Source organism: Lytechinus pictus, chromosome 18 (assembly GCF_037042905.1).
Source record: "Lytechinus pictus isolate F3 Inbred chromosome 18, Lp3.0, whole genome shotgun sequence".
Taxonomy (NCBI): domain Eukaryota; kingdom Metazoa; phylum Echinodermata; class Echinoidea; order Temnopleuroida; family Toxopneustidae; genus Lytechinus; species Lytechinus pictus.
Genome location: NC_087262.1, coordinates 19,389,370 through 19,533,548, shown reverse-complemented (window position 1 = coordinate 19,533,548; position 144,179 = coordinate 19,389,370). Strand labels below are relative to the sequence as shown.

Sequence of the window (144,179 nt, the reverse complement as noted above, 5' to 3'; positions counted from 1 at the left end):
TGCATTGTTCTAAATAAATTTTGCAGCATATTTTTCTGTGATTTTCTCCTGCTATAATATGCTGCAAAAGAGAAAACAGAAATAAACTGGATTTGGGGCCTGCATAATCTAGGTTTCAGGATTCAAAGAGGAAGAAATGAAAAACCATTGTTTTGTACATCTATCTGAGTTTGCTATGCACTATTTATTTACTTTACCATTAAATGAGTGTGTGTCTATACCGAGATAAAAAAAAGTCCACACAACCTGCGAACAATAAAATTCATTTATTCTCTTTCAATCATTTCATTTTTACAACGATAGAAACAATTTATATTTTACCACAAACCAATTAGCAAAGTAAAATAACAGCAAACAAGGTTTACATACAAGATGATAAAGTGAAAGTAACTTAGTGGTAGTGGCTGCAGAATTAATATTTCAGAAGTTTGATTTATTAATTTTTAATGTTTTTCTTTATATTTTTCGGGCCACCAAACTTTAATATCGGGCCACCAAAAAAAATTATTTGATGGTTTTGGTGGCCCGAACGGGCCACCACCAAAAAAAGTTAATGTGGAGCCTGGTATACCAGTGGAAAATGACTGGAGAGAAGGAAATATATTTTTGTGAGCCAGATTAATATGCTCACACCGTACATGCAAGCAACTGGTCGTTGTCGCTAGCTCACATCCCAGTCATTTCAAGTTATGCGCATGCCAACATACATACGGAACACGCAGTTAAAAGGTAAAAGTAGTTGCAGCAAACAATTATTTCATGAGAAAGTCTTTAAAATCAAGGTTAATTGCCACCATATTATCATAGATCTAGATCTGGTATATTGGAATAAACTTATCATTGTGAAATCATGAAATCTTGGCTGAAAACCCATAATACTGATGATCACTAACACAAAAAGGCACATATGTGAGAAAGTGTATCAATATTGCTTGGAAAAAAACCCTGAAATTTTTATGAAATTCCATCATTACTTTGCTCATTTCTCAGCAATTGCAGATATTTTCTATTTATACAAACACTTTGGTGGCCATTTGAATGAATTCTTTTTGAAGATTTTGAGATTGTTTCCACAGCTGGTATTCATATGTTAAGTCTCCTAACTTTAACATTTCCAGCTAATCAGAGTGGGAGTGAAAGGGGGGGGGGGGTCCTAGTAGAATGTAGAGAGACCAAAAGCCAGTAATTATATACCCTCCCCCTCACTTCTTGTAGAAGGACCAACGGGAAGCAATTGTCTACCATCCCCTTCCCTTCAAATTCTTGTAGGGAGAACATCAAGAAGTCTACAGTTTAACAAGATGCACAAACCTGAGCCAGTGTGCTTGAGTTGGAAGTTCTCATCAGCAAACTTCTCTCCATAGATGCTCTTTCCACCAGTACCGTTGCCCCTGGTAAAGTCTCCACCTTGGCACATGAAGCCAGGGATAACCCTGTGGAAGGAGGAGCCCTTGAAACCAAAGCCCTTCTCTCCGGTGCACAGAGCACGGAAGTTTTCTGTGAGTGAAAAGCGAGATGGTGGAATGGAATCGTTAATTTTTTAGTGACTTGGTAACTTTGTTAAACAAGTATGACCCAGCCTACATGCCATAAAATTAACTTGCATAAAATAATGTCATTAAGTGTATTTGATAGAGCTATAAAAATCCATATAAAAAATATTCATCATGAGAATTCAAAGAGAACGTTTCACTGACAAGTAGCTTGATGCTCCATAAAAAGTATTCTAATCATGGCCAGTGTGAAAAAGTCTTTTCATTTTCAGGAGCTCCATATAGGCCGTGAGCCGAACGATCAAAAGTGCTTTAGTGTTTAACTTTTGTTTCAGTTGACCTTGAGGTATTGAAAAAACGATAAAAAATTCATTGATTGGGAAATGGCTTGTTCCCGCAGTCAACTCGCTGCAGTTAGCAACATATGTAATTTAGAACTCCGGTTTCATCATGCTGCCTAATTATTGTACGAGCCGCACATTTAGCCATGCGCACTGCAATTGCACATTGGGATATTCATATTTCAATGATTTATTTTGCTAACTGCAGCGAATTGACATTTTCCAGTCAATTTTTTTTTTCTTCGTTTTTTCAATGTATCAAAAATACCTCAGGTTTCAACTGAAACGTTTTGAAATGAAAATCACCCTCGGCCCACGGCCTATTAAAAGTGAAATTTCTTTAGGGGGGTTATAGCCACTACATTTTTTTCCTTCATTTCAGCAGTTCCTCTTTTCAGGGCTCCATTTCATGATTTCAGAAACCATCCTAATTTTTCACAAAACAATTACATGCACAACTCAGTGACATGCAAATGAGAGTTTATGATGTCCCGCACTATTTTTTGTTTTCATTGTTTGAAAACTTTGAATTATACAATAATTCAATTTGTACAATTTTGACAATAAGGTTTTACTTTATTGAACCATTAAATGTTATAATAATGCTAATACCACATAAAACTTTGTTTCACACGACAATCAGAAAAATTTTCATAAAATAAAAATACATAATAGTGAGTGGGTGACGTCAGTCTCCTCGTTGCATACCAGTATGTGCATGACTGTTTTTTTTAATAAAACAGGCACTCCTTTCTAATTTTACACTTGATTTTAGTTAATTTTTCAGTGTTATGCTTTCTAGATTTTTCTCCTTTTATTCAAATCAACATTTTGTTGAGGTGAAGTTGTCCTTAAATTCATGAAAAAGAAATATCTTTATAATAGATGGGGAATTATAATGCACTAAATTCACTCTGCAGAGTGCAAAGGTGCGATGGAAGACATAACAAGAGATTAAATATACACATTGCACGACGTCATCTATCATGAACGGGTCTGTCACATAGAGGTTCATCAGTTCTTTTGAAGAGGAAAGGGGAGGGAGAGTCTGCATTACAAATACAACTTAAAATAGAAATACATGTAATAAGGAATACTTACCAACAGTCGTCGGGACTACATCACCCCTGAGCTGTAAAATAGATTAAAAAAGAAGCTCGTGAGTGAATTTCAAATACATTGTAATTTATCATTTCTTCAAAGGAAAACCCGGCTTGAACCCCAACCGGAAGATTTAGCAAGATTTTTACCGGGTCCTGGATTGGCTCGGAACTCTGAGCCACCCAACTCTGCCAATGCAGCGCCTAGAAACCTAGCCTCGCACGCTCGTGCTAGATCTAGGTCCTAGTAGTGCTGTTATGGATAACCTCTTTATCGCTAGTCCTGTCAATCAGGGATGCCACTAGGTGTCCTCCAAAAATACTGAAACTTATCGCGGGCCGGGACAGTGTCCAAGAAAAAAAAATTAGGGGGGTCCACCTTAAATTTTGGGATGGAAACATGTCACAGGTAAAAAATTGGACAAGCAAAAAAAAAAAAAAAAAAAAATTAGGAGGGGGGGGGTCCGCCCCCACCTCAAATTTAGGGGAGGGGGAGGACCAAGTGGCTTCTTTTTTTCTTACCTTGTTGTGATCGTTGACTTTGAAGTCAATTAGGTTTGAAAAACTGACGGTAGTTAGTTGTGTGTTTCTCATAGAACGCTAGACCAAAAGCTTCAGTCTCTATTTTGGTTGTTCAGCTGAACCGCGTTGGCTCCACTCACCAATACATAGACTGAAGAGTTGTTGGCCTGTACATAAAGACAACGCATCAGCTAACCCAGGGAGCTGATACGTAACCCAAGGAGCTCCGGCCCGCTTTCCGGGCCGGAGCTCCCTGGGTTCCGTATCAGCATGCAGCAGTAACGTTAGATCTAACATTCGGCGGAAACCCGATTTTCGGATCGTTTTTGGTATATAAAATGTCACATTATAAAAAAATAATTACATCTAAACTTACGAGATAATATATAAAATTCAGAAACATCGTACCTTAGACCGCAGTTACCGCTAATTCCTTTCAAATGATGATCAAAACTTAGTCATCCTCGATTCCTTCGTTGGTCATCGTAAGTTGCCATCTTGGATGACGTCATCATCTTTACAGACGTATTTACCAGTCGCTATTATACCGCGATTCGTGCCGCTGCTTTGCGCTTGTCTATGTGCATGCGTTCGGAACTTGTCGCTCGCATTGATTGGCCAGGATATCGATAATTCTAATCAGAAAGCCTTGATAAAAGCATAACTCAATGAACGTAGTAGGCAGTGCGCGCGTTTATAAATCATGTACTGTATAAAAGCAAATATCTCGGGGAAATATCTCTCACTCGGTCGATCGACATGCATCGCAATCGGGAGAGACAGGGGGAAAAAAGGAGGACTTTCCGGTTTTTTTAATACACAGAAAACAGGAAAAGTCGGAAATACGGAAATAAGACAGATAGCAGGAAAAAAGCCGGAATTCCGTATAAATACGGAAAAGTGGCATCCCTGGTCAATAATCGCATGTTTTTGCCACTTAACGATAATTCATAACCTTTCTCTCGTTGTCAACAATACCCGCTATTATTATGGAGGGACAGTGATTTTCCGCGAACAGATGGAATTCACGGAAACGGCCTTTTGAAAGTGGCTTTTCAAATGGAAAATCAAGGAAACCTTTTTTTTCCTCAAAATGCACAGAACAGCAACAGAAATTACTCCAAAATCTCAACAAAATATAATTAATAGCAATAAGTTTGTTAAAAGATGTTATGTACTCGTTTAGATTCGATGAACGTAGATTTTAAAGCGTTGTTGGTACAGTGGCAGATACAAAATTTGACCAGCGCCAGTATTGCGACATCGCTAATAAATGCATACAAATTTCAAATTGATTGTGTTCTTTTGTCGATATCGGTAAGTATTTTAGCGATATATCAACATAATTTTTTTACCAATAACAGCACTAGGCCCAAGTGCACTTTCGCGCATCATGTGATGTCAGCAAACTTAATTGGTGGTAGTTTGGAGGTAGACCTAACCTACAGTTTTGTCAGAATCGATTCCCAAGTATTGATTTCAACCTGTATCGGCCACACAAAAACGCTGTTAGCGTAACATTGCGCTAACAATGCGCTAACAAAGGGCCCTGTTACAACTGGTAATCCCGCCGCGATGGCTAATGTCAAAGTAATGAATTAATTACATCTGGGATCAACGCTTGACATCACAATCTGTACATCATTATTCATTAACAAATCAGCTACTAACAACATGGGTAGAATGATCGCACAGAAGGCACACGAAGCACTGTTAGGGCGCCGTTAGGCGCGGGTGTTGTTAGGGGATTTGAGTTAGGCAAAATCTATAATTTGTGCGTAGTGATCTAGATTTAACTTAAGATTTAGTTATGCTTATTTGTACATTCTACGGGTTTAAAACCTTGTCTAGGAAAGGGCAAACAAATGTAATTTATTATTATATAGGCCTACAAAATTTCCCTTATTATTACATTTTAAACATGAAATGAGAGCAAATAGTAAATATATATTTACTAATTTTATTTTTTTTAATATCGAATAAGCTTTAATATGATCAAGAAAATTAGCCTTATTAATCATGATATTACGATGGAGATAATGTACCAAAAGAAAATGCGATCCCACTTTTCATCAGTTTCTTTTGTTTGAAAATGCTCTTCACAGACTTCACTCATCATGCTCATGATAGAGTATTTGCCAATGATGATTATCATGCAACATTACATCAGATATTCTTCTTCTTTCTAATGTAGGGTCTATTCTCAACAAGTGGAACGCCTCTGGCAGTCTCGCCTGCATTACGCGATTTAATATAGCAGCAGTGCTAACTTTGAAAACTACAATAAAATAATCATTCACAAAAACACCATTCATATAATGACATAATACCACGTTCATTGACCATAAATGACATTTGAACGGTGACTTAAGACTTGTCGACTACACCCATGTCCACATTTCATTCACTCTATCCATAAACTTTCAAAGTTATGATGGCAATTCAACAATTACCCCAACATGGCCTAAGTTTATTGACCTTAACTGACCTTTGACCTTGGTTTTGTGACCTGAAACTCACAGAGGATGTTCAGTGATACTTGATTACTCTTATATCCCAAATTTTATGAACTAGATCTATAAACTTTCAGAGTTAGGATGGTAATTCAACAAATACCCCCAACATGGCCAAAGTTCATTGACCTTTAATGACCTTTGACCATGGTCATGTGACCTGAAACTCGCACAGGATATTCAGTGGTACTTGATTAACCTAATGACCAAGTTTCATGAACTAGATCCATAAATTTTCAAAGTTATGATGGTAATTCAACAAATACCCCCAACTTGGCCAAAGTTCATTGACCCTAAATGACCTTTGACCTTGGTCATGTGACCTGAAACTCAGGCAGGATGTTCACTCATACTTGATTAACCTTATGTCCAAGTTTCATGAACTAGATCCATAAATTTTCAAAGTTATGATAGTAATTCAACAAATACCCCCAACTTGACCAAAGTTCATTGACCCTAAATGACCTTTGACCTTGGTCACATGACCTGAAACTCGAGCAGGATGTTCACTAATACTTGATTAACCTTATGCCCAAGTTTCATGAACTAGGTCCATATACTTTCTAAGTTATGATGTCATTTCAAAAACTTAACCTTCGGTTAAGATTTTGAAAATAATTCTCCCAACATGGTCTAAGTTCATTGACCATAAATGACCTTTGACCTTGGTCATGTGACCTGAAACTCGGGTAGGATGTTCAGTAATACTTGATTGACCTTATGTCCAAGTTTCATGAACTAGGTCCATATACTTCCTAAGTTATGATGTCATTTCAAAAACTTAACCTTAGGTTAAGATTTGATGTTGACGCCGCCGCCATCGGAAAAGCGGCGCCTATAGTCTCGCTCTGCTATGCAGGCGAGACAAAAATGTCTTCAAACACTTATAAAATGATATATCTTGGAAGAAAAAATATCTTGATGAAAAGGATCATATCTTGGCACTAATCAACATCCCCCCTATATACCCATTCTTAAAGGGGTACTCCAGGCTGAAGAAAATAATACGGTTTGAACAGTAAAGTGAGACAAACAAAACACTGGAAAATTGACAAAAGATGAAAATGAATAAAAAAAATTATGCTATCTTCAAATTTTGCATTACGCCCTATTTCGGTGAAATTTATATTCATGTATTCAGGAATATGCAATGAGGGTCTGTTGTATCATGTAAAATTAGGTTTATTTTAAATTTTGTCCACCCAGAATATTGCTTCAAAGATCATCATTTGGTTACTCGGGTGACATACACACATTTGAGACAATTAGGAGTTCTTTTCAATAAAATCAGAAAAAGGGAAAAGAGCTAGAGGATATGGAATCATCGTTCCACTTATTGCATATTCATGGCCACATGCTGCTCAGTAATATCATTTGCAAAATACAGTGTTCAATTTTTAATATTCAAGAAATTTGTTATTTTTATCAGATTTTGATGATATTTTCAGCAATTTGCTCATATATTGTTGTGTGGGCCTGGAATATCCCTATAATTTGGTCGAGGTCTATTTTAAATTACTTGGTATAAGAAAGGGAGACAAGTTTAAAGGGAGAAATTATTCTATTGGTGCCCTTGGCACTGTTAGCGATTTGTATTAACATTAGCGCCACTGTTAGCTTTTGCTGGGCCTTTTATTGTTAGATTATTAGGAATTCGGCTAAGCTTCTGTGAGTTTATCGATACCGATAGGCCTCCTGTTAGTGCTCTGTTAGTGAAAACAATGCGTCTAGGCAGTGGTCGCCCGTGAAAGATGTGACTGGCCTCCTGTTAGCGTTCTGTTATGCTAACAACGCTTCTGTGCGGCTGCCACTGATTTTTCAATCACATCGAGCATCAGGAATGGCTTTTTTTGGCTTCGATCTTGATTTCATCATTCAAATTCTCAGATCTAGGGATCTTGGTCCGCTGTGTATGTACTCTTTTTGATATGTGCTGAAATTAGCGATTACATACGGCAAACACAAAGGCAAAATATATAAGGTTGTTTCCAATGTTTGATCACCTTGATGTGGCTGAAGTTCATGTTTAATAAGGATCTATGAAGTTAAAGGGGAATGAAACCTTTGAAACACGTAGGCTTGTGCCGAAACAGAGAAATCAAAGAATGAGAACAAAGAAAGTTTGAGAAAAATCTGACAAATAATGAGAAAGTTATGAGCATTTGAATATTGCAATCACTAATGCCATGGAGATCCTCCCATTGGCAATGCGACAAGGATGTGTGATGTCACAAGTGAACAACTTTCCCTTTGATGGACTATAAATTATAAAATACCCCCAAAATGTCTATTTTTGCCTTTTCTTATGTTGATACAAAGTCTTTATCCATGATGTATTCCTTAAAAATCTGTATTACATTTACATGCCCTCCTATAAAAAGAACGCATGATCTACTCATAGATGTGATAAACAAGGCAGTTTAAGTGAAATTTATACTAAAGTAATGGGGAGAGTTGTTCACAAGTGACATCACACATCTTTGTCGCATTGTCTATGTGAGGATCTCCATAGCATTAGTGATTGCAATATTCAAATGCTCATAACTTTCTCATTTTTTGCCCCGTTTTTCTCAAACTTTCGTTGATCCGTTTCTTTGATTTTTCTGTTTTCACACAAGCTATTTTGTTCCAAAGGTTTCATTCTCCTTTAAAGATTATTTGGGAATAGGCCTAGATATGAGCTCAGTTCATGCATGGAGGTAAATCATGGTCACATTATTATCTCGCGGTTAATTTGGTACTTTTTTCAAGACAGAACAGGGGGCCGTTTCATAAAGCTGTTCGTAAGATAAGAGTGACTTTAAGAACGACTGGTGAACCTTTCTTACACGCTAAACCATCGCCAATGAATATATACCATTAACCACAATAGAGGACCACCAGTCGTTCTTAAAGTCGCTCTTAACTTACAAACAGCTTTATGAACACACACCTGCTTCCGATCTTTGCTTTGCAGTGTTGGCTCTCAACCTGCAAGTGCAAAATGGACCAGCTTGGCCTTGGCCCGGGGAATTCCTCCCAACTCGCTGGGCTCTGGAGTCTGAGTTCTAACTTAGTCCAGCCCGGCTACCAGCATACTTCAAAACTTATTATTTTAAGCTCCAGACCATTATCAGCCTAGTTTGTATTGATCTCATCGAACATGCAATGCGAGCGCGAAGCGCAAGCGAAAATTTAATAAAATAGAAATTCTAGTCTTCCAAAGCCAGGAGGCTCTTAGAGAGTAAATATCATTTACTAACGTATGCTTACTCTCCACAGAGCCAGGGACGGGATGCCATTGCTCTATGTGCACCAAGTAAAGTTGCTGCAAAATACTTGTTTTCTTTAGGGTTTTGAGCCCAAACTTATGTAAATGGGCTACAATATTGTTTTGCAACTTTTGGCCAAAAATCAATCTTTTTTAAAGTAAAGTTACGCTTAAATACATGAAAATATTAAAAGTAGAGGAGCGTTTACTCAGTCTGTTGTCGCCATCTTGCCGTCTTTGTTATCATAGGCCCTAGCTACAAAGACGCGTATAGAGTCTAGAAGGCGACAATATCATGAGCAGTGCCAATTTAGATTTTAAAAATACTTGCATCGGCCGATAAATACCAGGGGGGGGGGGGCAGTCAATTGTATTGCTGTACACACGCGTGGCCAAATTATTTCCAAACACCCCCTAAACGAGTTTTTCTGTGTGCAAATAACTACCTAAGGGCAATTCCACAGGTTGGTGGACATGAGCTTAAAAATTCAAATTCAATATTTTCTTGAATTTTTTAATACTTTAAGTCCTTCATGCATTATAGTTCCAGGAACAAGAAATAAAAAGTTTATTTTCATATGTATACTTTGGAAAAAAATGGTCAAAACTTGTGTCTTCCATTCTGTACCAAAATACAAGAAAAATAGTGAAAAATGAAATATACCTTATTACCATTTTGTTATTGCAACAACATACCACTTTATATATTTCTGAAGTTTAGAAGAGTCAAATTACCTAAAATACACAACAGCTTTTCAAGTAAATTTGTAGTACTCATTCAAAAATGAATATTGCAACCTGCTCAGGTGATGTAACGTAACCGAAAAAACTGACTTTGTTTTCTGAGAGAAAAATTCTTCACAGTTAATTGGTGGGATTTTAAATTCTCTTCCTTCAAACAATCTTTGACACAGTGATAACTATCAAAATCATTAAAAAGTACAATTTTTTATAAAAATGATGAAGAAAAACTGTAACGTGAGTAACTTTGTAACGTGAGTAACCATCATGTAATGTGAGTAACCAGTAAAAATTATGCAGTTGGGTAACATTTTCTGTGGGATGTCAAGTTTTAAGTCTCATGGTGAGTTGTGAAGTTATTTTTGATTAATTAAAAGCAAAATGAGGGTACACCTCTTTGATGTGACTCTTTGTTCATCAAAATATCAGTGGTCATACAATCACACCAAAAATTTAATATTAGTAGAAGTATTCACAATGCGAGAGTGCATTAGTAAGACTTGGTTTCGATTAACCAAACTTTAAAGAGTGTTCGAACAACACATTGAATGTCCTTACCTAACCCTATCTAGGCTGGGGTATTTTGGGAGTTAATATGGCCCGGGGGGGGGGGGGGGTGGGTGGGGCCTCCTAGGCCCCCCAGGCCCCCCTTGAGATCTCGGCCATTGGCCGCACGATCATGCCAAAAATTTGCACGCAGGTTGTCTTGGACATAATCTACAATACTATACAGTAATTTATTTCATGCAAATTGGTATTAAGCAATCATGCTAATTTATGCATAATTAGTAAGCAAAATCATACTTTTCCCTCTTACTCCCTAATAAAGCTCCAATTGTTCCAATTTTTTGTATAAAATCTCTTTTTGATGTTCCTAGCAATGAATTTTACACACATTATTGAATTTTTAATGACATTTGTGTTGTTAACCATACATGGACAAAATGTAACATGAGTATTAACCGTAACGTGAGTAACCACTTTATCTGCATCCCAAGTAAAAACCATGTGTTCTTTATTTTTTTGATTATGTACAAAGTTTGTCTCCCTAATGTACTTCTTTGAAATGGATATAATCAACTTTCATAAAAGCCTTGTATGAGGAGACTTTTCACTTATGTCGACTTTTCATTTTATGCATGACCAAATCATGTAACGTGAGTAACCGACACATTCCAAAGATTTGCCAGGAGCATAATAAAATTTCCCAAGTTTTGTTTTTATACAAAGGATAGTCAGACTGTGTACTTTGTTGTGATAAGGAGATGTTTAGTTCCTATCAATGATAATGGAGTTATAGCTCCAAGTATGAGTCTAGGTGTCTCCAAATACGCGAGTAACCGTGGAATAGCCCCTAAACAAGTTTATACGCGGCTTTATTTACACATTTGGGGCCCCTAAACAAGTCGTCGCCAGAATATGACCCCGGGGAAAAAAAAACATACCCTAAACACCTTTGGCTAGTCTTAAAAAAAAACCAAAGGGGTCTACCCACTCGCACGTATTGCGAGGTTAGTATTGGTATACTAACCTCGCACCATGAACCGCGTTTGGCAGTGGATTTCTAACTAGTGGGTCGTGCGTGCTGAGACCCCACGTCTGGTGTCCACAACACACGACTTCTATGGCTTGATTTTTCTGTGCGCGGTGGCATGTAATAAACCATGGCCTTGAGTGGGGTCTACCCTAATGTAATAATTCCTAAATACCTTTGACCCAGCGATTGACCATTGACAAGTCTTTCAAAACTAAATTTTTATAATACTGTTTTTGTCCTTTTCAAGTGCACGCGCAGGCCGCGTCCAAAACTGAAAAAACACCCTTTCAACAGTAGAGGCGCACGGCCAATATGGGAGACTCTCTCCAATAGGGGAGACAATCTCCCACATTGGAGACTTGCTTTGCAAAAGGACAAAAGAAACAATACCAACAAAAGCATGATTTTTTTCCACCCAAAATTTTGTCTCACTGAGGTCAGAAGCCCATTTGTTTTGTGTGTGATTGACAACAAAAATCCTTATCAAAACAAAAGTAGACGGTGAATTTTTAAAGTAGATGGTGAAAAGGGGTAATTTTTCATGAGGAATCTCCTTATCACATTTTTATTTGCTGCCAAGGTAATCCTTTTGCAGCAAATGTAAACAAAGGAAATTGGTCTCCAAAACTGGAGACTGTCTCTGAAATTGGATACCCAAATTCTTTACAAAAGTCTCTGATATTGGAGATAATCTCCCACATTGGAGACAGTCTCCAATATTGGCCGTGCGCCTCTACTGTTCAAACATGTTTTTTTTGCCACGCATGTGTACAGCAACATGTAGTATAGAGTATAGACCCCTATTTGACTGCCCCCCCCCCCCCACCCAGGGATAAATATCATGAATCGTACCGGTACTCTAGGACTAGCTGTTACTGTTACTTGTTAGAACCTCCTGGCTAGTCTTCCCCTCATTCTCACTCACCACGCTCACCTTATTTTATTCATTTTATGACATTGCCATTGGATTGTAAACTCCCACTCCCAGTGTCCCACTTTTGTCTTCGTAAGTTCCTATTACGGTACTCATAATTAGACCGTATTCCATACCCGGGGGGGGGGGGGGGGCAGTCAATTGTATTGCTGTATGGTAGGGGGTCCTAAAGCTGCGCGGGTCCTGAAGCTACGCACCACTCATCGCGCATGCAGTTTTATGGCAAATGCGCACTCTGTGTGTGGAACTGTGACTGCCGAGTGACGAACGATTCCTATTCAATTTTTTCTACAGAGGCTGAAGTAAATCTCTAATTAAATGCAGAGAAAACAAACAACTGTTTGGAATTTTGGAGTTATATTCGCTTTAATTTCATTTTATCCCATAATAATTTGAATATATTTTAGAAATTTAGGTACAGGAAATACTATTTTTTTGCATGATAAATCGAGTGCGTAGCTTCAGGACCCCTTCTACATCGTCATCGGGCGGCGAAATCAAGAGGTGTTCAGAAAACACGGCGGGATTTTCGTATTAGTGAGTTTTGCGATATTTTCTTCTTGGTTAATGATCTTTAGTCGAATGTTTGCCACAAATTAGTGAAAGATATTTGTTGAAATATTAAAATCGGCATAGTTTTCATCGTTTGAAAACAAAGTGCGTAGCTTTACTTAGCCTGCTTTACTTAGGTCCCCCCATCATACATCTTCTTTTCCCTTTTTTTATTTCTTTTTCTCCACCAATAGGGGGGGGGGGTGGAGGACGGGCCGCCTTACCCCCCCCCCCCCCATCCGCCTATGGCATAGGTTATGGTTTTGAATATGGCTGTCACAAGAGGATTTAACTTGGCCAAGCCAGGGCCAGGCTAAGCAAGGAACTCTTCCCCAGTCACCGCCCAGGTCACCAGTGTTCTCGAAAAACGATCTTCACATTTTTTTTACCTCAAATTGTAAGCTTCCGTATTCTTACCTCCATGGTGATTCTTCCAACTGACACGCCACCGGCAGCCATATCGAAGTAAACTTTTGGTCTAGCCATAGCTACAGTTGCAAACTGGCGTCGAAACACGGCAAAAAGAGCAATTTTGACCCACGTGTGAAAATCGGAGACTGTGGAATCCGGTAGTTTGAAAGGAAAGAGTTCCGGCAAGGTTCGCGAGCCAATTTATATGCGTGCTGCGCATGCATATCATGAGGCGCGACGCAGCTCAGGCGGTCAACCATGAAAATTATAGCACTGGCGGATCCAGGGGAGGGGGGGGGGGACGGGCCGGCCCGTGCCCCCCCCCCCTTTGTGAGGCACAATAAAAATTGTAATGTGAAAAATGCCGTCAATTTTTGTTTTGATTTGTTTTTGTTGGTTTTTTTTTTGCTTGTCAAATTTTTCCTCAGGAAAATGTGCCCCCCTTTAAAAAATTCCTGGATCCGCCCCTGCCACATATATATGTGCAAATTAAAATATATATCAACGCATTGAACTAATGTACTTGTTGTTTACAGACTATTGGATGCACTTGAATGGTAGCTAGGCCTATATCAGATATACTGCATTCACCAGTATGAAAATCGCACGAGTCGAGAGATGATATGATGAGAGCAATATTGCAATGAAAAAAGACATATAAACAAATACAATATATATATATATATTATATATATGATTATTATTATGATTATGATTATATACCATTTATGATTATTATATATATATATATAGGCGAAAAAATGACAAGACGTTGCTGTAGACCACAATTTAATTTGATTTATATATATATATCTATAAAAGAGACAATTAAAGAGGTAATGCGCATTGCAGTTCCAACAAAGTTTATTTTTGTAATCTTGGAAATATACTTTGTTGGCACTGCAATGCATACTAGTACCTCTTTGTCTCTCTTGTCTCATCTGTGTCCACACACGCGGATGGCAATATCGCTATATATATATATATATATAAATATGTGAAGTTATACATGCACAACAGCTTTGGCAACTCTTTTATTTAAATATTGTAAAGAAATGGATGAAAAGAACAATGGTAGGCGTAGCTTAAATCAAGGTTCCCAGAGCTATCTACCCTTTGGAAAAATTGGTGATGCCGAAAAAATGTCTCTGCCGGGAATCGAACCCGGGCCCCCAGCTTTGAACACCGGGGCCTTAACCACTAGACCACAGAGACGGGTTAGTGGCTAGGGCGACCGATCCGATTGACCGTCAGATAGACAGATTTTCGACACCATATACCAATTATAATTTCTTTTGTCGGGTGAAGGTGGGTTTTGAACAATGACAAGCTGCCATGCCTCAGCTGGATCAAAGTTATTGCTTTGATACAGTACACGTATGGGAGAAAGTATACAAATGTGTGAAGTTATACATGCACAACAGCTTTGGCAACTCTTTTATTTAAATATTGTAAAGAAATGGATAATAATATATATGGCTATATATATATATATATATCGCTATATATATATATATATATATATATATATATATATATATATATTATATATAGTTATATATATTAGTTTATGATTTCCTGAGTTTGCCTAGCTGTTGCCCAGGGTTGGTGCCCCAAATTTGAAATAACCGGGTAGAATAATTTATTAACTTGCCTTGTCTCTGACGGTTTCAATTCTTATGATAGGTCGGTTGTTTTTTTAAACAACTTATGTTCAGCCCCCCCCCCCCCCCCCACTCAGTGTTATTTAGGGTGCACGCCTATACTCGTTCCCTCCCTTTGAAATCACCCCCCTATATCTCTTGTCTGCCAAAATTTCTGAACTTCCCTTTCGCGGGCCTTTCTAGCTGCCTTGAAGACCCCCCTAAATCCGGAACACTAGCTGCTCAATGTACACACCTATCTCAGGCGAGCTCTCATTCCAACCCCCTATCTCAGCCTCAGGACAGACAAGGCCTCTCCCCCCCCCCCTTCATCTCAGGTATAATTAAGCTGTCATTAGGTTCCCTGCATGGTTTCATGATGGAGGACAAAACAATAGCAAAACCATGAAAACAATGACTTTTCATAGTCTGATGCACAGGTTTTTATTGTTTGTCCTCCAAGGATGGCTGCTTGTGGGAACCTCTACCTATACCTTAGGAAAGATTTTAAGTTTCTCAGGAGTCCAAAGAGAGAGATCGAGAGAGAGAGAGAGAGAGAGAGGGGGAGAGAGAAACACCCCCTAAATTTTTAAAGAATTCTCCGGGTGAAAAGTCAAATACACCGCCTTTAATTACAATTCGCGGGCCGGACTTGTCCCGCGAAAAAGTACCCCTTTACCGGAGTGGGAACACGCATGTGGTCCATATCCGACCCCGGAGTGGGGGGGGGGGGGGAGGGTCGGCCCGGGGTTCATCAGTTACACATGTAACAGCTAAAACATGAAGCCTCTCATGGCGTTCAGTCAGAGGGCTAATTGGGGCCATGCCCATGAGAGAAAATGAAAGGGAGAACGTGAAATGTATTTTCCCCTGAATATTTTGTCAAAATCTAACCCCCATAATATAAGTATACTGAAAAGGTCAGAAATTTTGATAGCTCGCCTCGCTCGCTCAGACGTGTTTTGGAGATCAATTTGATCCATCCGCCATATACCGTATCTGGGCTCCTGTAGTAACTGTAGTAATTAATTTTAACACATTTCGCCACTGAAGCCCCTTATATAGGGGGCCGGGTAGGGGGCCTACATATTTTACCTACACATGCATGCCCTATCAGTTCAGTTCACAAGAGGTACAGTATACGGAAATGAACAAAAATAAAATCATGCTCGAGCTTGAGGTGCCTTACTATGGAATGGAAACTAAGTTTCCATATCATTCCGCCCAGTGATTCCTCTGCGCTGCAAAACCGGGCGATATCCTGGCATATGCGTAGTATGCAACATTATCGTTCCTTTAATAGTCTGACGTGAAAGACTCGCGCTCAAACGCATCACTGTTGTCGATTTCATTTGGGAGCAGGGGCGTAGAAGGTAGGGGGTGCATCCTAAACTTTCTAGTTGGGGATGTTGTATAAAATCATTCCCCGCGTTCCAAGGCAGAAAAAAATGTATTGCCTATATGTTTTAATATGATTAGGTATAGGCCTGTGGTTGTTATCATAAACATCATTAAATGATTTTGTTTGCTCGAAACTTTTAGGAATATTGTAAGCCATATGCCATGTTCTATCCTGCATTCATATAATATAGTTCCATAATGAAGTTGGGCGATAAGGAATACGGGTCGTGTGGTCCAGTGGTTAGAGCATTGGACTCATAATCGCAAGGTTGTGAGTTCGAATCCCAACTCTGCCATTGTCTCCACTTTGATAAAAAGGCACAAGAGGGATATATGTCGTCTAAAACGTCAGCCACTATTATTGATGAACCTAGACGTAAAATGTTTCATAGGAAATTGGTTACAAACCAGCTTGGCGTTTACCAGCAAAAATGCTGTCCTGCCGAGTTCCTACGGGAGTTACCAACCCCATCCCCGTATGTGAAGACCATAGTGTATACGCCACTGTACGTATTTTTTTTTTTTTTTGGGGGGGGGTCAGATATAGCGATGGAATGGGCCCGGGAAGTGTGGCAACCTACCCTTTTCCTTTTCAGATGATTTTAAAAGGCAGGAGGAAGAGAATGAAAATAATATACCCAGTAGGAAAACTCGTTAAGGGAATCAAGGCACCGATTTTCAAAAAAGGGGTGGTTTTGAAAAACTGGTCAATGGTCAATCGCAGGGCCAAACGTATATATAGGGTATTTTTTTCCCCACAGGGGTCTGGGCTAACCACCCATTACGATATTTTTCAAGAATTGAAAAAAAAAGTATATACAAAACAAAAATGGGATCAAAGGAAGGAAGAAAAGGGAGAAATAATGAGCCTTATACGACTTAACCTTCAGCCTGCCCCCCCCCCTGCACCTTTCAAATATCCGGCGCGCCTCTCCAGATTTAAAATGATCGCAGACGATAGCAAGAGCAATTGTGAATTACAACCCATGATGAGTGATGCAACATAATGCATCCCAATTTAATACATGTTATATGCATGCCTTTTCGAAACTACTTGCATGAGGGCAGTCACAGAAAACTGGGTTCGGAAAGAAACTTATCAAACTTCACTGTAAGCGCACTACAGAACCCCCCCCCCCCCGGGGGAGGGGTGTCAAATATTACTGTACACATGCGTGACCAAATTTAAAGGGGTGGGTTTTTTCAGTTTTGGACGCGGGCCGCGCGTGCACTCGTAAAGCTAGGTATCAAAAACACCGATTTTCAAAAAAGGGGGTGGTTTTGAAAGACTGGTCAATGGTCAATCGCGGGGCAAACGTATTTAGGAAATGTTTTTTTTCCAAAGCTTTTTTTAAAGACTAGACAAACGTGTTTAGGGTATGATTTTTCCCCAAGCTTTTTCCCCCGGGACTTTTTGAATTACCTGATGAATTTTGGATGACACTTATTTACAGTGTTAACATTGCATTCCTTTTTGGTATTTTAACCCTAACTGCACCATGAGTATAGTTTTGTCTACTTAGGCTTATTGTTAGTAAGACTATAGTAGACAAACTTGTTTAGGAGTCATATTCTGGCGACAACTTGTTTGGGGGCCAAAAGGTGTAAATGAACCCGCGGGGTTATTCTGCACACAGAGAAAAACTCCTTTAGGGGATGTTTGGAAATAATTTGGTCACGCATGTGTACAGCAATTTGACTGCCCCCCCCCCCCACACTCAGCCAAGGTGAAAAAAAAATGACGCAGGCTAGCTTCAATAATTACTAAGCACATGTCAATATAAAGAGATTGGTTTGATAAGCTTTTATAGCCTTTCAAATCAATTGGTTCCGGAATCCAAAGTCACAAAGTCTTAGTTTCAGTCTCAACCAAAATCAACCAATGGTCATTCTTTGCTCGACTGACATGACTGATGTTGACATGATTATTGAGTTCATGCATTATGCTTTTTTGAATGACCTCAATAGGTGTGTTTAAAATGTTAGTTTTAACTTCCTGTAACCTCTTATAGTTATTGAGGCAATGAATAAAATGCCGATGGTCATACTGTGAACTTTTATAAATTGGTTAGTTTGTTTAATCTCATTTCCATTCAGGGGTGGATCCATCCTTCGCCAATAGGGGGGGGGGGGGCCGGAATTTTTTTTCAGCCATATTTTCTCCGTTCAGCCGCTCGAAGATGATATTTTGTTTCTTTGAAGGGGTAATCCTAATAGTCACTTCTTAGCATTATTCTTATGAATAAACATAAATATATAATATCATAATCCTTATTTATATAATGCGAGCGCGAAGTGCGAGCTAATTTTTTTTTGAAATCTTATGTATATTTTTCCTAAAATCTTGAACATTCTGGGCAATGTTTGTTATCCTGAAAAAGATGGGTATGCAAATGAATAATTACTTACAAACGCGAAGCGCGAGCAGAAATAAACTGATGGAAAAGGTTTTTACCTAAGGAATGGAAATTCTAGGCACTTTTTGTAACTTAAACAGAATAGGTATATAACCATGATAACTAACCAATTGATGCGAGCGCGAAGCGGAAAATTTCGAGATTTAGACCTACTGAACGAGATAATTAATTCATGTTTTGTAAATCATAAAAAGGATGAGTAAGTGGGGATAATGCGAGCGCAGAGCGCGAGCAGAAAACTTTTATATACGCTTTGAAATGATCGAAAAGGTACCTGTTAAGGACTGTTTGCACTTAGCCATGAAGACGTTACATATTTCAACAATAAAATAATGCGAGCGCAAAGCGCGAGCTGAAAATTTTTGACATTTCTACATAAAGAATGTAAAATTTTTATCAATTTTTGTAATCGTAAACGGGACAGGTATATAACTAAACAATTTATTGATGCGAGCGCGAAGCACGAGCGGAAAAAAAAAATCGAGATTTAGACCTAAAAAGGGGACACTCTATTCATGTTTTGTAAATCATGAAAATAATGAGTAATGGGGAATCTTCCTATATTAATAATGCGAGCACAAAGCGCGAGTTGAAATTTTTTGGTATTGTGATCTGAAACTGGATAATGATTTAAATAGAGAACAAGTTGAGTATCTGAATCATCTGAATAAACATGCGCGCGCGTGAAGCGCGAGCTTAAACTATATATTTGATATTCCGATCTGAAAAAAGAGTCAATTTCAGCTCTATATTTCAAGCACTTTGTAGATAAATTGAGAGGTTGATATGGATCACACTTAATAAAGAGCTGATATTTTTATTTTATTATTACTTTGAGTCTGAACATAGGACCGGGACATCCTTACGACATGCATATGAAAATAGTCCGACTATCTTCCTATTCCTCTTGCTAACCGCGAGATGAAACAAAAGGGACAATTTGATTATGAAATTAATATCTTATTCATTAATGCTAATGAGGGCGCGAAATCTGATGACATTATGGCCTGAAAATTTGACATCCCAAGCACTTTTGTAATTATAAATAGGATGCATCAGTTTAATATATTTTAATCATTAATGCGAGCGCAAATCGCGAGCCAAATTTTTTGATAAACTGTCATGAAAATGGGTTTGTTGTGTAATCAATATTGAGACATACATAACTCGCCAATCAAAATGCGAGCGTGATACGTTTTGACAATTAGACCTGAAAAGGAATATTTTGAAAACTTTATGGAAGACAAGAAAATAATAGGTACCTGACAAATCAAATTTTGCGAGCGCGCAGCGCGAGCAGAAAATGTTTATATTCAGACCATAAAACAAAAACTTTTACAGAGCATTTTTTTTTAATCAATTTGTAAATCAAACAAAATAATGAAAGTTCGATTTCCGAGCTGAAATATGTTTTTGTATATATTGAGTTCAAAATTTGATATTTTAAGCTCCATATTGAGCAAGATATGTAAATTACCTAAAAGGCAATGCGAGCGCGAAGCGCGAGCAAAAATTTTACATAGGGACATGAAAGATTTTTTTAAAGATTATTTTCCAAGTCTTCCCCTCATCTTATTTCATTCAATCGTCTTCGTCCTTTTATGTTTCCCCTTCTGTTTTCTCTCTCTTTTTCCCTCTTTTTCTTTTTTTTTCTTTCTTTCCCCCTTTTTTTCTTTTTTTTGCTCCGCCAATATAGGGGGCCCGGGCCCCTCGGGCCCCCCCCCCCTTGGATCCGCATATGCCATTGGTCTTTCTTTTGCCATTTTGTGACTTTAGATTCCGCAACCAATTTAATCTTGATTATTGACTTGTGCTTATAACATCTCAGCACATGCTCGTATTACAATTCCATGCTTTCAGTTATGCAACACCTTAAAGGGGTGGTCCGAGCTGAAAATATTTACATCTAATAGAGTAAAATGCACAGCGCAAAATGCTGAAAATTTCATTAAAATCGGATAACAAATAACGAAGATATTTTTAAAGTTTATCAATATTTTGTGAAAACATATGCACATCGTCATGAATATAGGTTGACTGATGATGTCACATCCCCACTTTCCTTTTTCTGATGTTATTACATGAAATCATGATTGTTTCCCTTTTTTCATACAATTATGTGTAAATGATGTCTCCATTATATGATGAAATAAGTCGCAGCAATAACTAATGCACTTAATTAGTTGTCAGTCCAATTGTTTTAGTTCTTGGTAGAAAATTTTGTAATAAACCTAATTTTATATATAATAAAATACAAATTAAAGAACAAGTGGGGGTATGACATCATCAGTCCACCTAATGAATATTTATAAAGACATGCCGAGGAACTGTTTCACCGGATTAATGCAAATCTGTGAAATTCAATAACTTCTTTATTTTGTTTTGCTTATTTATTATTTTGCTTTGTGATTTTTACTCTATTTATTGAGATATAAATATCTCCAGCCTGGTCCATCCCTTCAGTTAGATTGCTTTCCTATATTTCTTGTGATTCTACAACATGCCTTACATTGCATATTTCAGTGGTGTAACAGGCGGGGGGGGGCAGGGGGCAGGCTGCCCCCCCCCCCTGGCGGATTTCACCAGGAAAATTAAAAAAAACCCGGGAAAAAGAGAGAGGAAGGGAGAAAGAAATAGAAAGGGGGAAGGAGAGTGGAAAAGAGGAAAGGAGGAAATGGGAAAGTGAAAAGAAAACTAAGAAAAATCATGCAAAATGGAAAACGGTATCATAGGAAAGCGGGAAAAGGAACGAAAGGGAGAATATGTGAGAAAGAACAAATCATTCCGAAATAGGCTTTCTACATAGAGATATATACATAGCATGATTAGTAAGCAAGGGAAATAAGTTAAAAGATGACAAAATAGCAAACAAAAACGGGAAATGGAGGTAGAATGGAATGAGGAAAGAGCTAAATTGGAAAACGAAGATAATGGACAAGAAAAACGAAAAAAGAGAACGATCGGGCTGCCGAGGGCCCCGCCGAGAGCGAGGATTAAAAATAAAGGACGGGAAGAAAGATGGACTGCATGTAATATTGTGTCACTGTATAAGCCTGCATGCTAAATTTTAAGCAATAACGGCCGCAGTCAGGGCAAGAAAGTCCTTAGCCAAAGGCTTGAATTATGATGTATGATATGATGTTATTTATTGAATATAATGTCAAAAAATATCTCAAAGTTAAGATTCTCATGTAAAGGGGTTTTTCTCGCTCGCTTCGCTCGCTCGGGACTTAAATTTAAGCAGTTTTTTGCACATGCGCCATACTGCCCCCCTTTTCTTTTCTTTTTTACTCTATTGCCGCATAAAGCTTCGTGCACAATCATAAAAAAAATCCTATTCAAAGTGACGTACAGACAAAAAAAAATGAAAGAGAGAAGGGTGAAATATGAAACTATTTTCTGAATATTAGGTCAAAATATATTACAAAATTTGATTTTTGTAAAAAAAATGTCCAAATTTTTGTTCGCTCGCTCGCAAAAAAAAAAAAAAAACGTGTCCGACACGCCGTATCTGGCCCCCTCAAATTTTTGCCTCAAACAGTACACCATTGCCTGTTCACACCATGATATGACCGGGAATTTTTTGGCTCCCCCCCCCCTTGCCACCGACCCCTGTTACGCCCCTGCACATTTTTAGTGTTAAAGAGGGAGTTCACCTTGAAGAAAAGTTTGTTGTAAAACTAGCAATAAAAAAACTATAAAAAAAATATTGAAGGTTTGAAGAAAATCCATTACATATCAAGAAAGTTTATCAGAATTTTATGTTATGACTTTGTGACGTCATAAACGAGCAGCTGCCCCATAATTATGTTATGTAATATAAAATTCATAACTTTTTATTTCGCAATGATTCGCCATGATTTTTTAGTTTGTTTTCGTTTTTGATGTACGGATGTGAAATCATTTGTCTATTTATATACTGAAGGTACAAAAAGAACCATTTTCATTTTTTTAAGAAAATGACATTTCGTTGATTTTTTTTACCATTTGATATGTAGAAAAGCTGCTCGCATATGACGTCACAAATCAATAATTTAACTTTTGATAACTTTTTTATTCTTTGATGGATTTTTCTCAAACCTAATTCGACAATCGTTTTTTTTATATATTTTTTTTTCTGCCAGTTTTACAATCAACTTTTTGTCAGGGGAGGGGTGAACATATTTTGACATTTTTGACACTCTAATAGCGTTCCGCGTCTTCCCGCAAAAAACACACAATTTTCGCCACTTCCTGGATCTCATCATTATGTTCGACATAATGATAAAAAGGTTTGGTGATGCAGACTAGTTCATGCTTCCTTGTCTCGAATGTTCTTATTCATACGCGATAAAAATATAGTTCCACGTGCTACATCGATGAGCCATGGAGTTAGCTCGATGGATGAGCCGTATATGGACGTCGGACAGAGGATAAGCTCTAGCCAGGGCGTCGATCCATTATTCACATGGGGGGGGGGGGCGAAATCATAATCAACGTTCCAAAGGCGCTCGATCACACAAAACAAACAAACTCACCCACACACACACATGCATATATATGTATATATATATAATATATTATACATATATAACATTATATATATATATAATATATATATATATATATATATATATATATGACTCATGAGAAACAGACACATATCTCATCAACAAATTAATGCAAGCGCGAAGCGCGAGCTGAAATTTTATACTATACTGACCTGAAAACAGGAAAGAGGTACCTGTTTAGGACCGTTTGTAGTAACTCATGAGGAGGATACATATCTCACTACACAGATAATGCGAGTGCGAGCTTAAATTTCTTTATACTCTGACCTGAAAGCTTGACATTCTAAGCATTTTTTGTACCAATGATTAAGATGGGTATCTAAAAGAATAAATGCGAGCGCGAAGCGCGAGCTGAAAATTTTGATATTTCGATCTGGAAAAATTGACAGGTTAATGGACGTTTTTAATAAAGAACAAGATATATATCCAACAAAAGATTATTGCAAATCGAAGCGGGAGTTCTTTTGAGGTTTAGAATTGAAAACGGGACATTCTGTTCACCTATTTACAGTATGGGTTTTTGCTACAGAAATTATGCGAGCGCGAAGCGCGAGGTGAACATTTTTATATTCCAATCTGAAAAGCGGACATTTTGAGCACGATTTAAAATAAAATATGAGTTGTGTATCTCAATATCGCTTGCTGATTTCTGAGTAACATTACAATCTTATTTTATTTTTTGCACATGCGGAATTATTGGGGGGACAAAACGATATGTTTGCCCCCCAATATTTTCATTGGCGGGGCGATCGCCCCCCCTGCCCCCAGGATCGACGCCTCTGGCTCTAGCTGCAAGTGGTGTGTATACCACAGTGGGTCCATGGTTGTCACAGGGCAGTCCAGCGGCCGGGGGGGGGGGGGGGGGTGCCGACATCAAGAGAGGAGTAATTAACAGAAATTATTAAAGAAAAAGAACAAAAAGATAAAGTCACCATGTATTACACCAATCATCAGACAAAGAAAAAAAAAACCCCTAATAATTCCGCCTTAAAGTCATCTTGCCCTCCAGATATACCCTGGGGGCAGGGGTCGCCCCTGAAAAAAGAGTGGGGAGGGGCTCCTCTCACAGTTGTAAACTGTGCATGAGCAGTAATATTTATTTGAGATAAACCATCAATGTGGTTTTTAAAATTCACAGACATTATAAACATTTTTTATTTGATGAGAGCTATAGGCCTATACAAGCCTAGGCCTATAGTCTCCCCCCCTTTTCCCTGCATCCAAGCTGAGATGAAGAGTGACATTATTTTGACAGCATTTTCCCTCATTATTTTAATAGTCTATGTACCCAAATCGGAAAATACAACAACGATTTCCAAACTTGACGTATTATTCTGTATATAGTCACCTGTTCTGCCCTAGCTGCCATTCTTTAATTATTAAAATTTGATTTTATTTTGCCGCGGGGAAAGCTTACGCAACATAAGTGCACATCCTATCGTGTTCATCCTAATGAATGGAAAAGGCCGTTTGAGAAAAGTTGATCATGTACTTGAATTGGTTCATTATGCGAAATGAGGAGAAAATAAAAATCATAAATAGGACCAAAATCAGGGTGTATACACAAACAAAGAATGACGATTGAATCACGTCCGGTCAAAAGATATACTGATCGATCAGTTGCCCCCTCAAACTTTTTTAAGACCATCATTATGATTGGCGGACACTATGATAATCTATAAAATCTTAATTTGATAATCATTCAAGTATTTTTTGTTTGTTTGAGTGACATGAACAAAATATGAACATAATTTTACACAAAATAATATTTAATTCAAAAAATATTGTTAAAGTATCATAATTTCCGTGTGTGAGGGTGTGTATGTACCTCTTTGATTTTCTTTTAAATTTGTTAATTCTTACAGACATGGCCGCACTCAGATTTGGTTTTCTTCTGAGGCAAGACACGAGAACAATATTGAAAATAAAGAACTCAAAAGCAACAGAGCGAAGCGACCGAGGTTGTCATGTGGACATTTTTAAGTGAAATAGAAGAATTTTGCGCACATTGGTGATTTTTCATTTTTTTTTTAATTTTCAGTATACAGTGTTCATCTTTTTTTTAGAGGGGGGGGGGGGGGGCAAATGCTCACCTGCTCACCCCCCCCCCCCTTTAAATGCTTCGTACAGCCATTTTACCGACTTGTATCAATCACTGATTATAGTGGGACCATCTCACCACTGAGAGTAAAAAAAAAAGGGATCAATTAAGTGCAACTGAAATGGTCATAGCTTGGTCGGGTACCGAATCCCGCACATTCATGTGTCGTGCTTTACACTCTAAAAAAATGGACTGCATGGTAAATCATTATTCTTATTTATTACTATTATCATATTTTGTTATTATTATCATTACTACTTTTTTATTATCATTATTATTATCATCATCATCGAGCATCATCATCATCATCATCATCGATCATCATCGATCATCATCATTATCATCATCATCATCATCCCTCGTAGGCCTACGTCGACGTCAGAGCTAGATTCATATGGACAATTACTCTGGTCAGGGGTGCCCCCACCCCGAGCCCAGCTATTTTATGCCCAGCTAAAATGGAAAAACAAAAAAGAAAAAGAACCGTGGTGGACGCATGATATATTCTCCTTTTGATAAGGGAATATATACACAGGAACGCACAGTATATTTCAATTGAGGAAATTCAAATCAATTACTAGCAGATGAAACCAAGAATTTGATAAAAAATAAAAGAAAATAGGAATAATAAAAAAAAATCATTACTCGTACTAGTATAGTAGGCCTGTTGCATGGTCATCTGGAACCGCGTTACCAAGTGACGTACGTCACTAATGAACTGAAGATATCGATCATTTGCATTATTCTGGGGGGTATTGTATTTTCAAAACTCATCATATTAGTGTTTTGTTTGAATCAAATTTCCTATTCATTCGTTGAAATGGAATAAATAATTCATTTTCTTACTAAACCCTTAATTCAAAAACACAATTTTTGCCAATATGTAATTGACATTAGATTTTTATATCATTAGCAGGCCTTATCTATATTGTGTCCATTCAAGCATGCATAAACTAGTTGCTAATTTCAGAATATAGCGTCTGACGTGACCGATCTCAGATACTTCACTTCAATTCAGCACAGCGCTAAAGATTGCAAGGATTCCGTTTGTTTGTTGTGTGGACCTGACCTGCCCCGGGTTACAGCGGGAGCGTTCGCCGGCGCGGCCGGCCGAGAGTTTGTTACGTGAGTTAAGTGCTGCGGCCGTCGACGTGCTAAAGGATCGATGACGACGATCAATAAAAACTAATATTTTGCCGATTTGTGAGGCGAATAGCTGTGGAAAATAGAAAATTAACAACTAAGCGAGACGTCCTTTCCAATTTCTATCTTGAAATATTTCAAAATGACGTGATTTTGCGAATATGAAGACATCCAGAAACTGCTGATTTTCGACTTGTGTCGTGAGTCTTTTCAACTCCATTGGCAGTAATGTTAGACGAGATGGTCTCTTATCATATCAACTTTTGTGATTTATTTTGAGAAGAAGGCAAAGTGGCACGTGGTGGTTCTTTCCAAATGGAGGGAAACCTAAAGGAAGACACCATGGAATACATAGAATATCCTGAGTATGCAGATATTATGGAATTATTCATCGAGACGTTGACGGGAACTGTGTTCGAACTGCGAGTATCGCCATTCGAAACTGTGATTTCAGTCAAGGCTAAAATACAGAGATTGGAAGGTGTGCATAAGATCATTTAGGCCTAGTCTAATCTAAATCATTTTTATTTTACATTTTGCTAGATTCAAATTTAATTATAAAGTACCGGTAGGATGGGGGGGGGGGGGGGGGGGGTCGGGTGTCCGGACACTTTAAGCCTTCTTTTTTTGTCTTTGGATTACACTAAAAATATGAATTCAATATAGGCCTACAGTGAATAGTTGTAATCCTCTTCTTCTATTTTGTTCTCTATAATATTTCCTAATATTTTGTAGTAAAAATTTGTGAAATTTCGCTTGTAAATTTTTCCAAATGACTTTCTAAAATTGATCGTCCGAACACACAACCTGTCTGGACACACAACAATTGGGTATACCGTATAGGACTATAGATCTAGGTCAAGGGTTTGCTAGTAGTAGTATCGCGATCTCAAACTTCCATGGCGATCGACTAGTGCATGTTTGGCTTAAAAAGTGTCATAAAAAAGTGTGACCTTAATTTGCTCATGAGTCATGATTGTTTGGCAAAGATTTATAAACGTAATCAAGTAGACTGCAGGAACAACTGTATTTTTCCTGTAGATGCGGTATAAAGGTACATGTATAGACAAAGGTAAGATGATTATATCAGATGGAGGTTAAAATGCCATAATTTCAGTTATTTTACTTACTGATTTGGAGACCTCTGCTTTCAAACTGGCGATTTCTTGATGCTTGTCGGAAAGATCAGATTTTCTCAGAGCGGACGCAAAATGTAACAAAATTTGCCAATGTTTTGTATTTTCACAAATAGCTCTAGACCTTACCTTCAAGAAAATTACAATACTGTCTGAGTAATTTGAAGTTGCTCTTTCTGTTGGTATCAGTTTTTCAAGATAGATATTGAGATGTATTCAACCGTGCACAAAATTCGGTACATGTAAGTTGCGCGCGAATTATTAAAGGTCACACTACCATACAGTATGGTACTATGGTAGATCTAGTTGATCGTATTACCGAACACTTCATGAATTCAATCATATCAAACACCTCGGTCAAACACATTATTCTCATAGAATTCACCATCCCTACAAAATATAAATCTGTAAAAATTTTCCAAATTTTTTTATTTTTTTAATTATTATATTAGCTTCCAATTGGACCCCTCTTCGCATGTGAAATATTTTGGTCACTTGAAAAGGGTATCGTATTTCCAAAGTAATGTGTGTTTTCTGTGGGAAAAGTTGAGAAAACTAAATCACTGATGGGCTATTTGACCATATTTTATTATTCTTAGAATATTAAGACAATTTTTCATCATCTTTCTATTCAAGTTCCCTTTGGAAGGATGTTGCAAAGTATTGAGCGTATGAAATGAAATTATTTTCTGACGCGTACAATTGCGCGTGTTCGGTAATACAAGACCGGTTGGTAATACAATCACTCACTATACATGTATATGATTTCAGATACATGTAGACCGTAGTCGAGACCAAAAGATATGCCTTGGAATTTTAGGACCTACATGACCTAGGCCTAGCTACATGTAGATGGAAATATGAGTGAATAGACTTGTTGTTGAACAGTCTAGACGTACTAGTCTAGATCTAGTACGAGGGCTTTGGACTTAGGTCAGAGACTCAGAAATTAAAAAAGGAGATGATAAGTCTTCTCACTGTCTTGAGTATGACTTCCATATTATTTGTATCCTACATGTATGATGGGGTGTCCAAACTTCGCGCACTTTTCAGAAATATTCATCAGGCTTATTTTTTTTCACGAAATATTCATAATTCATACAAAACCACTTCAAGAAATAGTTACCACATTGACGTCAAGATCGTAAACTATAAAATCATGGACGAAAATGTAAAGTAGGTCAAGGGGTTTCGCCGGTATCGCGATCTCAAAATTCTATTCCGATCGGCGAATGCGGGCTGTGCTGGAAAACCGTTCAGAAAAAGTGTGACCTAACTTCGCGCACCAAAGCTTTTGTGGAGATTTAAACAAAAACTCAAGCTCAAAAGTGAAATATTTATATCAGATTGATGGCAAAATGCTATAAAATCGGTCAGTACCACATTTAACTCACATTTTTGATGATTTCTGCTTGCAAAATGGTGATATCGGGATGCTTGTTGAGAATATCAGATTTCTTCAAAACGGGCGCTAGCGGTGACAAATTTGCCGATCTTTTGCCAATATTTTCATGAATACTGAACTCATCCTAAAGAAACTTTCACCAAAGGGTAATTTTAGGTCGCTTTTCACGTTGATGATGTTAGATTTTAAGGATATTGGCTAGTTTTTTAGATAATGACCGCCGCGAAGTATGGACACGCGCGAAGTTTGGACTCACTGCCATACATGTAGACCCTATTCCTCATAACTTGTTCAATTTTTAACTCGTTCATGTTGTTAGTTTACATACATGTTCGTGGGCGTAATAATGAAGTTGCCTATGAAGAATACGGGAAATCATGTCATGCCCAGTTCCATCACGAATGTGCATCTTAGAGGACAAGATTATGATAAATGTGGTGCTGGAAGTGCCTAATAAATATTCGGTGCCTGTAAAAAATACCGTCTTCATATCAAACCTAACATTATTTTAGTGCATACATGTAGCTTTACCATCACTATTTCATCAACTTCTATTAAATTGCCATTCATAATCAGAGGCATTATTTCTTGTAAAGCTGCACCATAAAAATAAAAAAGTTTGCAACAAAAATGAATCATGGAGAATCATGAATGATTTTTGCAACTTGATTTTACAGCCGCTGCAGTACCCAATGGGTCTATTGACAAATGACTTAATTTGTTTTGATTATTATTTGAAAGGTGACTCCATTCTGAAAATATGTGTGAATTCAATTGACAAAAACAAAACTTTCTATTACTTGCAGGTATCCCTATCTCCCAGCAACATCTCATTTGGAGATCTGTAGAGCTTGAGGACGACTACTGTTTACAAGACTATGGGTAAGGTTACATAGAGTTGGAGTCTGTAACAGTGTAACAGTGGAGGATCCAGGATTTTATACATGTACATGTACATGTAGGAGAGGGGCCCTTTAGTTTAAGTTTTAAAAAAAATCTGACTCTCCCTCATGCTTTGAGCTGCCACTGTGCCACATGACACAAGAAACTTGCTACTCTTCAGCAAAATTCATACTTTTTAACCATTATGGATTCGCCACTGAGTCACATATCACAAGAATTTGAATACTCATTAAAACGCATACATGTACACTGTAGGCCTACATGTAAGTATAGGCTTACATGGCAGATTGAAACATGCACATTAATTATGCATTGGATGTTGTGAACCCTTAAGAAGTTGTTACCAAGCTGTCCATAGCATGTGTTTTGGTTAATGTTTTCCATTTGAAGCCAAATTTGGCATAATTAACTTGGATAGAAAATATTTGTATTGATTGTTTTCTGTTATTTGAAGTATGTCATTTCTAATTTGAAGGATTGGCATCAACCACAATTGTTTTGGAGTGATACTAGCCTTTAAACCTGTTTTTTTGAAATCTTAACAAATTTTGAGGGTCCTGTCACATTTACTAGCCTGTAATGAACACTACATTACCCATGTTTCTTATGATGCACAAAACATGAGGGCATATCCTATTTTTTTTTCATGGTATCTTCTGTAAATGCTTAACTGTTCTTTCTTCCTTTTATAAAAAATAGAATTCCACCATCTGCATCTCTGAAGTTAGTCTTGGCAATGAGAGGAGGTCCTATCAATACACGGAGAAGTGAGTTTGTCTATTTTTATTTTGTAATGACTTATCAACTTTCAAGCCTTTAGCCCACTCTTGAAAGTGAGACAACAACAGTGTTTTTTTTTTTTTTTTTTTTTTTTTTTTGGGGGGGGCATTATCATTTTCTTTAAGATAGAAAACCATCCAGTGTTGATTTAAAGTTCTGTGATTAATTTTCTTTTTCCTTTACCTTCTGAACATGTACAGTGCCAGTACAAGGTGTATGTCAGAAAATGAAATGTGTTTAATAAAACCATCATAATGACTTCTATGTACAGTGCCAGTACAAGGTGTACTGTGTGTCTGAAAATGAAATGTGTTTAAAGGACAAGTCCACCCAAACAAAAAGTTGATTTGAATAAAAAGAGAAAAATCCAACGAGCATAACACTGAAAATTTTATCAAAATCGGATGTAAAATAAGAAAGTTATGACATTTGTAAGTTTTGCTTAATTTTAAACAATAGTTATATGCACATCCCAGTCGGTATGCAAATGAGGGAACTGATGACATCACTCACTTTTTATTTTGTATTTATTATAAGAAATATTCTAATTTTCTCCTCATTGTCCTGTGAAACGAAGTTTTATTTCTCACTGAACATGTTTAATTACCATTGTTTAACGTTATATGGTTCAGTCGAGTTGGTCCTTATTGTCAAATCCGTAAAAATTGAAATATTGTATAATTCAAACAATACAAAAACAAAAGAAATAGTGAGTGAGGGACATCATCCCTCATTTGCATGTGACTAAATTGTGCATATAACTATTTTGTGAAAAATAAGCGAAACTTTATTGTGTCATAACTTTCTTATTTTACATCCGATTTTGATTAAATTTTCAGCATTATGCTTGTCTGATTTTTCTCATTTGATTCAAACATTTTAATGAGGTGGACTTGACATTTAATAAAACCTTCATAAGGAATTCTATGTCATGTGCATAGTAGACCTACATGTACATGTACATGTATGGTTTGAAAGAAAGATAATGTATGTGTATGGGTAAGATCTATAGAGAGTGAGGGGGGTTGATATGAAAGACAAACATTTTTTTTTCATGTAAATAGAAATTGGAAACTAAAAGTGATGATTTTAATTTTTTCTTTGACAGTTCCAATGGAGGATCCAGCAATCCGTGAGATGGCAGAATATATGGAGGCAAATAAGGAGGAGATTTGGGAGAAGCTACCTGGGAATCGCCAAGTCACGCTCCTTGTCTTCCGGGAAGGAGACCAACTCAATTTCTTTCGAGTTGTTGATAGGGGAGACGGGACACTAACCCCTCTCTCAGAATCATTAAGGTGAGAATGTTAAGGGTTTATGAGTGCATGGTGATTCTATAATGTCGAATCATCAAAGTCAAAGGAGAAATGGTTTCGGACGTCACGTTTTTAATTGATTGTGCAAAGGAGGAATGGTTTTCAAGGTATTATTACATTGAGTTCAGCTTGAAGCCTTAGGGACACTTTATTGCATATGTGGTGCTGTTGCAATGACGAGACACCCCATTTTAGCCGACAATTGCCATTCATGCACAAATTTCTATAATATGCCAATCTAAAAAATTTAACATGCTTATTTTAATATATTGATTTTTTTTTAAAGTGCTCACCCCCCCTCCACCCAGGTTAGAAACATGTATACAAAATGTAATGCATGTATGCTAATTTCATTTTACGCAAACCTCATGCGCAGAAATGTACATACAGTACAATGTTCCACTTTCTTGTTCCTTATTCTGTAATTCTATTTCGTTCATGTACATGTACATGTACTTTTTAAAGAAAGCAACTTATACCCTTAAAACATCCATATTATGAATACCTGTCATAATGTGTAGGCTACATACATGTAGATTCCAAATGTGCACTGCATTGTGTATTTTGATTGAGTCAGAAACCTTGTTACAGATATGACTTGTATTCCAGCTCGTTGCCTCATATGACCATCTGTTTAGCTGGGAGATGTCTAACACTTTCTGGGAATCGATTAACATGTGTTGTACATGTAGTCTGTGTACATGTACCAGGAGAATTGGAAGATCCCAGCCAGTATGCAAAATGCATGTAACAGCCTAACAGTGTCCTGTTTCAAATGCACAATTTCTGTAACAAGTTAATTATCAGCAAGTCAAATTGAATGGTTTTAATACCGTTCATAGCTTTAAACTGCTATTTCAAACAAATTTGACTACGTACATGTACATACATGTACTCAACCGAAGAATTTCAAAGAAAAAAAACAGGCCCTTGAACTGTATACCAGTACATGCTTCTGTCCAAGGAATTCTTGAAGCTACTGTTTCTTATTTTACTTTGAACAATTAAAAAATTGAATTTCTATACCTGTCCTTACAGTACTTGTATAACTTTTTTTTTTAATCATGAAGGCATTTTGTGTATTAAAAGGGAGGGGGTACAGCTAGGAATTTATTGATTTGCTACATGTACATGTAGTCATTGACTCATTTTCATTACAAAATTGATCATACATGTACTGATGTACATGTAGGTCTACATATATGTACAATATGTTCAATTATTCATGTATAAACTATGATTAAGAACTTTTCATTCTTTCACTCACTACATGTACATTACATTATAATGTAAAGTACAATGTATTACAGGGATTTTTTTTCAGCACTGTGAACATCTTTACACGTATGTACATGTACATGTATGTACAGTACATGAACAAGATTTCTAAACATTCTGTCAGGGCTTGAGTCTTTCCAACAAGTTGACAATGATCCATTTTGTTCAAGTCAGAAATCTGCTAGAATTATGAGTGAAACTGAAAGGATAACCAAAGATATCAATTTAGATTTAACTTTTAATAGCCTTTGTTGGCTCAAAATGTCTTGAACAGGTACATGTCACACATACCGTACATGAACTACCGTAATTGAACTTGTATTCATTGCACACATTGACGTAAAACATTGTTTTTGGACATGCACAATGTACAGTGTACATGTATCATGTATTGTACATGTACATGTATATGCATTTGCAGACTTACAATAATGGATATTACATGTTAAGTAAGTAGGCCTACATGTATGTCTAGTACACTACCAGTCACAATTCTTTGAATCACTATTACATGTACCTGTTAAAACCAGAGAATAATATATATTCAGTCCTCTTAATCTATTGTTCTCTGGTTTTAACAGGCAATAGTGAGTCAAAGAATTGTGATTACCGGTAGTACTATGTATGTCACTGGACATTGCAGATGATGGTTTATGATTATAGTGCATGTGATAACCAATTGCAAATGGGCAGTGATTTGCTACATGTACGTGTAGCAGCACTCTGTCTGTTCTGCATGTCATAAATTGAAATTAGAATTTACTACACTGTACATGTACATCTTTGAACAACAGCGGTAAAATGTCATCTAACTGTATTACAGTAGTGTTAAAATTGCTTGTTGACTTTATTACATGCTATTTTCTGTCATTAAGGAAATAAATAATGTTTACATTTCAAGGTATAAAAATCGATAAGGATGTTGAGATTGTACATACATGTATGTGGACTGTTGGCTGCCTGTAGATCTCATGTAAAAATTTCAAATTGATTGAATGGTTTTGTGTTCAGAAATGAATTGATTTAGAAAATAGCTATTGAAATGTTCAATTCTCATATAAATTGTAAATGCCTCCAAAATTATGAAGAGTGGTCATAACTGGGAATAAATTCCCTGATCATACTACAGTACAGTATATTGTAGGCCTCCTTGTACATGAAATCGAACATGTAGACCTGTGTACACACTTTGCACAACATAAATTGTACAGGTCAATGGGGGCTATATTTTTTTTTTATTAAAAGAAGGAATAGGAATGAATTGCCCTTTTTTCAAATACATACATGTAGCTAGCTGGTTCTTTTGGAAAATGTGTTGTAAACAATTTTTTTTTCAATGGAAAAGATAATGTTTGTTGAATCTGTTTAATGTTATTTTATAGTTGAAGTTGCTTCCTGCAGATTTCCCGAGCAAAATGTTGCAAAAAATGAAATCGTAGATTACTAGATTTTAAAAGGAGTGTAGTAGTTCTCTGCATACATGTACATGATGTACATGTATGCAGAGAACTAATTAGTGCTCGTGCTAATTGCTGTTAAAGGTCATGTCCACCCCAGAAAATGTGGATTTGAGTACAGAAAAATCAAACTAGCATAAAGCTGAAAATGTCATCAAAATCGGATGTAAAATAAGAAAGTTATGACATTTTAAAGTTTCGCTTATTTTTCACAAAACAGTGTTATGCAATTTGCAAATGAGACAGTCAATGATGTCCCTCACTCACTTTTTCTTTTGTTTTTTTATTGTTTGAATTATACATTATTTCATTTTTTACAGATTTGACAATACAGCCTAATGTGACTGAACCATATTAAACAATGCTAATTCCACATGCTCAGGGAGGAATTAATCGTTGTTTCACTTGACCATGAGGAGAAAATGAGAATATTACATATTTCATAATAAAATACAAAAGAAATTGTGAGTGGATGACGTCATCGTTCTCCTCATTTGCATACCAATCAGGATATGCATAAACTATTTTGTGAAATTAAGCGAAACTTTAAAATGTCATAACTTTCTTATTTTTACACTGTACATCCGATTTTGATGAAATTTTCAGTGTTATGCCAGTTGGATTTTTCTCTTTTCTATTCAAATCAACTTTTTGTTGGGGTGGACTTGTCCTTTAAATACACACACCCTCACTCAAGTGCACATACATGTACATGTAGGTCTGTAACCTGGTAATAGCATCCACATGTTGAAACTAACATGTCAATATTCATTACCACACGAGTTCTAGTCTGGATGGAATACCAACCTCTGTATTGTGTAGACTGAGTGTTCCCTATTGACCACTCACTTCTCATAATAGACTGGTTTATAGACTCCCCAGCCATTGTGTGAGGGCACCACTCAATAGCCACCACAGTCCGCTTGTCAATAGGTCCATGAGATAACACTCGCAGTGGTTACTAGGGGGGTTTCCAATGTATACAATGGACTCCTTACCGAGCTTGCATCTTGGCTTCGATCCCACTCATCATGATTCCTGTATGGGTGGGGGTTCATACCATCAAGATAAGAATGTGTATTTTGCTTTACCATTAGTATGAACTGTAATTGTATAAAAAAGACTTGGCCCCTTTTACAGTGGTTCTCATCAATGTGTGCATTTGCATTGGAACGTTTTGGGGATAAACCTGCATACTACATTGAAAACTCTTTGCAACATCATACAGTACATGGATTGTGTAGACTTCATTCGATCAATATTCATGACTTCATAAAATGTACATACATGTACAGTTTCCCTTTTTTCCTTTTCTTTTACATGTATACTGTATTCTCCTCTTTCAGAAATTATGAGTTTCAATTGATTTTCCTCATTGTTTTCATCACTTCTTACATCATCTTATTTTTCATTGTCAGCATCATTTTCATTTCATATGCCCCTTTAAAAATTTTAAGCCTCTTCTTTTCTTTGCTGTGCTTGTGCTAAACTTTAAAAAGAAAAGTCCTTTGCAATGTACATTCGACACCTGAATGACTGAAGACTTGAAACCATAGCCTTGGTAAAATACATTTATCAATTATAAAGAAGGCCTTTAAAACCCTAATGAAACTCATTAAACACTTCTTCACTTTTAGTTTCCATCGGATACATTCAGTCAAATCCTTTAAACAGGCTGGAATTTTCATAAAATCAATCCAAGTATAAAGAGAGTGTTGGAGTGTGAATTACATAAGCTTTCTGTTGTCAAGGACAGGTGTTAGATCAATAAAATTTTCTATAGCTCTATTCTAAAGCATTCACTCTCCTGCAGTGTTTGTAGGCTATGATTATTGTCAGTGAATGGAAAGAGAGTGATGCAGTTTTGATTTTCCCAGGCTAGTTTGGAGCAATCATGCTTTTGTTCGAAGTTTTGATTAAATACTGAAATTTTAACATACTGTACTGTACATGTTTAACCATGGAGCTCCATGGTTATACTCGGTATTTCATGTAAGCTTCAATAATTACATGTACATGTTATGTACATGTAGGGCCCTATAAAGGCTACAATATTTATTACATAGTAGACAACAATATGCACAAAAACACTTCTATTTGTGTGATGATCTAGGATTTTGTAATTAACAAATAATACAGTCTGTACATACATGTATACATGTACTTTATGCAATTGAGATAAATAATAAAGCAATATTGACTGGCCTCGGGGCGATACGACATATATCGCCCAAACTCTATTTATATCGCCCGAGTCGTAGACGAGGGTGATATCAATTTAGTGAGGGCGATATATGTCCTTTCGCCCCCAGGCCAGTCAATATTGCTATTATTAACCAAATCAGACATCTAGAGCAAAAATCATGAAAATTTAGATATTTATTAGAGTTTAAGAATGGGAATCTATTTTGTCACGTTGAGCAGACTGGGCCTCTGAACTTTACCATTGTGACGTAATTGAAATGACGCGTCCCTGGCCTGGGGACGCAGTATCCAGCGTTGTCTTAACTTGATGAACATTGTGACGTAAGCACTGCGCGGTTCAAGGACGCGTACAAAAACGCGTAGAATACCCGGATGTTAGCGCTGCCTTTTATTGCCTGCTGCATTTCCACGCATTTTCTCATTGACTTTTCTGAGCGGGCAATAAATTGGGCCCGTAGATAAACAATTGGAAATTTATTGACCGGCCATTTGCTCCCGGTCTTTAGCAGGCAACAATGTATCAAAGTTGCCCTGCTCAGATGTCTGATACGGTTAATAATTTTTTATATCATGTAGTATGTAGTCCATTCTGGACATATGGATACTTCAGAGTTCAGAACTTACATGGGCATGTGCTTCCTGAAGTTTGATATGGTGTTTCTTCAGTGATAAAGATCACAACCAAGAGAAAGGAAACTAAATATCACTCACAAACCACCCCGAGAGTTTAAAGTTGAAGTGATATTATGATTAGGATCCTGTTCATCGCCAGTTTTTGTCTCCTAATACATGTACATGTAGTAGTTAAATCCTCGGCTCACAGGGGAAGAGGGGGGGGGGGGCTGATGCAGTGCACTCACCCTATCAGATAATGCACATGTATGTGTAAAAGTTGTATTTAGGGCCTGGAACTAAGATTGGGGATCTCTTGGACAGTGCTGGCAACCATTGCTGAAGATACCAGTACAGTGTACATGTATGTGTACTTCCATAGTAGTGGAACAATATACATGTATGCATTGTAGTGCCGACTGCCTGCCTGAGACTGTATTGCACTGACACAGCATGTGTATCAAATTTATATAAAATCTACATGATACAAAGTTTTAAAGTGCTACTGTGTTTTATATATATGACCTTGTTCATCATGCACATTGGAATTTTAAAATAAAGTACTTTTAGTTAATAACTGCACAACTTACCATCCATCTCATGCTTAAAAATATTGGTCTACTTGCATTAATTTATGAATCAAGAAATGCCCATCTTCATTTGAATCCCTCTACTTTTTTTGTCTTCCTTTGAATACAGTGGTGCTTCTGTTTGTAATGTCGGTGAGGAGGAGGAAGAAGAGAAGAAGAATCCTCAACCAGCTGAAGATCAGACTGTCACAGAGGAGAATGACCTCACTATGGGAAAGATGAAACTCCTTAGGGCCAAGATGGAAAATTTATCCGTTGGCAAAAAGGTAGATAAGAATTTTTGAGCCCATTTTTTTCTTCAAAATCTTATGTTTCCCGCTATGAATTGTTTATACCAGATCAATAAATGTATCATGGTTTGAAACAGAATAGGTTTAGTTTGTTTAAAACTCGTGATTCAATCAGAGGGATTTGACATTATTTTGCCATTGTGATTTTTTTTAATCCTTGTGACATATAGTAGCTTCTGGATTATTTGATGAGTAGCATTTTCTTTTGATTTCATATATTTTTTGAAGTATTAGAACCAAAGGTTACTGATGTCATTTGTTAAGATATGGAAAAGGGATTTTTATAGCAGTTTTGATATCCATTGAAATACAAACAGGCATTCAATGTATTTATTCTACAGAGTTTGTGTTTTTATATTCACAGTAGTTTTATACTTCCTTTTTTACTTCCTTTTGCTAGAAAACAACAAAGACATCAAGACCACCAAGTAGCAGTAGACCAAAAAGTTCAGGACTGAGGAGACACTTCTCAGCTAAGAAGGGTAGCCAATCACTCAGCAAGACAAGCCCTCTTCCTCCAGTTGGAACAACAATACTTCCACCTGTAGGGGGCGTTGCAGTTTCTACAGGCAACAGCAATGACAAGTTGCCAACGCCGAGGACACCTCGTATTGGATCATCTGCTAATGGACTGGGCATGAGGACAAGGACAAAGCCCGAAATTGTTCCCCAAGCGAGGGCAGCAGACATTACGCAAATTGGTGCTACGACAAACCCTGTGGCTATGTCAGCGTCAGCCGGCATGAGCAGTCGGAGCAAGAGCCGAACATTGAGACTCAGTAGTAGCAAGGAAAGCAGGCATAGCCCCGTCCCACCGCCGTCGTCCCAACGAGCCCTTGAAAACCTGACTGGTGCCAAGTTGCACCACTCGTTCCGCAATCGAACTAATGCATACCCGCACCCCCCTTCCACGCAGAGTACCTTTATCCAGGAGTTCAGGCCAACCACCTCGTCCAATCTTGCCGAAGCCCAGGTCGCGTCCGACGCCAGTCGTGTCCCGGAACGCATGAACCTCAAAACCGCAGATGCCCGTATGGTTACCCAACTCGTAAATCAAGCTAATCGGGAAGGCAAGATAAACAATATTGTGAGGTCGGGACACCGTGAGAGCTCGCATACAGGGAAACGAAGTGGACATTCAAGAGTTACTTCAGGGGGCATGACACTATCTCATGCTCTTAATTCAAGCAATGGACTAACAAATGCCATTAGTGAAGACAGGATAAGAACTCCAGATGCCAGGAAAACTCTTATAGTAAGTTCACTAGGCCTTGAGGAAATATGATAAGAAATTAGGAAACGTACCTCATTTTACCTTTCTAAAAGAAACCATGATTATTTTTTCAGTTATAAGCTGCCTTATTATCCGTGAAGGTGTTCTGTATTTGTTTGTATAGAGCCTATCTGCTGCAATTAGAGAAGTATTGAGTAAACATTAATGCTAATTTTCATTGATAGTCAAACCTTTGGAATGATTTTTCAGTATTTATTGCATCCATGCCTCTTATCCTGAGAAGTTATAATGTTAACAGTTGAGTATTCAAATCTATGTAAATTGGGAGTTATACATGTAGCCATGAGAATAGCAGGAACGATAAACACAGATGGTAGTTTGAAAACTGGAAATTAGTAAAATCCAAACAATGCATCTGTTCTATCATTGGTGATTACACCTTAGCTCGCATTACATTTTGATAATTAATTTTTGTATTTTGTGGATTTAGTATCTCATGATATCTCACTTTGAATTTTGAAAATATGGAACCGACCAGTGTTCAGGACTGAATAGAGACTGTGGCAGAGACACTTGTGTCCGAATCGCCATAGACCAAGACATTGACCTTTGATAAGAGACAGGGACCATGACGGTATCGCTCAAGACACTCAATATGAAACCACCAGTTGTTTATGCACACATGTCCCTTCCGGGTTCCCATCCACTTGATTGCAATCATAGACTACCGAAACAGTTTCCAATTTATTTCCTGGTTTCACTCATTTTGTCATATCATTATCATCATCATCACCATCATTATCATCATTTATCATCATCATCATTATTAACATAATAATCATCATCATCACCATCACCATCATCATCGTCATCATCATCATAATTATCATCATCATCATAATCATCATGATTATCATCAATATCATCATCATCATCATCAATCATCATCATCGCCATCATCATCATCATCACCACCACCACCATCATCATCACCATATTTTATTTGATCATATCATCTTAACCATGGCATTACCACCACATCCACCACACTACTGAAATATTAAAGTTAAGCAGTGAGCTAAATTCATCAAAATCGAGATCTTCAGTGTCTGCTGACGTTTGACCAAGTACGACATAAGACTGGGACAGAGTCAATCAAGACCTCAATGAGACATAAGACACACAATGACAGTCTATAGGAGACATGGCTTGAGACACCCAACTGTGGAACCGCTGGAATTGAATTACCTATATACCTACAATGTATATATTATCTTTATATTCTTCAGATATATATTGCCATCTGGGGGCTGTTTCACAAAGAAATAAGTGCGACTTCGACTCATGCTTAGATGCCAACTTGCACATTTTATTTAATGTGCAATCTAATTGAATGATAGGCATGTCCAGCATGATCTGAGTAATGAGTTGATGCATTATTTTCCGTACGCAACTGTATTTTAAGTACAACTCTATTCAAGTCATACTTAAATTTTTGTTAAACACCCCCTGTTTATCAGGCACTTTGTCTAATGTGGGCAATATACATGTACATGTGAATTGAAATCTGTCAAGGATTATCCATGCATTGATTGACAATCTATATTTATATCATTGGACAGATTACATACAGATAAGAATTCACTGAATGATTACATTATGCATGGGATTATTCATTCTGCTATTTGTTTTAATTGCATTGTTTTTTATTTGATTACAGTCTGCTCACAGTATACGAGGGAGGTTATCTGGCAGTAAGGAAGGCAGGTTATGTAAGTATTTGTTATAAGTAATTGATAGTTTGATATATTATCATTTGAAATGTCATTAGGCTTGAGGATAAAATGGAGATTGATTATTCTTTATATTTGTGATTGGGAAATTAGAGGATGGCAGTGAATTATTTGTTATAAATGGTTCCAAATATTGCATTTTCTTTGTTCACTCTATTAGTATCATAGCTCATTTTTACGTTCTCTTATCATTACAAATCATTCATAAACTCTATTTTCTTTACACACCTTACCGCTACATATCCAGCTAATTGCATATGATACTTTGTCAGTGCAATTCATTCATGAACTCTATGTTTCTGTACACATAGCTGCTCATTTTCACAGTCTCTTGTCGGTACAAACAGTTCATGAATAGTGTATTTTTCTTTGTTCACCTTGTAGTAACATCTCTATCTGATTTGGATGAGACCTTGTGTCAGTCCAAACTATTCTTGAACTCTAAGTTTCTTTGCTCACCATACTGTAAAGTAAACACCTCCAGTAACGTATCTTGAATTTCTTTGATCGTATAAGAATATTGTTTCATTCCTTTTATCTCTTGTCCGTACAAACGATTCAGGAATTGTCTATTTTTCTTTGTTCACCCTGTAGTAACATCTCCAGCTCATCGTCTGCCACCAGTGTCCAAACCGCCACCTATCAGCTCCACTAAGAAGAAGGCTAGTAAGAGATGCTTTCACTGCAACAAGAAGACTGGCCTTGCCACCAGTTATTCATGCAGGTAAGACAGGTCTCTTCCATTACACCTAGACCCTGTAACATGAAGCTCGGCAATTGATCACATTGCTGATTTCTACGATTGATTGTATTGGTTTTTGTGTATGATCGATCACAAAAGACAACCCCACGATCAATCATGAAGCTTTATGTCACAGGGCCCTTATGGCTGTTTCATAAAGCCGTTTGTAAGTTATGAATAACCTTTAAGAATGATGGGTGATTCTTTCTTATGCTCATCTCAATGAGACACCCCAAATACTCCCTATTTATCAACAGGATCAAACTTTCTATAATTCTCATTTAATCACTACATATGACAAACTTTGCTCTAAAATCTTATTTATACCAAGAATTTGAATATGAAAAGATCAGATTTCGCCTTGAGCTGGTGGGAATACATATTATTGAGAATCTGATCCCGCTCAAGAAAGGATCACCAGCCTTGTATAATTAATAAACAGTTTTACAAATTATTCATAACTCCATTAATAAATCCAGTCATTTAAATCTTCTTGCATGATGTACATTTGCTCCAGATTAGACAAAAACTTATTTCTATTCAAACTTAAAATAACCGCTGTCTTTTTCTTCTCTTCCTCTTCCTACTTCCTATTTACAGGTGTGGCCATAATTTCTGTGCCAGTCATCGCTACGCGGAAGCCCACAACTGCGGCTATGATTACAAGACAGAAGGAAGGAAACTCCTGGAACAGAGTAATCCCCTCGTCAGTGCACCAAAACTACCCAAGATTTAACATTACGTCACCTATATTCAAAATGTGTCACATGTTATTACGTTACTACTACATATAAGAAAATGAACATTTCTCTCAGAAGAGAGATTATGTAAGGTAAAATTATATATTCATAGTAGACAGGAGCAACATTGATTTTTATTTTAAGAGTCATTTATTAATCAGAAAGAGGATTAGATGGAATCAGCATTGATTTTGCACAGAGTGCATTCAAAGTATTAGGAAAAATGATAATTGGGATAAAGTGTGTTCATACTCGCATCAGAAACGTTCAACACAAACAGCTTTAATCTTTGCACTAATGTACATACCACTATTATCATAACACACATTGATATTTGTGTAATATTACTTTTTAGCAAAGCCACTCAGACTTGAAATATCATACTTCTTAACCTTCTATCCTGATTCCTATTCTAAGGACTTGATGGATTAATTCAAAGCATACTATTTATCATACTCATGGAGTAGATTGAAAAGTACTACCATTGTATCAGTTTACCTCTTAAATTAATTATCCAGGTTGTGATCTGTCCAAACTTCACTCTGTGCACCCAAAGCTTTAGTTGAACAAAAGTACATGACATATATAACCATTTAGAATCTGTTATACATGTAGAGGAATGTATTGTACTTCATTATAACTCATTTTGAGGAGGAAAAAAGCAACTGCACAATTAGTTCTTTATTTTTGAAAGAAAACATTTGAAAACTTCAATATGATTGATGTTGGAGCTTAAATTTTTGAATGCTGCAAATATCAGCTTTTACAGGAGTTTCGTACTGCTGAATACTATGTAAATGGTTTTTTAAAAATCAATTATTACTTTTGCCACACGAGAAACAGTTGACTAATAATTGCCATGTGGTTTAGAATGCATAGAAACTTTGTTAAAGATAACATGCGGAAGCTTACTAAAAAGAAAAAAGTGCAAAAATGTTGTAATCTTATTGACAACAACCTAAATCTTTCCGTAAGAATGGGTCTAAATTACTTGTTTGTATGAAAGAATTGCAAAATATGAATGTCAAAATAACTGCAACTGCTGTGTACTGTACTTCATGGGGTTTTGTGTATTTGGTTGTTATTTGTTTGCCATTGTTGGGGTTGAAAAGGTAGTTCTTTGAAACACAGTGTCACTAAAGATATAGACAAAATATTCATTCCAGTATGGTTCAATAGACTATCTTGAGCAGCACTTACTGTTACAACACTAACGCACAGTACACACTAAAAGCTAACGGACAAGAATTAAGTGTTTGGAATCATCGTTTGGAAGTTCCCAAGTCATACTTTTATTCTGTCTGAGAAGTTAGCCAATAAGCAGGGGAGTGCTGTCATGAAGTCAATATTCTGTGATTTTCACTGATTGAATTTGCTCTGAGCCAATCAGGTGTGAGTATTTTAGTAGCTTATAACAGCTGTCAGTGAATAATCACTGAGTATATGTTTTATGAAATGCCCCCCAGTTCATTCCCCCTTCTTTAATCCAGTATATCGCATAGAGGTAGTATATTCATGCAAATCAATTTTTTTAAAGGATTTTGTTTTGTTACATGTACTTATCTAACATTTAACATATCCACAAAGATTCGCAACAGCTTTATAGCTTTCCTTTATTATTCATTTGTGGTAGTTAATGGAAGTGAAAATTATTTATTATTATCATTGCTTTCCAAATTATGAAATATGAAAATAAATTACTGTAAACAATTAGTGTTGCATATATTCCTTTGAAAGCTACAGATTTGTTTACAAGATGTCTATGCCATATAGTAGTACTCATTTACACAAACAAACCCTATTTGACTATTTGAAACACTTAAAATGAAATATAAGTCATTTTCAATTATTGCCCTGAAATACAGCCTTCAGTCTTACCTGATATTTTTATGATTTTTTTTCTACCAATATTTCCTAATCTTGTCTTCAAGTAATGCTCCTATATTAACAGAATTGAAGGAATTTTAAGAACATGCATTGAAAGAAATGTTGAAAATCTACCAAATAGAAGAATTTTCAGCATTTCTGTTTCACTCAGAGGAAACCTTTGAAAAGAACTCCGAGTTCTCTATATCTATTTTGTGTAAACTCATTTTCACTCATGCCATCAATAATTGATATATCAAGATAATATGTACAGGTAGAATGCTTGTTCTTTTCCAGTAAAATACCAACTTTTCACCCTTTTTATAATTTATCTCTTGCGTGCAGATAGTCAAAACGTTAGATGTGCCTTTCTTTGAATTTGTTGTGAATATTCCCCTTCAAAGCTGTGGTAAAAAAAATATTTTGTAAAATCTGTACCCTTTTAGCAACTATTGCATTTAGTATGAATATTCCGAGTTATTCAATTTTTTTCCCCATAGATTGGTGTTTCAGTTGAACTATTCAACTCTTAAATTTGATGTGTTGAAAATCGAAATAGCCCAGCTTAGCAGCATGAGAAGAAAAATGCCAAGTATAATGCAAATGATGTTTTCTTTTTCTTAGTGTTTTTCAAAGTGAATTTGTCAAAAACACAAAGAAATGATAGCATACCCTAAGTAGGGCTGTGAATTGTCTCGTCTCTCTAAATCTTCCACTCTTCTTGTCTCCCTCATGTTCTTGTCTTTTTGTATAAAAGTACCTCTATAGGAAAGGAAAGGTGTGAAAACACAAAGTACTCTAAAGAAATATTTTTATTTAATGTTGATGTCCAACTGTTGCAGCTTTTATTGTATCATAGACCATGTCATTTGTAGAAAGCTGCTGGGAGGATGTTGTAAACAAGAGAAGTGATTTTCTGTTATAGTTGTAACCATTGTCCATTGTAATAAGAATACTTGGTGATGTTTTAAATGGAGCAGTTACACATATTGTTTGACATACAATTTAAAGTACAAAAGGTATACGCACAGGTCATGCATCCACTGTGTGGTGCATAGTGGTTGTGCATACCTTCCAGTGCTAAATACATGTAATATTGGGCAGTGGGAACACTGCCTCTGTATAGCTATAAATTCCTATCTCTGTGTACTGCTCTTACTTGATGCACTGCATGATGCACAGAGGTGGTGCAGCTTAGATTACTTATCACAGTCAATGGGAACAGACACATCAAGCAGTGAGTATCTCTACATGGTTGTATGTGTCAAGAATTTTTTAAATTTTACCCCCCCCCCCCTCTCAATTTGAGGAGAAAAAAGGATGAACATGAAAATCAGAAGTGCAATATGAAAAGGAAAGTGTTTTTTTCCTTGTAGGTTGTAATAATGTACTGATAATGATCAGTACAAGATATTAGCATGAGATGTGATATACAATCATGTAATATAGAGAATTATTATTTCTATTTTTTCTTTTCTTATAAGTAATTTTTCTCTCCAATGTACCATTTTTATATCAGGTGTGGATTTATTTTGTTTCTCCCAACTGTGTGGGATTACTTTAGCTCAGCTGAAAACACGAAAATAGTTTGTGACCATATTTTGCCTTATGCATTTTCCTGGTTTTCAACTATGCAGACTATTAAAAGAAGTGGTGTGTCTTAAAAACATAATTTTTTTAAATGTGTCTTCATTTTAATGCTTGTTTGGAGGATTTTTAGTGTCTGATTAAAGAAACATGAAAGAGATGAAAGGTTGGAAAGGCTAGGGGTAAAGACTGAAAGACAGTCTTGATAAAATATTTAAGGACGTTCCACAGTTAAAGTGAAATCCATGTCATTTTCACCAAACTTTGCACATAGATACTTTAGAACCTTAATATTCGAAATATGCAAAAATTAGCATAGGTCCATGTGCTTGATTTTTTGCTATAGAGCTTCATAGTTCACCCAAATTGATGTTTTTAAGAATTGCGCATTCAAAAGAATTTGGCATTTTTAGACCGCCCAAGATTACTACAATGAGTTTAAACCTCTATTACTCAGTCAAAATACATGAAAAAGTCATCAAATTTCGCAAGAGAGTTAATAATTGTATCGTTAGAATGGCGAATCTAATTATAGTGCTAGTTGTTTGCAATTTTAAGTTTAACAGCACTGTCAGTTCTTAAAAATGTCGTAAAAGATAACAAAATCCCAATCTAAAAAATGTAAAATTTCAGTAACAAACTACAAACGTACAATAAATGCTGCACTTTATTCAAAATCCATGTCATTTTCACCAAAATTTGCAGAGTTGTAGAGGAAGGTATACCTAAGAGGTACAAACATTAAAAAATAGGGGTTCATGTGCTTGTTTTTAAATTATCAGCATTTTTATTAGAGCAAATGTGCTTTTTAAAACACCAAAAATGCGCCGAATGCTTAGTATCTATGTGAAGAAAAAATCTAAACCACTCTACCATTTATTCAAACTCGGGGTAATATTCGTGATTCTTGGCAGCACTGCAGAGTAAAGTATTTTGAAATTGTAGAGAATATTTTTTTGAATGGTCCATGGAATAATTCAATTTTTTATCTTCATGAAATAACGCATCGGATCTGCAGTTAAAGTGCAGAAGATGAGAAAAATCAGCTCATACCCGCAGCTAATTAATCACCTGTTCATCCATTGTGACGTCAGCGCGCAGAGTGTAAACTATGCGCAGATCATAATGCGCACAAACATAACTGTGGAACGTCCTTAAGATGAAAGAAAATGAAAGAGGGCTAGAAAATGGAACCAAGTGTTAAAGGCCTCTAAATAATCGAATACTTCACACAGGAATAGAACACCTTGGGGGCCCATCTTTTTTATATATTACAACCGACTGTCCATGCTCGAATGTAGCTGGCGCTATACCACAACTCTGACTAGTGTTCCTGGATTCTGACAATCGGCAGAGTTATACCCTGACAATCATTCTACGCAGCTACCACAGAAAGGATGAAAGATGACAACCTTATGGGAAGTATCTAGATAGGGATATGCAAGAATGAAAGGCACTATGAAATAAAGATATAGGGAAGGAAATAATGGAAGATAGAAGTGAAGAATGAAATATTGAGGGATATAATCAATAGCCGAGAAGAAAAACAAATAATGGGAATTGGAAATGGTGAAATTGAAGACAGATCGATGAAAGGAAAAACAAGGAGAAGAAGTGTACAAAATAATGTAATCAAGAGCTAGGAGCTTCAAACATTGCATGAATTAACATAGATGCAACACATGATAGTGAAGGGGGAAAAGGGAATGAAGAGAATATGAAAGGCTTGATCGACAAAGTTGAAAGGAGAAAAGGAAAATAAAGAATTATTCAATTCAAGATTCAATTCAACAGCAGTCATTTCCGAATCATTGATCACACGTACTGTGATCGACGTGTAATCGTTGCAATATACTGGAGGTGACAACTCTGAATGCATAGCTTGTGAAGTGCAAAAAAAAAATCGAAATTAAGGCTCAAATATAAAGATCAACACAGGAGAAATAACAAAAATAATAAACATGAAAAGAAAACATTTATCATGAATGGGTTAAAAGTAAGAAATTTGTGATCAGGCGCTGTTCTGATGGGGAAGATATCGTTAAGCCCCCCCCCCTCACGGATTTTTATTTTTGTAACCACAAACGATACTCCCTCTTTACTCATGTTACTTCAAGGCCAATGTCAGTTTTATGTTATTATCACAATGTTTGAAATTCAAGTCAGTTTCAAATTTCTATGCCAATATTGTAAATTACAGTAGGCCTACATCTGCTCTTATAAAAATTTAATATCACCATGCATCTCGCAAAGCGCTTCCCTTTACCCAACCTTTACCCGAGATTCTGGAAGAGTGGCCATATGGATCCCAGCAGTCATCAGGCTTCCAGTTCTGTGCCATTTTCATCCGTCTCAATTTTTTTTTAAAAATAATAATTGTAATTATTATTATTAAATTTTTTTAAACAAACAAGTGCACAACTAGTTACCAACAATGCATATAGCATTTCCATTTCTTTGAAAGCAGGATAAAAGAGCATTGTAGATTAAATGCCTTGCTCACGGGCATAGTTGCTGCGGCCGGGGATCGAACCCCGGACTTTCCATGTATAGCCAGGCGCCTTAGACCACTCGGCCACGGCACCTCCACCCGATAGATTATCGATCTCCAATCAGTATAGTCTGGTCTTACAAAGATCCCTGAAATTTGTCATCTCTGTGGAATGGCTCAGGAAGACCAGGCCCTCAAAGAAGTCTGAAAGACTGATGTATATTTCTTGTCTTACTGGACTAGATTAGTCCTATAGAGATCTTTCAATGGTCTTCAATTCAGAGATCTTTGCAACAAGTTATCTTTCAGAATTAGTTTCAATGGACTTTGCCTGGTCTTTCCTTTCAATAATCTTTGAATGATCTTTGAATGATCTCTCATGAGTCTTACAGTGATCTCCGCAAAAATCTTGAGAGACTGCCGAAAGATCATGGAAAGCTACTTTGAAAGTTCATTGAAATTAAAGACCACTGAAAGACTGCTGAAAGATTGAAAGACAATTTCCTGTTAGACCCGCTGAAAGACTGTTTTGAACCGTTTCAAAAATTTGTCACGAAGACCATTGAAAGATCCATCAGGAATCGTGAGGGACCTCAGAGATCTTTGAAAGTTTGTTGAAAAGACCCTGAAAGATCAAGCAAGTTTCATGGTCTTACAAGAAGTCTTTCAGAGGTCTTGCTCTCTGTGGAAATGGGTCATCAGTAAGAAAGAAAACAAATCGAATTTCAAGGGGCGTGACAACGGGCATCCCGGGCGGGCACCACGTACGTACCCCCCCCCCCCCCCTCCACTGGGATCGTCATTTTCCCCATTTTCCCCAATTCTCACCGTCATCCTCAATCTCATCTTCATGCACGTTCTGCTCAATTGGAGATTTCTCAAACTCGGTGGGTTGCAGCTTTTCGCGAGTACGAGTGAGCACATGGATATGGGTAAGCACTCTTTGTAATCAATGCTCTCTACAAGCAGGTGCATTTTGAATGCGGATTTTCCCCGAGAGAGCGCTCTCTCTTAGAATTATACTCTTTGACAACATAATTATCTCAGCTTAGCCAAATCAATTCAGTGTTGACAGGGGTTGACAGTCAAGGTCCGACAAGTAAAATGCCTTCTTTTCGAAAACCTGATTGTGGTCACACAACATTAAAGGTGCTTGTGGTGATTTACAACATCTTCTTTTGGGTAAGTGACGTAAACCCTGCTATTTTCTGGTAAATGGACTAAAGCTAACGATATTTCAAAACAAACTTTCACTATACCGCCAGTGATTTTGAGCAGACTGGTGCCTGCATCTGCGCCCGAAGGTGAGGCTGGATGCTATTGCTAGCTGCCGTTTGGAAATCCGTTGCCGAGCGAGACTTGGCTGAGAGTCATAGTCAGAGTTATTTAACTCTGTGGCTGAGACTGTCTTGACAGCCCGGGAGGGGGGGGGGGGGGGAGGTGCGGGCAGTCAAATGTATTGCTGTAACGTAATAATATTTACACATTTTGGCCCCTTCCTAAGTTCCTAATCCTACTCCTACCGTACTCCTAGACCTAGTCCTAGTACTACTAGTAGTAGTAAGACAGTTAAAGTTAAAGTAGAAGTTAGAACCTAAAAACAACTTGTCGCCAGATGATGACCCAAATTTGGAGAAAAAAAAACTAAAATCTTTGCACCCTGCGATTTACCAGGCATTGACCAGTCTTTCAATTTACCATATTTTTTTTGAAAATTTGTGTTTTTGATACCCTTAACGAGTGCACGCGCGGCCCGCATCCAAAACTGAAATAAAATACCCCTTTAAAATGTGTTCTGGATGTGGTATTTGTGTACAGCTGAAGGACCGTTTTGGTATAGCGCATGTGTACAGCAATATATTTGACTGCCCCCCCCCCCTGGCTTGACAGGCTGAGAGTGAGTTTGTTAAACTGAGACAGAGAGAGTGTGAGATGAAGTTCAAAGTCAAGTTTCATTTAACAAACAGATCTACATAAATGTACAGTATACTGTATGTGTGAATACATATAAATGATCAGATGATCCTACAAAAGAAAGGCTCTGTCTGTCTGATACTGACTAATCGAGCCTGGGGGGGGGGGGGGCTGGGGTGGTACTCGAATTATAACATGATATCTATTTGCCACGCCATAGTCGAAAATAGGGGCTCTCGAACTAAGTCTTGGTCTTAAACAGAGTCTCCGTAATGGCTCTTGGATCAACGATTGCTCAAGTATGAAAAGTGGGTCTTCGGAGCTCATTAGATCATAGGTGTAATTGGTAGCGGCTATGTCAAAAATTGTGTGTTCCTCTTGCTAGATTCATATCGGGCTAGCGCAAGCTGGCTGTGGGCGCGCGGGGAACTTCGGGGGCCCGCCGCTATGGCTCTGCGCCGATCGAGCTTGCCACTCCAACAGGCTCAGTAGTTCGTAATGGGCATGCATAGAAACGAGAAATCACAAATTTGAGGGTCCCCGGAATGGGAAAAAATAGAAAAAAATAACAAAATAGGAATATCTATGGCTTTCTGAATCGATGATGTTCTGGAACAAAAACGAAAGATTATGAAAATCACAACAGGTAAAACCAACTATCTTATCAAGTGGAAGCAATAAGGATTTACTAGGGTGTACGTCTAAAAGTTGAATTGGTGAAAAGCCTTAAAAATCAATTTTGAAAAACTTTTAGTTTGTCAGTTTAAGTCTCAAAATTATTACCCCATATGCAACATTACAATAAGCCAGGTAGGGAAGCACAATGCTGGTGTAGGAGTTTATTTTGAACACAACTTTTGAATGTATCTATTTCCTTTGAATACTTTTCCTTTTATCTTAACATTTCTACATTGACTCCTTTATTCATCTCATGCTTCACATTCCCTCTTCTTTGTCATCCTTTCATCTCCTGCTTTGCTTTCCTTATACAGTACTTTTGCAGTTTTCTTCATGTTCATTCCATGGTTCGGTTGAGTAATTCTGTATGATTTAGCCTTTATTAGAATAATGTCTATTCACAGAAGCTCAATTCATTTGAAAGCCTATTATATTTATGCACTTCTTTTTGTATACAAATGATCTTATCTGAATATCTGTTATTACAAATTATGCCAATAAACCCTGAGGTTGAGATCAGTAAACGACCTCCGGGCATATCACCACAGGCAAGCAAGGAGTGAACACGTGTATGTTGTACAACTGTTGTTGGCCTTGGGATATCATATACCACACCCAAATGTTGGCCCAAGGACACCCTACCTATTCAGGACCAAGCAAACCTCAAACGCGATATTTGCCTCTAAAGCAGCATGAACCAGTAGTCTTAATAATACAGGGACTCAGTTTTATATATGAGGCCCGGGGGGGCCACTTACATTGACGAGTGGATACCATGCGCGACCCAAAAAACACGTAAAAAGGATGTCTTTTTCAAGATAGGGCACGTTACGTATACGCAACGTGATAAGGGTGTCAAAAGCACAAAAATATTGAAAAAAGGGTATCTATTTCGCTCAAAAAAATATATGTGTTTAGGGTCAAATATGCGGGGATGATCAAACAAAATCAAAGTGTTTTATAAAGGATGTCCTTTTTGCCCCAACACTACGTGTTTAGAGTCCGATTTGCGTGAGGTGTGGAAAGTGGGGCCATACTAAACCAAAATAATGGTGTGTAAAGGTGCAACCGATGACCGACGGACCCTTGACATAACAATAAAATATCGCTGTACTTGTTTAGGGGTTCATTTCAGGGAATACTTGCCAAGAGTATCATTTTGTTTTCAATACTTGTTAAGGGGTGCATTTTCAGAATATGGAAAAGACATCGTTGTACTTGTTTAGGGGCTCAATTCTGGGAATACTTGCCAATAGTATTTGTTTCCAATACTTGTAAAGGGTAGGGTTTCACACGCCAATACTTGTTAAGGGGTGCATTTTCAGAATATGGAAAATACGTGTTTAGGGTGCTTTTCAAGACCCCGTGGTCGCACATGGTATCCACTCGTCAATGGAAGTGGCCCCTCCGGGATATGAGGGGAGCAATAAAAAGCTCTTCTAAAAGTTTTTAGGGGAGCAGTAGGGAAGCACTGCAAAATGCTCTTCTTTGACATACATGTACAAGGGGAACTTTTTTGTCTGATATTACTAAATGGATTGAGGAACGTACACTAAGATACCGTAAGTAACGGTGTATTAACCGCACCTTTTTCTCGGCGGGAATTAAGCAAAAGTCGGGGGTGCGGTTTATACACGGTGACGGGTCTGAGCCCGCCCGCGTAACCCCTCCCGAACATGTAAGAAGTCTGCCAGTTCACAACACATCGAGTGGCCGGGCGTAGCCGCCCAGTGCAATGTCGTTTAGAGGGGTATGAGCCGCGGGTAATGGGTAGCGATTATTATGATCTTATGATCAAATACTGTCGTAACAAATGCACCCACCTTCATGACACTAATTTCAATTTTATTCTCGATTCAAAGCAGCGAAGTTCCCTGGCTAAGTTCAAAGAGACGCCAAGCATTCTCGGTAATAATTTGTCACGGCTGAGCGAGAGCCAAGAGCTAGCTTGCGTTGTATTGTGGTTTTAGTGCGACTTAAGCTGGCGCTATTCATTTAATTTAACCCCTCAAAGTCCCGTTTCGCGCCAGCTTATTTTTTTCTTTCCCGTTTGCTTTTCATAAGATACCATGTACACCGTGCACCACGCACGAGAGAGACGGCACGAAGCCGTCAAACAACTGGAAAAAATACCAATTTCTTTGTTTCTTGTACCTTCCTGTAATCCCGTATCCAAAATTCATGCTAAGACATCGAATGCTAGACAAATTCTGAAAGTGATTGTGAGGTTGTGATGCAAGAAATGTGAAAGACACAGATCACAATTTGATAAGATGTACTGATAGTGGTACCGTATCGAAGTTTGAAATGTACATGTACAAGAAAGGCAGTGCTGTGTGTGTGTACACTGTGACTGTGAGGTGAGTGAGTGTGTAAATTGCCAATATTGGCGGGACCTTTCTTTCTTGCTAACATTTGTAGATGAATTGATCAAGAACAGCAGATTTCTGCATACTGGTAATCTCTTTGAATACTTTGAAATCTTTAACTTAGTTTTTGTTTCTTCGTACCTCAAACATGCATGTAAATGTGAGGATTTTTTTTTTTTTTTTTTTTTTTTTTTTTTTTTTAGTCCAAAGTTGGGGGTGCGGTTTATACACGGGTGCGGTTAATACACCGTTACTTACGGTAATACAAACCACAACTAAAGGAGACAAACAATCAGATTTATATGCCACATTTATCTCAGTGAACTTTTTATTGTCACTCTTGCAATGTGTGTTATTGCATTTTTGGGTGTGTCTTCTTAGGGTGTGTTTATGCTTCCATTGCGAGGACAGAATCAGCGTTTTCAAACGTCGATTCAAATCGCCGATCGTAAACGTGGTTCTGGGAGTGCTGTTTATGCTTAACTTTTCAGAGGCGAAATCACGATCTCCAGCTGGCTTCGCATCGTAATTTTCGTTGAGCAGGAAAGCGAGGTCAAATTGGGCGCGCCCTTTTTCGAAAGAGTGTTGTTATGGGGAAGGTACGACGACTGTTATAATATAAACATCGAACAATTTCTGATATTTTGCATGGATCTTCTTGACATAGCCATATAATTTCCACCATGGTGAGGATAATAGTGAGAAAAAATAAACAATATTAAAGTATACATAATAAAATAATAAATACGCTCCACACTAACCCATTTTCCTGATAAATATCTATTCGTTTATGCTACTGGGGCATCTGGCGATGTCTCCTCACTATAACTAATGTTCCAGGTTTTTCTTTTGTTGTAAATCCCTCAACATTCATCGTGATGACAAATTGGAAGAGTAATACTATTTATAGTACTTAAATCAATTATCACACATGCAAATCAAGGGAGATGAGAGGTATATTCCGTGGAGGTAACATGCGACCATGGAGCAATGCGACTGTATTTGCCCGCGGATTTTCATCTCACCGGAAGCATGTACCAAATGACGTCATTTAAACACATTTAAGATCGTGGTTCTCTTTATACTTCCCCAGAAAGCCTGATTCGGGTCAAACGACGTTTACAAACGCACCTTTTTGTGAGTTTACGATCGGCGTTTTGAAACGTCGTTTAAATGAAAGTAAGCATGGACGCAACCGTGTTTTGGACTAATCACGTACGGAAACGCTGATTCTGGCCTGAAAAGTGGAAGCATAAACACGTCCTTATTTGACTGAGAATGAGGTTTTCAATCTTGGCTCTAACAGTTCAATCATTGACTGACACTCTTGTTCTACATTCAGATTAAGTGATGTCAGAACAGAGATTACATAAATGGAAATAAAATGTACCAACAATGTGTATGATGTGGCCTGTTTTCTAATTTTTCTGCATTTCTGCATTTATCATTTCATATCACAAAAATTCGCTAAGGACAAGTCCACCCCAACAAAAGGTTGAAATGAATAAAAAGAGAAAAATCCAACAAGCATAACACCTAAAATTTCATCAAAATCGGATGTAAAATAAGAAAGTTATGACATTTTAAAGAACTTTTTGCTTAATTTCACAAAATTTCACCAAACATCCTGGACGGTATGCAAATGAGAAGACTGGCGATGTCATCCACTCACTATTTCTTTTGTATTTTATTATATGAAATATGAAATATTCTAATTTTCTCCTCATTGTCAATTGAAACAACAATTAATTTCTCCCTGAACATGAGGAATTAGCATCTTCTAATACTATATGGTTCAGTCAAGTCGGTCCTTACTGTCAAATATATAAAAAATGAAATATTGTATAATTCAAACAATAAAAAACAAAAGAAATAGTGAGTGAGGGATATCATCAACTGTCTCATTTGCATGTCACTGAAGTGTGCATATCACTGTTTTGTGAAAGATTTAAGTGAAACGTTAAAATGTCATAATTTCTCATTTAAGTCCGATTTTGATGAAATTTTCAGCATTATGCTAGTTTGATTTTTCTCTACTGATTCAAATCAACACTTTCTGGGGTGGACTTGACCTTTTCAAAGTTTTGTAAATTCTCCCCAAAAGTACATGCAATCATTTAGGCATATTTTACAGTTTGTGTAAAGTTCAGTCAGGTTAGTAGACTGGTTTGTCTCTGGAGCAATTTAGTATTTCCCAATTAATCTACAGTGTATACAAATTTAAAACCATATAATGACCTTATGACCACCTTGTTAAGTGTGACATCCTTTTAATGTGGTCTACTAATTTTTGTCAAATATCCCCTTTGGTCTGTGTCAAAACAAAACAAACCAAATCATACTTTTGTAGATCAATAAATAAAACCCTATGCTACACACATTGATGTACACACCCAAGGAAGAGTTCCTGAGTGAGTCATTTGAAGAGGTTCCCATCGATTCAAACAAGGTGAACCTGTGAGTCAAGTTTCTGATCGTATCCTGGTTACCACTTAACTAGTATCCTGCCAATCCGAGCATAGCAAATAGCCCAGGACAGTATCTGAAATAGTCTTCATATCCAAGACCCTATACATTAAGGTTTATTCTAATATTCTACAATGAAATGGGCCAACATGGAGCAGTCCGGAAATGTTTAAGTACTGGCATAAGAAATAATGATTAAAATGAAAACAGGTAAAATTTTCATTTACAACATAACTTTTGAAAGTAATCTATAAAATGAGTTTTGAAATTCAGGGAATAATTTTCCTGGTATTGCATCGCAATAGTTTGCTCCACATTTTTGAAAGACTGCTATGCATAAAGTCTTTTGTATAGAATTTTTTTTACATAGGACCAGTACATTACTTTAATAGTTGAAAGCTTTTCTTTTATGACCAAAAATGCTATTTAAATTTATAAAGCAAAATTATTCCCTGAAATTTGACTATTTTGTGATTGAATTCAATGAGCTTAGGGTCTAAGCTCTAAGTTCGGGCATTCAGCTACTGTGTGGGTTCTTGAGAAGCTAGGGGCTTCCTGTCTACAGCTATGTTGATGGATATCGACTTAGTCTTTTATTCAGACGTCAAATACGGAAGTAAGAATAATTAAAATATTCTATGATATTGATAGCTAATCTTGTGCCTAGATATGTCTGTCCATCTTTTTATCTGTCTGACTTGCTGCCAAACCACTTTGAAATTTGGGTAATTGCCACTGGGTCTGCGACTCCTTCAGCTCATCCTGTATGTTCTATTCTAATCCTGGTGGGTGTTCCATAAAGCTGTTCGTAAGTTAAGAGCGACTTAAAGATCGACTGGTGATCCTTGTGGAAAATGCGGGGGGAAATGGTATATTCATTGACGATGGTCACGTGTGTAAGAAATGCTCACCAGTCGTTCTTAAAGTCGCTCTTAACTTACGAACAGCTTTATGAAACGGCCACCTGGTTTGTCCACAACCAGTTCGGATGTTAACCCATTTAGCCCATTCACCATTTTGTCTAATTTCCAGTAATTATAAAGTCAGGCTAAAACGTGTATACCCATTTTGTCCAATGTTCTTTTGGTCAAAAACAATGACAGGTAGTCTATTTAATTAACTGTCTATGAATCAAATTTTCATTTAACAAAAGTGATAACCGAAGTGATAATTTAGATCATCTTTCAATATTTAATACTAAAGTGGGTATTTGTGGTTCTTGACCAAACAGCAAATACACTAAAAGTTGATTGAAGGCCAAATGGGTTGTGGCATTGGATTATCTGAAGTCCACTATCATCTGCTCGTAGACAGAGTGAATTATATATATCCCACAATTTAGCCAAGTCTATGATCTTTTTCTAACATGAAGTAGTTTCATGTAGAACTCGTATGTATATATCAGTTTTCAAATTTTCTTTTTGCAAAGGAGGTGTTCTTTACTACTTATAGTTGTTATCTTGTAAAAGATATGACCAGCAGAAATCTTGAGATATATAAACCTTGTAGTGATTCACTGTAGAGTATATTATGTTACAAAATCATTATGAAGTACATGTATATGACATTGTATTTGCAAACCATACAGTAATAATCTTATATCATCTTTATATCCTTGATATATTTGCTAGGTAGACACTTGGTTTTGATACTCATAATTATGATTTATGATTTGTTACACAACAATTTTCCCCAAAGGAATACTTCTGAGATTTAACAATATTCTTTTGGATGTGCTCACTTATGTTGAAATAAAATAAGCAAAACAAAGAACAACACCAACAGAAATATGGAGGATTAGTTGTAGGAGGATTGGAAGCCAATGGGCTATTCCACGGTTACCCACGTTACATTTGGAGACACCTTGACTCATACTTGAAGCTGTAACTCCATTATTATTGATAGGAACTAAACATCTCTTTATCACAACATAGTACGCAGTCTGACTATCCTTTGTATAAAAACAAAACTTGGGAAATTTCATTATGCTCCTGGCAAATCTTTGAAATGTGTCGGTTACTCATGTTACATGATTTGGACATGCATAAAATGAAAAGTGGACATAAGTGAAAAGTGTCCTCATACAAGGCTTTTATAAAAGTTGATTATATCCATTTCAAAGAAGTATATTAGGGAGACAAATTTGTATATAATTACAAAAATAAAGAACACATGGTTTTTACTAGGGGTGCAGATAAAGTGGTTACTCACGTTACAGTTCAGATGGGCTATATGTACAAAGACACATTGAGCTCATGTCCACCAACCTATGGAATTGCCCCAATATGAAATTCCAGTCAGTTTTGATTTTGGAGCCATTTTATAGATACCTTGCAAATATTATTTTGGCAGGCACATCAAGCCTTAGTCAAGCCTGCATCATCATTGTCACCACCACCACCACCACCATCATCATCATCTGCATCATCATCTGCATCATCATCATCATCATCCTTATCTTCACTACCTCCACTCTCTTAATTATCGTTATCATTGTAATTTAATCATCATCATCTTAGTAATTGTCATTGTCATGATTATCTCTATTATCATTATCATCATTGTCATCATTATTTCTCTATTATTGGAGCTTATTACTGAGATTCAATTTGCATTTTCTCTTGTTCTTGAATAAAAAAAAAGCTTGTGGGAGCCACGTTACTGGCCGTAGGAATCTATGCTGAGATTGAGAAGCGGAATTACGAAGCTGTGAGCGATGTCCTCCTTAACCCTGCAATCGTTCTCCTTGTTATCGGCTGCTTCATGTTTGTCGTGACATTCATAGGAGGTGTGGGGGCACTTCGAGAAAACATCACACTTCTTAAAATTGTAAGTGCAAGAAAAACTTCAAAGATATTTCTTAAGCAAATTCTACTGTATCTATTGCCCCTCTGTATGCCAGATGGGATAACACTGCTCTAAAGTTTAAAGCTTTAGAGATAAGTTAGTTTTAGATATCAGCTTTGATTCTCTATAAAATTTGAAGTTTGGTGAAGGCTGAATGCATCTAAAAATTTATTTTTGACTGTGGATTAATAGTTGGAATCATGAAAAAGTTATAATTTTAGTGATAAAAATTCAAAATATGGCTGTGCAAATTAGCAACAGAGAAATTTTGATGTTTTCTTATCAAGACTAGTGTTATAATTCCCTTGATCATTTCTTCAGGTTATCTCAGTTTCAGTTTACCCCCAACCCCAATATAAATTTGCTATTTTTCAATTGTATTTATGAATTGGATGGTTTTTCCATCAGTTGCTTTCATATTGCTTTATCTCGAACTCCCTTATTGATTGTTCAATGATAATTACAAATTTCAGACAGTGTAATGTACATTTTGCCCTAAATTATCACTCATCTTTCACTCAAGAGAGCATTACTGGCACATCCAATTTTAATTTGGATGCAATTGAATATGTTTCTGTGATACAGAATTGGACTCTCAAATGAACTACACCAGCTTCAGCATATTTGATATACAAACCTGTAGCATATTAACCTAGCAAAAATGTGTGGTTGCTCAAATATGAATCATATCTGACATTTTCTTCTTTAAAAAAAAATTCTCTCTATGTAGTTTGGATGGACCATCTCCATTGTCTTCCTGCTTCAATTGATTGCAGCAATCCTTGCTATCGTGTTCAAAACAAAGGTAAGTTAACAGGCTCTATTGAATTTTTTTTAAATTAAAAAATGTAATGAAAATTGTCGTTTGCACACCTGGGCCCCGTTGTACAAAGAGTTACGATTGATCCGATCAATCGCGACTATGGAAAGCCAGCAAAGTCAACATATGAAATGCATGTTTCTTCAAAAAAAATTCTAGATATGAATGCATATCCATAAATTCATTTATTTCTTGACAATTTGGGGTGATCTCTATTGATTACAAAGGACATTTTGCAAATTTCCTGTAGAAAAAATTATGACACTGATGGATTTCCATAGAGTTACGATTGATCGGATCATTCGTAACTCTTTGTACAACGGGGCCCTGGTCTCCATAACATAACGCTTGGCGACTGTCGTATGTCTGATCTGTATGATACTAAACCAATATAATCAGTTGTAGAAATTGCCCCTAGGATCAATTGCTAAGCTTTAGGTTTAATATGGGGGCCCTTTGGCCCATTGCAGATAGAGAACTTGTATTTTATTGCCATTCTAAAAATCAAATACAAGTCCCAAATACACACTTTCTGATGGGTAGAAAATATATATTTTTTTATTTATTGGAGTTGATTGTGATTGCAACTGGCCCCTGTAGTGAACTTGTCCTAGGTTGGATCAAGTATAAATATTAAAGGCTCCAGTTGTGAATATGCAAGCATCATCAATATAAAACAACAAATTTGATTGGATACTGACCAGTCTGTATTTGGGACAAAGTACACATGTGACAATGATTTTGATGTGCTCTTTGAAGTTTTGCAATTATAAAGTGAAATGTTGAAATGAATGAAAATGGAATAATGATAATAATAATAGGCATTTATATAGCGCCATCTATCTAGAAATATTCTATTCCGAGGCGCACAAGAAAAGAAAGAATAAGAAAGTTTGGATGAGTGTCAAAGTGCCAATAACTAATACTGTTAAAAAAGATAAGACTTCAGTTTAGATCTGAAGTAGTAGTAGTAGTTGTAGATTTGAAATGTAGTAAGTGATTATCAGTATTGTTTAGATTAATACATGTAGGTTTAAAAGAAGTTTTGGCACACCTTCACTATTGAATGTTGGCTCTTCTCTATTGAAGTATTAAAATGAATACCATGCATGTATATATACAATCCCAACTACATGTACATGTAGCATAAAGCCCTTATCCTTCCTGAAGTGCTGCAAGGGGATTGGGGGCTTGACATTTCAATACATCCTGTTGTGTGTCACTTTGTAGTTTCTGCGGATAAAATGACTGCCAATCGAAACGTGCACATGCAATTAGCCATTTGGTCTAAGATCATCCAACACCACTAAAGCTACATGTATGATCATTTGGTCTATTGATTTTATCTAATTTGCTGTTTTGTCCAGTCGTTGCTTTCTTTGGTATAATTCCAAGGTCATCAAATCCTTTCTATAAGTATCCATGTGGTCTGTAAATTAAGTCTAATGTGCTGTTTGGTCCAAGCACGACTTGGTTTGGGCTAATTCCAAGATCATCAGACTACCAAACACCATCTATTTGGTCTATGAATTTGGTCTGTCAAACTGGACTATTTGCTGTTTGGAGCGATTATCAAGCTACCAATTTATAGTCTAATTATCATGTAATTTGAAGATTCGTTCTAACCTGGTGCATCTAAGCTCTGGGATAATGCTCAGCAATTTATTTGCCAGGGCCCCCATTGCATAAAAGTTACTATTATGGTAACTTTACCATCCAATGGTAACTACCATGATAACACTGCTCATCAGCCAATCAAAATCAAGGATTTTAAAGTTACCATTGAATGGCAAAATTACCTTATGGGGGCCCAGATCTGTGGGATTTAAATCATAAAAGCAAACGTTGGAAAGGCAATCAACAACAAAATCTTTGGATAAATCAAAGTCATTAACAAAATTAAATCAATCTATTGCTAGCTTTAATCTTAAAGTGAACCAGTGATATTGCTCTCGGGAGTAATATTGAGCCCAGTGAGTAAATTTTGCTTTGAAACCAAATAAGAGAAAAGCTCTTAACTAAGTTCTGTATAGTACTACACTGTATGTTAAATCTGCCACACATTTTTTGTGTGTATAGCAGTCTTAAAAAAACTGGAGTAAATTATGATGCGATATGAGGAAAATTATCCCCAGGAGCCCAAGACTAGTCTTGTTTGATATTAATTTCTGTATATGAATCTCCTCCCAGCTTGATAGTCAAATTGCTCATCCTGTACTGCGAAGAGAGAGAGGCTAGGATTGCTGTTACCTAGTTCACTTTGACGTTAAGTTAATATACAGTGCGTCCCACAAAAAACGAAACCGAGATTTATCGATGATTTATCATAACTTAAAGGTCAAGTCCACCCCAGAAAATTGTTGATTTGAATCGATAGAGAAAAATCACACAAACATAACGCTGCAAATTTCATCGAAATCGGATGTAAAATAAGAAAGTTATGACATTTTAAAGTTTCGCTTATTTTTCACAAAACAGTTAAATGCACAACTCAGCGATATGCAAATGAGAGAGTCGATGATGTCCATCATTCACTACCGGTATTTCTTTTGTTTTTTATTGTTTGAATAATACAATATTTCAATTTTTACAGATTTGACATTAAGGACCAACTTGACTTTACCATAAACTGCTAAAATAATGGTAATTCCACATGTTCAGGGAGAAATAAAACTTTGTTTCACTTGCCGAGGAGGAGAAAATTATAATATTTCATATAATAAAATACAAAAGAAATAGTGAGTGGGTGACGTCATCAGTCTGCCAATTTGCATACCGACCAGGATGTGCATGTACTGTTTTGTGAAATTAAGCGCAACTTTAAAATGTCATAACTTTCTTATTTTCCATCCGATTTTGATGAAATTTTCAGTGTTTTGCTTGTTGGATTTTTCTCCTTTTTTTCAAATCAACTTTTTGTTGGGGTGGACTTGTCCTTTAATCACAAACACAATAGACAAATGACCTACCATTGTAAAGCTTAGAATCTCCTCTTTCATCTGATATTACTTAGATTATTTCTCATTCACGCATGAGTGAGCAAAAACAATTTGAAGAGGGGATACCAAAAAGTCACTTGGCGGGCTGTATCTGGGTTTCAAAATAAAAACCACATTTTAAAAAGGTTCAATATCTGCTCTTTGATTTGATACCTCAATTACAGAAAATGGTCAAGAAATAACAAAGTTCTGGTTATTTGAAATAAGGCTTGAATTTCAATAATTTCATAAAATGAAGAGGTTTTACAGGCTAGCGTTCAAACTCTCTCGACATTCCGTTTTGTTGACGATCAGCCATGCATTAAGTCTTTTGTTACCGTGCGATAGCTTTTGTGGGAAACCAGTGAAAACATGTTTATTTAATGAAATTATGGAAATACAAGCATTGTTTCGAGGGATCATAACTTTTTTACTTCGTGACCATTTTCTGTGATTAAGGTATCAAATAAATGAGCAGATATTGAACTTTTCAGTCATGTGATTTTCTCTTTGAAATTCAGATACCCCCCGCCAAATGAGTTTTTGGTATCCTTTCTTCAAATTGTTTTTTGCTCACTCATGCGTGAATGAGGAATAATCTAAGTAATATCAGATGTAAGAGGAGATTCTAAGCTTTACATTGGTAGGTCATTTGTTTATTGTATTTGCGATTAAACTATGATAAATCATCACTTAATCTCGGTTTCGTTTTTTCTGGGACGCACTGTACATGTATTATTTTGTACTTCTTGTTTTGAACAAAATATTGGCGAATGCCAGTGACGTTCTAATAAATTCAATTCATGTAGGTACACTTTCAAATCATAATGAAGATTGGTGCTTATTTGCTTCTTTCTGTAGGCAAAGGAATTGGTGAGTTCTGGATTCAGCAGTGCTTTAGAAAACTACTACGATGATCCTGATATCCACTTTGCTGTTGACACTGTCCAACAGAAGGTAAGTACCAGTTCCCATGCTGAATGTCAGAAGTGGAGACCTGCAAAATACATTTGCATTGTTAGTTGGGAACTTTTCATTGTTTAAGATATTGTTTTTTTTTTGTTGGTGAAAGAATAAGAATCAACAAATGCCCTTTTACCATGATTTGATCAATGATTTTAAACATGTTGCACAAAATGTCAGCTTAAATTGGGGAATTATCAGGCAGCATTCAGGTGCTTTTATAAGTGCTTTCAATTACCCAGAGTAGAATCTTAAATTATGATCAGCTGACATTATACATTATTGCCTTGTATGATGAAGTCATTAGCCCTTATTCTCATTAGTCTGGTTCAATTTAAACCATGGTTTTAAATTATAATTATTTGATGTCTAATTTTTAAATTTACAATTCTAATCACATTTCTCGTTTTCCTCACGCATAGAGACCTGTAGGTGTTATGCGTATTAAGAACTGTACTATTATTATTATTATTATTAAATTGTTTTTTAACAATGGATAGCCAATTGTGACACAAATCTCTACAGGTTCAATTCATCAGCCCGTTTTCTGACACTTTTTTTGACATTTTCTGCTTTTTTACCATAATTTCACCCTAAAATCAGTCATAACAGTAACTTTATGTAAGAAATGCACAATATAAACAATTTTTTGACATTTTCTGATAACCATGATTTTAGCACAGATCTAGACCCATGACCTAAGTTAAATTGGACTTCAGAAAATTGGCGATTATCTCGCTCTATTTGGCCTCGACGATGGTGTGCGAACTTGAAGTGTGCTGGTAGGGTATGGTTTTGCAGGTAGCTGAAAAAGTGCTTTGCACATTATCTGGTGTTAGAAAATTATTATAGAATCCTAATGAAAGCCCATCACTGATTTTCCTGATCAGAGCTTGAATCAATTTGAAAGATGAATCTGCCCCCCATATAACGGGGACCTTCCTGAATGAATTGTATGTTTTCTAGTTCATAAGAAAAGATGTATTGCTTTTAATTCATCATAGCTTGAGCAGGTCATAAAGTAAAGTGGATATGAGAAGCAGTGGGTCTGACGTACAAAAATGCTGATTACTTAATAATGGAGATGTCCCGTTTCTATTCTTCTTGATATAGCTGGAGTGCTGCGGAGGATTTGACTTCAATGACTGGGAAAACAATATGTACTTTGCTTGCCAAGGTCAAGCAAGCTGTGGGGTGCCGTTCTCTTGCTGTGTGACAACCAAGGTAAAGAAAGAGACATAGTGGGGAGGGGGGGGGGGGGTAGAGAGGAGGAGGGAGAAGAGAGGAAGGGATGGGGAATAGAGAGAGTGAGGGAGAATATAAGATGGATGTTTGTTTTCTGAGGCCTTTTCCAAACAATAAAATTTCAAAAAAAGGCAAAAGAATAAATATTCAATTGAAAAATTAGGGGGGGGGGGGTAGAAAGGCAAATGGAGAAGGTTAGGAGAGAAAGGGGGAGAGAAAGATATACAGAGAGGGATAAAATAACATAATCTAATCTTACCACCTGTTCCCTGTCTCTTGTTTTTTTTTTAAATTATGATTAAAATCTGTAATGCTCTCAGGTCCTAGGTATTTCATGAATTCATGTACATGTAAGAATGAAGAAATTTTTTAGTTTACATGGTACTGCACCTGATATGTAGCTATTGCTACTTTGTGGTCCCGTTTTTATACAATAGATACCATTTTCTTCTTTTTACACCAATATTATTGTCTTTATATACATATTTTGGTAAAAATGTTTCAAATTCAACTTAAAATCTTGGGGTCAGACATACAATTGGTGGATTATTTTCTGGACTTGCACTTCATATGTTTATTTTTTCTTGTCCTTTAGGAAGACATGGTCGTGAACACGCAATGTGGAGTGGACATCCGTCGTGGAGATCCCCAGCCTTACGCAGTTGATCATTTGATTTACGTGAGGGGGTGCACCGATGCCTTGCTGGTCTGGTTTCAAGATCACCTTGATATATTTATAGGACTGACATTGGGAGTTTGTCTGCCCCAGGTAAGCAGGATGATAGGTAGCCTATAATTGAGGCGGAGACTGCAGCTTGTGATTTTTGCTGTTACGCTAAATGTAAAGAAAAACATCTTTATGCAGAAGACTACACATGCTACTACCTATACATGCCGATCTTGCATTAGTTGTTTTTTCTATTTTTTTTACCAGGATTTGGTGCGGGTTTTTTTTTTTGCGAAAAACTGCCACTGGACATTCATTGATTTATGCATATATTACCAGAATTACCTATTTCATGAAATTTAACTTTAGAATCTGGTAGATGGTGTCATGGGTGACATGCTTGCCATTTTTCGATGCGACCCTGTGGTCGACGGCCAAGATAGCAAGGGGGATTTGCTGAATGGTATATATTACTGATCGTAATGTTGCTTTCAGGTGAAAACCACAAATTCTTTATGATTAAAGAACATTAGGAATGTGAGAGTTGTCCCTCCCACTTCTCTTTATCTACTAACCAACTTTAGATTCAGACAGTTGTAATAATCGAATTTTTTCAGTCATTACTCTCTTATTCCTTGTCTGATTTCTTTCCAGTTTTCACTTTTCTTTTTTCTACATTTTACTCCTTTCCCACATTTTTAGGTTGGATTTCTATGTACCGGTAATGGCAAATGAGCTACCCTCTCCCCAAAGAAAGATTAGGGTCACTTTTCATAAAGCATAAATGTTAATTTTGCCATCAATTATACAGTCAAACTACCCTGTGATGGCAAAGTTAGATTGATGATAAGTTTAATGCAACTGGGCCCAAGGGGTGTTCACAAAGAATGTTGATGTATACATGTACTTGACTTTAAAGGGCACTGCATGCTTCAGTCTTCTTACACCGATGTCCACTTAAATAGGAATAGGTAAAATTACAATGAAGTTAACAAGAAAATGTACAAAATTTGATTTATTACTCACTCGGTGAAGAAAACAGAAGTAAATGATTTTCAAGTCATTTGAAAGGTTGGTTGGGAGAGAACTTTGGCAAAAACAGCCTGTCATGATTCACAGATAATCCTCTGTCTATTATTTGTGATGAAACTCCCTATTCTTGCAAGCTACAATTATGAGTACATTAAATTTCTGTGTCATTTTTTTCCCTTTAAATCATTATTATTTTTCTTCAGCTGCTTGGATGTTTTCTGGCATTCCTCTTTATCAGCAAGATCGAGCATACTCGATACCAATGAACCTGAAATGTATGATTAAACATACTTTTATTTCCTTCATTTGCGGTGTATTATTCACAAAGTTAACAAAATAATCTAACCACTATACTTCACTATTCATAATATACTTCCTTCTTTGTTTTCATTGACAAGTCCAAGCTATTCAGCTATTCTCACGAACATAATTTTTTTTTTAGTAATTGGAGTAACAAAGATATGTTGTTGTGACAAAATATTATAACACTTTGAAGTTGAATTGTGTGTTAACACTTTAAAACTTCATTTTATTTTAAAGTGTATGTACATGCATGTATTCAAGACTACATTAATGAGCTTCAACCATTTCAGAAATTCAAGTATAAAAGAAATAATTTTGAAATCACATTACATAAATTTTTCAACAACAATGTCTATGATAAGGTTCTTTAATACATGTTTGAAAACAAGAACAACATAAACATCAAATGTTTTAGGAATTACAGAAATCTTTTTAAATGCAGCATGTCAACTTTATACAATTTCAGATGTAATGTAAGAGGTATAAAGGTCGCTTGGACTTGACATTTTTCTTTGCCGTTATTCTAACCTCTTCATCATCATTTCTCTTTTAAATTTTTGGCAATATTTCATGGTTCCTTACTTTCAAGGTTTGAACATTCTATTTTCCTGATACATATGCATGCACTTTGTATATTGGTTTGGGTGTAAAAAAAATCACAAGAATTATTATTCATCTGTTTCTTTAATACTCTCACATTGAAAATTATTGGGTATTTTATCATCTATTTTAATAAACAAAACTACCCTTACAAGTATACAGGAATTGAAGCAACAAAGAAAACAAAAATCTTGTCATTGGTAGCCGTGTTTTGGTATAACATTCCAAATTACCTTGTCTAAGGGCTGACTGATGAACAAACTTTACTAATGTAGAGGATATGATCTGGTTGTTGAAGTCAAATTATAACATACAGTAATTGTGTGATGAATAGGTATTATCTGTACAATTCAATGCCATTCATTCATTCATTCAAAGATTTGAGGAACTTCTACCTGAGATTTTACTCATGCCAAAAAGTAGTATTCAAGATTGCATTTTTTCTCAGAAATATTTTATGAAATAGATCCATCCACTGGCAGATCCAGGGGGGGGGGGGGGCAAAGCCGGCCCGTGCCCCCCCCCCCCCCTGGCCCCACCCTTTTGAGAGGCACAATTAAAATTTGTATTGTAAAAATGCTGTTAAAACAGAAGTGTGCCCCCCTTTTGGAAAATCCTGGATCCTTCAAGACATTTTATATGTCTGTGATATGAGATAAATATCTAAACTGTAAAATAAGCTTCTACATTCAATATTCTTACCTGTGTATTAATTAACATTATGATTTAACATGATATTATATTAAATATTTAACCTAACCCTTGGTAAATTTGCAGATTGCAGCTTAAATAACAAAACTAATACAAAAATAATGAGTCCCGTTTGATAAAGCCTTGTTATTATCAATAATGAGTTTGCTATCAGTCAATCAAATTGAATGATTTCTTTAGCTTTAAACTCTTTTATGAAATGGGCCCCTGAATAAAATTTACCATTGTGGTAACTTGTCATTGTGCTTAAAGGAGAATGAAATTCTTGGAGCAAGTTAGCTTTTGTAAAAGCAGAAAAATCAAAGAATAAGATCAACAAAAGTTTGAGTAAAATAGGAATAGCAATAGAAGAGTTATGAGCATTTGAATGTCGAGATCACTAATGCTATGGAGATCCTCCCATTGGCAATGCGACCAAGATCTATGATGTCACAGATGAACAACTCTCCCCTTTTGGATGCTGAAAATATACCCCAAAACATCTCTATTTGCTCATTCTAATCATATGACAAACGATTCATCAATGATATAATGTTGTGAAACCTCTGTACTTGTCCTCTCATAAAGAAAACACCTCACCTTGTGATAGACTCTATAAAAGTGAGAATATAAGTGAAATAAGTACTAAAGTAATGAGGGATTTGTACGTGTGTGACATCACAGATCTTGGTCGCATTGCCAATAGGAGGATCTACATGGCATTAGTGATCTCAATATTCAAATGCTCATAACTTTCTTATTATTCATTCAATCTTCCTCAAACTTTCAACAATATGTTTCTTTGATTTTTCTCTTTGATATGGATTCAGCTGGTTTCAAGGGTTTTATTCTCCTTTAAAGTGCCATCAATCATAATTTTTCTCAAAACCTTGATTTTGATTGGCGGTTGACTGTTGAGTAGTGTTACCACATTGATGGCAGAGTTACTATGAATGGTGTGTTTTTATTCAGTGGAGTCCCAGAACAATATTTGTATTGCATGCCTGCTTTTCCCCATCAAATTAATCATGTAAATTATTAATATTTTAGTTATTTGGAAGGTTATACATTTTGGCTTTTATGCAAACACCACTCTAATTCCACCTCTAAATCAACATTATGGAAATGACATACATCATGGTAGACTGGATAATTTATGAACCTCACAACTCAAATGATAGACCCATTTGGAAATGTGGCTTCTTCACTCTACATTGCTTATTTCTTTTTTTATTTCTCAATAATTTCGGTGCTTTGGAAAAGGCTGGTATTCTCAAAACTGTAAAAAATCTGTCATCTTATTGTCACATGGGGAAATGTGCATTTTGTCATTGATAAGAACTTTACAAGATTGCGCACATTGACCGGCAAGCTATTTCTAAATAAAGTGTAAATAAGTGGTTGCAGTGACTGTTGAAATAAGATGTTTAAAAAATTGAACAATCTTAAAAATGCTGGCCCAGCTGCTTTGTGACCATTTCATTTGTCATGCTCAGATTAAAGATTATACTGTATCACTATAATTCCAAATACATTGTAATTACATCCATACTGGAATATTTAGAGTCTTGGGGTATTTTCATAAAATATGCGCCCGTTTCATAAAGAACTTGCAACTGTTGTAGCTTTGCCATTATGGCAACTACCATGGCAACCTTGATTTTGATTGGCTGCTGAGCCCTGTTGCCATGGTAGTTGCCATTATGGCAAAGTTACAACTGTTGCAAGTCCTTTATGAAATGTGCCCCTGGTCATTTCGTCGGAGCCTGGTCGGTTAAGAGTGACCACTTTGACTGTCTTTGACACTTGTCTTATTCACTGTTGAGGGAGTTTGCCCTTCTTTATTTGCATCTATTATGTTGGTACATAGGTTCCTGTAAAAAAATATGTACATTGTAAACATTGGGAAGTTGTATGATTCACCCTAGCCCTATTTCAATTATTGTTTTTTTTAAGACAGCCCAGGGGGGGGAGGGGAGGGTACAAGAGGGGGTACCAATCATAACAGGGTACTAATTGTACACAAATGTTTAGACAAAAGGGGAAAGAAAAATGCCCTGTCTGCATAACCCTGGATCCACATCTGATAATACCCCAAAATTAACAACTTGAATGGTTCTACCATTAGTTGGGTTTGAATATTGGTAACCTTTTAAAATTAAGAGTTAATTTATGAACATCCATTAGCATTTAGTCATAAGTCTTTTGCTCTTGCCCCAAAAAACATTAAAACGTGCCTAAACAACCCCATGGGTGAAATCTCCTATGTGAATATGGGCAAATAAGGTAGAAAAAGAAATATGTCCCTTACCTATGTACATCTATATCTATTAATGTTCCCATTATCTTTAATCCACAGCTTATCGGCTGCCTTCTGACGTGGCTCTTCATCGGGAAGATCAGGGAGGCTCAAGATCAGTATGACTATCATCAAGCGCCAACCTCCTCGGATAAAAATTAAGTACGGTGACCCGGCATACAGGTGCATACCAATTTATAGCAGTATTCATTGGCACAGACTCGAGCTGCTGCCACAATCTCCCGCTGATGGCAATGATTAAAGTGGCTTAAACTTTTGGTAATGTACCCGACTGGTTATATTTTTTCATGAATCCTAATTTCAAGTTTATAGTATAATATATATGTTGTATTTGAAAGTGTTATGCAAAGATAGTAACATGGGTTACAATCTTACCTGAAAAAAGAGCCTGAAACAGACTTAAAAGCCTTCACATGATGTTTTATATACATTTTGTAAACATTTTTAGTGTCTACCTATAACATTTGAGCATGATTTATACTGAATATGTAGATGTATACGAGTATTGGACGTGAATTTTGTATTCTTTGGAAATGACTGCAACCTTTTGATCGGATACACTGCCCATGAAATCCTTGCCTTGCTGAGGAAATTCACCATCTTAATGAAAATTCTTTGATCACACCATAGTTGGACCATATAAGATTCAGCAAATCTATGGATGGTCCTTTATATATCTGACTGCCTAGAAAGCATGAATTTACCTGTACGTATTCAACCAAATTAAGGAATGATGACCTCTAAAATCTCTACATAGTATGTGCATGGACCTACTATATATGTATGTGAGACTTGGTAGGTCCATGGATAATATACACATGGTTATCTGTCACAGTCTACCACTTTCTAATTGAGCTATCACATCACCACTTTAAAATAAACCTAAATTTAAGTTACGGAGATTGAATGAAGGGAGAAACTCTCACAACCATTGAGAAAAGATGTATGCCATTCACCTAATTTGGTGTTTGCCGAGTCACTTGCACTGCAAATAGAAAAATGTATGGAACTTCATACAAATCGTTAGCCTTAATATTCAGTTGTTGTTTATTTATAGTATGAATATGATAATCTCATAAGTACCAAATGAATTAAAAAAGTAAAAAGAATGAATTTTAGCTTTCCCATAACTCCAACGTCACCTTTAAGCCATCACCTTAATATGTAAGAATGTTTTCTGTAGGCTGAGCCAATGTGTCTACTTTTTTCTTTTACAGAAAAAGAAATTCTCGTACAGTAGAGGCTGAGTGATATTTTTCTAAAATTAGTCAATTGGTTTAGCTATAAACCAATACTGAGGTTGGGCTCATAATGTAAATATACATGAGCAACTAAAAGTGCTTTATTTTTATGGAAATGGTGTCTTTCTTTATAAAATTCTTGGGAATTCATTTTATATTTTTATTTTATGAAAATTGAAATGGTATAATCATATTGATGTTTTTCATAAAGTTAGAGAGCTTAATTCATGAATTCTTGGTGAATTATACTGGGTAATCTGTATTAGAGATTTCTTCTTGCAAAATCATGTATTTTTTAGATCCAGTAGCATTAGGACGAATGAGAGACATATAATCATGTACTTGCCATTCTACATCTCGGACATTGAAACTTTCTACTTGTACACACTTTAGAATCTATTGTTTTAATGAAATTGAAATTGATGTTAATGATAATGAATGAAAATATTAATGATGATACATGTAAATGATAATGAACAATAATGAATAAAAATGATAATAATGAATGATAATAAATGATAATGAATAATGATAATGAACAATAATAATGAGTAATAATGATAATAATAATAATAATGATAACGAATAATATTGAATGATAATATGATAAACAATGATAATGAATAATAATAGTGATAAATACAATTTTACAAGAGTATTGTCTGGTGAATTGAGTATGAAAGATAATGCATGAAGGTGGCTTTATGTGCCAGAATTATAGTCCCCACTCAAATTGAGACAAATCAATTTATTTTGGAAATTCAAATCTACATTTTTATTCATCTCCTCCTTCTACTACTACACTTCTACTACTACTACTACTACTACTACTACTACTACTACTACTACTACAACTACTACTACTACTACTACTACTACTACTACTACTACTACTACTACTACTACTATCTTCTGTTTCTTACGTCTTCTTCTTCCTCTTCTTTTTCTCATCCTTCTTATTCTACTACTACTACTACTACTACTACCACTATAGCTTCTTCTGTATCTTCTCCTTTTTCTTCTCTTTCTTCCCCTTTTCCTTGATCCTCCTCATTTCTTTATGCAATCATTGCTTAGGTGCTATGAATACTATCTTACATGCAAGTAGAAAATGTTTATAATGCAATTTGATATGTACCAGTAACTGTCAAAATGCATTAATGCATGTATGAATTTTGTCACTCATATTATGACTTCATTATTGATTATAGCATGGAGCTATTACAGATAGCTCCATGATTATAGTATAATCAGATCATCAGGGATATATGCTATGACTGCCTATGTATCATCATACAATGTATTATCTAATGTGGACTGAATTTATTTTGCTTTCTCACATGTTTTACTAATTGTTTTTGTGATACCAATAATATCTAGTATCACCTCAATGTAAATTACTGAAATTTAATTCAAATCTTTCTCAAATGACCAAGTCGCGGACTTGCTGCATTTTGATAACATTGTGTGGTATGCAAATGAAGCTCGTGATTGCAAATTTTACAAAAACTTGTGTTCTTGTAAAATTTGCATTAAATCCAACACCTTTGTGGTAAGCTAGTGAGCAAAGAATATCAAGTGCGTGGCACTGTTAGCTCACCTATGTACAATTGTACATACCCATCTCTGTAAATATAAACATTTATCAAATGAAACTTAATTCAAAATTTGACATCCAATATTTGTTGAAATTTTCAATGAGCTATCATTTTGTGTATTTTTTCTCAATTTACTCAAATCAACTTGTTATTTGGGTGGACTTACCATTTAATCCCTCTTTCTGTTTGCACCTTATTATTTGATGAATAACTATCATTTAATTACATTTCACTTGATTTGTTATTACTCCCCTGGTTTTTCTTGTTTTCATGTTTATAGAAGAGGCTGTTTTCTATTTATCATAATAATAATAAGTTCCAGTCTACAGATCACCTTGCCTGCTATAATTTTGTTTAGACTATTATTGCTGAGATATATTTAGAATCAAGTCTACCTTGCCTTTTCTGTTATGTATTCAAAATTGTGTGTATATTGACACTTTTATTTTCAGTTTTGTTTATAATGCTTCTTATTGTACCCTCATAAGTCTCAAAATATGATTAAGAATTTTTCAACACTTTATATTTTGTCCTGTATATGGGATGAGGCTTTAGAATTGCAATTGCAATTTAGGTTAGAATCATGGTTGTATATTAAAAGTGTAGAGTAAATTCTAGGTTGAATATGAGAATTTGGTTAGTGAAGGAATTTGATGCAGGTCAATTCCAGAAGAGCATGCACTGTGAAATGAACTGATTTATTCTGACGTTTTTGACTTGATCCAGTGTTCCTTACTCTCGCCATTCTAGTTTACATAAGTTTCCAATTTCTCTTTTTATTATATTTTGAGTTAATCTTGTGCTTAAACAATCTTTTAAACGAGAGAAAATATGTTAATGAGAGCTAGAAGAGAAATGACATTCTTCCAAGCATACTCTGCTAGTTTGTTGTTTTGTTATTTTACAAATATTACATGTCATCAAGGGTTTGAGTAAGAATGCACATTGTTCATGATTTAAAATCTGTCTCCTGCAGTAATAGACCATTTTAAAGGTAACAACAGTGCGTATTATACCGGAGCAAATGATGTGTCTTATACAGTGCGTCCCAGAAAAAAGGAAACCGGGATTCCCATGTCTTTTTTTCTTCAAATAAAAATGAATTATTCTATTTTAATACATCATCATACAATCTATGTTTTGATACCTAATATGAAAAGAACACTTCACGAATTGATGAGCATGATGAGTTTGAAATTTTGATGTAAAATTCAGGTCACGCAGAAAAGTTTAACAAGATTGGCTTGTGATACGACGACAGTGCTTATTCGTCTATCGGCTCATTATTAGCATTTCTTTTGTATTCTCTTTTTAAGATTCTCTCACTGATCCCTGAAATGAGAGTGGATTCAGATTCACACGCGAGTTTCTGCGCAAATCATTTCTGACATGCCTCAATAATTATTGTTTATTATCTGCCATGCATGAACGATTTGCTAAGCTGTTGGTCTCATATTAAAGATGAGATTTCACTCTTACCATTAATATCAAATTTATGATAAAGATTTGTGTAATAATTGTGAAATCTATCTCTGAAAAAGGGTTTCCTTTTTTGTGGCATGCACTGAAACCATCCTCATCTCAGAACAATGACTGGTCAATAGAACAAGTCATTAGTACAAGTCATCAATATTTTTTTTACTGTTGGCTAATAACTGGTCACATGGTATATCTCTGCCCATCATTTGAATAGGATCCATTATGTTTTATCAAATTTGTGCCTCAGTATGTCGCCTTATCATCAACAATAAGCAAGACAAAAAATAATGGAAAAAAAATCCCAGAACACCTAATCACATGTACAGTGTATGAGCAAGAATGAATTTAGTTGTTGACTGTATATTTTTCAATTAAATGATGTGACATATTTTGAGTATGAATTGAGTGCATGGATATATTTTATGTATGAGTAGGATTTTGTATTATGCTTATATCCATTTTGTTATAATTGTAGTACATAAAAGTATATAAATGCATTTTAGGAAATGAAGAAGGAAACCTTAAAAAATGTCCATATTGAAAAATTACCATAAAACACTAAATTTCTTTGGTACATGATATTTCATTTATAACATTTAATATATCAAGTGATTGGTCTAAGTCAAAGATGAAATCTGAATCTGGATGGCGACAACCGTGCATGAATAGAGTGAAACATGTATTATGCTTATATCCATTTTGTTATAATTGTAGTACATAAAAGTATATAAATGCATTTCAGGAAATGAAGAAGGAAACCTAAAAAAATGTCCATATTGAAAAATTACCATAAAACACTAAATTTCTTTGGTACATGATATTTACATTTATAACATTTAATATATCAAGTGATTGGTATAGTCAAAGATGAAATCTGAATCTGGATGGCAACCAGACAACCCAGCATGAATGGAGTGAAACAGGAAGAATGTGTACCAGTTAACCATGGACCTACTACTCTGACAGAGTAGTAGGTCCATGAGTTAACTGAGTCAGAAAGAGTTAATCATAGTCGACCCTGTGCCTGTTGAGTAATCGTTTAACCAACTTTTTGTTGAAACCACCCAACAAGCAATTACGTAAATGTATTTTGCCCACATTTCAACAAATTGTTTTATGGACAGATTTTACCGAACCATACATGTATTTTTAGGATTTGTGACATAACACAAGAGAACCCGATGTTGTATATATATGTAGTTACATTTTAATGATGATAATTGCAATGAGATATTAGATAAAAGTATATTTTGAGCTCTAGACAATGCAATAAATTCATATATTTCTATTCTATTGCAAAATTGCTTTAACTGTCAAAATCTGTCGTATGACTTATTCTTTGTTGTCCAAACTACCATCACATGGACTTTCATGGTCTGGGGTCCTTGCAGAAATACTAGTGTGTAAACGGAACTTATTAAATTGTACCATATCCTACATGTAAATGCGCGCTTCAGATTTGTTACATTTGACCATGGACCTACTACAAGGTCCATGGTCCAAGGTCCTACTAGTAGGTCCGTGATTTGAGTTACTCTCAACTTTTTTTCTTTTTTGTGTAATGGACTCCTGAAGAGTGAGATGACAATGTGTGCGTATATAAGACGAGACACATACATATAGATGTAGAGAGAGAGAGAGAGCCAGAGAGAAAACGGAAGAGAGTTGACAAGTAATCATGTACCAATAATTTTATCGTGGACCACGGCATGTGAGTTAATTACATGTATACGAATTCAAACCATGCCTCATAATTCCAGCGATTTTATCACACATTTCAAAGGGTACCACATTTCCAAATCTTGGGGTTGGGATAAAGACAAATGTATCAGTTCTTCCTGCAAGTCCACTTGTCTTATTGAATTTGTTAGATTCCCAAAATACATGCATTATTCTATATTTTGGAAGACTACACGGAATCTCATTTCAATTTTATAAAGAAATGAGCCTATTCGAGAAATGGGAAGTATGGAAAATGTATTAAAGTTATTGTGTCCTCTGTTGCCTTGGAATAACTCGATAGACGAAAGCTCCGCTGTGGTGAATTTGTTCGTTTTCTTGGGCAGCCTCTTGATCGCCTGCCAAATACTGCAAATCTTCATCTTCGGGACGTCTTTGAACACTATCCGGCCCGGCAATAAGGGCTCCTGCCGCCCCTACCAATTGGTGATCATTGACAACAGCATTGGCATTTTCTAGAAATAAATGAGAGGAAAATTCTAAGAAGTTTTAGTTATAGTTAATTCCATATAAGCTTTCTTGGGAGCTTTTTTATAAGATGAGAGAGTCGGTTTCATGTGACAGTTGCCCTAGCAACCGTGAGACACCTGTGTTGCTCTCAGCCAATCAAAGATGAAGAAAAATCGTTAGACGACAAATGCTGATGAAACCAACGCCCTCTAGAAAGTAACTGGCTAGCATTACGCAATGTCAAGCAGCACATGCGCGGTGCCATGATTTGTTATAACTTTTGTAAGATAGAAAGAGCCGAACAAATAATCTTACAATGGAATGATTATGTTACAGTTATAGAACAAAGACGGACCTTATTAAAAACTTAAATTATTGATATATCTATATTTTTCTTTAATATTACGAGAAGTATACAGTATTTTGTGTAACCAAATCCGAGCACAAAAAGAATGAACTGGATGAACTAACCTCTTGCCAGGTTGCCCTGTGCGTTTTGATTGTTTGCAACATTCTGATTTCCTGCAGCAGCTACCCGTTCAGCCTGAGCTGCCTGTCCTCTCCTGGTCGATCTGCCTTGTCTTCCTGCGTCAGACCTATCAACATCTGCATGGGATCGTTCAGATACATGGTCGAGCTCGGACGGGCTTGACGGGGGCGACACTTCTTCTATTAAACCCTCGTCAATTAAGATCTTCTTGGCAGCCATGGCGACCCGTCTCACGAACGCAGCCTTCTTCCGGTCTTTCACATCGCGACTTTCATGCTTCAGACGCGCTATCTTCAGCAGTTCCGCCCTCTTCTCGTTTAGCTTCGCTTGGACCATTGCGATGATGGAGAAGTCACAGACGGTCGCTCTACTTTCCGTCAGCTCCTGTGGAGTCGGTCGGTGCTCGATTGCCGGCCATCGCCGGTTGATGCCCACAAGGAAGTGGACAGGAAGGCGGCTGATGTTGTAATTGTGGTTGAAATATACCCATCGGATACTGGGAAAACCATAGCGAAAGTGATCACCAAATTTTCCCAGGTAGGGGTAGAAATGTTTGATGACGCTTGCGTCTAGCCGGTTGCCGCGTAGGTCAAGCTCCTTAAAGTATAAATTTGATAAATGCATACAGGTAAAAAAAATTATCAATCCCACATGAACAATTCTGTTCTTTTGAACAGCTCAAAAACAAATGTCAAAACTTAAATTTCAAATCATGAGTGCGAAAAGCACGATGGGACGTAAAGACAGTTGATTCCCATTGCATTACCAGCAACAGAAATATCACCATTCCAACTCCACCAGCACCACCACCATCACCAATCATAAATCATCACCATGATCACCAACATCGTCATCACCATCTTCAACTGCTCATCGCCTTCATAGTAATCATTACCCTCTCCCATCTCATCATTATTGATTTTATCGGCAAGGTCGTCATAGACATTTACCTGGAGGGCAGGAAGCTGGGCAATATGAGGAAGAAGCGGGAGGAAGTTCTTCTTGTCCAGTCCTGTGTAACTGAGATTGAGTTTGACGAGAACGAGTGGCCGTAGGGATAGAAAGACCCCTAGACGACGTCGAAGTTCCTCAGCGTCTGGGTCACCCTGGAGATCATATCCGGTGAGGTCAAGGGTGGAATATATAAACCACGAATCTACAAGAAAATGTAAGATGATATAAGCCGTGAAGGTTACTGTTCTTTTGGATATTTTGAATATATTACACCATAGTTTTAAAGGTCAAGTCCACTCCCGAAAAATGTTGGTTTCAATGAAATTTATAAAGAAAAATCAAACTAGTATAATGCTGAAAGTTTCATCAAAATCGGATGTAAAATAAGAAAGTTATGACAATTTAAATTTTCGCTTGTTTTTGACATCACAGTTTTCTACGCAACCCAGTGACATGCAAATGAGACAATCGATGATGTCCCTCACTATTTCTCTTGTTTTTTATTGTTTGAATTATACAATATTATATTTTTTTCAGATTTGACGTTAAGGGCCAACTTGACTAAACCATTATTAAAATAATGCTAATTCCACATGTTCATGGAGGAATTAATCTTTGTTTCACTTGACAATGAAAAAAAATTATATCATTTCATATCATAAAATACAAAAGAACTAGCGAGTGGATGACATCATCAGTCTCCTCACTCTGCATATCGGCAAGGATGTGCATATAATATAACTGTTTTGTGAAATCAAGCGAAACTTTGAAATGTCATAACTTTATTATTTTACATCCAATTTTGATGAAATTTTTAGTGTTATGCTTGGTGGATTTGTCTCCTTTTATTCATTTCAACCTTTTGTTGGGGTGGACTTGTCCTTTAAAGATGAAAAATAAAATAATTATCTTCAGACATCAGAATTCCAAACTACAACTTCGGTTCTAAGTCGAAAACGAAATGTGATGACGGACACAAACTAAATTAACTATTCCCCTTTAGATGTGTGATATTACCCACAATAATATATCTGAAAATTAAAGAAAAATCCCTATACGTACCCATAATGCAGAATGAAATATGAAATATTGAACAGTTTTAAAATTCTGATTTTAAATTTTCTTTAGGCCCAATGCAGATCGTTGCCAAGGACCATTTTTTCGCAAGAAAGATGTCACCGTTTGGCAGCGATGTGATTAAAAAATGGCAGTAACAAAAGTTACATGGCTGCCCAGCTTATCAAAACCAGAAACTCCATTGTCATTGAATGGCAATTTGCCATGATAACCTCCAAGGGCCCGTTTCAGGAGTTACAACAACTATTGCAAATTTGCCAGTATTGTAGGCCTAACTTCCATGGACACCGTGATTGTGATTGGCTACTGAGCCCTGCTAATGGCAAAATTACAAAAGTCGTATAACTCTTTATAGGTTGCCAGCACCTGATGTGTTGTTAGAGTATTATAAACCTACCACTAACGTCTTTCATCGTTTTTGCACGACCAGGAAACAGAATCTTCGGCAGCTCCGCGATGTCGGGCTTCTGTTTCGGCTCCATGTTCTTCTTCAGACGATCGCAGATGATATTAACAATCCTCTTCCAATTGACTTCCGGTCCAACCTGGATAGAGCAGAGGCGGATGATCAATTCTTCCACGAGGCCGTCGACACGGAACCTCAACTTCCCTCTCGATCGCGACCGGTCCTTGCGTGCATGCTTCTCCTGATAATTGTAAATAGAGTATTCCTGCATGGGGAGAAAATGGGTTAGAGATGCTTAGCAGAGATAGAAAGAGAGAGAGAGAGAGAGATGGAGTTGAAGGAGAGTAGGAGATATGTAAATAAAAATGATTAGATCTAAGTTACGGAGAGGGCGCTATAAACTTCCCATTACTACGCGGGAGATCAAAATTGAAATCAGGAAATTATCTTTTAAAGACCTTGCAATTATGATATTTAAATCATAAGAAAATGATATAATGATCTCTTCACGAGAATTCGGAAATTACATGCAATCCAACCAGAAACTCACCTGTTGGAGCTTAGTCAGGTAAATGCCCATGCTTTTCAAATCGTCGATTTTCGCCGAAAAACGGATCATATCAACGAGATAAAGACGGAAGTCGATTGGTTTCCTTCCTTTAACCATCGAATGCATTTTGTTCCACATATTTTCTTCCCAAATATCATCGTCGGTTAGTTCGATGACCTTCGGGTCATAGTCCTCGATGATCTCGTAAGTCTCGACACCATGTTCATCTGCTTCCTTTACTTTGATAACATCAAGAGATTCCATCTTCAGGTCTATGATTCCGCCCGCGCGATAGATGGACGTGGTGGAGCCCGACGACGTAGCACCGTTTTCCGTCTGCTGGAATGGTACATCGCCAGGTGTGCTGGGGTGGTTGACTGGGATTACATTTGCTGAGGAACAGCGGAGGGTGTTCATAGCGCGTTGTTTGATTTTCGAGAAGAATGAGCGGATCCCCTCTTGATTTGAATCTCCTGCATCCGCATCTGTCGTGGATGCCTCTTGGGCTTCTTGGTCAGGTTCGTTCTCCATTTTGGTTAACTGCCGAAATGGAAACCAAATCTACTATCGATTTTGCTCTAAATCATTTTAATTGCTTTCTTTTCATCTTTCCTTTACTTTAGAATACTAAGTGTTTTGTACTAAAATGTTTTGTGTTTGTTTCGTTAGGACCAATCGCATGGCAGGCGCGTCACGTGTTGCGTAACAAATTATGACGTAACAATGTTTGCGCGAGAACGCTGCTTGCATCATTGTCATTGTGACGAATAATCCATCTCTTTCACCCTCCTTCCTTTCTCTTGCTTGCTTTCATGTTCTCGTCGTTCGTCTATATTTTTATGGCGCTTTCAGAAATTCTACTCTCTCTTCCTCCTCTCTCAATACCCTCTCTCTTCTTTTTCCCTCATCACGCAACCTTCCATTCTTTATTTTGATCAACAATATTGGCCTGATATTTTTTTGTTGAAGAGATAAATATATTTTTTTGTTCATGTACAGAAACCCAAGCCAAATTTCAAACAATAATTAGACTACAATGTAAACATGGGCCTGGCCACGGAGGATTATCTATGTTACTGGGGTGCTGTGACAATAATGCTCAGCACCCCCAGTAACAATATAATAATCCTCCGTGGACAGGGCCATGAATGTAAATAAAAAAAAAAACGATTTTATTCTTTTGCACGTGCTCCATTAAGCAATTAAGAGTTCAATTAGGATTATGACGCTCAAAGGGACAACAATGATTTGGTCACAGAAGTTAATTAAATTTCTCCAGATGATTCTTTCGTCAAGCTACAAATGGCCACGAGGATATTTCCTGCTCTTAAGGAGAAAAGTGTAATTAGGTATGCAAACACTGAATTCCAAAATTTTGTCAATTAATAGATCTATTCAAACGCTGTCGTTATGATGGTTTTCCAATGTACTTCAATCGTACATTATGTCACGAAAAAGACTCAACATCTTGAAAGTCTGAATGGTGGACGGAGATCAACGATGTCGACATCTCGGGTTCAATGCTTTCGGTTTTGGCTCCTGGTTATGATCTGGTTACTTTTTGCCTGTCAAAGTCAATGCAAAAACGGTGAGGAATCATTCAGAATTCATATTCGGGTTTCATATCTATAGGCTGAATTTTGAATGCCATTTCTAATTTCCCTGTACATTTGTTTTTCGATTTTCTTTCAACTAATTGCTTAAAAACGGAAAAGTACGGATAGCCATAATAAGTGCTGCATTCTTTCTTTGTCAGAAAACTTTGTCAGCGATCTGGGGCCTGTAACACAAAGCTTAGCAATGATCGTAGAACATTTTTTTACGATTGATTCCATTAATATACAATATACAATTAATCGTAAAAATCAAGCGTACTATTAACGCGCTAACCTTTGTGTTACGGGACCCTGAACGACCATTATAGCGCGTCCTAAAAACGTCCTTCTGATGGTTCCATGACATTTGCTCCGGCGACAATTGCTCTGCTGCTAATTCCACACATTAATGGAATGACCAACTTCAACCCTGGATTAGGCCTACCCTATCCCTAAAGCTAACATAAAACCCTCTTGCAACCCAGCCCTGTATCTTAGACGAAGTAAAGCCCGGAGCAATTGTCGCCGGAGCATGAATATCGTTTCACCTCTTCGGCTGAATTAATTCTAAAATTAAGTATTGTTCTCAATTAACACACGTTCCGAAAGCATTATGCTTTCGATTTCGCAAATTGTGATACACTGTCTTTTGGCCATTATTCAGCTTATTGTTCCCCTCACTGATAGTTCTGTCAATCATAATTATCAAACAAACTTTATTCTGGATGTGTCTTGGCCTTCTGAACATGCTCAAGTTTATAATGTATAATAAGCCTGAATAGATCAGGGAATGTCCCTGCTCAGATCTTGGATGTTGAAATGGAGGTTAACATGCTAAAGATATTTTAGAAATACAGCAGTGCTGTAAAATTGGAATGGGCTGAAATATGCACCATTGTTACGTAACATAATGACATTCAAACCAGGTGAGACGAATAAAATTTATATAAAAGTTAGAAAATGAAATGTGCTTTCTAATCCTGTATATTTCATTGAAAACAATACAACATGTGGAAATTAATTCAGCCGTAAAATGCGTTTTTTTTTTTTTTTTTTTTTTTTTGGGGGGGGGGGGGGGGCGCTGTTGTCTGTTTAGTTCACAGAGATACGATCTTATACGTAAGTAAGCTCACGAAGCACGTATGTTCATCACCCATAGGCTATGTATCAACCCAGTGGAGTTCGCCATTAAAGGCCTTTGCACAGTTTCAACGTTGGTGTCGTGATACTTTTCAATAAAGAAAATGTGTGTCGTACCATGACAACATGTATTGTTGCTGGAATTTCCAGGGATTTAAAGTGGATATGGTGTGATCAAACTATGAAAATTTATAATCCATTATATCAATGGTCATATCATGACTTTAGTTAAGAATATCGTGCGCAAATAAAGGCAGATCAGCATAATTTCATATCATTGTCTAATACGTAATAGATCGAGTGTGGGAGACGGGGGTAAAAAATTTCAACATTTTATTATCTTTATTGTACTAAGTTCTCAATTTTTTAAATACTTTCTTTCTATAGTAAGTTATTTTGTTGTTATTTTATTGTATATTTGTGTTGAGTTTGACAACTCTCCAGTTTTTTTTAATGTGTAAGCTAAATAAATAGTCAGTGGATCTTGGGGCTATATTGCAATTGAAATCACGCACGTCAAGTGGCGTAATTCATCTGATCGGGGGGGGGGGGGGGGGGTGTGAGAGCAATAATTATGTTGAGTTAAAAAAAAATGGTCCCCCCCCCAGAGCTGTTAGTAGACGGGGATATACAAAACGTGTGTGAAGGGATGGGGGTCAAAGCAATATATTGAGCTGAATATTCAACAATAATATTCAAGGGTAACTCATCCCCCCCCCTTCAATAGCTATCAGTAGACAGGGGCGGATCCAGCCTTTGCCAATATGGGGGGGGGGGGGGAGCCGAATTTTTTTAACCACATTTTCCCGATCGGCCACTCGAAGTTGATTTTTGTTGGTATCTTTGAAGGGGTAGTCTTTTATTATAATAGTCTAAGCTTTATTCTTATAAATCAACATAAATATATAATAATCTCATATTAAGCCTTATTTGATTAGTGCGAGTGCAAAGTATTTTGTCCTAAAATCTAAATATTCTGGGCAATGTTTGTGATCCTAAGACAGATGTGTATCCACCGCAACTATCTTACATTTTTCAACAATCAAATAATGCGAGCGAAAAGCGTGGGCTGAAAATTTTGACATTTCTAGACGAAGTACGGAAATTCTAAGCACTTTTTGTAATTGTGATAATAATAAGTAAATGACTAAACAATTGATGCGAGCGCGAAGCGCGTGCGGAAAAAAAATCGAGATTTACACCCAAAAATGGGACACTCTGATCATTTTGTGTAAATCATGAAAATGATAATTGGAAATCTTATAATGCGAGCACAAAATGTTTGATATTTGGATGATTTAAATAGTGAACAAGCTGCGTATCTGAATAAACATGCGCGACCTAGAATCTGGGCATTCTAAATACCTTTTACATCATGGAAATCAATAAAGCGAGCGCAAAAAGCGCGAGCTTAAAGTATTTGATATTCCGATCTGAAAAAGGGACAATTTAATCTCTGTATTTCAAGCACTTTGTAGGACAATTGTGAGGTGGATTTGGATCACAGTTTTAAAAAAGCCGATATGTTTCAATATTATTCCTTTGAGTTTTGACCTAGGACCGGGACATCCTAAGAACATTATGTCATCAAATGAAAATGATGACTGTCTTCCTATTTCTCTTCCTCAGCACGAAATAGAACTTGTCGATATTCCATTCTGAAAACAAGGACATAGTGATTACTAAATTAATATCTTATTTATTAGTCTAATAAGCCTAATGAGAGCGCGTAATCTGTTAATATTATGGCTTGAAAAATGGACATTTAAAGCACTTTTGTAATTATGATGCACGATTTAATATATTTTCAACAATCAATGCGAGCACAAATCGTAAGCCGAATTTTTTTATAATCTGTCATGAAATGGGGATTTTAAGTAGTTTGTTATAAAATCAATATTGAGATATACATAACTCACCCGGTGTATTGGAAAAGAGAGGGAAAGGAGCACCCCCTTCTCCCGATCCGCTTGAGACAACATTATACCTTCAACTTTCTTCTTCGTTCTCTTTTTTATATATTTCTTGTACATACCATCTCAAGATCTTATTTATTTTTAATAGTAGTTCATATTCATATTTATAGTGTAAACAGATTTTACCTTTTATAATTACAATTCTATACGTGTTGAGGACCCCACTGAAAATAAGCTTTCGAACTATCCTGTTAAAGATTACTGACTTTTATTTTAATTTAATTTAATTTAATTTATTTATTTATTTATTCTTACTCATTATTATTTTTGGGGAGGGGTCCTTTCACACCCATAATCATCAAACAATAATCGTTCCGAATCCTCCTTCATTTAGGTTATGTAAATGAAATACTAAAATATTAAATTAAGAGGAAAGGAATTAAGACAAAGTAATTTTACAGCTACAACTATGATTCATTTGCGAAAAAGGGTATTTCTTTTTTATTTTAAGACCGCTCGGGGGACATTCATAATGTAGTTTTTAGTCAAAAAATAAATTGTGTCAGGAACTCGTTGGCTGCAGTAAATAAATATTGTTTTTAAAAATGGATAACCATGAGAAACAAAATAATCATATCCATCTTTAGTCGAAGTGCCAGGAATGAGCTCTTTGGCAAGCTCTTTGGTGTAAAAACCGCTTGCGAACCAATTCTGCACATTGAAAAATAAACGCTGACTAAGCAAAAGAAAATTATAAACTGATTGAAATTGCCGTTGCATACGATGACATGTTCAAATAAAATTGGAATCATGCAGTATTTTGTTTGTTATACACAAAGAAAACTCAGACCATGACACCCGTCATGATTTTTGTATCCAATATGATTCTATAACATATATTTACATCAGGACAATTTATCTAATATAGACACACATAATAGAAATTGTAATAGATATGCGCTATGCTAAACAGTCAATGTGAGTATATGCAATCTTGACCTAAATTTGCCTTTTGGTAATTCAGGAAAGAAATAATAATTCTAGAAAATGAAATCATTTATGTGTTAGGTATATTCCGAACATTTTCCAAAATCGTTAAACCATTAATTTCACAGATTAAGTGTCAAAATTAAGTATTAAAGTGCGAAGTGGTCATTACAAGGGGAAAAGGTACGTGGAAAATACCACCTTACACCAGTATGGGACTAGATATCCGTCCCCGCAGACACGGCGATCAGCCCGTGTGCGCACGCTAAAATTTATCATTCTGCGGCTCGCGTGCTAGGAATGAACTTGATTTTTCTCTCAATTACGAAACTCATCGTGGAAAAGGTTATCCAACATGCAATGATATACTCGTAAAATTTGTCGTCATGTATCATTTACACACAGATAATAGAATATAACCCTTCTTTTGGAGAACTATTAGTAAGTTGTTCGAATCTAACGATTTTCTTTTAAAAATATAACAACAATTTACCTGATTTCAAATGCCTGCCATTTCTTAAAAAAAACTAGAATCAATAAGCCACCACCGTTATCAGTTGTGAAAAATTCTAGGAAACGTACTAAGATGCTTTTGCAAATGATTAAAAATTAAGGGGATATGAAAATAAGGATTTTGCAATGCTATATCAAATTTCTGTTATATTTTCATCAATTTTGGGATTGCATCGAAATGACTGATAATTCAAAGTCTTACCCACACTTGCTTGTAAATTTGGTATATGTTGGTACACTGATAGTCAATGTAAATGATAAACATTCATAGCCTCACTAAAATTGAACAAATCCATTGTTTTTAGAATTTTAATGTCGCATACATTTTGGAGAGTGAGCAAAGTGATGCTAACAAACGTCGCTAACAATATTGCTAGGCGAAAAGGCCTTTCAATGGCGCGCTCCACTGAGTTGAGGCCGTGAACATACGTGGAAGGGAGCGGTTTAGTTAAATTCATTGTTATCTGAATGAGGCTAAAAAGCATTAAAAATCAGGAGAGAAGGGTACTGAACGTGCATAGAATCATAATTTCATGACCATTTTCACGTTTTTGTACTCGTCTACTGGGATGGGTAGAGAGTGGGGGGGGGGGGGATGACTGACGCAGACACCATGTAACTATGGTGACTAGGCTATATAATGGTGGCGACTTCTTAATTTAGTTTGCACACGTTATCATTTTTCACATGATTGTGCACGTTGAGAATCTTACTTCAAAATGAAATATGGCGCCTACTTAATATATCATCAGTTATTATTTTTACTATCATTATTCTCATCATCATTTTTATCATTAATACTATCACTATCACTGTTATTATAATTATTGTTGTTGTTGTTATTATTATCATTATCACCATTGTTATCAACTTCACAGACTGATGAAAGTTCTTGTCAATTGCATATGGGTGAATATCACCCTCTTTCTTTTTATATTATACCGTAGTTCGGAAGCGATCATCATGGAGTATGATGCGTTCTGATTTGACTGAGGGCGGTTATGACGTCACAGAGATACCATCGGTTGAAAATGGAATCCCACTTCCGGTCATCGTGCATCTTACTCTCCAATCTGTGAAAGATGTGGTATGATGATTATAATTGGGCTAAGTATTCTCAAACCCATTATACAAAATACCCCCCCTTCATTTTCTTTCAACCTGAGATTCTATTTTTTTTTATTGGAAATTCTTTTAGTTCGGACAGGAAGGCCTATAAATTTCTGGTTTGCTGTTGGTTTTCATTATTCTAATCAATTATAGCTTGTTCTAACATCATATACTAATAATAAATGATAAATAATAATAATAATTATAATAATGCAGCATAATGTGGATAAATTTCTTGCCGAAGGAAATTACGCCATGGCTGGGATTCGAACCCACGAACCTCTGTTTCAAAGTCCGGAGACTAATCCACTGAGCCACAACGCTCCTTGAACGCTTTAGCGGCTATTAATATGGTGGCTTAGCTACAGCCGGGGTAATGATACCAAGTATCAAAGCGCAGTTGAATATATGCACATAGCAACTGCGCTATATCAATGGTCATATTTTTATTAAAAAACCCATTCCACAGAGATCAAGACCGCTGAAAGACCTTTGAAAGACCTTGAATTCTGGTTGATCTTTCAGAGGTCTCTCAATGAACCTACAATGGTCTTTGAGGTCTTACATGATTCCTGACCAATCTTTCAGTGGTCTTCGTGGTCTTCATGGGCTCCAAAACGTTTTGAAACGTTTCAAAACAGTCTTACAGCGGTCTTATAGGAAAATGGTCTTTCAGTTGTCTTTCAACAGTCTTTTAGCTTCCTTTCGATGAACTGTCAAATGTCTTAATAGTCTTTCGATGATCTTTCGGCAGTTTCTCAAGATTTTTGCGGAGATCACTGTAAGACTCATGAGAGATCACTGAATTATCATTGAAAGATCATTAAAAGACCAGGCAAAGTCCATGGAAAGAATTCTGAAAGATCACTTGTTGCATAAAAAAATCTTTGAAAGACCATTGAAAGATCTCTATAAATATCCATCAGTCTTTCAGAGTTCTTTGAGGGGTCTTTCTGAGCCATTCCACAGAGATGACAAATTTCAGTGATCTTGAAGACCGCTGTAAGACCTCACCAATTTTAGGTCTTTCAGAGGTCTTTCAATGGTTTCCGTTCTGTGGAATGGGGGCCTTAGTATGATCTCGTAAATTGTTTCACATAATTTTTAATCCAAATGTTTACCAATAATTACTGAATTCTCGATACCGCTTTATTCAATCTCTCATTCCTTTCACCATAGATCGAAAAGAAGCAAACTATCATTGGGACATTTACCTTCGGATTGGTAAGTGACTGATTTGAGGCACGTGCATTGTCAATCATATGAAGATAAAAAGATTAGAGAAGAGAGAGAGAGGAAAAATGATGAATGATAATAAGGCTTACAATTTTTTTTGTAAAACTACTGTTCTTAGAGAGGAACCCTTGCATCTTGCATTCGGGTTCCTTGGAAGAAGAAGATGAAGAATCGGTTTGAAATCTTATGCTTTAAGCCGTTTGGATTTGAATTATAATCAATATCCCCAAACATCAAAATTTAATATTTCGTTTGCCCTTTTTTGTATTCAAAGGTATGGACGGATGAACGTCTAACATGGATACCCAGTAACTATGGAAACCAAACATTTATCACATTGCCCTCCAGAATGATCTGGGTGCCCAACACCAACCTTGTAAACACGTAAGTATTAAGCTTACTCGTAAATTATAAACAAGCACAGTAAACTGTTATTTGAAATGGAATATAACATATTCGTTTTCCTTCATATTGGACAAATGTTACATTCAATTTACTTGGTTTCGAATGTTAAACACTCGACCTGTCAGGGCTGTATTTACAATTAAAACTATTTCTGTGAGTTTTTGGCATATAAGTGATGCAGTGATAGAGATTCTTCGTAGATGCCTCAATTAGCTACGAATGCCTGAGAGACGTTTTTCACATATAAGAGCAAATAAATCAATGCTTTATCCTTAATTAGGGTTTGGTTGTCCACCTCCATCACAGCGTTTGAAACTTTGCATTCCGTTAGACCCCAGATATAGCTCTTCTGCAGAGACTTGTATGCGTATATTGTAAACGACCTGAGCTACAGCAGATAAATGTATGTACTTTCTCAAACATATAGTTTTCACCTTGAATTTGGGCTCTGATGAGCTAATTTCGCTAGAAAGAGAACTAATGATCATGATAACAAAATAATACACCAGAATATTTTTGTTTACTTCTTACAACATTCCAGAAACTCTGAGGACTCCCGGATCCCAAAGAACCCTGAAGACACCAAAGTGCACATCAGGTACGATGGTCGGGTCTTTCTGGAAACGACTGTCCTCCAGAGCACTCATTGTCCAATGAATCTTTCAAGGTTCCCTTTCGACACGCATAACTGCAACCTGATGTTTCGGTCTCAGGACATGAGTACGAGTGTCATGCTTGTACCCGGTAACATTCGACACCGTGACGAGGACAAACCTCTGACATGGGACGTCCTAAGTGTGGATCATGTGTCTGCTCCCATAGCGGAACTGACTGGTTACCCGGCAGTTTCGGAATTGATCGTGATCGCCAGACTCCAACGGCTACCGTTTCATTATATTTACGTCATCCTGATCCCGGCCATGCTCATCAATGTCATGGGTGTCTTTTCCTTCTTGATCCCTCTCAAGAGCGGTGAACGCGTCTCAGCTTGTATCTCGATTGTTCTAGGTGTCACCATCTTTCAGGTAGGTCGATTAGCAAATGGAACGTCAGATTCAAGACCAATTTTGCCGTGAGCAATTAGGCCTTTCTCCCAGTCCGGGGATCTTCTCTACGGAACAAATCTCCTACGGATATGCCCTGGATGACATCATGCTTAGAATCAAATAAAACAAATCTGGGGACTGTTTTATCAACATTTTCCCCGACAAGTTGTCAGATCTGACTACTTTCCTTGATTTTGATTGGCAGAGAACGGCAGTTCCTATGATAATTTTCGGATAAAACAGGACTTTTCGGATAAAACGTCTGACAAGTCCGTTCGTAAAACGCTCCCCAGGAAATTTTTCTAAATAAAGAATAATTAAATATCACACATGCACCTCCAATCGCAAATATTTTCAAACGAAGTAGTCCCTTGGAAGTCTTGTAAACAGTTTTAGCCTTTTACTAATTTCTTTTATTCAGACTTGCATTTTCCTCTCTCTTGGGATGAAACTGGAAATGCTGCCAAAAGCATTTTTTCTGAAATGACATATTTCGTCCAGTCATTGCGAAATTTCCTTGGCTATTTATTTTAATTTTTTACATTTGTAAGTAGAGTAGGGCTATTCAGGGACATTTTTTTAAAAGAAAAATGAATAAATTAATACGTTACGGAGAGAGGGCGCCGATATTCTCAGATGTAAATTTAATGTTCACAAAGAATCAAGGAATGACCATATTGTCACCACACTTCTGTGACATTATAATGTTAGATGGTACTCCAATACTTCACATTATTGAACCCTTAGCAAAACTTAGACAGGCTTTTATAATGGATAACTTGTTTAATGGCGTCCCATATTGCTCAATGGCGATACTGTCATACTGACCATCAAAGTGTTAAAACTTTTACCGTCACAAGATTGTCATCTCCGACGCCATGCCACAGACTGGCCGGTTGAACAGCACTCCAGAGACCGTGAAATACCTGTCCTATTCCTTCATTGCTTTGGTTGGAAGCATGATGTGTTCGATCTTGACTCTGAACATCAGCTACCGCACTGGTTACATCAAGAGCAAGGCTTTGAGGATATTATTCTTTCGTGTCCTTGCCTCCATGGTCTTCAAGGGAGACGAGGGAAGGAAGAAGATGGCTGAAAGAAGAACAAATTTAGGTGAATAGACCAACTAAGCGGGGTTTTTTATCCTTAGCAAATTTATCTAGAGAAAATGCGTCCCGTATATCACAATGCTAGTGACTATCTTCCACTAACTAATACACGCTATTTTGGAGTCACTCTTGGCAATGTCCGAAAGTATAGGAACGACCTAAATGGTCTCAAGTCATGTACTTAATATTACGTCTACTACAGGGAATTATTGGATCATGACAACATTAGGAATGATATTTGTTTTTTTCTTAAGTTTTTTTTTTGTTTTTTTTTTCACATGCAGGGTAGCATTATCAGTTGCAAAACTACTTCCCTCTCTTTCAAAGTAATGTCCTGTGTTCTGACAGAATTTATCTTTCTATATAGTGATGTGTCAGCCTCAGATTAAATCTGATGAAACAATCGACTGTCCTTTTCAAGAGGATACCTGTTCCAAAACTCCACCGAAAACACAGACTTCAAAGCAAGAGGTAATTATTGAATCAAATTTATCAGTTCCAGTACACAAATATTGGGGAGTGGGGTATACCCAGGTATCTATTATTTGCAACTAAAGCATATGCATGAAATGACATTAATCCTTCAATTCACTCCGAATTCTCTGAGCTGGTGATTGAGACTATATAACTTATATATTGTTAACATGGTTTGTCTTTCGCAGCAATGCTTTGGCACCCCTATGTCTAAAGCATTGGCTTCAAATATTCTCCAAACTATTTAAAAGAAATATGTTTTGTATAATATTTGAAGATTTTTTTTCAGGTTTAATAAATTGAAATTGAAAAAGAATTTTTTTTTCTACAAATGCACTTGAATTTAATTAAACCATCCGAAAAATTGTAATTTTCTTTTTTTTACCCATTCGTATAATTTCCCGTCTTTTTCTTAACATTTAACTGTCTTAAATGTCTTCCTCTCATTCTATATCATTTTCCCTTTTCTCTGTATTCCTATATCTATTCTTTATGCAGGATTCTGCAAGTACAGACATGGAAGTAGTTGCAGGCATCTTTGATCGTATTTTCTTCGTCACTTTTCTAGCGGTTGAAATTTGGATGCTATCAATGCTAGGATCCCTCTTCCTTGCGATGTAACAAACTGTCATTCTTGTATTATTTCCTTCATTCTTCTTCTTCTTCCTTCCCCTCTTTCTTCTTCTTCTTAATCTTCTCCCTTTTCTCTTTATTCTTCTTTCTAATCTTCTTCTTCTTCTCTTTCTTTTTCTTGTCTTTTTTTTTCTTCTTCTTCTTCGCTCTAAAAAATATTGGGTAGAAGTGCTCCTTTAGGTCAATTATGTGTCCAACCAAAATTAGGCATTTCTTTTTTCATTTTTATTTATCCAGTGTGATGAAAATGTTGCCCATTCTAAAGTACTTGCTGCTTATTTTTTTTAACCTTACTTAAAAATATGCTTCTCGCATTGGGTAAAATACTGCCTCAAATTGGTTGGACACATAATTATCCTCGTGTTGGTAAAAATTTTACCCAATATTTTTTATAGTATTTTTCTTCTTAATTTTCATATCCTTATACAACTACGTTTTTCTTCCTCTTCATCCTCCTATCCTCCTCCCTTTCCTCCTCATCCTCGTCTTTTTTCTTCTTCATCACCTTCTCCCTTTCAAATACCTCCAGGCCTCATCAAGAAAGTATCTAAATATTCTGCAGAGGAACAGTCGTAGATAAATTGTTTTGTTTTTGCCTGAAACACTGGGCAACCTCGCTTACATTTTCACCATAAATTCACGGATGTAGTTTTCTTGATTAAGAAGGAGCAAAACAGATCGAAGCTCGTGTGTGCCATTTTTATTTAACATTAATCAGTCTAGAGATATGTCTGATATTACAAATAACATATTGGTAGTACAGTTTATTATATTAACTATTTTGATTACCATGTAGAAAAATTGAATATTCAGGACGCCGACATCAGGTCCTTATGCTTCAAACCCTTCAAATGCTTTTTCTTTTTGTCATGCACTCATGAAAATCGTCAGAGAAGAACAACAGGTCGTTTGTGTTGCAATTTCAGTGCCATTCTCTAATTTGTTATCTTGATAATCCTTGTCATAAACCTGTCATTTAAACGCATTTTTTAAATACATGTCGATAACCTTTAGGGAGATGTCCTTACAAATTTCTGAGATCCAGGAAAGGGGATTGAACTGCCGTAGACCATCCGGCATTCTTACAATACTTATAAGTCCACAAACACTCATTGTGTTTCTTCTTTAAAGACGCTTCTTTTCTCGCTCCAAAATCAGCTCTCTCTTAATTAACGACATTGCCCATTCTCCTTTCACTCTCTTCCTTTTCTTTAGTTTACTATTTTTCACTGCAGGTAGATACTTCCAAGGCGGTGCATTGGCCAACAGAGCCTTTTGTACTTTATAGTATATCTCTCAGTGACGATCCTAATACCTCCGTCTCTGTATCCACTTGACTGCACACACACGCACATGCACTCACTCCCAACACACATCCCTCAACATGATCAACAACACAGATGAATTCAATAATGAAAATAAATATTACACAGTAGCAGAATTTAATAACTCATTTTCGAAAACAAACAGCTTTAGCATTTTACATATCAACTCAAGAAGCCTCAGCAAAAATTTTGAATATCTTCAACACTTGCTTTGTGCCATCAATTCAGTTCAATTTTCAGTTATTGGTGTCAGTGAAACCTGGTTCAATAAAAATTCTCCTCCATTATTTAACTTACCAAATTATTCTTTGATTAGAGCTGACCGTGTAGGAAGGAGAGGGGGTGGTGTTGCCTTTTACGTTTCCGACAATTTGAAATTCCGTACTCGAAATGACATAATATTTGAGCGAACTGAAACATTGTTTATTGAGATTGACATACCTAAGAGTAAAAATATTATTATTGGCTTAATATACAAACCTCCCAATGTTGAATTTGACATATTTTATCAAAATCTGGAGCAATGTCTTGATAAACTTTCTACAGAGAATAAACATATTTATTTCATGGGTGATTTTAATACAAATTTTCTGAATATAAATAATTCTAATACCGAAAGATTTCTTCAATTAACTAATTCTTATGCTTTTTCCTCACATATAAATAAACCCACAAGAATAACTGCAGCTTCTGCGACTTTAATAGATAACATTTTTTCTAATATTCATAATGAAACAATCATCGGCGGTTTACTTTATTCAGAAGTATCAGACCATTTGCCAATATTCACGATATCCGAAACCAATTCATCTAAAAATAAATCAACAATACCTCCCCGCTATAGATTAGAAACTCCCAGAAAAATTGAATCTTTCAAACGGGACCTTTTTGAAGAAAATTGGAGTGATATTTACAATGAAAATAATGTGCATATTGCTTATGAGAAATTTAACAATAAATTACAATTTTATTACGATAAAAATTTTCCACTTGTGAGGAAGCGTCAAAATTCCCGGGAGGCCAAAAACCCGTGGATCACAAAAGGGATTCTAAAATCAATACATACTCGAAACAGTCTTTACAAATTACATTTAAAGAAACCATCACCCATAAACGTGCAAAAATATAGGAAATATCGGAACAAACTTACAAATTTAATAAGATTATCTCGCAAGATGTATTACTCAGACAAATTAACTAAAGTTAGCGCTAATTCAAAGGCGACATGGCGGGTTATAAATGAGATTATCGGAAAAAAGACAACTGAATTACCTAAAGATGGACTAACTTTAAACGGTGATAAAATCGCAGATAATTCCACTTATGCTTCACAATTCAATTCTTTTTTTAGTAACATCGGCCCCCAACTAGCAAATAAGATAGGTAGTTGCAACAATGCACATTTTACTGATTTTATTTCAACGCCATTCGAAAATTCTATTTTTCTCAATCCTACCAACCCCACTGAACTCATTAACATTACGAAATCCTTAAACTCTAGTAAGTCACAAGGACATGATAGGATAAGTACATCTATGCTTAAAGAAATTATTCATGCTATTGTTGATCCTTTAACTTATATTTTTAATCAATCTATATCATCAGGTGTTTGTCCGAACCTACTCAAAATTGCAAAAGTTACCCCGATCTACAAAAAAGATGATCCTCATGAAATAAGTAATTACCGCCCAATTTCTATACTTTGTAGTATATCCAAAATCTTAGAAAAAATAATATACACACGATTGTACAATTTTTTAAACTTGCATAATTTATTGAATCAAAATCAATATGGTTTTAGGAAAAATCACTCTACAGATTTAGCGCTAGTAAATATTTACGACAAAATTACTAAAGCGATGGCTGATAAAGAACATGTTATTGGAATATTTTTGGACCTAAGCAAAGCTTTTGATACACTTAATCACAAAATATTACTTCACAAACTACATTTATACGGAATACGTGGAAATGCACACAGATGGTTAGAAAATTATTTATCAAACAGACAACAATATGTTACATTTAATGGAATAGATTCAACCTTTAAAACTATCGAATGCGGTGTGCCTCAGGGGTCAATTTTGGGGCCGCTCCTCTTCCTATTATATGTCAATGATATATCAAATACTTCGGCCTTATTATCGTTTATCCTCTTTGCAGATGATACTAATATTTTTTATGCTCACACAGAACTAGAAACTGTAATATCTACTTTAAATGTTGAATTATGTAAAGTATCTACTTGGTTCAAATGCAACAAATTATCCTTAAATATAAACAAAACACATTTTATGCACTTTAAGCATTACAATCAGGGGCGGAAATCTCTCCCAAAAGGTAGGGGGGACACAGGGGCGGATCAAGCCTTCGCCAATAGTGGGGGGGGGGGGGGCGGAAATTTGTTTCAGCCATATTTTCCCCGATCTCGGCAGCTCGAAGATGATTTTTGTTTGTTTCTTTGAAGGGGTAGTCCTCATTAGTCACTTCTTAGCTTTATTCTTATAAATTGATATATAATATTATAATCCTTATTTATATGATGCGAGCGCGAAGCGCGAGCTAATTTTTGGAAATTTTATGTATTTTTTCCTAAAATTTGAACATTCTGGGCAATGTTTGTTATCATGAAAAAGATGTGTATGCAACTTTACTACGAACGCAAAGCGCGAGCAGAAATGAACTGATGGAAAAGATACCTGTTAAAGTAGCATTTAACAATCAAATAATGCGAGCTAAATTTTTTTTGACATTTTGACCTAAAGAATGGAAATTGTAAGCACTTTTTGTAACTCAAGCAGAATAGGTATACAAGTAAACAATTGATGAGAGCGCGAAGCGCGAGCGGAAAATTTCGAGATTTAGTCCTATAATATTTACTGAACGAGACACTCTATTCATGTTTTGTAAATCATGAAAAGGATGAGTATTAATAATGCGAGCTCAAAACGCGAGCAGAAAATTGTTATATTCGTTTTGAACTGGTACTTGTTGAAAAGGTAACTGTTAAGGACTGCTTGCACCTAGCCATGAAGGCGTTACATATTTCAACAATCAAAAAATGAGAGCGCGAAGCGCGAGCTGAAAAATTTTGAACTTTCTAAAGAAAGAATGGAAAATTTCAATCAGTTTTTGTAATCGTGAACAGGATAGAGCTATATAATTTAATAATTGATGCGAGCGCGAAGCGCGAGCAGAAAAAAATAATCGAGATTTAGACCTAAAAATGGGCCACTCTGTTCATGTTTTGTAAATCATGAAAAGGATGAGTAATATGGGGTCTTCCTACATTAATAATGCGAGCACTAAGCGCGAGCAGAACATTTTTGATATTGTGATCTGAAACTGGATAATGATTTAAATAGAGAACAAGTTGAGTATCTGAATAAACATAGGCATTCTAAATACATCTTTAATCATGAAAATCAGGAAACTTTGATATTCTGATCTGACAAGAGTCAATTTCAGCTTTATATTTCAAGCACTTTGTAGAAAAATTGTATAAGGTGGATATGGATCGCACTTAAAAAAGAGTTGATATTTTCATTATTTTTACTCTGAGTTTTGACATAGGACCGGGACATCCATACGACATGTCATCATATGAAAATGATGATTATCTTCCTATTCCTCTTGCTAAGCGAGATGAAACAAAAGGGACAATTTGATTATTAAATTAATATCATATCTATTAATGCCTAATGAGGGCGCAAAATCTGAGGATATTATGGCATAAAAACTGGACATTTCACTTTTGTAATTATGAATAAGATGCATCAGTTAATATATTTTCAACCATTAATGCGAGCGCAAATCGCGAGCTAAATTTTTGATAAACTGTCATGAAAAGGGGATTTTAAGTAGTTTGTTGTATAATCAATATTGAAACATATATAATTCGCCAATCAAAATGCGAGCGTAGTGCAGCGCGCTAGCTGATACGTCTTAACAATCAGACCTGAAAAGGGATATTTTGAAAATTTTATGAAATATACGAAAATAATAGGTACATGATAAATCAAATTTTGCGAGCGCGCAGCGCAAGCAGCATTGTTAATATTCAGACGATAAAACTGACATTTTTACAGAGCACTTTAAAAAAATCAATTTGTAAATCACACAAAATAATGAAAGTTCGATTTCCGAGGTGAAATATGTTTTGTATATTGACTTCCAAACTTGACATTCGAGCTCCATATTGAACAAGATATGTAAATCAACTAACAGGCAATGCGAGCGCGAAGCGCGAGCGAAAATTTTATATAGTGGCACAAAAGATTATTTTTATTTTCCAAGTCTTCCCCTCATCTTATTTTATGCACTCGTCGTCCTTCTCTTCTATTTCTCCTCTCTTTTCCCTCCTTTATTCCTTCCTTCTTTCCCTTTTTCTTTTTTTTTGATCCGCCAAGAAGAGGGGGGGGGGGGGCGGGCCCCTCACCCCCCCTGGTCCGCCTAAGGGGCGGAAAAATTTGACAAGCAAAAAAAAAGGTTATCATCCCAAAAGTAAGGTCATCTCGTCCCAACTCGTCCCCAAATACATGTTTTATTTCGATTTAGAATGATGTATTTCTTACCATCATAAAATACCAAAAATAGTAGGGGGGACATTTGATATTGTGTCCCCCCTACTATTTTGAGTAGGGGGGACACGTCCCCCCTGTCCCCCCTGGGATTTCCGCCCATGATTACAATACACATGCTGTTAACAATACAATAGCGATAAATATTGATAACGTATCTCTACAGCAAAAACAACATTCAAAGTTTCTAGGGGTAACTATTGATGAAAATTTATCCTGGAATAATCATTTAAGCCAAGTCACAACTTCCGTGTCCAAAGGTGTTGGAATAATTTCCAAATTAAAATACATATTACCTGAAAAAACTCTCTTTTTACTTTATAATGTTTTGGTGCTTCCTCACATATCATATTGTAATATAGTTTGGGGTAATTGTGGTAAAACGAAACTTAATCCGATTTTCTTATTACAAAAAAAGAGCAGTCCGTATTTGCACAGGATCACAATATCTTGCTAGATCCAATCCTTTATTTTTTAAATTAAAAACATTAAAAATTTCAGATATAAATACATTTCATGCTGCTATATTCATGTTCAAATACAAAAAGGGATTACTTCCCCCTTCCTTTCAAAATATGTTCACCCTGAACAACACCATCCATTCTTATCCAACACGAAACTCCACAAACTTTCATTTAACAAATCCAAAACTAATAATAACACACAAATCAATTAGACATTACGGTGCGGATTTGTGGAATGATTTATCACATGACATTAAGCTATGCACATCACTTTATTCATTCAAAGCTGTTCTGAAAAAAAATACGCTGTCAAGCTATAATTTCTAAAATCTTTCTGTGTACCCAAACAACTAATAACCCCCCCCCCTTGCACATGCACACTCGCACACCTGCACTTGCACTTTCACTTTTATCAACGTTATTAATCTTATCTCAATCAAATTTCTCTTCTCTATCCACTTTTGATATATTCCTATTATTTTGTGCAATAAAAGATAGTCTCTTTTATTGCACTATACAGTCTGGTTTTCTATCCCCTTTCCTTTCGAGGCCTCCATCGCTTTCAAGCTCCAAGCTTAAGATGGAGGTCTCCCACATTTCTATATATATGTTCAGTAATTAAAGAAAATGTATATAGATATATAATTTCACAGTACAGTTGATATTTTATAATGATTTATGTGCATTATTCATTATGTTTAAAAAAATATTTGCTTATTATGTAATATTGAAAAAAAATGTTAAACTTGTATATTTGTTTTTTGTTTAGAAATGTGGAAATAAAATAAATCAAATCAAATCAAATCAAATTATTGCCATCATGCATTGGCATTGACTATTTTAGTTTGAATTACGTAGATGCGAGTGAAACAGTAGGTCTATAGCTATTTGAAAACATTTGATTAATATGGACTTATATAAAATATTTATATACATGTACATTATGTGCAATAGGCTCTACATTACAGGACTGTTCTATGTAGAAAGTTCATGATTCGTTACAGGTGTATTTTAATTAATACTGATTATTTTGTCTCGATTACAATTAATTTCAATATACCAAAATCAAATTACTTGTTTACATTATTGGCCTTATGATGATAGTTTTAGTTAACACGTTCATATAGTGGTATCAGTAGTGTCCAATCTAAAGCATGTTCATTTATTTCATGAGTAATAATAGAGTAGTGTGTTCACCATGCAAGTGTAGCCCATTATCTGATTATATTCACGTCATTGTGAAAGCATGTATGTCATAAAGCGAGCTTAAAAAAAAAGAAATTTCTTGGTATTTCCTTTGTCTTTGAATGGTGGTTTCGCAAATGAATCAATGGCGTAATGAGCCCCCCCCTAAAAAAAAGTGGGGAGGCTGGATATGTCGTATCAAATTTATCAAAACTGGCGAGCGAGCAAAAGTTTCGCCTTTTTTTTTATTTAAAAAAAATATCAAATTTTGTGATACATTTTTGCATAATATTCAGAAAATAATATCATACTTCACCCTTCTCTATTTCCTGGTCTTTCCTTTTCTCTTTTTGTTTCTTGGTCGTGATTTTTTTTGGGTGGGGGCAAGAGCCCCCCATCTTTACGCCACTGAATTGAATTATGTCTTGTTTTCTGATTTTATCACTGGCGTACGGATAGGGGCCCCAAAAAGATTCCACGACAAAGGACAAGAGAAAAAAGGGAAAAGGAAAGAGAAAGTAGAAAAAGAAAAAGTAAAGGGGTGAAATATATTATGTCATGAATTTTTATAAACGTTAAATGTTAAAATCTCCACATACGCCATGTTATGCCCCTAATCCATTTTTCCCATTACACCACTGGATTGTATTAAAACTAAATGAGAATATATTAAATGTAACAGTACTTTTTGTACTTTGCATTGTGCTATTGAGAATGTACCATTTCAAAAAAGTTAGGTAACATCATACGGGAGTATTTGGGGGTGACACTACGTTGATGTCACTTCACAAGAAATGAAATTACAATATTGACTTATCCTTAGAATATAAGGATATACCTAGCTGTTTTGCTGAAATATCCAAACACAAATTCTTTTGAATTTTGTTAATCTGCTAATAGGCTAGGTAATAGGGCCTAAGCAGGGAATATAATTCTAATGTATATGTATTCTCTGAAAATACTTTTATATCTGCGCCACAATGTGGTAGGAAAAATATTTTTTAATGTTTAAAATATAAGCAATAAAGTCACAACACTATAAATTATTATGATAAAAATGTACATGTACTGATTATTTGTGACAATGTTTTCATTATTCAGAGTTTCTTTCTGTAAAATTTTCTAATTTCTATTCAAACAACAACTTAACAAGTTTAGCATTTGCGTATCATCATACAGAGAATGCATCTTTTGATACTTTTGCCTAACTACTCTATGATTGATAAATGTTTCCATACCGAATGAAAAAAAAATCATTTGTTTAATCCATTCATTTTTGCCGGGGTTTTGACAAACAAAACTTTAGACAGTTTAATTATAATTTCACATAGGTCTAAAGATATTTACGATTTCAAATCGAATTTTTAAAACCAAATATGTTTTATGATATACTCTTTCTTTTCATCTGATGGTGAATTCAAAATTTGAAGAAAAAAAATACGGTAGTCTCTTTAGATGTACCAAAACTTAGTACAGGGCCCCGTTGCATAAAGGCTACTATTATTTCAACTTTGCCATCCAAAAAAGTTAATATAATGGTAATTTGCCATACAACGGCAACTTCCATTGTAACGTTGATCACCAACCAATCAAAATCAAGGATTCCAGACAAGTTACCATTGGATGGCAAAGTTACCATGATGGTAACCTTTTATGCAACCGGTCCCAGTAGTCTAGGAGATGGGGGGCTTTATTCAGAATTTTTGGTGGGGAAGGTTTGACAGGCTTATCCGGGGTAAAATTGTGTGCTGATTCCAAAAATGTCAGTCTTATTGACCGTACTCACGACATTTTAGCCATTTTGGCCAATTATTGACCAAAAATGACCAATTTGACCATGCTTTGGAAAATGGTCCCTTAACAGAATGCTTATGTGCCCACATCCAATTAAAAGGGTCTATCCTAAGTAAAAATTCACCCAGATTTGAGATAAAGTGGTTTAATTTGCCAAATCACAATAGAAGTGGTCATTTTGGCCACGTTTTGACCAAAAATGACAATTTTCCTGAATTTTTTGTCCGAAATGTGTTACACATATTAATCAGAATTACGATTGGATGTCTTTAGAAATCCACATTTATTTTTAAAATGTGCGCTAGATCATAACAATCAACCTCATGTAATTCATTCCGTCAGTTTTGACATATGAGGGTCATTTTGGGTACTTTAGACATAACTGACCATTCGCTCAGTTTTGCATAATAAACTGTGCAAATCGGAAGGAATTTGAGGTCTTCAGCTTGTTTTATATTCTTCCCTTGTAAAATGGGAATGCACTTAAAGATCTATCTTGTGTAGAATTCTATGTTGATTCCAAATATATCAGTCTTAATGACCTTATCCAAGAGCTTATGTCATTTTGGCCACTTATGGCCCTCAAAATGACCAATGACATCAGTTCAATTTATTTAAAAATATTTTCAATGTTACCAGAATCGTAACAAGCCTGTGATGTGACACCAAATATTGATGTGTTAATTCTTTAAATTGAACGTCTCAAAAAGTATTTTGATCTCATGTAACTTATTCCATCAGTTTTGACATAATTGTGAGGGTCATTTTGGGTATTTTAGACATTACTGACCATTCGCTCAGTTTTGCAATATAAACTGTTCAAATAGGCAGGAAATTTAGGTCTTTAGCATGTTTTTCTTCTTCCCTTATAAAATTAAATGCATTAAAAAGTCCTTCTTGTGTAGAATTTTATGCTGATTCCAAATATATCAGTCTTATGACCCTATTCAACAGCGTGTGGTCATTTTGACCACTTCTTGCCCTCAAAATGACCAATGACATCAGTTCAGTTTATCCAAAAATACTTTAAATGTTACCAGAATCGTAACAAAGGTGTGCTGTGGCACCTAACATTGGTGTATTAATCCTTTGAATTGAACATCTCAAAAGTATTTTGACCTCATGTAAGTGACCTAGGGTCATTTTGGATACTATAGACATATATGTATCTGACCATTCGCGCAGTTTTGCATAATAAACTGTGCAAATAGGTGGGGATTTTAAGGCCTTCAGCGTATCTTTTCTTCTATGGAAATGCATTGAACATCTCAAAAGTATTTTGACCTCATGTAAGTGACCTAGGGTCATTTTGGATACTATAGACATATATGTATCTGACCATTCGCGCAGTTTTGCATAATAAACTGTGCAAATAGGTGGGGATTTTAAGGCCTTCAGCGTATCTTTTCTTCTATGGAAATGCATTTAAAGGTCAATCTTGTGTAGAATGTTATGCTGACTCCAAATATATCAGTCTTAACAAGCCTATTAAATAGCTTATGGTCATTTTGGCCACTTTTTGTCCCTCAAAATGACCAATTCCATCAGTTCAATACTGAAATTTATCCAAAAAAAAAATTGAATGTTACTACAATCGTTACAAGGAAGTGCCGTGACACCTATCACTGGTGTTTATGAATCCTTTAAATTGAGCATCCAAAAAGTATTTTGAACACCTTGGTCATTTTGGCCACATTGACCACTACCCAATGTGTATACTAATTAAGCCTATATCGAACATGGCGAGGAGACATTCAGGATTGCGTTAAAATTAGCATCAATTATTGTTAAATGTGAATAGTTTGAAAGTTACGGGGTGTAAATCAATGCAATGATTCCATATAAGCCAGTGTTATTGGCCTATTACTATTGGACCCTGTGGTCATTTTGATCATTTTTTCCTCAATATGACTAGTAACCACACATTCTTTGTTTTGAAAAGGGCTCAAATGTTGCTTAATATCATTATCAGCGTGAGCTACGACAACAATAATCAAAAGTGTTGAAAAATATGATAAAACCTTCAAATCGAGTACCTATACATAAGGTTGTTTGACCATGCACTTTGGTCATTTTCATGATTTTAGGCTCACTGACCTCTTCGTAAATATTAATGGAAACTTCAATTATAGCGGGTAGCAAATTCAGGAATTAGATATTTTTACATAATTTAATGCTAGATAGGACATATAACCAAACTTTCTGAAGTAGATTAATACAATGATTCCAAATATATCAGTCTTAATGCCTATTTACAAACTAGTGGTAATTTTGGTCGCTTTTGGTCCCTGCAATTACCAATTACAATTGCATGAATAAAACAAATCAAATTTTGTTGTGTATTTTTGAATCAGTGACAAATCGTTTAATTCAATATGGTATGATCAATGGTACATAATCAAAATTTGACAATTTTGGTCATTTTGGCTACTTTGACCATTTATCCAATGTGTGAATTTTGAAATAAACATGATTGAGCAGCAATTGTAGGTCTATGAAAGTGCGTTCAATCCCTTTTATTGGAAATATTTAAAGGCTCACCTTGAGTAAGAATTGTACCAAATATCTTGCGACTGTTTACCGTGGCCCCTTTGGTCACTGTATGGTCCTAAAAAGCCAGCAATATTTACCTTCTTTAAAGTCAAATTATACTGAGAATCTTTACAAAGCAATATTGGTCACAGTGGACTTCATTAAGAGTTTTGACCATCTTGGAGTTTTTTGTACAACGCTTCAAAAACCTCATATTTACCCTGAATTCTTTTGAAGAAATGCTTGGTAATAAAACACATTCTATATGAAATTATTCTCTGTGCCGATTTTTGGCCACTCTAACAATTTAGGGCAAGTTTTCCACTTTCAACTTCACCAATCATGCCAATGTGAGGTTTGTGAAACATTATACATATGACAAAGGTGGTAGAATGCATGATAGTTAAATCTATTCATGAAATTCACTTTGACCAATTGCTTTGTAATGACGCACCTTTGAATTGAGGATTAGTGCCTTCATCCAGAACATATGGAATGATGTTCTGGCTGTTGAAGGACCAGGCAGTGACCAATTGGGCCACAATAGACCGTAGATAGGTATTTGGAAAAAAAGTTACTCGTGAGCTTGTAATATTTCTAATCGAAAGGGATTGAACGCATTTGCATAATTGCTCCACAGTCATGTTTATTTACTGCTAAAGTTATACACTGCAAAAACTCTGCATGGTGTTGATTTATCATTAGCCCGGAATTTATATATGTCCACACCAGATAAGTATCGAAACAACACCAGTTTTGAATCAAGCCGATGCTGTTTTAATACTAATTGGTGTTGTATAAACACCTTTCTGGTGTTAGACCAAAACGTAACTGGTGCTGTTTAACACTTCTCTGGTGTGGACATATATAAATTCCGGGCTGGTGTTAAATCAACACCGGAGTTTTTGCAGTGTACATTATATAAAATGGTCAAAGTGGCCCAAATGACCAAAATGGTCACAACATTTTGATTACGTACTGTTAGTAATATTATATTGAAATCAATAAGTAATTCGTCACTTATTATAATTGATATAAAACATCTTATTAACAACACAGAGCAACAACAACATTTGAATCTATTTTGATACATTTAGATGTCATTGGTCATTGTCGGGACCAAAATGACCACTAGCTCATAAATGGTCATTAAGACTGATATATATATATGGAATCATTAAATTAATCTACTTCAGAAAGTTTAGGGTTATGTCCTAACACTGAATGATGCTAAAATGTCTCATTCCTGAATTTGCTGTCCCATATATGTGAAGTTTCTATTTACATTTACTATATGGTCAAGGTGGCTAAAATCATGAAAATGACCACAGTGCATAGTCAAACACCTTATATGCTCGATGTAAAGGATTTTATCACATTTATCAACACTCTTCACTGATTATTGGTAGTTCTTGCTGATAATGATACTAACCAACATTTGAGCCCTTTTTTAATCATCAAAGCATGAATGGTCTCTGGTGAGGATAAAGTGGTCAAAATGACCACAGGGTCCAATAGTTAGGCCAATAACACTGGATTATGTGGAATGATTGTACTGATTTTCACCTAAAAGCTTTCAAACTTTCCCCATTTAACAATAATTGAAGCTAATATTAACGCAGTCCTGATTGTCTCCTCACCATGTTCGCTACAGGCTGAATTAACATTCACATTGGACAGGGGTCAAGGTGGCCAAAATGACCAAGGTAGTCAAAATACTTTGGGGATGTTCAATTTCAAGGTTTCTTACACAAATGTTAGATCCTACAGCACACCCTTGTTACGATTCTGGTAACATCCGAAGTATTTTTTGATAAAATGAACTGATGTCATTGGTCATTTTGAGGGCAATAAGTGGCCAAAATGACCATAAGCTGTTGAATAGGGTAATTAGGATTGACATATTTGGAATCAGCATAAAATTTTACAAAGGTTAGAACCTTAAATGCATTCCCATCTTATAAGAGAAGAATATAATACACGCTGAAGACCTCAAATTCTTGCCTATTTGAACAGTTTATTACGCAAAACTGCGCGAATGGTCAGTAATGTCTAAAGTACCCAAAATGAACCCATATGTCAAAACTGATGGAATAATTTACATGAGGTCAAAATATTTTTGAGATGTTCAATTTAAAGAATTAATACACCAATATTTGGTGTCACAGCACACCCTTGTAACGATTCTGGTAACATTCAAAGTATTTTTTGATTAATTGAACTTATGTTATTGGTCATTTTGAGGGCCATAAGTGGCCAAAATGACCATAAGCTGTTGAATAGGGTAATTAGGATTGACATATTTGGAATCAGCATAAAATTTTACACAAGATAGACCTTAAATGCATTCCCATCTTATAAAGGAAGAAAATAATACACGCTGAAGACTTCAAATCTTTGCCTATTTGAACAGTTTATTACGCAAAACTGAACGAATGGTCAGTAGTGTCTAAAGTACCCAAAATGACCCTCAAATGTCAAAACTGATGGAATTGAATGAATGAATGAATCTTTATTTCGTTTCAATTCCAATATCAAGCAACAACAATAACAACAGTAGATTATTGGGATACAAGTAAATAGCAAAGAACAATAGTAAATAATTACAGGATAATATACATAATACATGCACTACTTTTTATGGAACATTAATAACACCCATGAGAACAGACGGAAATGAAACGTGGTGACCTACTAAGAAGCTTAGCTTGTGGGCCATAGGCCACCAGAATGTTAAAAAAATTATATTAGCAATCATTTTAAAACATCATAGAACAAGCAAACAAAAAATTTGAGTAAATAACCAAAGTACAGATATACATATTTACAAAAGATACACTAAAAAGTAACAAAAAGGTGAAATGCAGAATGCAAACATTCTATTAGACCTAAAGTATAAGAATCTACAATTCAAAAAGAAGAAAGAAAAGACGAAAATATAAAGAAAATAGGCAGAGCTCTATTTTTGCATAGATAATTGTGGGAAGAATACAATTTATAAAGTTAGACGAGATATAACAAGCAGGCATTCGTTTACTGATTTAAGTATTTCTTCAGTAAATCGGTCTTTAACTTGTTTCTAAAAACACTAAGGCTAACTGTTTTCTTCAATGAAGAAGGAAGGGAGTTCCATAATTTTGGCCCTGTATAAACGAATGTATTTAGCCGAAAACTAGTTTTGACCAATGGCAAGTGGAGAAAAGAAACTTGTCTTGTATAGTAAGAATGGATTTGGTCATTTCTAACACATAATGAATCAAGGGCAAGTGGAAGTTCTCTTTTATTTAATTGATACATAATGCAACCAAGGTTGAGATCAAATATGTCATGTAAATTAAGGAACTTGTTTTCATAAAACAAAATATTTGTGTGAGATCGTGAACTTACTCCACATACTAGTCTAATTACCCTTTTCTGGACTTTAAATAACCCATCTAAATGAACTTTAGCAGCGTTACCCCAGGCAAGGATGCAATAATTCAAGTAAGGCAAAATGAGAGTTGAGTACAACATGCATAAAATATTTTTTGGGAATATACTCTTCAATGAATTAATGACTCCTGAATTTCTGGAAAGAAGTTTACATAAATAAGATATGTGAACTTTCCAATTCAGCTTACTATCAATGTGTACCCCAAGGAATTTTGTACTCAAGACTTCAGTAATCTGAACATCACTGATTGTAATATTATCTGGCAATGTTGCTAGGGTGTTGCTGAATAACATGTAGTTTGTTTTAACAAGATTTAAGGAAAGCCTGTTAGCAATGATCCATTCGTTAACAGAAATCAATTCTGAATTGATAGTTTGCAATAAATTGCAGGGGTTCTTTTCAGAAAAAAATATGCTTGAGTCATCTGCAAACAGGATAAATGAAAGGATTTTTGAAGACTGAGGGAAATCATTAATATATATGAGAAATAAGATAGGTCCAAGGAGTGAACCTTGTGGCACTCCACATGTAATTGACTGCATAGAAGACTTAACACCATTTAAAAATACAAACTGTTACAAATTAGTTACATGAGATCAAAATACTTTTGAGATGTTCAATTTAAAGAATTAATACACCAATATTTGGTGTCACGGCACACCTTTGTAACGATCCTGGTAATACTGAAACATTTTTAGATAACTTGAACTGTTATTGGTCATTTTGAGGGCCATAAGTGGCCAAAATGACATAAGCTCTTGGATAGGGTCATTAAGACTGATATATTTGGAATCAGCATAAAATTCTACACAAGATAGACCTTTAAATGCATTCTCATTTTATAAGGGAAGAATATAAAACAAGCTGAAGACCTCAAATTCCTTCCGATTTGCAGTTTATTATGCAAAACTGAGCGAATGGTCAGTTATGTCTAAAGTACCCAAAATGACCCTCATAGGTCAAAACTGACGGAATAAATTACATGAGGTTGATTGTTATGATCTAGCGCACATTTTGAAAATAAATGTGGATTTCTAAAGACATCCAATCGTAGTTCTGATCAATATTTGTAACACATTTCGGACAAAAAATTCATGAAAATTGTCAATTTTGGTCAAAACATGGCCAAAATGACCACTTCTATTGTGATTTGGCAAATGAAACCACTTTATCTGGAATCTGGGTGAATTTTTACTCAGGATAGACCCTTTTAATTGGATGTGGGCACATAAGCATTCTGTTAAGGGACCATTTTCCAAAGCGTGGTCAAATTGGTCATTTTTGGTCAATAATTGGCCAAAATGGCTAAAATGTCGTGAGTACGGTCAATAAGACTGACATTTTTGGAATCAGCACACAATTTTACCCCAGATAAGCCTGTCAAACCTTCCCCACCAAAAATTCTGAATAAAGCCCCCCATCTCCTAGACTACAGGTGTTGAGCCTCATACGTTTGGAGTTACCATATTTAACCGAGTAAAGCAAACCACTATAGTCTTGGTCAATACAATTTCAATATATTATTGAGCAACAAACGACCAATCAGCATGGAGCAAACTGTGCACAGATCTGCTTAATGATAGTTATGACGCCACAGAAGTACCATCTGCTAAAGATCCGGGTAACCCACTTCTGGTTACTCTACATCTTACGGCGAACGCACACCTTACGATTGGTCAGCGACGCGATTTCAGAATAAAATGTAGTAGAATTTGATGTTAATATTGAGACTTAGAATATCTTACTGGGTAATGTTCTAAATCATCGTACGAATACCTATGGTCAAATCTGTGACTATGCTATCATCCTTCTTAGAATAAAAGCGAATTTAATATCTAGTCCTAATGACGTCATAGCAGTCGTACGATTGGCTACGATTTGAAACTAATTTGGCCTTTACTCCAAAATAAAATCTTTCAAAATGGTTATATGAGTATTCTTTCAATTAATTTTAACCTCAAATGAAATGATATGATTCATTCACATTTTCAGAAAATGAGCAAAATGCGATTTGTTCCAAAATCGAATCGCGAACAGTCGTAAGGTGTGCGGTGGCCTTTAAGCCCCTTTCACAATTGACGTACGACCTGTTTACGACCACCTGCAACAGTTTTTTCTTGTTGTTGCACGATCGATCCCTTTGTGTCTTGCGAGCACTCGCAGTCGTTGTAGACGATCGCACAAACTCGAGGTGGTCGGAGGTGATCGTGACTGGTCGCATCTGAACTTTGAACATGTTCAAAATCCAAACGCGATCAAATACGATTGATTCACTCGCAACAGGTCGTACCATCGGTCGGGCGATCATCGTGTGAGTGTTGTTCAACGTTGTACGACTTGGTGCGAGAGGTGGCACAACTAAGTATAGTCGCATTTAGTCGACTGGAGGTCGTACAACACTTGCACATGTGCTGGAGACCTACAGAGACCAGTCTTGCGACTGGGTGCGATAATATGAGACTGTTGCAAGACCGATCGAAATTACGGCTTACTACATTCCACTACCGTTGCATTCGCATGTATGCGACCGTTCAGCCCCTTTCACAATTGACGTCCGACCAGTTTACGACCGCCTGCAACAGTTTTTTCTTGTTGTTGCACGATCGATCTCTTGGTGTCTTGCGAGCACTCGCAGTCGTTGTAGACGGTCGCACGAACTCGAGGTGGTCGTGGCTGGTCACATCTGAACTTTGAACATGTTCAAAATCCGAACGCGATCAAATACGATCGATTCACTCGCATCAGGCCGTACCCGGGGTCGTACCATCGGTCGGGCGATCATCGTGCAAGTGTTGTTCAACGTTGTACGACTTGGTGCGAGAGGTGGCACAACTAAGTAGTCGCATTTACTTGACTGGAGGTCGTGCAACACTTGCACATGTGCAAGCGACCTACATGTACAGAGACCTGTCTTGCGACTGGTTGCGATAATAATATGGGCCATAAGACTGTTGCAAGACCGATCGCAACGGCTTACAACATTGCACTACCATTTCATTCGTATGTATGCGACCGTTCCACTCGCAATCCCTCGTGCAACACTCGCATGTGATCGCACGAGCACAATAAGACCATATGCGACTTACTCGTGCAATGGGGTTTACTGGTTGTTTTTGTTGTACGACAGCTGTTGCAACTGTGAAAGCCTCTGTGCGATCTTATGAGATGACTAGCGATTGATGCCTGTTGCAGCCTGTCGCACGACCAAAAGGTCGCAAATGGTCGTACGTCAATTGTGAAAGGGGCTTTACTCTTCAGGCAATAAGAGAAGTGGTAAGACCATACAAAATGTAATATTAAGATTAAGTATTATATTTATCTTAGATAATCACATTTAGTGCGTTACCCAGTATTACTACCTTTGTTTGATATCCCCTTGCAGGCCCCCCCCCCACTTTTTTGCAAAACTGTACAAAAACGTAATAATGACCATATGATTGTGATTTATTGCATGGTCAGCCCCCCCCCCCCCACCCACTTTGAAACCGTTCCGCGGTCCCTGCCATGGATACTCCTTTTCAGATACATTGCAATGTTATTTATAACTTTCTTATCCGAAGATTTTCATTAACTTAAAATTTTCATTTGAGAAGATTCTAAATTCTGTAACAAAGAAGCTGTAAATAGATTATTAATTTCGTCACTGTGGTAGTTAGGCCAGTAGTTTGTCGTTGTTACGAGCTACCTAGTTCCATTCCATGCATGCAGGATTCAGATAAAAACGAATAGTCGGATTGATGGAAAATCAATCAAATCAAATCTCGTAAAAAACATTTATTTCATTAACATTTCAGAATGAAAGAGAGCAAAGACTAAGTGGATCATCAACGTTCACTCTTGTGGGTAAAAAAGACATTGAATGGTAACTGTGATCTCACTTAACTCAAAGTTAATTTTCTCTTTATATTGTTTATTGCTTGTAGGTTTGGTTTTTTGTCTCACCTGCATAGCAGAGTGAGACTATAGGCGCCGCTTTTCCGACGGCGGCGGCGACGGCGACGGCGGCGGCGGCGGCGGCGTCAACACCAAATCTTAACCTGAGGTTAAGTTTTTGAAATGACAACATAACTTAGAAAGTATATGGACCTAGTTCATGAAACTTGGCCATAAGGTTAATCAAGTATTACTGAACATCCTGCCTGAGTTTCATGTCACATGACCAAGGTCAAAGGTCATTTAGGGTCAATGAACTTAGACCATGTTGGGGGAATCAACATCAAAATCTTAACCTAAGGTTAAGTTTTTGAAATGTCATCATAACTTAGAAAATATATGGACCTAGTTCATGAAACTTATACATAAGGTAAATCAAGTATCACTGAACATCCTGCATGAGTTTCACGTCACATGACCAAGGTCAAAGGTCATTTAGGGTCAATGAACATTGGCCGAATTGGGGGTATCTGTTGAATTACCATCATAACTTTGAAAGTTTATGGATCTGATTCATGAAACTTGGACATAATAGTAATCAAGTATTACTAAACATCCTGTGCAAGTTTCAGGTCACATGATCAAGGTCAAAGGTCATTTAGGGTCAATGAACTTTGGCCAAATTGGGGTATTTGTTGAATTACAGCCATAAATTTGAAAGTGTGTTGGTCTAGTTCATAAAACTTGGACATAATAGTAATCAAGTATCACTGAACATCCTGTGCGAGTTTCAGGTCACATGATCAAGGTCAAAGGTCATGTAAGGTCAAAGAACTTTGGCCACGTTGGGGGTATTTGTTGAATTGCCATCATATCTCTATAAGTGTATTGGTCTAGTTCATAAAACGTGGAAATAAGAGTAACCAAGTATCACTGAACATCTTGTGCGAGTTATAGTAGTTTTCAAAATCAGCACTGCTGCTATATTGAATCGCGTGATGCAGGTGAGACGGCCAGAGGCATTCCACTTGTTTATATTTTGAGCCTCATTTTCTGCCTCGGGGTCCGTATGGACAATTTAACTGCGATATCATCGGTCCAGCGAGTTTGGCGCCCTGGTTTACGCTCGGTACTAATGTGGTGGACGTTGCATCATCGGATTCATGGCTTGAAGATACTGAAGGATGTTTTTCTAAAGAAGTCCAGTTTCGCTTTCACTCTTTATTCATTTTCCTTGTGATTGTATTGATTTATGGAGAACTGAAAGTCACATTATCTGTAATCTTTCAATCCAATGTGACGGATATTAAAATTGAAATATAAATGTAGTTAGGGCACTAGCGTAAGGGGGGCAGGGAGCAGATTGCCCTCCCCCCCCCCCGGACGAGTCACAAGCAAAAAAAAAGGAAGCGAAAAAGGGGAAAGAAAAAAGAAAAGAGGAAAAGGGAAAGAGAGAAAAAAGGGGGAAGGGGGAAGAAAGAGTTTAAGAGAAAGAGGAAAACAAAAACTGGACTGCAGTCTGTCGGAAAACAATGTGGGACACACGGGGCGCTGTTCCAACTGATTTGTTTTTTTACTTCCACCATCTTTGTCGGTAAATGTCATTTAAACTGTACACTTTTATCGGTAAATTGTGATTTTTACGCAATGCAACTTTTAGAGCTCTCTGTACCGATAGTGGGGACGGACTGGGCTGACCAGGGACAGGAAAAAGGTAGAGAACAAATTTTAGGTAATATAATTATAATAATAAAAATTTCGCTCGCGCTACGCGCCCGCATCAAATTTTAGTTGGATACTTAAGATAAATTTAAAGTTTTCAGGTCGAAATATCTAAAATGTTCAGCTCGCGCTTCGCGCTCACACCAATTAATTGTTTTAACATCTTGTTAAAAAAAGTGCTTAGAATGTCCACTTTTCAGGGGGAAATATCTCAAATTTTCAGCTCGCTCTTCGCGCTCGCATCAATTAATTATTCAGTTAGAAACCATTTTGTTCATGGTTACTAAAAGTCCTTAGAATATCCAGTTCTTAAGTTGGAATATCAAAAGTTTTAGCTCGTGCTTCGCGCCCGCACGACTGTTTAGAAACCCATCTTGTAAAACTGCTTAGAATGTCTAGTGTCCAGTTAGAAATATCAAAATTTTTAGCTCGCGCTTTGCGCTCGAATAATTTATTAAGGAAGATACCCATCCTATTCATAATTAAATGCACAAAATGTATCGTTCTAGGTCTAAATTTTTAGAAAAAATTCATCTCGCGCTTCCCGCTCGCAATTATTAGTTTTATATTATTTTAATGTAAATTGTTAGGCACGTGCAAGTGCAAGTGAAGACTTTTGGGGGTGGGGCTTGTCAAAATGTTTGTAAACAAAAATGTCCCACTTGAAGATCCTGGATCTTCCCCTGGGTTTGATATAAATGATTATTGGTCGTCGGTAATCGGTACTGATATCTGTCGGTAATCAAGGGCCTCCACCCCCCCCCCCCCCATTGGAAAAGGCCTAGCTATATCCCTGCTTACACATTCCTCTGGTTATTACCGTCCCCCTTTCTATCCTATGTACCCGATCCCTTCGTCCGCCTATCTATCTTTCTCCAATTTCAATTCCCTTCAACCTTCTGACATTCCTGCCAGTGAGTGAGTGATTTTCGCATATATTTTCACGTTCAATTTTTTTTTTAAATGAGTGAATGATGCATTTATATTTGTTTTAACTGTGTATATGGAAATAAAACAAATGCAAATCAATATATGAATACAACTGATTTCAATGTCAAATACCTCTTTTCTAACGTCTCCAAATGAGCAGAATTGGGAACATAATGTAAACACCTTCAAAGAGGAATAAAAGAAGTATTTTGATACAACATTGCAATTACCACTTGATTAAAAATATATCGATCACGATCCAATACATTTCATTTCTGGAATGATATACAAAAAAAAGGAATTAATTTCGACAATAAAGTACAATTGCCCGATAGCAAATATCAGTAGTAGCAAGATCCCAACTGTTTTATTGGGCACCCACTGGGTAACCTTTCCCACCTTCAGTGCCACTGCTAGACCTACACATCCAAACGTGTATGGGGGTGGGCTGCAAAATGCCGGGCAACAGGGACTGCGAGGTTAACAAGGCAAACGCCAAGCGTTGTCTCGCCTGCATATTGCAGTCATGAAGAGACTGCATGTCAAAACTACATGTATGCTATATGACTTAGATGGACCTCTGTTACGAGTTTGGCGATCCCACCTCGAAGCTATAGAAAGTTATTGTGTGTACAACACAGCAGTGCCAGTCATGGAAAGTTCATTGACCTTTGACCTTAATCAAATTCAACTTACATTGGAAATTGACCTGCACCTTCAAGAGATGGACCTCTTGTTTGAATTTGGCAATCCTAACTCGAAGATATAGAAAATTATTGTGTGTACAGCACAGCACAGTGCCAGTCATGGAAAGTTCATTGACCTTCGACCTTATTCAAATTCGGCTCACATTTGAACTTGGCCTGCACCTTCAAGAGATGGACCTCTGTTATGAATTTGGCGATCTCACCTCGAAGCTATAGAAAGTTATTGTGTGTACAACACAGCACAGTGCCAGTCATGGAAAGTTCATTGACCTTTGACCTTATTGAAATTCGACTCATATTTAAACTTGACCTGTGCCTTCAGGAGATGGACCTCTGGTATGAATTTGGTGATCCCACCTCGAAGATATAGAAAGTTATTATGTGTACAACACAGCACAGTGCCAGTCATGGAAAGTTCATTGTCCTTTGACCTTATTCCAATTTGACTCATATTCGAACTTGACCTGTGCCGTCAGGAGATGGACCTCTGTTATGAATTTGGTGATCCCACCTCGAAGCTATAGAAAGTTATTGGGTGTACAAAGTTATTATGTGTACAACATAGCACAGTGCCAGTCATGGAAAGTTCATTGACCTTTGACCTTATTCCAATTTGACTCATATTCGAACTTGACCTGTGCCTTCAGGAGATGGACCTCTGGTATGAATTTGGTGATCCCACCTCGAAGCTATAGAAAGTTATTGGGTGTACAACACAATTGTTGACGACGACGACGACGCCGACGCCGACGCCAGAAATAGTGATACCTATGTCTCGCTCCGCTACGCAGCCTGCGAGACAAAAACTGTGAAGTTTACATTTGAGCAATGATTATCAGCCCCCCTTGAAAAAAATTGTGCCTATACGTCCAAACCTACTACCCCCAACCTTGCTCATCCTTGTCGCTTGCCCCCCCCCCCTGACGAAATATGCCAGGTACGCCACTGAGTTAGGGGTATTGTTTTAAGTATCTATAGTACTGAAGCTGTAGTGAAATAAATTATTTTCTATCATTTTAATCCGTTGGTTCCTGAATTATGTAATTCCCATTGATTGTATCTGTTTATACAAGGACCAATCAGTTGTAGTATGAAACAGGTTAAGAAGGCCCTCTGAATATGAAACCGTATCAGGCACTATACAGTGATTATTGGGATGTTGATTGATTTTGGTCTGACGTGATAACAATTCATCAATGATTTACTGTTATGGTTTCAAAAAACCTTCGCGATCAGATGACATAAACGGTTTTGAATTGCAGGAGATATCATAAGTGTCAAATTTGATAAAGTAAATGTAATTTTACTTCCTGGAAAATTGGCAGTTGTCTGTTTGGCATGTGACATGTAATCTCTTGATACAAGACATTCTCAAGAATTGCGTTTTTCATTCACTCGCGACGCGTGTGTCGATGGTATCATTTCAATATTTTCCTTCTTGAGAAAATGGGAGTGTTTTATAGCACAAAGATTGTGCACCGACAAGCTCTTCTTATGACAGTCTTGTTCGTATCCAGAATTGTTTCATCAAGTTTCAACGGTGAGTTTACATCATATACCAAGGTGGTAAAAGACTGAGAAATCCTGATGAGAATTATCATATTTTTTATTCATCACTTAAGATAGTAAAATGGCCAATAATTTCGTACATCTTACTATTTCATTTGACAAACTAATATGAAGCACATTTTACGCACAGATAAATAAAAATGTTTTGATAATGGGTCAGGAAAAATGGCTGACGATTTCTAAATTTCAAATTGAACATCACATTTCTAGAAACTAATTATCTGCAATTTGATATGCAATAATAATTAGGAAAATCCTCCGTCTTTCAAGAATCGCGAGCAATTCCAGAAGTAATACTAAATATTTAAAATGAACAAGATTTAATTCACTACTCGACGCAATGATAGAATAGAGCAAACTTTGATGAATACACTTACCCACATGACAAAATGCACAACATTCCCACACACATACACACCCTAATGGGTACCCATATACCCCCGCGCACATCGTCACACACACGGACATCCCCCTCCACACATGCACACAAACAGAACGTTGTTAGTTCTTAGTCATCTGTTCTGATTCTTAAGTCAAATAATAGCAAAGAAACTTTCATAATATCATATTCGAAAATTTGGTTTCTCTCCGACGAATGGAATGTACATAAGCCATGAATACAACATACTCATTTTTCTATTAGAATATGCTTGTTAAATAATTTTTATGAGACAAAATTAATATTCCTCGTTCAATATATATATATAATATATATATATAAATGTGTAAAGTTATACATGTACAACAGCTTTGTCAACTCTTTTATTTAAATATTGTAAAGAAATGGATGAAGAAAACAATGGTAGGCGTAGTTTAAATCAAGGTTCCCCAGAGCTATCTACCCTTGGACCGGCAGAGACATTTTTTCGGCATCACCAATTTTTCCAAAGGGTAGATAGCTCTGGGGAACCTTGATTTAAGCTACGCCTACCATTGTTCTCTTCATCCATTTCTTTATAATATATATATATATATATATATATATGTAAAGCAATGATCATGCATAGGAACAATTATCTGTATGTATTATTCAACCAATGTGTGATGCACTCGCAGTTCGTCTCCTTGGTGGATCTAACGATGCTGAAGGCAGAGTAGAGGTCTTGTATGGAGGGTCCTGGGGAACCGTTTGTGATCGCGGCTGGGATCTGAGAGACGCCAGGGTGGTTTGCAGAATGTTAGGATTTGACGGAGCCCTGGACGCACCGGTCTCTGATAGGTTTGGTCAGGGATCTGGTTCTATTTTGTTGGATCAGGTCGGTTGTGACGGGACAGAGGACAGTCTACTAGATTGTGTTCATGCAGGGACAGGACCCCACTCTTGCACACAAAGGACAGGTGCGGGAGCAGTTTGCTATTCAGGAGGTTTGTTTCATTCTATATCATAAAAAAACAACACACTCGTACACCAGGGGCCTGTCTTACGAAGAGTTGCGATTGATCCGATCAATCGCAACTATGGGAAGCCAGCAAGGTCAACATATAAAATGCCTGTTTGTTCAAAAGAATTTCTAGATATGAATGTATATCCATAAATTCATTGATTTCTTGACAATTTGGTGTGTTCTCCTTTGTTTACAAAGGATAATTTGCAAATTTCCTGTAGAAAAAATTATGACACTGATGGATTTCCATAGAGTTACGATTGATTGGATCAATCGCAACTCTTTGTAAGACGGGGCCCAGATCAGTTTGTCAACATGAAAAAAAGTCAAAGATAGTTTAGGGACTGTACCTCGAAATTTAATTGAACAGGCACCTTTACACATTTAATACCTTACCATTCACCTTTCCGAGAACTGAATTTGAAATTTGAAACTGGACTTACTCTTTTGAAATATATGTGATTTTTTTTAAAAATTGGCATGGAGCCCAGTTATCACACATGATACCATTATACATTGAAATACATGTATTAAAAAGAAGACTAGGTAGGCCTAATAAAAAAACAATTAAAGACCAATTATTAAGAGAATGCTGAGATAAGATATAGAAAATGATTGCTCTGCGCATAAAGTAACTGCATTTTTTTTCTCACACTTTCAAAGCTTTTCCTGAGCCATTTCAAATTCGCCTGGTCGACGGATCTAGCGGTACTGAAGGCAGGGTAGAGGTCATGTACGGAGGATCTTGGGGAACCGTATGCGATGATGAGTGGGATTTGAATGATGCCAGGGTGATCTGCAGAATGTTGGGATTTGATGGAGCCTTGAATGCACCCGGATCGGCTACGTTTGGTCAAGGTTCTGGGGATATTCTTTTGGATAGCATTGGTTGCACAGGTACTGAAGACAACCTGGCAGAATGTATCCATAAAGGAATAGGTGATCACGACTGTGCTCACACCGAAGATGCGGGTGCTGTTTGCTACTCGGGAAGTAAGTAATTTCTTCGCCAGCTGAGTAGTCAGAAAGTGTTCTATATTAAACAGAATGAAGAAGGAACAAGTATTTTAACAAAAGTTGAAATTTGGTCCGTATCCCTTGATAATGATTGTGTTTCTTCTCATTTTCATATCTTAAAATTTTTCAAAATTTATGGTATTTTTAACTTGACAACCTATAGGAGATGAACCTTGCTAAATTATAGTACTCTACAGGGGCCGCGGGGGGAGGGGGGGGGGGGCAAGAGCCAAAAATTTCCCGGTCATATCATGGTATGAATAGGCGACGATTTTAAGAGGGCCAGCTAGACATTGCGTATAAGGCAGAATTTATCTTTAAAAAAAAAGTTGCGAGCGAGCGAAGCGAGCGAGCAAAAATTTTCACATATTTAATACAAAAATCCAAGTTTGTGATAGATTTTGACACGATATCCAGAGAATAATATATTTCACTCTTCTCTCTTCCCATTCCTTTTTTGGGTCTGTATGCCACTGTAAACATGATTCTTTGCGGCAGTAGCCATTGTAGCGTGTAGAGTACAAAAACGAGAGGCGCAGTATGCCGCATGTGCTAAAAAGCTGCTTAATATAAGTCCCGAGCGAGCGAGAATAAAAATCACATTTTCATGAGAATTTAACTTTGAGATATTTTTTTGACATTATATTCAGTAAATAAAATCGTATCCTACACTTTTCCTTTGCTTTTTTTTTCCTCCTTTTTTTCTTGGTTGTAGAACTTTTGGGGACCATGGCCCAACCCTTCCATACTCATATACAACAGTGCTATGCAGTTGGGGTCCGTCTGGAGCCCTCGGAACTTCTTGATATCAAAGCCATTTAAACCTCGCAGATTGCCGCTATTTTTAATCAAATCGCGGGTATATACAGAATATAGCTTTTACACAACACTTTTATTCAACCCAGTTGAACCAAATATTTGAAGGGGCATAACATAGCAATGTTGGAAAATTAGTAAAAAGTCGCCAGCGAGCAAAGCGAGCTGGAAAAAATGCCTATTGAAATTAAATTTTAATTATGTGATAGATATTCATTATATTCAGCAAATAACACATTTCATTGTTTCCATTCATTTCATTATACGTTATTTCCTATAATTTGTTTTATTTCCTCTTGGGTGTGGAACCAAGACCCCGCGCCTGTACGCCAGTGATTGAAAGCTTAATGTAGGAAGGGTCCCTACAGGGGGGCTTTAAAGAGCCATTTGAAGGTTATAGATGAAGAGCCCCTGCTGCATGGGGTCTGGGGCAAAGCCCCGGTAGCTCATTTGCATAAAATTTAGCAAGCTTATAGCACAATCTTTCTTCCCGCTCTTTATTTCCTATCCTCGGCAGCCCGGTCATGTTATTAAGGGTTTTTTCTTGTCCTTTTTCTTTGTTTTCCAATTTAGCTTTTGACTAATTCCATTCTACCTTCATTTCCTGCTGTTGTCATCTTTTAATTTATTTCCCAACATGCTATTGCATTATATAGGCGTATTTCGGAATGATTTGTTCTTTCTCAAATGTTCTTTCGTTCCTTTTCCCGCTTTCCTTCCTTTTCCATTAAAAATATTTTTTCTTTGTTTTCTTTTCACTTTTCCCGTTCCTTTTCCCTTTCCTTTTCCTCCTTTCCTTTTCCCCTTTCCTTCCCCTTTCCCTTTCTTTCCCCCTCCCTTTCTTTTTTTCCCGTTTTTTTCAAATTTTTCCGGTGAAATCCGCCAGGGGCAGCTTGCGCCCCGCCTGTTACGCCACTGTATAGAGAGGTTTGTGGGCAGACAAACTTTCTCTTTCGAGCTTATCGATGATTAAAAAATATCATCTTAATATGCCAAATGCTATCATCATTAGGTTTTTTAATGGATGTTGAAATTTCCCCTGCAGTTCATCCACATACCTTCAACGCTCGCCTAGTTAATGGAATGAGCAGGATGGGTATTACTGAAGGCAGAGTAGAAGTCTTGTATGAAGGATCCTGGAGAACTATCTGTGATCGCGGCTGGGATTTGAGAGTCGCCAGTGTAGTTTGTAGAATGTTGGGGTTTGATGGAACCTTGGATGCACCAGGATCTGCAAAGTTTGGTCAAGGGTCTGGTCCTATTCTACGTAAGGATCTCCACTGTGCCGGTACAGAGCATAACCTTGCCGACTGTCCGATTGCAGTGATTGAACATAGCGAATGTAATCATCAAAGGGATTCAGGAGCTATTTGCTACTCGGGAGGTATGTCTTATGTTGTCAAGCATTTCGCAGCTTCTTCAATGATTTGTAGTCAGTTAATTTCGAAATCTTCATATTCCAATATTCGTCTCTATCTAATGCAATACCTTGCACATTAATTGTATCCATATCAGCTACTCGTGAAGTTGTTCAGAGGGAATAGGTTTATAAATCTCAAAGTTATTGTCTTCCAGGCGTTCTAGATCCATTTGAGGTTCGTCTAGTTGGTGGATCTAACGAAGGTGAAGGCACAGTAGATGTCATGTATGGAGGGTCCTGGGGAACTATCTGTGACCGCGGCTGGGATCTGAGAGACGCCAGTGTGGTTTGTAGAATGTTAGGATTTGACGGAGCCTTGGACGCACCGGGATCTGCTAAGTTCGGCCAGGGCTGGGGAGAAGTATTCCTCGACAATGTCGGTTGCATCGGTACAGAAGACAGTCTCGCGAACTGTCTGCATAGAGGAATTGGAGTTACTGAATGTGGATATGAAGAAGTCGCGAGCGTCGTTTGCTTCTCGGGGAGTAAGTTATCTCACCGTTTTAGGGAATCTATAGTGGTTAGTTTCAATCCTTTTTAAGGGATGCAAATAAGCCAGTTCGTAGTTCTTTCTGCGCATGATCAAAAGATTCTACGCATGATCAGAGGAAGGTCATTGTACTAAAGTGACATGGTGGTTTAAAATCTAATGAGATAAGCACCAACTTTGATGTCTTGATTGTTCATATATTATTTTGAATAGTGGTTTTCATTTACATCCACAAAAAGCAACAATGCGTCCACGATCGACTGGTATTTTACAGTTTGCCAAGTACATTGTGCAACATGCTATGATATGCATTCAAAGTAGGAATGCAACAAATACCTTCACAAAGTGTTCACCGGTGTGCTATTCTAGTCACCTGGTCTATTCAATTTCTTCATCCTGTTATGTAAGGCAAGCTTACGTAATATCTTGCTTTGAAATCTGCCTATCATAATGAAAGAAATGAAAAGTCATTTGACCAAAATTGTCCATGAAGTAACTACGAACTGGTCTATTGCAGTGTACGTAGCGTTAGTTTCTGTTTTGTGAAAATTTCAATTCATCCTGTATGCATACACAAACTATTACATTCACTAAAATATATTCCGTTGTGTAGTTGATAAATCCTGTAAATGCGATAATAAGGACAGTTCGTGTTCATCATTTTCGCAGTTCTAAAATTGGCAAAATTTCTTTAAAATGAAAAAAAAAAACCCAGATGATAGCGAAATCATCTCACCAGCATCATCATGATCATCTTTACGTTTCTCAGGTCCATTTAAAATTCGACTTGTCGATGGATCTAACGACGCTGAAGGCAGAGTAGAGATATTGTACAACGGAACCTGGGGAACCATCTGTGATACTTGGTGGGATCTCAGAGATGCAAGGGTTGCTTGTAGAATGATGGGCTTTCTCGATGCCTCAGTTTCTCCGATTTTCCCAAGGTTTGGTCAGGGAGATGGCCATGGCCTCCTAACTGGTGTAGGATGCATCGGAACAGAAGATAGCCTCGCAGATTGTTTTCACAGGGGAGTAGGATCTTACCCCTGCAGTGGAGATGCAGGGGCATCTTGCTCCAAGGGAGGTAGGAATTTCGTAGATGGAAATAGAATGTCTCGTTTGTTGAATGAATGATATTCATTCAGTTCATTCCACTGTGACTTGACTTTATAATTGTTCACTTAAAATCCCGAAAATCGGGGTGGTTTAGCAAAATCAGTCACTACATGTGTACAAAGGTGGGCTAATTTGTACCCGTTCGTAATAGATCAGAGATTTAAAAAAAAATTGTTTTAATGTACATGTAATACAGCGTGATATTGGTAATTTACAATACCTGGGATGGCACTGGAAGTCAAACATGAATTAAGTGCATGAAATCAAACCTCACATCTTGTAACTGGAAGATGTCTTAAATTGGTTTTGGGTAAACATGCAACCATGGAGCTATTAAGAGAGCTCTATGATGCAACGGTACTGTACCTCATTTTGAAGTGAAAAAGAAATTTTTAAAGATACGCGTAGCTATACAAAACCAATAATCTTAATAAGACTGCACGACGAAAGATATCATTTGAATATTTATACCAACACTTCATATTTTTAGTGGCTAATGCTTTGTTGATTTTTTTTTTACATATCAGTTCGACTTCTAAATGGATTGAACGAATCGCAAGGGAGGGTTGAGGTACTCCATGAAGGCTTTTGGGGGAGTGTTTGCGACGACTCTTGGGACCTTGATGACGCTACCGTTGTTTGCAGACAGTTAGGATTTGATGAAGCTTTAGCAGCTCTGCCAAATGCAAAGTTTGGTGAAGGGTCTGGTGAGATATTTCTGGATGAGGTTCGGTGTAATGGAACAGAAACAAACATCAAGAACTGTAAACATAAGGGGATAAGAGTCCATAACTGCATACACAAAGAAGATGCCAGCGTCATATGCAGACAAGCAGGTGATCAAGATTACATTGAATGATTATTTTCGTACGTTATGTTATCGTATTTGTTTATTATTTTGAGGAAGCCGGCACTATTATAGATTTAGATTTAGATTTATTTATTTCCACAATCTGGTAAAAATACAGGTACAATAGCATAAAAAACACATTAAAAAATACATTCAAACGTGAATACAAAAGGGTACATTATAAATATAGTAAATATTAACAGAAAGTGGTGGGATTAACAATAGGCCTCAAGACCTTTAAAAGGTCAATCCCTATAACACAAAAGATTTACCAACACAAAAGATTTACCAAAACGAAAACCAAGGGGGGGGCACGTACGTTAATCCCTCCAACTCAGTGTAAAAAGTGGGCGGAGCTTAATCGGATTTTCGGGCCTAGCAACCCTGTTAGCAACGCCTGTTAGCATCGTTTGGCTCAATCTCCATAATGTCTGCGATATTAAAATCCTACAAACTGATGGAATTATTCAAATTTAGTAAGGCTATGAATGTTTATCATTTACACTGACTATCGGTGTACAAACTCATACCGAATTTAATGGCAATTGCCTGTTATATTACGAATTATCAGTCATTTTGATGAGTGATGCAAAGTGCCAAAATTTATGAAAATATAGCGTAAATTTTATATAGCATTTCAAAATCCTTATTTTCAATATCCCCATAATTTTTTGTTGTTTAAAAAAATATCTTATTACATTTACCAGAATTTTCCCGACCTGATAACGTTAATAGATTACTGTTTCTCGGCTTTATGAGGAAATGCCAGACCTTCAAAATCAGGTTAATTATTGTTATATTTCTAACAGAAAATTGTTAGATTCGAACTACTATACCAACTGTACGCCCGAATGAGGGTTATCATCTCGTATTGTTGTGTAAATGATACATATCAATTCATTTTAGGAGTGTAGTAATCCATGTTAGATAATCTTTTTCACGATGAGTTTTGTAATGAAGAGAAAAAATCAAGTTCATTCTTGGCACGCGAGCCGCAGAATGATAAATTTTAGCGTGCGCAGACGGGGCTGATCCCTAGTGTGTCGGACGGGATTATCTAGTCCCATACTGGTCATGCTGGTTTCGGGTGGTATATTCCACGATGACCACTGTCCAGTTTTATAGTGCTTAATGTTGATACTTAATCTGTGAAATGAATAGTTTACCGATATCTAAAAATGCTCTAATATACCTGACACATGAATGATTTCATTTTTGAGAATTATCATTTCTTTCGACCTGCATGAATCACAAAAAGTCAATCATTAGTCCCCTTTCTCTGCTACTGAGACTGACGAGGTGGTAGAGGGAGGGGGGGGGGGGGGGGTAATCATCTCACCGTGCTCACTGCCGCCCCAGCCAAGTGTGTTTGATACATTTTAATTGCAAGGGCTTCTCCTCCTCCTTTATCTCCCTGTTCTCTCTTTCTTTGTTTTTGCTTTCGTGCCATTATATATCTCAAAGATCAGCTCTCCCTATTTAAATTTCCACTGTCTTGTATTTTTCCTTCCCTCCTGTTATGGTCAAGCTCTCAAATAAAGCTTGCCCTATTAATATTTGACCCTCTGTCATTCTACCGGCCTGCAATCTCCTTTTGGCCCCTTAATTCTTTTTTTCTCTCGGCCTCGACCCCTCCCCATGCAATCTATTTCATCCAACCCTTTTACTCCCCCAACTCACCATGATTATAATTTATAATCACAAGAGCCTGGTAATAGGCATATTGAAGGTCTATAAATATTGATACTACTTTCATTTTAACAAATAATTTGAGTCCCCCCCCCCCCCGGCGGTCATGCAGGTTGGCTTCATATGTTCCATAATGGTAAAGGCGGTCGTGGAATTTACAAAACATATAGTTGTTTTATATTTTCTGTTTAACATATACCGAGATGCTGATGACATTGGACAAACTTAACACGATATTTCCCAAACCTATATTTTTAACTATACAGTCAATGTTACACATTCTTGACATCAGTTTGACTTTTTGTAATTAAGGAAAGAAATAATAATCACCGAAAATGAAATAATTTATGTGTCAGGTATATTCCAAGTATTTTTAGACATCGGTAAAGTATGAATTTCATAGACTGAGTATCGAAATAAAACACTAAAACTGCACAGTGGTCATCGCGAGGGGAAAAGGTACGTGAAATATACCACCTGACTCCAGTATCGGACTGGATAATCTGAACGGACAGCCCGGGCGATCAGCCCCGTCTGCACACGCTAAAATTGTGCATTCTGCGGCTCGTGTGCTAAGAATGAACTTGATTTGTCTGTTCATTACGTAACTCATCGTGAAAAATGTTATCCAACATTGATTGCTACACTCGTAATATTTAATGTTATGTATGATATACACAAATTTATGTGATGATAACCCTTCTTCGGGAGAACAATGGTATAGTTGTTCGAATCTAACTATTTTCTTTTAGAAATATAACAAAAAATAACCCGATTTTGAAGGCCTGAAATTTTCTTATGAATGATGGAGAAAATAAGCTACCAACGTTATCAGGTCTGGAAAATTCTAGTTAATGTAATAAGATATTTTTTAAAACAACAAAAAATTATGGGGATATTGAAAATAAGGATTTTTGAAATGCTATATAAAATTTACGCTATATTTTCATAAATTTTGGCATATTGTATCACTCATCAAAATGACTGGTAAATCGCCTTCTTACACACACTTGCTTATAATTTCGATATAGGTTGATACACCGATAGTCAATATAAATGATAAACATTCATAGTCTTACTAAATTTAAACGATTTCATTAGTTTTTAGGATTTTAATATCGCAGACATTTTGGAGAGTGAGCAAGAAGATGCTCGTAAGCGTCGCTAACAAGATTGTTAGGCGACCTACCGCGAGAGGGCTTTTATAATGGCGGGCTCCACTGAGTTGATACATAGCCTATAGGCGGTGAACGTACGTGGGGGGGGGGGGGGGACATATACATATGCTCTTTCTTATTTTCGCTTAATAGATTTTTTTTTCACAAAGAAAGATTTAATACATGTTTACATATGCTTTGTTTAAGTTTCAATAATGCGATTTATATTTTCGAATCCAATTTAAGATTTTGTTACTAGTATATCAATGTTTCTATGCACTTGCTCCTTCATACTTAAATGATTTAGTTACTGTGTATAAGCCAACACGTAATTTACGTTCACAAAGCATGAATTTATTAGTCGTACCTCAAATATCAACAAAATCTTATGGTGAACGTTCATTTGCTCATGCAGCCCCTGTTTTATGGAACAAACTCCCGAATTCCCTGAAAAAGATCGATTCAGTCAACAAATTCAAAACAGTTCTTAAAACATACTTATTTGAATTGTACCTAGCCTCAACAAAGTGAACTTATCAACACTTCTCTTCCTCTCCTTTGTTTTCTCAAGCGCATAGAGACTGTTATGTGTTTTGCGCTATACAAAAACTGACCATTATTATTATATTGAAGTTTCAAATCAATCCAATCTTACAAGAAAATACTGAAGGTTCATTTTTTACGATTCCTTTGTGAAAATCTGTTTCATCACCTTTAAGAATAATTAACTCCTACTATTTTTTTTATTAAGTCCATTGAGTTCTTATTTTATAAATCTTAGTACCGTTTTATTATAAAAAAATTTACAAACAAAATTATAATTAAGCATTTCAGTCTAATTAAGTTTGTGCTAGAAAGGAAATTAACACATTTTTTTTATTTTGGGCAAGATCCTAATTTCTTTCACGCAGAAAGTTTAATGGTGAGCTTTACCATTAGACAATGAGCTTTTAGATCAGATGTTTTGAAGAAAAAAAAACCGTATTTTGTATGATACACATTCACTTTATTAGACAATGAATTTGAATACTTTTCACATATACCAAAACTTTATAGGGCTTTAATTTCATGTTATTTCAATTCCCAATATTTTCTATAGGTACAAGTAACAAGATGACGCCCCGTACGGACATCTCTATGAGTGAGAAAACCTCTCACGCGGTCAAGCTGACAAGTCCAGAAAACATCTTCACCAAAGTTACACATCCGTTTCAGAAGAGCAAGCCTGAAATATCAACGTCAACTAAAGGGTCATTTCTACCAGGTCTTATCGGATCGTTTATTTCGTTCCTGAGTATCGTTTTGATCGCATCACTTGCTTACTGCATCAGGAGGTTCAAAATGAGCATGGCTAGGAGGACTTTGAACGATCATGGTTATGTAGATGTGACGAATATCACATCCTTTAATGTTCTATCAACTAATTCGGCACCCCAAGGTTCAAGTTACGCCCCACCCCCATTGCCGGATAGACCAAATACAAACACTCTTGGACGTCATAAGATGGCATTAGAAGATATGAAAGGTGGCGAGACAGAAGAGGTAAATGAACAGGCTTGGAGAGACCCACCTTACCAAACACCCAGAACCGATAAAGACTTTGACAAAGACGGGCATCTCCTGGCGGACGCAAGTCGACCATCAGTGTATGGAACGACGACATCTGACAAGGAAGGTTGTGATGTCACAGATGACTTGGCGAAATCTTTCAGAAATAAGGAAGAGATTAATACATTGCCTCTTTACGGGAATGAAGATGTGGTGAAACATGAGTACATGGATCTGAAAACAGCATCGAAGAAGTCAAAAACAGAAGATGTTGATCTTAATGGATATCTCCTACCAAGCAAAAGTTATTTTGTAAGAGAATGTGATGCAGCGGCAGAAGGACAATCTGAAGGAGTATCGAACACAGGAATCCCCCGCACTATAGATGGCAAGAAACTGGCATCAACGCATGAAACGACACGTGGATATGAAAACTTTTCCCCCAAACCCGCTATTGAGAATGGTACAGATCTCGATGGGCCGTCTTCTTGATATAAAATGGAAATCAAACTTATTCAATAAAATTGCATATCTATCACTCAAATGAAAAAAAAAAAAAACATGTTGGTGAGAGTTGTGACTATTTTGAATATTAGATCACTTTGACCAGGGACCCTGCTTAGACAATGCAAATTGGTATTTTGTTCAGTAAATAATGACATTTGTTAGAGACAAACTGTGTCTCCGGGAAACATCTAAGAGAGTTACTGTTACAAGTCTAATATTTGGACTCTAAAGACAAATTTTGCTCTAATTTCTGTAATAGAACTTTTGTTTCCTATAATAATGAAGATAATGATGCAGAGATGCGGGTTCGGCGATTGGTTTTTATAATGGGCTTTCTCAAATGCCCTTGCGATCGTTATACGATCATTTGGTGACAATATATGTTGCACACAATCGCAACGGTTGTAAGATGTCGCACCACCAATTGTGAAAGGGGCTTTAGCAAGGGTAGGGGTATATGAAACTGTAATAACCCACGATCGAGGCACAGCCGATTGGGTTTAGCCTTAAGTATCCATAATACTGTAGTTGCCACATGCATACTTCTCCTCTTTCGACCCGACCCCCACCCCAGAAAAAGTGCTTTATTTGTTTTATAGAATGATTGGATGGACCAATCAGAGTGCAGAGATATGGTACCAATTCTATAAATGTTTTTTGTTTAGGGCATTCTACTTACTATTCCAATCGTGATACTTGTATATTTTAGATGCCAAGCATATGTAAGTATATATATATATTATACAGTGCGTATCAAAAAATGTTAACACTTTGAAAAAGCCCTGGGAATTAAAAAATATACAACATGTGGGTAATTTTTTCACATATAATCTTAGGTTTGGGTCTCATCTATCCAATGCAAGTAAAAGTTTTGACAGAATATTACACTTGAGTGAGCACTGTCCATTTTTGTAAAGCTCACAGAAATCTGTTTGCGCAGAAATGCTCGTTTTCACGCTGTGTCAAGGAGAAAGGGCGAAATCAAATTTACCCTGCGAAACATTTCTCATACATTTCCCTTGCACTTTTAGTCAATAGAAATTAGACGGATACATTCAAGCATTTTGTAACAATTTTGCCACCCAAATTGAAATTTCAACACTTAGTAAGCACAACCTTTACCCTTTTTGTGCCAGCTGGATCTGAGGACATAACTAAATCTGAACAAAAGTTTATATCAGACATCTCTAGCATTTTTTCACTAAGCTTTTATCATTTATAGTGGGTTTACATTTCATTTTTATTTAATACTTGTTTCTCCACACCTATTCCAAGCTTTACAATGATTAACAAAATGAAAATTAAGCCTAAGCCATTTCATGTAAATCACAGCTCAGTATAAAGCAAATATCGTCACGATTGCCTCAGTGTGAGGGGGAGTGGGATGGGGCGCAATGCACTCTTCGAAGTGTTTTGGGCAAGGAAAAAAGTTTTAAAACGTGAAAGATATCTTCAAATCAATTTTAATAGATAAATTCAACTTGTTCTTCATGATTAAGGTCTACTTTTATTCGCATAACTATTTCAAAGTTCTGCGCAAATCATTTTTCACTAACTTTTTAAAAGTAAGTGGTGTTCACTCAAGCGGAAATATTTTTCGACAGTTATATCGTCATTTGCTTAAATGGATCTGTACCAATGTTACAATGTGGAAAAATCTTCAGGATATTACAAATGTATAATTTTACAAGATTTTTTCTAAGTGTAAACTTTTTTTTGATACACACTGTATATATCAATTTATTAGTTAAATTGTCATAACTATCCAATTTTTCACCTTAATTCACTTTTTTGATCGATTATGTATAATGTTTAATGCTACCTGTTGTATGCAGAATCTTCTTTAAAATAAAGACAATAAACAGTAAAGAATCATTCAATCATCGCAAAGTGTTAGCATGGTGAAAATCACACGTTGGCCGAACACACCAGGGTGAAAATTATACATGTATATCCATTTATATCACTGCGACTGAAAATATAGCATTAGGCGGACATGAATTAGTATAGAAGTAGTAATCATAAAATAACAGTTGTCTAAAAATATAATGGCGGTGAATGGAGAGGGGGACGGGAGAGAAGATGGTGGCGAGAGAGAGAGAGAGGTACTGAGAGATGGTTAGAGGGAGGAAGCTAGACCAGAGAGGAAGAGAGAGTGAAAGAATAGAGAGGGAACGAGAGAGATTGGCTGATTTTGATGGAGAGAGCTTGAGAAATTTGCGTTTTGTTAGTCTTCATCTCAATGGGATAATTAATGTTGTCCATCAGTCTTTACCCATCTAATCAACGTAGATCTCATTACTTGTCACTAAATCGAATGATTTTAACATGTACATCGTGATAACTCCAAAGTAAGTGTAAAGTCAATATCCTACCGTAGTTAGATCAGGAAACCATTCATAAGCCAACAAACAGCGTAATTTTGAAGGAAAGAGACCCGGTGATCCCAACTAGCAAAGATATTGGGGGGGGGGTGTAAGGATTCTGGTGTTTATATCTTTAGGATAATGAACAGAGGAGGGGGAACAAAATCATCTCCGTATTGAACCTCAACCTCTATCGAAGTTAATCCAGACTTAACAACCGGGGAGCAAAAAAATACATCACGGAAATAACTGGTTCTGATTGGCTGTCAAAACCTAGGCAACCAGATTTTTTTTAATATATATGTTGCAAAGTCTGAACATAATCCTCAGATTTTTTTTACCACCATGATGTTTTGCTCAGGGTTCAGGCACCGTAAAGGCCTCTGAATGAAGCGCCGATCACCGTCCATCGTTTTATAGGACTTTCCTCCTGATTTTTCACTGGGTTTTGCACTTTTCATTGAAATAACCCTTGAATAACACCATAAAGTCATGCGTTAATATCTGTGGTTTAAAAGATATATATTTATGTTGTTATTGGCATCGTGAATCTAAACCATCTTGAGTGTCGACCAGCTGACCTCGATAGACAGTGACATCATTGACCACCATGGTAAGTTACTTATTATTATACATTTTGTATAGCATTAGTTGTAAAGCAATAGATGAAATAGTACTAGAACTAATAGTAGAGTAGATGAGGTAATTGTTCTCGTAGCAGAAGTAGAACTAATAATAATCATGTAAGAAGTAATGCAGTAAATAATAGAAATGTTAGTAAGAGTAGCAGTCGTTATAATTATTATAGTAGTATAGTAGTAGTAGTATAGTTGTAGTAGTAGTAGTAATGGTATGAGTAGTAGTAGGAGCAGTAGTAGTAGGAGTATAGTAGGAGGAGTAGTAGTAGAAGTAGTAGTAGTAGTAGTAGTAGCAGTAGTAGTAGGAATAGTAAAGGGGCGGATCTAGCTTTTTTCCGAGGGGGGGGGGGTGGACCAGAAGCACCATCACCCACTCACGAAGCAGCGAGCCGATTTTTATTTATTTTTGGCTATCATGAACCCACTTAAGCGATGTTTTCCTGGTATCTACTAGCGCAATGGAGACCATAAAAGACAGTTCATGATAACGTCTTTTCAAATCGGGTTATACTTTAATACACCATTATATCAAGAGCTATTGCTTATTAACTTATGAGTTTCCAGAAAACTCTACCTATAAATTATCTATTTTATTATTATTTTCAGACATAAAAACTGGACAGTCTAAGCATACTATGCAATCATGAACAGGATAATAAATATTAGTATTACAGTTCTTATTAGACGCATAACACCTACAGCCCTCTTTGCGAATAGGGTGGGTATATATAACCCAATCGATGCGAGCGCGAAGCGCGAGCTAAGAATTTGATTTTCCGACATGAAAACTGGACATCTTTCGTAATCATGCACATTATTTTTTCTTCTACTTGGCAGCCCAATGGGGTTGGGGATTTAATCTCTAGACTCCCCGTAGATCCACCACTGTGGTGGTGGTGGTGGTGGTGGTGGTGGTGGTAGTAGTAGTAGTAGTAGTAGTAGTAGTAGTAGTAGTAGTAGTAGTAATAATAGTAGTAGTAGTAATAGTAGTAGTAACTATTGGTCTAACTTGGGGTAACTATTGATAATAATCTTTCCTGGAAAGAACACGTAGATCACATTTGTAAAATTATTTCGAGAAATATTCGTATTATAAACAAAGTAAAAATTTTCTTTCCCACTCATATACTATTTAATTTGTATTCAACTTTGATCCTGCCTCATTTAAACTACGGTATAACAGCATGGGGGAATTGTGCTGACTGCCTCCTGAACAGAATTTTACCTTTGCAGAAAAAGGCTATTCGTATTTGTCATGCAGATTTTCGTTCACACACTGACGAACTTTTCTATAAATATAATATTTTGAAGATTGGTGACTTGTATCGATACAATCTCGGAAAACTCATGTATAGTTTAGATAAAAATGAACTTCCAAATATTTTTTATTCCATGTTTACTAAAAATGTCGATATTCATCATTATCCTACTAGGTCCGCCGGGCTCTTTCATCCACCAAGAGCTAGAACCATCCTTTTGGATAAAACATTTATTTTTACAGGTATCAAACTTTGGAAATCCCTTATAGAATCATTACGTAACCAACCGACACATTTAAGTTTCAGTAGAGGGTTAAAGAAAATTCTTATCCTTGGGTATAAACCCCAGAACTCAAACGTTTCTGTGTAAGCAGCTACCACCTCTTTTGTTCTTCTTCCCTTTGTCCCTTTGTTCTTCTTCCTTCTTCTCTTCCCCCTCTCCTCTCACATTTCTTTTTCCTCTCTCTCTCTTCCTATCACCTTCATGTTATATTGTTTTTCTAATCTTCCTGTTTGTCTATGTTTGTAGTGTTTTTTTTTTCTTTTCCTTTTCTTTTTCGCTGTCTTGTCCTGTTCTGTCCTGTTTTGTTTTTGTTTGTGTCTGTGTGCCTTTTTGTTTTTGTTTTGTTTTTAGTTTTCGTCCTGTCTTGTCCAATTGATTGTCTGTTCACACTCTCCTGAACTCAGGGTTTGTTTTTTGTATATAGCAGGGGTATGATATAATATTTTTTTTTGGTTAATTGTAACATAGTGAGTAGGCATAAAAAGCTTGACCCCACTAGTATTCTTTTTCATTGTACAAACCTTTTTAATTTACGATTTGAATTTCATTGATCAAAGATATACTTTAATTAACTATTTATTGCAGGGAACCCATACTAACAAGCTTTGCTTTCCAGTGGGTTCCCTTTTTTCATTTCTGTATATTAGATTTTTTGTGTTTTAATTTACATTGTAACTTTTGTTAAATTTAAGAATGAAAAAGAATAAATGCAATGAATCAATCAATCAATAAGTATGATGAGAAAGGGAGAAAAGGTCGTAGAAGTACAGAGGAGGCTTTACAAGATTTCCATAGATCTAGATGTCCAACAATTACTATTCGTCACAGTGACGTAATGAGTCAAAGCCAAACATACTAAGGGGGCCTGATATGGCGTATCGGGCCAAATTAATGAAAAGTTGCGAGCGAGCAAATTTTTTCAACATCTTTTACTACAAAATTCAATTTTGTGATAGATTTGGATATAATATTCAGAAAATATCACATTTCACCCATCTCTCTTTCCTTTTCTTTTTCTTTCTTTTTTTGGTCGTGATTTTTTTTTTTTTTTTGGGGGGGGGGAACCAAGCGCCCCCAATTACCCCCCCCCCCTCATCTGTCGCCACTGATTCATCATAATACATTATAACTTTCTGAACTTAAAACTAAGTACTGGGCCTAAATGCGGATCGAAATTTCGTTACCAGTATTAAAATATGCCTACCCAAACATGCCAAATGTAGATTAAGTTTATGATATTCATTCATTATAATGATACCACAAATTTTACAAACATCGATGTTATCAATAGCTTTATAATTTCTTTCAGGATTTTTACACCTTTGATACCTAAAAAAACCAACAACACATGGATATGATATCTATACCCGATTTTCTTTTCTTCCCACTTATTATTTTCTCTTTTTTTCCAATTATCTTTTCTTTTCTTTTCTTCCCAATTATCGGCTTATCATATTCGGCTTATATTTAACCTCAAGGAAAAATAACTGTGAACGTTTTAGAAATGATTTTTAACACTTTGACGGGTTTTTGTATTTTATTGGCCTACATTCTCACAAAATCTTCATCTACATGTCCAATCTTTTACCATATTTACCGATACCTGTAAAATTCTCATTTCCGTCATAAATATCACAATCATATCTTAAATCTGATTATCATGACTTTGCCCCGCATGGAGCGTGCCAATTTCCGATAAATTAAACAGATCGTGGCGGATATTAATGTATATGATTGTATGAACCAATTCACTGCCAGTTTAATAATTAAACACTTAAAGTTTGGAGATGATTATCGTAATGGGGTACAAATCTGGCTCCTTTGAGTGACTGCGACTTTATTGCCAATGATTATCGATTATTGTCTCGATAATATTTTGATAGCAGGAATGATGTTTATCATTTTTTTGTAGATATTATACATTTCCTGTGGTCACGCTACATACGATATTGATATAAACTTCGGCAATAATGAAAATCATTTGGCCTTATGAGGGAGGGGGAGATTGATGAAAAAAGGCTTAAAATAAATTCATTAAATCATTGCCCAAGAACAGGAGCGGCTAAACTTCATAAATATTTAGATAAATGTTTAAAAAGAAATATTTGATCCACGTTTGCAACAATTAAGTCGATTTTATATCGGTCCTTTAGATTATGATTGAATTACCGTCTTAGTGGTGGCTTGTAAATCAAAGCGAAATGTTTAATATATTATAATACAACAATATTTTTCCCCACCATTCTTAATTACTTAGACCGCTAAAAACAGATTTTACAGAATAAATATAAAAAAACAATGTTTTACAGAAAAATATAAGAAAATCATATCTTACACAAAATGTAAGATAATTTTCTGCAATTTCATACAATGCATACAACATTACATAGTGCAATTAGATTACAGACTCTGCTGCAGGAATTTCTTTTAATAAAGGAGAGATTTATTAACAGTTCAGCTTTTCTTTTCTCGTTGGATTTCTTTCATTTTTTGCAGAAGAAATTTATTGCTATCTTCAGTTTGCTACTGATCACGCTTTTACATCTCAAAGGTGGGTAAATAAAGGAACTGATAAAAACTTTAAGTCTCCTATAAAAAAAAAGAAAAAACCCGTTAATAGACCGGCTGTAAATTTGATTGCGAATTTGACAGACAATGATTATAGTGGATATAACGGGAATCGTGACATAATTTTCAAGTCGGTTACATCTCAGGCCCACCATCTGAGTGGAGCGTGTAATTTATTTAGATTAATGAAATTATGCTGCGGTTGCTTCGAACCAGTATCCATGTATACCTAATAGACATTAATTATTGATCAGTAATAGCTTTTATCATGATTAGAAAATAGACCATTGTTGATCAAAAATGATTACAATATTACTTTATATAATCACGCTAATTTTACTATGGTTTGAAAATACGTCTTGTCTCCTTTAAAAATTACACAAATATCGAATTGGAATTTAATTTAGGTTTTGAAAGTCACATGTGTCGGGATCCGCCGAAGTGTAAGGAGATAATTTCCCCGGATGGAAGAACAATACAGCTTGTGTTGAAGGCGCCCAAAACAGCGTTGGCAAACTCTTTACGCCATGTCCACGGAGAGGGCACCCTGTCTCCAGAGAAGAGTATTTCCCAGAGGATGGTGTGCTCATTTCCAGGTGATTTCTCCATGTCATGGGCTTATGAATAATGATGCAATTTGTAAAGTGGTCATATCCAACATGTCCAATGCGCAGAGTGATCAAGGCCCTTGTCTGATTGATCGATGCACAATCATTTTACGGAAAAGAAACATTGGAAGGCAACCATTAAATTGGTTGAGTGCCGTGGATAATAAAGGCAAGAGTAAAACCAGAAGACTGCAATGCTTCCTGATTAACCTAAAATATAGAGGGAAAATATTGTATCGATGAATCATGAACAAATACGAGCATAAGTAAATACACATCCAAGAACCCCCAAATATATATATATGCATTACTCGTGAATATCATTTGTTTCGCATTTCTGATATATATATATATATATATATATATATATGTGATAAATGAGTAAATAAAGGTAGAATGAAAGAAATAAAAAATTTGAATAGAATTGAATAAAATAAAGGAAATAACATATGAACAAAATAAAGAAAGAAAAAAAGGATAAATAAAAACAATAAGAGTAAGAACAATAAATAAATGAAGGAATTAGGAATCATTCAAAATTTAGGTTACCGCATTGATCAACACTGACCCCTGTCAATTTTATTCATATATACGATGTTATGACTCCTTGGAAAGCTTCATCTGTGTTATTAATGGTTAGTCATTGATTATCATGTCTCAATGATAATAAGCCTTGCAGTTATCTTGGGCAATATCTATTGAAGCAAACTTTATTACTGGTAGAAATTCTTATTTGATTTCCAGCTTGTTGGAGTATGCCATGTTTAAATGCTGCCGAATGCACAGAGACAGTCGATGGATATTCATGTGACTGTACAGAGGGATTTACTGGGAAAGATTGTGATTATGGTAAGTAGGAGTATGAGGTTGCAACGCAAGAGTCAAATCTTCTGTGATCGAGCTTTCATCCAGGATTGTTCTTTAGTCCAGGGTGCTGTTTCATACCGGGGTTTCATAAAGCTGTTTGTAAGTTAAGAGCGACTTAAATAACGACTGGTGATCCCTTCTCACGCGCTAAACCATCGCCAATGGACATTTTGGTATATACCATTGACCACAAGAAATGATCACCAGTCGTTCTTAAAGTCGGTTTTACGAACAGCTTTATGAAACACCCACCTGGCCTTCTTACACCCACTATCAGAAAATTTATTAGATGCTAGCTAGGGTCATTTCTCACTGTCGGAAAACAGTTTAAAAAATTATCATTTTCCTTTTTTCTGCAAGTTCCTGTTGATAATGATTTGAAAGGAGCACGATTTAATATGATTCTCTTTCTTTCCTTTGTTATACGTGAGTGAGTTGATTAGCACAGTTGCATTAAACGTTTTTTTTAAAGATTTTTAAAAATGTACACATATTGTGCTAAATCCATTTTTGTCGCATATTGTCTGCATGTATTACCATTTCACTTTATCAGCCAGGAGAGTGTTTCATGGTAGAAGCTAATAGTCGCATATTGTATGCATGTATTACCATTTCACTTTATCAGCCAGGAGAGTGTTTCATGGTAGAAGCAAATAGTGATTTTTTTTACTGACAAATCTGTTCTGAGCCAATCAGATGCAAGGATTTAAGTAGCTTATTGCAGCAACCACTGGCTATTTGTTTTATGACATGCTCCTCAGATATTGATGATTGTGAAGGTGACCCTTGTCATAATGGTGCTACCTGCATGGATGAAGTGAATTCTTTCAAATGTGCTTGCCTACCCGGATATGAAGGAGATCTTTGCCAAACAGGTTAGAACTGACACTCTCCCCCTCTCTTCGTGTTCCTCCATAAAAAAAAAAAAACAATTTGATCTAAACTATCAAGTGGAATGCAATTATGCCATAAGCGGAAAAGAGAACTGTTTAAATTTGGAAGAAAGAAAGGATAACGAAGATAAATGATTCAATCATTGTATATATGGAAAGCATCTATACGAAAGTTCGAGCAATGTGATCAAGGAATCTTTAAAAGTTATTCCAATTTCTTTGACAGATAATTTTGCCTGATAATGATGCTGCTGATGATAATGAATATAATGATGGTGGTGATGATGATGATGTGATGGCGGTGTTGATGAGGAGGGTGGAGGCGATTTTGATAATGATGGCGATGAAATTGTGATGTTTCAATTAGTGTACTATCAAATAACGCAAATGAAATTTGACTTTCTAATTTGTCATCTTGATTTTGAAAAGAGGTCAACGAATGCTACGACGACCCGTGTGACAATGGAACCTGCGTTGATCTGATAGGCAACTTCAGCTGCGATTGTATCGAGGGATTTTCAGGACGTCTTTGCGAGATTGGTATGTTATCGAGGAAGCATAAGCCTAAATACAAAACTTAAGTTTGAATTATAAAATCAAGAAAATCCTACAGATGAGCAGCTTTGCTTAAAAATGCTATGTTTTTATAGACTATTATAAATCTCTTTCAAAAATGGTATAAAACTTACAATACTATTATACGTTTTCTATCCAAAGAGATCAACGAATGCTACGATGCGCCTTGTTATAACGGTACCTGCATTGATCTGATTGGCAACTTTAGCTGTAATTGTTTCGACGGATTTACGGGATCTCATTGCGAAATTGGTAAGTTAGAGAAGTTTATTGTATCAATTTGAATATACATATCATATATACTGTATATACCAAGGGATATTTGTTCTGTGTTTACTTTGGCATCCGTTAGATAGGCTGATATAATTGTCTATATCCTACAAGGATATACTGGATCTTTTTTATATATATATATCAAGTATCTATTAAGATAAATCATAAAAAATCACAATGTTTCCAAAAGATTTTCGAGATTAAAACAACATCAAAAACATACAAGAAATGAAAAGGCAGATTAATAATAATAAAAAGATAACTTTTCAGTGAAGGGACTCCGAGACGAGATGGGAAAGAGACCAACTTTCGAGCAATGGAAATAATAAAAAAAAATCCACAACCAGACCATAATAAGGGCATAGATAATAGGAGTAGGAAAGGACAAGCAGCTGAGGGACCCCCCCCCTTTCTCTCTCACTCACTCTCTCCCTCTTCCTTCTCTTGCACACACACACACACACACACACATTATACTGGATCTTATTGCAATTTGATGAGTTTTTATGTCCATAAATGAGATGAGTTCAAGTGTCATTATGTGAAAGTTGAAGTAAATTTCAGGGTTTAAAATTTGAAAAAAAAAGGTCCATATTATTTATTTGGCTATACATTAAACGTTTGAAATCGCATGATCTGTTTTTATACAGACATTAATGAATGTCTTTACGAACCATGTTATAATGGAACCTGCGTTGATCTGATTGGCAACTCTAGCTGCGATTGTTACGAAGGATACACTGGATCTTATTGCGATATCGGTAAGAAGTAAATTTCATAGATTGATATTTCAAAACAAGGTTGGGGTGCCGTGGTAAAGTGATCTAAGACGCTTGTTTGGAGATTTGAGTCTCGGGGTTCGATTCCCGGCACAGCATTTACGCCCTTGAGCAAGGCATTTTATCCACATTGCTGTTTTATCGTACATCAAATAAGTGAAAATGTATGCATTTTGAATTCTAAAGTGTGGACCTGTTAAAAAAATATAAACAACATGGATTTTGAAGTCCATAAATAAATTAAAAGGGCCTTGATATTATGTGAATTTTGAAGTAAATGCCAGGGTTTAACATTAAAACAAAGTCTAGATTATTTATATTTTGGTACCTGTTTAACTTGTGAAATCACATAATTCGTTGTATATACAGATATAGAGATTAACGGATGCCTTGACCAACCTTGTTATAATGGAACCTGCATTGATTAATTTTTTCTTTATTTTGTATTTTTTTTTTGGGGGGGGGGTTCAAATACTTCATTCATTCCACACTCTATAGAAATAGAAGAATGCTACAATGTACCTTGTTATACTGAAATATGTATTGATCTGACTGGCAACTTTAGCTTTTGATGATTGTTTAATACGAGTAAAACACTGGATCTTATTGCGATATTAGTAAGCTATAAAGTCCATAAATAAATCCATTGGTCATTATGTGAAAAATTAAGTACATTTAAGAACTTAACATTTGGAAACCAAAGTATGTAGATTTCAGTATCCATTACTGTAATGTATGAAACTACATAAATTATTATATACAGAGATTAACGAATGCCTTGATTGAGCCATGTAATAATGGAACCTGCTTTGATCTGATCGGAAACATCAGCTGCATTTGTTACGAGGGATTTACTGGATCTTAATGCGATATCATTGAGTTGTGACATCCATAAACATGATAAATTAATTCAAGTGTCATTTTAAAGGGAAAAATAAAGTACATTTGAGGACTTACCATTTGGAGACAGAGCCGAACTTTTATAGACTTCGGTATCCATTTAATGTAGAAGACTACATAAATTGTTAAATACATAGATTAACAAATGTCTTGACGAACCTTTCAAAGTTTAACATTTCAAAAGAAAGTCTAAATCTTTTAGATATGGGTATCAATTTAACATGTACAATAACGTATTTTTTTCTTATATACAGAGATTGACGAATGTCTTGATGAACCTTGTAATAATGGAACCTGCATTGATCTGATTGGCATCTTTAGCTGCGATTGTTACGAGGGATATACAGGATCTTATTGTGATGTCGGTGAGTAGTGACGTCCATATAAAATGAATTCAAGAGTCGTTAGATGAAAGTTGAAGTGTATGTTAAGTTTATATGAAAATTTCATAGATTAACATTTCAAAACAAAGTCTAATTTCTGTAGTTTTGGGTATCAATTTAACATGTACGATAACGTATTTTTGTCTTATATACAGAGATTGACGAATGTCTTGATGAACCTTGTAATAATGGAACCTGCATTGATCTGATTGGCAACTTTAGATGTGACTGTTACGAGGGATATACTGGATCATATTGCGATATCGGTGAGTTGTGACGTCCATCAATGAATTTGTTTGTCATTATATGAACAACTAGGTATATTTAGGACTTAACATTTGGAAACATAGTCTACATTTTGTAGATTTCGGTATCCATTTAAAATGTGACACTACATAATTTATTATATACAGAGATTGACGAATGCCTTGAGGAACCTTGTAATAATGGATCGTGCAATGATCTGATTGGCAACTTTAGCTGCGATTGTTACGAGGGATATACAGGATCCTATTGTGATTTTGGTGAGTTGTGACCTCCATAAATGAATTCAGGAGCCGTTAGATGAAAGTTGAAGTGTATGTTCAGTTTACATGAAAATTTCATGGATAACGTTTCAAAACAAAGTCTAATTTATGTAGATTCGGGTATCAATTTGACATGTACGATAACGTATTTTTGTCTTATATACAGAGATTGACGAATGCCTTTACGAACCTTGTCATAATGGAACCTGCATTGATCTGATTGGCAACTTCAGCTGCGATTGTTACGAGGGATATACAGGATCTTATTGTGATATCGGTGAGTTGTGATGTCCATAAATGAATTCAATTGACATAATATGAAAAATTAAGTACATTTGACTACTACGCATTTAGAAACAGAGTCCAAATTTGGTAGATTTGTGTATCCGGTTCAGGTGTAAAGTCTTATATTGTTTCTTTTTTCTTATATACAGAGATTGACGAATGTCTTGATGAACCTTGTCATAATGGAACCTGCATTGATCTGATTGGCAACTTTAGATGTGACTGTTACAAGGGATATACTGGATCATATTGCGATATCGGTGAGTTGTGACGTCCATAAATGAATTCAAGAGTCGTTAGATGAAAGTTGAAGTGTATGTTCAGTTTACATGAAAATTTCAGAGATAAACATTTCAAAACAAAGTCTAATTTCTGTAGTTTTGGGTATCAATTTAACATGTACGATAACGTATTTTTGTCTTATATACAGAGATTGACGAATGCCTTTACGAACCTTGTCATAATGGAACCTGCATTGATCTGATCGGTAACTTTAGCTGCGATTGTTACGAGGGATATACAGGATCTTATTGTGATGTTGGTGAGTTGTGACGTCCATAAATGAATTTAAGAGTCGTTAGATGAAAGTTGAAGTGTATGTTCAGTTTACATGAAAATTTCAGAGATAAACATTTCAAAACAAAGTCTAATTTCTGTAGTTTTGGGTATCAATTTAACATGTACGATAACGTATTTTTGTCTTATATACAGAGATTGACGAATGCCTTTACGAACCTTGTCATAATGGAACCTGCATTGATCTGATTGGCAACTTTAGCTGCGATTGTTACGAGGGATATACAGGATCTTATTGTGACGTCGGTGAGTTGTGACGTTAATAAATGAATTCAAGGGTCGATAGATGATAGTTGAAGTGTATGTTCAGTTTTTATGAACATTTCATAGATTAACACTTCAAAAAAAGATCTAATTTCTGTAGATTTGGGTATCAATTAGAAATGTACTATAACGTATTTTTGACGAATGCCTTGACGAACCTTGTAATAATGGATCGTGCAATGATCTCATCGGCAACTTCAGCTGTGATTGTTACGAGGGATATACAGGATCCTACTGTGATGTCGGTGAGTTGTGACGTCCATAAAGGAATTCAAGAGTCGTTAGATTAAAGTTGAAGAGTATGTTCAGTTTATATGAAAAAATCATAGATTAACATTTCAAAACAAAGTCTAATTTCTGTAGATTTGGGTATCAATTAAAAATATACTATAACGTATTTTCGTCTTCTATACAGAGATTGACGAATGCCTTGACGAACCTTGTAATAATGGATCGTGCAATGATCTCATCGGCAACTTCAGTTGCGATTGTTACGAGGGATATACAGGATCCTATTGTGATGTCGGTGAGTTGTGACGTCCATAAATGAATTCAAGAGTTGTTATATGAAAGTTGAAGTGTATGTTCAGTTTATATGAAAAAATCATAGATTAACATTTCAAAACAAAGTCTAATTTGTTTAGATTTGGGAATCAATTGAAAATGTACTATAAAGTATTTTTGTCTTTTATACAGAGATTGACGAATGCCTTGACGAACCATGTAATAATGGATCGTGCAATGATCTGATCGGCAACTTCAGCTGCGATTGTTACGAGGGATATACAGGATCCTACTGTGATGTCGGTGAGTTGTGACGTCCATAAATGAATTCTAGAGTCGTTAGCTTAAAGTTGAAGAGTATGTTTAGTTTATATGAACATTTCATAGATTAACACTTCAAAAAAAG

General features: G+C 36.3%; 6 protein-coding genes and 1 long non-coding RNA gene across 8 annotated transcripts in view; 6 read left to right on the top strand and 1 right to left on the bottom strand.

The window, feature by feature from the left end:
- LOC129281223 (peptidyl-prolyl cis-trans isomerase-like) overlaps positions 1-3,014 on the bottom strand; it is a 7,285-nt gene extending 4,271 nt beyond the window's left edge. Inside the window, exons 1-2 of the mRNA XM_054917163.2 lie at positions 2,936-3,014; positions 1,312-1,497 (exon numbers count right to left, since the gene is read on the bottom strand). Of these exons, the coding sequence (XP_054773138.1) occupies positions 1,312-1,417 (106 nt within the window). The 5' untranslated portion in view covers positions 1,418-1,497; positions 2,936-3,014. The remainder of the gene's footprint in view (positions 1-1,311; positions 1,498-2,935) is intronic.
- A 23,212-nt stretch (positions 3,015-26,226) lies between these two features.
- On the top strand, positions 26,227-46,668 carry LOC129281753 (AN1-type zinc finger protein 4-like). Its single transcript, XM_054917666.2, has 9 exons — positions 26,227-27,130; positions 29,997-30,072; positions 30,793-30,860; positions 31,982-32,171; positions 38,441-38,597; positions 39,022-39,876; positions 41,576-41,627; positions 42,243-42,372; positions 42,991-46,668. The coding sequence occupies exons 1-9, from the start codon at positions 26,965-26,967 to the stop codon at positions 43,124-43,126; spliced, it is 1,830 nt and encodes a 609-aa protein (XP_054773641.1). The 5' UTR covers positions 26,227-26,964; the 3' UTR covers positions 43,127-46,668.
- Positions 46,669-49,903: 3,235 nt separating this feature from the next.
- LOC129281197 (tetraspanin-15-like) lies at positions 49,904-76,585 on the top strand. 2 transcript variants are annotated; one of them, XM_054917140.2, is made up of 9 exons: positions 50,115-50,256; positions 59,145-59,330; positions 60,079-60,153; positions 64,008-64,103; positions 65,223-65,333; positions 65,950-66,123; positions 67,257-67,328; positions 71,006-75,963; positions 76,251-76,585. In XM_054917140.2, exons 1-7 carry the CDS (start codon positions 50,179-50,181, stop codon positions 67,317-67,319), a joined length of 783 nt encoding a protein of 260 aa, XP_054773115.2. In that variant the 5' UTR covers positions 50,115-50,178; the 3' UTR covers positions 67,320-67,328; positions 71,006-75,963; positions 76,251-76,585. The 2 variants fall into 2 exon arrangements, with proteins under 2 accessions (XP_063968790.1, XP_054773115.2); XM_064112720.1 differs by lacking the exon at positions 67,257-67,328 and having other exon boundaries at positions 49,904-50,256.
- A 6,871-nt stretch (positions 76,586-83,456) lies between these two features.
- On the top strand, positions 83,457-93,169 carry LOC129281786 (neuronal acetylcholine receptor subunit alpha-3-like). The gene is made up of 8 exons (XM_064113486.1): positions 83,457-83,472; positions 88,050-88,189; positions 89,392-89,436; positions 89,723-89,832; positions 90,395-90,878; positions 91,760-92,012; positions 92,376-92,479; positions 92,981-93,169. The coding sequence occupies exons 1-8, from the start codon at positions 83,457-83,459 to the stop codon at positions 93,101-93,103; spliced, it is 1,275 nt and encodes a 424-aa protein (XP_063969556.1). The 3' UTR covers positions 93,104-93,169.
- A 25,156-nt stretch (positions 93,170-118,325) lies between these two features.
- On the top strand, positions 118,326-129,307 carry LOC129282149 (deleted in malignant brain tumors 1 protein-like). Its single transcript, XM_064113485.1, has 7 exons — positions 118,326-118,594; positions 119,278-119,607; positions 121,493-121,831; positions 122,023-122,352; positions 123,127-123,441; positions 124,001-124,309; positions 128,269-129,307. Exons 1-7 carry the CDS (start codon positions 118,405-118,407, stop codon positions 129,207-129,209), a joined length of 2,754 nt encoding a protein of 917 aa, XP_063969555.1. The 5' UTR covers positions 118,326-118,404; the 3' UTR covers positions 129,210-129,307.
- A 9,251-nt stretch (positions 129,308-138,558) lies between these two features.
- The window catches only part of LOC129282150 (fibropellin-1-like), a 10,524-nt gene continuing 4,903 nt past the window's right edge, over positions 138,559-144,179 (top strand). The window contains exons 1-8 of the mRNA XM_064113484.1: positions 138,559-138,688; positions 139,136-139,246; positions 140,206-140,316; positions 141,489-141,599; positions 141,773-141,883; positions 142,311-142,421; positions 142,579-142,689; positions 143,966-144,076. Coding sequence (XP_063969554.1) covers positions 138,559-138,688; positions 139,136-139,246; positions 140,206-140,316; positions 141,489-141,599; positions 141,773-141,883; positions 142,311-142,421; positions 142,579-142,689; positions 143,966-144,076 — 907 coding nt within the window. The remainder of the gene's footprint in view (positions 138,689-139,135; positions 139,247-140,205; positions 140,317-141,488; positions 141,600-141,772; positions 141,884-142,310; positions 142,422-142,578; positions 142,690-143,965; positions 144,077-144,179) is intronic.
- LOC135157499 (uncharacterized) lies at positions 142,802-143,789 on the top strand. The gene is made up of 3 exons (XR_010296495.1): positions 142,802-142,970; positions 143,141-143,251; positions 143,685-143,789. It is a non-coding gene; the product is annotated as an uncharacterized LOC135157499 (long non-coding RNA).

What these genes read in the sequence shown, in the direction of transcription:
- LOC129281753 (XM_054917666.2), top strand. Translation starts at nt 26,965, where the DNA reads ATGGAGGGAAACCTAAAGGAAGACACCATGGAATACATAGAATATCCT. An exon ending in TAAAATACAGAGATTGGAAG is followed by an intron (nt 27,131 to 29,996) that starts GTGTGCATAAGA and finishes TATTACTTGCAG; the next exon opens with GTATCCCTATCTCCCAGCAA. An exon ending in CAGTAAGGAAGGCAGGTTAT is followed by an intron (nt 41,628 to 42,242) that starts GTAAGTATTTGT and finishes TTCACCCTGTAG; the next exon opens with TAACATCTCCAGCTCATCGT.
- LOC129281786 (XM_064113486.1), top strand. An exon ending in TAGGTGTCACCATCTTTCAG is followed by an intron (nt 90,879 to 91,759) that starts GTAGGTCGATTA and finishes TACCGTCACAAG; the next exon opens with ATTGTCATCTCCGACGCCAT. An exon ending in CACAGACTTCAAAGCAAGAG is followed by an intron (nt 92,480 to 92,980) that starts GTAATTATTGAA and finishes TTCTTTATGCAG; the next exon opens with GATTCTGCAAGTACAGACAT.
- LOC129282149 (XM_064113485.1), top strand. Translation starts at nt 118,405, where the DNA reads ATGTTAGGATTTGACGGAGCCCTGGACGCACCGGTCTCTGATAGGTTT. An exon ending in TGCTGTTTGCTACTCGGGAA is followed by an intron (nt 119,608 to 121,492) that starts GTAAGTAATTTC and finishes TTTCCCCTGCAG; the next exon opens with TTCATCCACATACCTTCAAC. An exon ending in CGTCATATGCAGACAAGCAG is followed by an intron (nt 124,310 to 128,268) that starts GTGATCAAGATT and finishes TATTTTCTATAG; the next exon opens with GTACAAGTAACAAGATGACG.
- LOC129281197 (XM_064112720.1), top strand. Translation starts at nt 50,179, where the DNA reads ATGCCTTCTTTTCGAAAACCTGATTGTGGTCACACAACATTAAAGGTG. An exon ending in ACATCACACTTCTTAAAATT is followed by an intron (nt 59,331 to 60,078) that starts GTAAGTGCAAGA and finishes CTCTCTATGTAG; the next exon opens with TTTGGATGGACCATCTCCAT. An exon ending in TTGACACTGTCCAACAGAAG is followed by an intron (nt 64,104 to 65,222) that starts GTAAGTACCAGT and finishes TTCTTGATATAG; the next exon opens with CTGGAGTGCTGCGGAGGATT.